The sequence below is a fragment of the Numenius arquata genome, chromosome 14 (genome assembly GCF_964106895.1).
Source record: "Numenius arquata chromosome 14, bNumArq3.hap1.1, whole genome shotgun sequence".
Classification (NCBI taxonomy): Eukaryota; Metazoa; Chordata; class Aves; order Charadriiformes; family Scolopacidae; genus Numenius; species Numenius arquata.
In genome coordinates this window covers 2,213,353-2,337,551 of record NC_133589.1, presented here as the reverse complement: position 1 = coordinate 2,337,551, position 124,199 = coordinate 2,213,353, and the positions used below count along the sequence as shown (strand labels likewise).

The 124,199-nt window shown below is 51.7% G+C and overlaps 3 protein-coding genes across 3 annotated transcripts; all 3 read left to right on the top strand.

The window, feature by feature from the left end:
• Positions 1 to 3,048: 3,048 nt before the first annotated feature.
• Positions 3,049 to 14,383, top strand: LOC141471763 (lysosomal alpha-glucosidase-like). Its single transcript, XM_074158448.1, has 20 exons — positions 3,049 to 3,071; positions 4,326 to 4,863; positions 5,077 to 5,222; positions 6,157 to 6,322; positions 6,841 to 6,937; positions 7,964 to 8,083; positions 8,347 to 8,465; positions 8,542 to 8,673; positions 9,468 to 9,578; positions 10,317 to 10,430; positions 10,597 to 10,681; positions 11,043 to 11,160; positions 11,798 to 11,931; positions 12,059 to 12,210; positions 12,657 to 12,805; positions 12,896 to 13,037; positions 13,236 to 13,334; positions 13,451 to 13,615; positions 13,696 to 13,842; positions 14,048 to 14,383. Exons 1-20 carry the CDS (start codon positions 3,049 to 3,051, stop codon positions 14,108 to 14,110), a joined length of 2,820 nt encoding a protein of 939 aa, XP_074014549.1. The 3' UTR covers positions 14,111 to 14,383.
• Positions 14,384 to 15,775: 1,392 nt separating this feature from the next.
• On the top strand, positions 15,776 to 43,987 carry INTS1 (integrator complex subunit 1). Its single transcript, XM_074158317.1, has 47 exons — positions 15,776 to 15,833; positions 15,962 to 16,252; positions 16,830 to 17,026; positions 17,135 to 17,272; positions 17,987 to 18,146; positions 18,494 to 18,599; positions 18,863 to 19,049; positions 19,192 to 19,337; positions 19,629 to 19,770; positions 20,120 to 20,296; positions 20,539 to 20,647; positions 21,332 to 21,452; positions 22,086 to 22,163; positions 22,654 to 22,811; positions 23,968 to 24,064; positions 24,414 to 24,505; positions 24,861 to 24,921; positions 25,291 to 25,488; positions 25,734 to 25,863; positions 26,069 to 26,248; positions 26,340 to 26,489; positions 27,072 to 27,251; positions 27,412 to 27,516; positions 28,431 to 28,598; positions 28,966 to 29,077; positions 29,530 to 29,691; positions 30,551 to 30,697; positions 31,099 to 31,197; positions 31,577 to 31,701; positions 32,406 to 32,660; positions 33,314 to 33,473; positions 34,088 to 34,228; positions 34,641 to 34,821; positions 34,905 to 35,034; positions 35,564 to 35,682; positions 36,710 to 36,797; positions 37,446 to 37,672; positions 38,216 to 38,339; positions 38,809 to 38,942; positions 39,340 to 39,532; positions 39,816 to 39,943; positions 40,411 to 40,523; positions 40,904 to 41,017; positions 41,855 to 41,925; positions 42,477 to 42,568; positions 42,688 to 42,797; positions 43,373 to 43,987. The coding sequence occupies exons 1-47, from the start codon at positions 15,776 to 15,778 to the stop codon at positions 43,486 to 43,488; spliced, it is 6,570 nt and encodes a 2,189-aa protein (XP_074014418.1). The 3' UTR covers positions 43,489 to 43,987.
• Positions 43,988 to 53,307: 9,320 nt separating this feature from the next.
• On the top strand, positions 53,308 to 78,861 carry MICALL2 (MICAL like 2). Its single transcript, XM_074158609.1, has 17 exons — positions 53,308 to 53,450; positions 59,523 to 59,571; positions 63,113 to 63,254; positions 65,685 to 65,845; positions 66,103 to 66,224; positions 67,046 to 67,717; positions 67,927 to 68,102; positions 68,926 to 69,001; positions 69,321 to 69,436; positions 69,935 to 70,084; positions 73,717 to 73,772; positions 74,076 to 74,199; positions 75,180 to 75,270; positions 75,647 to 75,720; positions 76,060 to 76,174; positions 77,158 to 77,204; positions 77,297 to 78,861. The coding sequence occupies exons 1-17, from the start codon at positions 53,308 to 53,310 to the stop codon at positions 77,392 to 77,394; spliced, it is 2,412 nt and encodes an 803-aa protein (XP_074014710.1). The 3' UTR covers positions 77,395 to 78,861.
• The last annotated feature ends 45,338 nt before the right edge of the window (positions 78,862 to 124,199 follow it).

Here is a 124,199-nt window from a genome sequence, read left to right as displayed (position 1 = left end):
CCACCCCCCCCCCGCCTTCCTCCCCGTCCTCTTCCACCGCGCCGCCGCCGCCGCCGCCGACCAACCAGCGCCCCCGCCGCTTCCGGCATGGCCGCGTCAACGCCCTACGTCACCCCCGCCGCGGCACCGCCCCCATTCACCCTGACGCGACGACGGCGGCGGCGCCACCCGCTCCCTCCCGCCCTTCCCGGCCACGCCCCGCCCCCGCGCGCCGTTCATTCATGGCGCGGGGAGGAGTGGGCGGAGCCTCGGCGGAGCCCCGCCCTCTGCTCCTTCCCCACGGGCGGGAACGCTGGGAGGGGGGAAGGGGGGCGCGGCGTGGCCGTGGGGTTTTACATACACACCCCACACACACCCACGGGTGGGGAACGTGTCCCGGGCACCGTGAGGCTTTCGGGGGGGCTGTTTTGGTCCCCGGTGCTCTACGACGTGGGGGGTGCGGTGTGACCGTGGGGTTTTACACACGCACCCCACACACACCCACGGGTGGGGAACGTGTCCCGGGCACCGTGAGGCTCTCGGGGGGGCTCAGGGGAGTTGTTTTGGTCCCCAGTGCTCCACGACGTGGGGGGTGCGGTGTGGCCGTGGGGTTTTACACACGCACCCCACACCCACGGGTGGGGAACGTGTCCCGGGCGCTGTAACGCTCTCGGGGGGCTGTTTTGGTCCCCGGTGCTCCACGACACGGGGGATGTGGTGTGGCCGTGGGGTTTTACACACTCCCCCCCCCGCGCAGGTGGGTGGGTTTGCAGTGGGGGAATGTGTTCCGGGCACCGTGAGGCTCTCGGGGGGGCTGTTTTGGTCCCCGGTGCTCCACGACATGGGGGGTATGGCGTGACCATGGGGTTTTACACATGGCCCCCCCCCCACAATACACGGGTGGGGAATGTGTTCCGGGCACCGTAAGGCTCTCCGGGGGGCTATTTTGGTCCTCGGTGCTCCATGGCAGGGGCGCATGGCGTGGCCATCGGGGTTTTACACACCCCCACCCACGGCTGGGGAACGTGTTCCCGGGCACCGTGAGGCTCTCGGGGGGGCTCAGGGGGGTATTTTGGTCCCCAGTGCTCCATGGCAGGGTTGGCCCTCCTCCGCCGGACACCGGACCAGCCTTTGCCCCCGCCACACTGCCAGGTCCCAGAGCTTCCCCCATCCCTCTGCGAGCGCTGCTGCGGGGCCAAATCCTGCCCCGGGGCTGGATCCTGCACCCGGCCCTTGCGCTTTCCTTGTGCAATCGCCAGAGCTGCTAACACAACCCCCTGCCCCCAACGGCGCGAGCGGCGCTTCGGAACCCGGCAGCATCCAACAACGATGGAAATGCATCAAAACCTGTAATAACAGGGGTGGTTGACCAAACCCAACCGCCTCCGTCCAAACCTTTGATATTTTTGTGTGTGTGTTCGTAACTATATTAGAAAGTCTGTGTCGGGCCCGTGCAATTTGTGCCTTCCAGCCTCGGGGCCGAATATCCAGGTTGGAGCAGATCTAAGGGCCGTAGTTGAGGCTTTGAGTAAGATCCAGTCTTTCTGGGCTCCCTTTGCACAACGTGAGCCGCAAAACATGGGGAGCCCCACGTCTGCCACAGCCCCGCGGGGCCGTGGGGCCGGAGCGAGCCCCGGCTGGAGCGGGGTTTGGGCAGATGCACCACCCCGCTCTTAAGAAACCCCTATTATTTATTGGAACTGAGCTAATGAGGTCGGTTAAATCTCCCAGGCGATGGCATGAAGCTGCTGCCCGATGTGACTCCAACGGCGTTGGCCTTCACCTCTCCCAGATTTGCAGACTCCGGCTGAAAACCTGCCCCGGGCGCTGGGTCCTCCCTGATGCCTCTGAGGTTTGTCTCCAGATCTTTATGTCCTGCGAGGGGTTCTGGTGGCTGAGAGCGTGAAGATAAGCAAGGAGAGGGGTGGTGGGAGCCTTGGGGCCACCCATGTCCCCAGCATGGCCACCTGCCCCTATCCCCTTTTTGGGTGGTAATAACCACGAGTGACCAGAGACAAGGTGGACATCATCCGAGGTGGGCATCCATGGGATGGTGGTCACTGAATGCAGGAGGGATGGGGTGCTGCACCCTGGGTGGGGTCTCACCGTCTGTGGTGACAGCCCCACGTCTGGGGCTCGCCAAAATTGAGGTATTTTCCTGTGTTTGCAATAACCTGGGTTTGCCAGATCATATATGGCATGGGGGGGGGGGGTCGTGTCACCTGAAATTCTGTTTCTGGGTGAATCCTCCTGTTCACACCAGCTCTTACTATTTGTTTTCATTCCGTGGGGAAAGCAACTCTGCTCCAAAGGTCTGTTGTCCTTTGCTGCTGACCTTTAGACTGCGGTGGCCTTCGATAGTAAACACGGAGCAGCTCTTCGGTCCCCCGAGAGTGGGAAAGCCTGGGCAGGGAGCGTGCAATTATATCCCCTCTTTAACCAGATAAAGAGGAATCCATGGGAGAAAGGACCTCTGGTGAAAACCTGGGTGGGAAAAGGGCTTTGTTTTGGGAAGTGTGGGGGTTTTGGGGATCTAGCCCCCCCCCCTCTCCGTGTGCTCAAAACACGTCCGGCGTCAGGATTCCCTGAAGCCACGGTGCAGGATTCAGCGCAGACGCCTCTTTCGCGCTGCTTTGGGTAAAGTGCTCTCACCCTAAAAGGGGGGTAGAGGTGTTAATACTCTGAGTTTTGAGACCCAGGCTGGGGAAAATCTTAAAAATCGCTACTCTCCCGTATTTTCCACCTCGAGGCTTTCTAAGAGCATTGAGTGTAGATCTATATATTTAATACAAAAAAAAAAAACAACCAAAAAATCAAATCAAATCAAATGAACCACAAAGAACACAAACCAGAGGAGCGGGCGGCTGAGAAGCGGCGTGTGTTGGAGGCGCGGCTACTAGAGAGGAGCGGTAGGAGCCGGGGGAGCGCCTTGTAGGGTTATTACGGCGGAGCAGGCAGAGCTGCAGCGCCTGGGAGCCCTGCCCGCTGCCTGCCCGCTGCCTGCCCGCTGCCTGCCTCCTGCCCGCTGCCTGCCTCCTGCCCGCTGCCTGCCGCCCGCCCGCACCCACAATGTCAAGAGGAGACACGTGTATGTAAGCGCCTGGCATGGCCGGAGCGGGGCCCAGGCAGGCCGGGCAGGGGGGTCCCGGGGCGCCACGCCACCCCCGGGCAAGGCTGGGGACCCCCACACTGTGTGTGTCGTGTCCCGTGTCGTGTCGTGTCCCCCCCCCCCCCCCCAAGTGCCACCGCTGCAGGGTGGCATGGCGGGGCGGCCTGGCATGAGCAGGGGTGCATGGGCTGGTGGCATGGGGATGTCCCCGGGGTTCGCGTGTGTGTGTGGGGGGGGGGGGGTGTGGGTGGCACCGGTGGGTGCTGCCACCCCCGGGGGACAGCCACGCGTGGGGAAGCCACCGGAGGTTGCGTAAGGCTGAGGCGCTGCGTGGGGCAGGGGCTGGTGCTCAGGGGTGGCTTCCGAGCCAGGCCCCGGCGGGTTGAGCCATTTTGGTGCCGGAGCTGCGGGGGGGGGGGGGGGGGGGGTTGCTGCCGGGGAATAAAATCTGCTTTTCGGGGAGAGCCGTTTGGCTGAGCTTTTGCCCATCGCAGGGCGGAGGCGAGCGGGGTCCGAGCGCCCCTGGTTTGGGCAGGAGATGGCGAGAAGAAAGTTGTGTGTCTCTTGTTTAAGGCGCTGAGATCTCCCAAGCGTGGGGGTCTCCTTCCCTTACAGTCCGGGCGATGTTTGCCTGAGAGGTTGTTAAAATCAGATTTTGTCAGCGGGAGGCGGAACCTGACAGCATATTCCCTGCTAAAACCTCTGACTCAGGGCTTTGGCTGCTGGCAGAGGATGCTCGGAGCAGAGGATGCTCGGAGCAGAAGCTGCTCCGCACCTTGGAGCCACGGTTCCCAGCACCACGGCTCCGCTCCGACGGGCAGAGGGAGCTCGGTTTTACTTGCAGCTTCCAGAAACGCTGCAGCCCATAAATTCAGACCTGGTGAAAAAACTCCTTGAGAGGCCGCTCTGCCACCCCCCCGCCCCGAGAGCAGGTGGGCTTCAGGCGGGTGTCACTTTGTCCCTTGGGGCTGCAGGAGAGTTGTGGGGCTCCGTCTCCCCACACTCCAGCTGGGTCAGGACCACGCGATCCTGGCAAATCTATCCTTTGCCGAGTTTTCCTGTGTGAATCTAAGCCAAGGGCGTAGACGTCGGGGTGCTGGGTGCCGAGGCGGGCAGAGGCGGGCAGGCGCTGCCTGAACCGTGGGCGTCGGGAGCGGGGAAGCCATCCTCGAGGCTCGGGCGAGCTCTCTCCCTCTCCGACTCCTTCACACCTCCCTCCATCTCCTCCTCGCTCCAGCCCCAGGACGATGAAGTCGTACCAGAAGCTGACGACGGCGGTGCCGCAGCCGGCGGCATGTCGGGTGGAGGAGGAAGGGGCTGCCCCGATGCCCGCCGGCCGTGGGAAGCTGGCCCCGTGGTGGGTGGGCAGCGGGCTACTGGTGGCCGCCGTGCTCCTGAGTGCCCTCACTGTCTGGGTGCTGCGGCAGGTATCGGGGGGCTGGCCCGGACCCACGTTGCCCCCCAAATGTCTCCTGGTACCCGAAAGTCACCGCTTTGACTGCTACCCAGAGCGACACGTGGTGGTGACCCAGGAACTCTGCGAAAGCCGGGGGTGCTGCTTCATCCAGAGCCCCCCGCTGGCGGGGGGCAAGCGGGGGGTGCCCTGGTGCTTCTACCCCCCCGACTTCCCCAGCTACGCCCTAGAGAGCCTCAACCAGACGGCGCTGGGCATGGTGGGGCTGCTGGTGCGGAGGGAGAAGGCCTATTACCCCCGGGACATCATGATGCTGAGGCTGGATGTGGAGTTTGAGACAGACACGCGGCTGCACATCAAGGTGAGCTCCCCGTGGTTGCTCTCCAGAGCTTGTGACCGTGCTCCTGCATTCCTGCACCCTCCATCCCACCCCTATAGGGGGACATCCCCTGCTCAGACAGGGGCTGGAAGCTACCGTGCTCCAGGCATGGCTGTATGTGGCCTCAATGAGCACCTCCAACTCTTTGCCCTCTTGCTTTGCTGGTCCTTAAAGCGCTTTTTCTCCCTTTTTCAGATAACAGACGCAGCCAGCCCACGGTATGAGGTTCCCCTCGAGGTTCCCCGGGCCACAAAGAGAGCGGAAAACCCCATCTACAGCCTGGATTTCTCCCGGGACCCCTTTGGGGTGCTGCTGCGGCGCAGGGCGACGGGGACGGTGCTGTAAGAACCCACCTCCTCCGCACCCCACAGCGAGCCAGGGGAAGCTCATGCCATCCTAGGCAGGCTTCAGCACGCTTCCCAGAGGTTTTTCCTTAGGGAAACCACACTGTGGGATCTCCAGCCAATAATTAGTCTTCATCTTCATCTTTCCAGCTGTGCTCACAGGGGGATGTGGCAGCATGTGGCTTCCTGGCCCCATGGGCTGGCCACGTGCTTGCTGTGGCCATGGCAGGGCATGGTGGGATCAGCAACTCTCCAAAAATCTCCCAGTGCCCTAATTCCTTGCCAGGTCCTACAGCAGGCCCCCGCCACGTCACCAATAAGGGACCTGGTGGCTCCAGGAAAGGGCCACCAGAGGGTTGTGGTTTTGCCCGTTTCACCCTGCTTTTGGGCTTCCCTGGCTGTCCAAACTATAGAGACACCCACAGCTCCAGGCTTTTTGTGGATAAGGACTGCGGGTGGCTTTGCTGCGCTGCTCTCAGTCACCTCCATGGCCTTGCCCACACTAAGCCGTTGGTGAACACCAACGGCTGATTGATGTATGGCCGGGGTGTTCTGAGATCCCATCCTTTCCTCCTCCTTCCCGTTCGCTGGTGCCTGTGGTCCGAATTTTACTCAGGAGCTGCTTATCGGTGACAACAGGCTGAAAAGCCCCACCGCCATATCTCCTCTGTGGTTAATAATAACCTGGGTGGAAACTTCTGGTGTCAAAAGGCAAGGCTGTGCCCACTGGGTTGGACTGGTTCAGGCTGGGACTGAATTTGCCGCCTGGGCCGAGGTGTTGGGGCTGGTTGCAGGGTGGGACATACGCTGCCGTGCTGGCCCTTGGGATGCTTCGAGAGGGGAAAGGGTCATTTTTTGGTGGGCAAATGGATCCAGATGGATCACAGCATCCCCCCTTGACTCTCTCTCTCCCTCCGTGTCACCCTGGCAGGCTCAACACCACCGTGGCCCCCTTGATCTTCGCTGACCAGTTTCTCCAGATCTCCACGTTGCTCCCGTCCAGGTTCCTCTACGGGCTGGGGGAGCACCGTGGCCCCCTCCTGCACAGCCTGGACTGGAGCACCCTCACGCTGTGGGCACGCGATGTCTCTCCCACGGTACCACTTCCCCCCTTCCCGTGGGGGTGCATGGGGACAAGGATGGGGGGTACTGCTCTCCAGGGCGTTGGACAAGCCCTGGGAAAACAGTGCAGGGGGGTGGGCAGCGGCACTGGGAGAGGCAGGGGGTGGTCGGGGCCGACGGGCAAATACGTACCAGGGAGGATTTCAGAGCAATTGCAAAACGCTGTTGGCACTCGGAGGGCCCCGGGTGTTTTCCGCTCCACCCTCGTGCAACAGGTTGTGGCGAGGCAGGAGGTTTCCCCCTCGCCCAGCCCAGCTCGGTAGCAGCCCCCGAACCCCGAAAGAAGCAGCCTCCCATGGCCTTCAGCACCAGCTCTGAAACCATCCTCATCCTTCACCTTGTCCTCCCTGGGGGGTGACAGATGCCTGCTTAGGTGGTGGCAGTAGATGCAACCTGGGGCCATTTATTTGTTCCCTTCCTGTCCCCGGGGTGACACGGGGCTGTCCTGCTTTGCTTGGGAGCTGCTCTCTCACCTGGCACCTCCTCTTTGCAGGAATCATTCAACCTCTACGGCGCTCACCCCTTCTACCTGCTGATGGAGGAGGACGGAGATGCTCACGGGGTTTTCCTCCTAAACAGCAATGCGATGGGTAGGTGTCCCGGCGCACCCCGGCTGGCTTGTCCCCCAGCAGATGGGGACAGATGGGAGCTGCCGGAGCTGCCCGTTTGGGAACTTGGGGCGAGAGGAAGCCCTAAAAGGGAAAGATGTGGTTTGATGGCTCCGTTATTGAGCGTAGCCATCTGTTTCCTGGCTACGGCGAGGCTCTTTAGCAACTGCCGAGCAGTTTAACCACATGCCCAGCTGCCGAGTTGCCGTCGGAAAAGCGAGTCCCTGGTGTGCGGGGCCGTGCCGGCTCCCCCTCCACCCGAAAACAGCCTTGCCCCCAGGCCCGGCGGCGTGGCCCTGCTGGGGCGCAGCCGGGGATGCCAAATGCCGCCCGCGCTCTTCCCAGCTGTGCTCCGCCGGCTGCGGCTGTGGGAGCCGCCCGTGTCTGCCAGCTGATAAGGCAGCATCTCCCGCGGGCTCCTGCCGTGACGGGGACGGCACCGGCCACCACCCGTCCCTCCCGGCAGCCGCTGCTTGGAGCCAGCTGGGCCGATGCCACACACGGCCAGGCTCTGGTAGCTCCAGCTGTGCTCGGCTTCATGGCAGCGATGCTCCCGAGGAGGAGCTCAGGGGAGATGCGGCCACCTGAGCTGAGCTTCAAGGGCTCGTTTGTGTGAAAAACGCTCCCCGGGAAAGCCCTTGCTACCCACAAGTGGCTCTCGATTCATTTAGGAGGGGATCTGGGGGGGAAAAGGTGAAGGAAAGCCTTGTGTGCGCTTGTTCTTTAAGCGGAAGCTGGGAGAACCGCGTGGCTTTGGGCTTAAAGAGCAAATTTTTAAGATAGCGAGCTTTCTCCCTGTGTAAATCAGTGATCTCCCTCAGGTGGGATGATTTAAGCCTCCAGGCACCCGTTCAGCATCCGCTGAGCAAAAGGCAGGGATTTCTCCGTTTTCCTGCCGGAGGCTGAGCGTGGCATGTGGCACTGCCTTGTCCCTGCCGTGGTGGTTGGGGTCTGGGGGTTACTTCCCAATTCTCACCATCTTTTTGTCTTCCCAACCTCTGGAAAAAGAGGTGGCCCTGCAGCCCGCTCCAGCCCTGACCTGGAGGACCATCGGGGGGGTGCTGGATTTTTACATCTTCCTGGGGCCTGACCCCAACATGGTCATCCAGCAGTACCAGCAGGTGATAGGTAAGTGCCCACACCCCGACGTGGCCATCTGTGGGCACCTTCCCCACACCCCCATCCCTGTCTCACCCCAGCTTCACCACCGTCCCCAGTCTTCCCAGGTGGGGAGTGGTCCGCGGTCCCCAGCCATCCCATTCCCAGCCCTCCCAGCACATCAGGGGTCTGCGGTCACCTCCTTTCCCCCTTGTCCCCTTCCCCTCCCATCCTTTTGAGATGCTGCTGTCATCTCGGGACACCCCATCTTTGCTCCCGCTCTCCCGCTGCAGGATTCCCGGCCATGCCACCCCTCTGGGCACTCGGCTTCCACCTCTGCCGCTGGGGCTACGGATCCAGCAACGAGACCTGGCAGACTGCGAGAGCCATGAGGAACTACCAGATCCCCCAGGTAACCCATTCTCCAGACCCTTGAAGGGGGGGAGGTTCCAGGCTCTGTCACCCATCCCTGAGCCTCTGTCCCACAGGATGCACAGTGGAATGACATCGATTACATGGATGGGTACCGGGATTTCACCTTCGATCCCCAGAAGTTTGCCTCCCTCCCCTCGCTGGTGGAAGACCTCCACAAACACGGGCAGCGCTACGTTATGATCTTGGTACTCCCCCTGCCCCCCCCCCCCCACCTTTTCCTCTCCCCCTGTGCTGCCTGTGGGATGCAAGGCAGAGGCGTAAGGGATGCTCGTGGTCCCAGTTGATCATCCCCAGGCCTCGGGGGTTTTTATCTGAGGTCGGTCCCCAGTGCTGGGCCGGCAGCTGTAAACTGCCGCTGGAAATCCCCCTCCTGCAGGGACCGTGGAGACACGGGCCAGATTCTCGTGCTGTGCTTCTCTCTGCTGCAGGAGTACAAGGATGCCCCTGTCCCCCGGGCGCAAATGGGTGGAGGAGCTGCGGGTCAGGCTGTTTAACTCGTGGGTGCTCGGCTTGGGTGCCCCTGCATCCGCACGAGCACCGGGATCTCATGACCCAGCTGTGATCTCCCTTCTTCCCTCTGCAAGGAAAAGGGATGCGGGTTCTGCTCGCTGGGGGTGGTGGGGACCATCAGGTCCTGGGGAGGGAAAGGTTGGGTTCCCCCCTCTTTGAACTCCCATTGTAGCTCAGGCCTGTCCATGACCTGACGTTTCTTGCATAAAGCGCAAGATTTCTTATATTTGTCCCCCTCCTCCCCAAAACACCCTAACGGGTCCTGGGGACTTGCAGAAGTGGCATTTTAGAAACCATGGCTGGAAGTGTTGAAGCAAGTTTCTGTTCCCCTTGGGGGGGAAGCAGCCGCTGTGTGTGGGCTCTGGCTGACCCCGTCTGGGTTGTCTTCTTCTCTGAATCACACCGGGCTGGCAGGGGGAAGGGGCCACGATCTGCTGGGAAAGGCACTGACCCTCTGCTCCATCCCCAGGATCCCGGCATCAGCAGCACCAACCCTCACGGCTCCTACTGGCCTTTCGACGAAGGCTTGAGACGGGGCTTGTTCCTCAACACCACCCAAGGGCAGCCGCTCATCGGGCAGGTGAGGAGCTCCGGGGGGAAACCCCAGCCCCGAGGGGTTGTGCAATAGCAGGGATTTCATCCCTTGTGCTGGAGGGAAAGCCAAGCGGCCGAGGAACCTCTCCGGGATGGTTGCCAGAGCCCGGTTCAGCCCTCGGCCTCGCGTGTCACCTCCCGGTGTCTCCACCAGCCCCTGCCCCGGCGGAGGAGCCCCATGGAAGTCATATGAGCTCAATGGAGTCGGCGGTGCTGCCCGAGGCCCGTCATCTGATTTCTCTCCCTTCCTGTTTCTGGGGTGAGGGGAGGTTGTCGGTGATGAACGGGCACCTCCGGATCTGCTCCACAGCATTTCCCTTCCAGTTTGTCCCCCCATTTGCTCCTACCGCTTCTCCCTCACCGTCAAGGAGGGGACTTTTAATGCAGCCTGAAAACGTGGGAAAAAATGAATTGGCCAAAATTCCCGGAGTGAGACAAAGTGTGGAGGAATCACAGTTTTTCCCTGACATGTCCTGGCCTGGCTGGTGTCAGGGCTTGTGGAAGCAAAGGCAGAGCAGCCGCTCCATGGTACCCTGAGGCTCCTGGGTACCACGGAGGCAGGAGGGATGCTGCACACACAGCATCCAGGGCTCGAAGCCATCAGTCTGGCTTTATCTCCTGTTTTATTGCCCGTTTCACCCCCCAGTGGCACCCTGTTCCCTGCGGCAGCCCCCCCGCAAGCTGCCTGCCTGCTGAACCTGTGGGTTTGTGGTGTCCCCCCCAGGTCTGGCCCGGCTTCACCGCCTTCGCAGACTTCTCCAACCCAGACACGCAACAGTGGTGGCTGGAGAACCTGCAGCGCTTCCATGCCCACGTGCCCTTTGATGGCCTCTGGATCGTAAGTCCCTCCTTGTCCTTCGCGTCACTCCCAGCTGGCAGCTTGGCTCGCACATGCTGTGTGTCCTGGCAGGACCATCTCTCCCTCAAGTATAGCTTTTCCAGGTTTATCCACTAATCCCCAAAACCTCCCTCCTTGAAAATAATCCCTGGTTTTCTTTGCTTAGGACATGAATGAGCCATCCAACTTCATGGATGGCTCTGAAGAGGGCTGCCCCCCGGGGGAGCTCGACAGCCCACCGTACACGCCGGGTAAGGAGGGAGAGGAAACACAAGGCTGTGCTGGTGGGTACTACGTGCTTTGGGATTGCTGGCAGCCGAGTGCTGTGGGAGAAAACCCAGTTTTAAGAGACATCGTGTCCCCGTTTTACACCCTGGACGTCACCATCCCTACCTGTGTGTGCCGGTAGCCGTGCCCAAGCCTTGCACGCTTCTCGGGGCCATGCCAGGGTGCAGGATGGGACCATCTGCCTGAGTTTCCAGGGCTGGGTTGGCAGCGATGGCTGGCTCCTGCGTGCGGGAGGGCTGGCCCAGAGCTGGCAAGCGTTGGGGGGGTTTGCCTCCCCTGCTCCCCCCATCACCACGTGCCAACGGGGGCTCTCCCTCCTGGCAGCCGTGCTGGGCGATTCCCTCTCGGCGAAGACGGTGTGTGCCTCGGCGAAGCAGAAAGCCTCCGTGCACTACAACCTCCACAACCTCTACGGGCTGATGGAAGCCAAAGCCACAGCGAGGTACCTGAGCATCCCGCTTCCCGCTGGCCTGGGGATGGGATGGGATGGGACAAAATCCTGCTACTCAGGGCTGTGTAGGAAAAGGACAAGGATTTCACAGAATCATAGAATGGTTTGGGTTGGAAGGGACCGTTAAAGGCCATGCAGTCCAACCACCTACCATGGGCAGGGACACCTTCAACTAGACCAGGTTGCTCAAAGCCCCGTCCAGCTGTCCTGGAATGTTTCCATGGATGGGGCATCCACCACCTCTCTGGGCAACCAGGGCCAGTGTCTCACCACCCTCAGTGTAAAAAATCTCATCCTTATATCTAATCTAAATCTTCCCTCGTTAAGTTTAAAGCCCTTACCCCTTGTCCTATGATTTGAGTACTCAAATAAGGGGAGATGCTCTGGCTGCTCACAGCCTCCGGGATGGGAATAACCCAGCAGAGGAAGGGACCGACACCGCTCCGGGAGGGATGGGTGGATGGGGCTGGTCCTGGCACTGAGCCTTCCCCGTCCTGCTTGGGCCGACCCTCCGGCACCGCAGGGCAGCCATGGGGCTGGACCTCTCCCTCCGCTCTTGTGGGATAAGGTGAGCTCCTTGGGGGGCTGCTCTCACCTACTGCTCCCGGCTCTCCCGGTTCTTTTCCAGTGCCTTGATCCAGATCCAGGGGAAGCGCCCCTTTGTCATCTCCCGCTCCACCTTCCCCAGCCAGGGCCGGTACTCGGGACACTGGCTGGGCGACAACCGGAGCCAGTGGAAGGACATGTATTACTCCATCCCAGGTGGGTGGCACGGGCTGCACACAGACACACGCCCCCCTACCAGCACCCCCCAGTTCCATCGAGTTTCCTGCTTGTTTGGAGACATCTCCAAAACTCCCTGCACCCTGCTGAGCGTCCCTGCCCGCAGGGCTGCTGAGCTTCAGCCTCTTCGGCATCCCGCTGGTCGGGGCGGACATCTGCGGCTTCTCCGGCAGCACCTCGGAGGAGCTGTGCACCCGCTGGATGCAGCTGGGTGCCTTCTACCCCTTTGCCCGCAACCACAACACCCAGAACGAGAAGGTGGAGGGCAGCGTGGCCGGTGGGAGGCATCCCAGGGGTGGGATGTGGGATGGAGATGGTGGACGCGGGATGGGGGGACGTGGGATGGGGGATGCGGGATGAGGGATGCGGGATGAGGGATGCGGGGTGGGGGATGCAGGATGAAGGATACAGGATGGGGGATGCGGGATGGGGGGATGCAGGATGAGGGATGCGGGGTGGGGGATGCAGGATGAAGGATACAGGATGGGGGATGCGGGATGGGGGGATGCAGGATGAGGAATGCAGAATGGGGGATGCGAGATGGAGGACATGGGATGCAGGGTGGGGGGATGCAGGATGGGGGGATGCAGGATGGGGGATGGGGATGTGGGATGCGGGATCTGGGATGCAGGAGGGCAGGGGCAGTGGGGCTGCCTGGTGGGGTTGGGGACGGGGCAGCTGATGACTCCCCACATCTCCCCCAGGCCCAGGACCCGACAGTGTTCAGCCCAGCGGCGAGGACGGCCATGAAGGACGTGCTGCTGACCCGCTACTCTCTCCTGCCCTTCCTCTACACCCTCTTCCACCGTGCCCACCTCCAAGGGGACACCGTCGCCCGGCCCTTGTTCTTTGAGTAAGAGCAGCCCCACTGGGAGCTGGGGAGATTCTTAGGCTGGATCACAGAGAAGTGGTCGATCCAAGCGGCGTCTGCACCCCACCGCAGGTTCCCCCGGGATGTGACCACCTTGGGGTTGGACAGGCAGTTCCTGTGGGGCCGGAGCCTGCTGGTGACACCGGTGCTGGAGCCTGGGGTGGACTCGGTCACAGGCTACGTCCCCCGAGGCGTGTGGTACGACTTCTACACGGTGAGGAGCACCTCAGTGCTCGGCCAGGGGCTGGATGGTCCTCACTCAACCGTCTTGGGGCTGTGGGTGGGAAGCTGCAGCTGAGCCAGCAAGCTGTGATGGAGGAAGGGGTGGGGATGGCTGGTTCCCAGACCTGTACCCAGGCCCCCCGCTGTGCCCCCAACTCCCTCACACCCGTGCCTCTCGCCGCCTGCCCAGGGCTCCTCAGTGAACAGCAGTGGGGAGATGCTGAAGATGTCAGCTCCCCTGGAGCACCTCAACCTGCACGTCCGGGAGGGCGCAATCCTGCCCACCCAGGTGAGCACCCACCCGACCGTTTCCTGGGAGTGTGTGTGTCCCCATCAGCACTTTAGCTCCCAGACCACCATCCTGGGTGCTCACAACCCTGCAGCACCCATGTCTTTGAACCCCAGAAACCGGAGACCACCAGCGAGGCGACTCGAAGGAACCCCCTGCGCATCATCGTGGCCCTGTCCCAGAGTGGCACCGCCTGGGGGGACCTCTTCTGGGATGACGGCGAGAGCCTGGACACCTTCGAGCGGGGCAGCTACTCCTACCTGGTGTTCAACGTCACGCAGGTGGGATGTGGTGGGGAGGGAAGGGGTGGGGGGGCCTGTGGCACCTGGTTACCTCAAGCTCATGCCATCCCCTCCTGCAGAACATCTTCACCTCCACTGTCCTTCACGCCAGCGCTGAGGCCACCGAGGTCACCATTGGCACACTGAGCATCTTTGGAGTGCGGGAGCCACCCAGCAAGGTCCTCCTGAACGGCCAGGAGAAGCCCTTCTCCTACCTGGGCAACCAGGTATGGCCCCTTCTTGGGGTGCCCTGTCCTGGGGGACCCTATCCTGGGGGTATCCATCCCTCCTCCCCCAGCCCTTGTCACAGGGCTGGTGGCTGAGGAGGTGGGTGAGGACTCTAGCGTGGCTGTCCCACCATGCTGGGGTTCAGCGGGAGCGGAGCTCAGCCAAGCCCCGCTGAGGCTGTACCCCAAAATTCTTCTTCCACAGGTTCTCACCGTGAGTGACCTCAGCCTCAGCCTCAGCCAGGGCTTCTCCCTGCGGTGGCTGTGAGTGGGGGGCTGCAGGGTCACCCCAACCTTGCCCAGACCCCCCAGCTGGGGGCTGCTGGATGCTCCAGCCCTCCAGGCTGGGATGCCACCGCGGAGGAGGCGGCGGGGACTGTCACCTTCTGCTATGGGCCCCCCTCCATATGGCTGGGGACCAGGGAGGCTTGGCTGCTGGTAGCCCCCCAGGTGGTCCTGGGTGGGTGGTGTGGATGGAGGAGGTGTGGGTCCAGGTGTGGGTCCCCGCGGTCCCCGCTCAATAAAGGCACGTGGACAACTTATCCTGGGAGTGCGACACAGGGACAGGGGTGGTGGCATGGGGGCAGGGGGGACGAGGAGGGGGGGGCGGCCGGTTGCCATGGGGCCACCCAATTTCAGCCCCTGATCTTCATCTCCCCAATCTCAGCCGCCATCCAAGACTGCCCCCATTCCAGCTGCTGATTCCAGCCCCCCCATCCCAATCCCATCCTCTAATCTCATCCCGCCGATCCCACCCTGAGTTTCTGACCCCAAATCCCCCCAGATTCTGTCATCTGTCCCCCCCCATCCCAGCCCCTTGACCCCCCTCTCTGACCCCAGACCCCCCTCAATCCCAGCACCACTAAACAACGCCCCCAGTCTCAGCCCCTCCAGCTCCCTAACACCCCACTCCCAGTCCCCCTCTGGCTTCAGCCCCCCCAAAGGCGTCCCCCTCCGCCCTGTCCCCACCGTCCCTTGCCCAGGTGGCCAAGAAGGCCAACAGCATCCTGGCCTGTGTCAGGAACAGTGTGGCCAGCAAGAGCAGGGCAGTGATGGTGCCTCTGGACTGGGCGCTGGTGAGGCCTCACCTCGAGGGCTGTGTTCAGTTCTGGGCCCCTCACTACAGGAAGGACATTGAGCTGCTGGAGCGTGTCCAGAGGAGAGCCACCAAGCTGGTGAGGGGTCTGGAGAACAAGTCATACGAGGAGAGGCTGAGGGAACTGGGCATGTTTAGTTTGGAGAAGAGGAGGCTGAGGGGAGACCTCATTGCCCTCTACAACTCCCTGAAAGGAGGGTGTAGAGAGGTGGGTGTTGGCCTCTTCTCCCAAGGGAATAACGACAGGAGCAGAGGAAATGGTCTGAAGTTGGGGCAGGGGAGGTTTAGATTAGATATTAGGAAGAATGACTTTCCTGAGAGGGTGGTCAGGTACTGGAACAGCCTGCCCAGGGAGCTGGTGGAGTCGCCATCCCCAGAGGTATTTAAGAACCATGTAGACATGGCACTGCAGGGCATGCCCTAGTGCCCGAGATGGTTGGGTTGTGTCTGTGGGTGGGTGTGGGTGTTTGTTTTGTGTGGGTTTTGTTTTTGTTTTGTTTTTGGTGCTTGGTTTTTTTGTTTGGTTGGTTTTTTTTTGTGGTCGGACTCGATGATCTCAAAGGTCCCTTCCAACCAAGAAGATTCGGCGATTCTGTGATTGTCTCCCCTCCCGGGTTGCAGTTCCCGTTTCATCCCGCTGGGGGGCGCCGCTGAACACCCCCCCCCGGCTGCGTCGCGCCCTCCCGCCACCAGGGGCCGCTGTCCGGCGGGGCGGGGCGGGCGGTGCCGCTCCATCGCTCCGGGGGCGCGAGGAGAGTCGCGGCGGAGCACTTCCGCTTCCGGGTGGCGGCGGCCAGTCGGCGGCGGCGGCGGCGGCGGCTTGTGCTCGGCGGCACCATGAACCGTCCGAAGGCGGCGGCCGTGCGGCGGCCCAGCGCCGTGCCCAAACCCTCCGGTGAGTCCCAGCGCGCTGCGGCCCCCTCGCCCGGGGAGGGGAGAGGGGTCCGTGGGGTGGGGTGGGGTGGGGTGTCTCCGGTGGCCGCGGGCCGGTGCTGTCATGTCCGTCCCCTTGTCCCCTCACAGCGCACCCGCCGCCGGGAGACTTCATCGCGCTGGGCTCCAAAGGACAGAGCGGCGAGGGCAAAGCCGCCGTCACCCTGCTGAAGCCGGCTCCCCCCGGGCTGCCCTCCGAGCGCAAGCGGGAGGCGGCCGCCGCCTTGGCGGGCCCGGCGGGGCTGCCCGGCCTGGCCAAGCGCCCCAAGCTCTCCTCCACGCCTCCCCTCAGCGCCCTGGGACGGCTGGCAGAGGCGGCCGTGGCGGAGAAGCGAGCCATTTCACCCTCCATCAAGGAGCCGTCTGTCATCCCCATCGAAGGTGAGGCCTCGCGGCGCTTGGATTCGAGGGAGGGTGCAAATTTCGGTTTGTCTCCCGGGAGCCTCGGGCCGGGGGGCCTTTCTCTAAGCCCATAAACCAGGGTTTATGTGCTGTCCTTAAGGGTTTCCCTGCTGGATGCGGGGCTGAAGTCACAGTTCTGTCTCCTCTCCTGTTAGCATTGAATTGCGTTCATCCTGTCAGATAGCTGTTTAATGGCAGCAGCTGAAAGATTCCCTGAGGAAATCTTAGGGTCTGGATTGTAGTATTTTATTCATATATTTCTTTAGTGGGCTCTGGACCTGAACATTGCTTCCTTTTTGAGGTATCATTCCATTTTCTGCTGTTTGATGTATTTGCGGAGGAGTATTCTAGCACGGACCGACTGAAAAATAATCAAGGGATGTTGCTGGGTGTGAAACGGAACTTTTAGTAGCAATTGGGAAGGGAAAAGCCATTGCAGAGGCTAAACGTGAGCAGGTCCACGCTTTGCTTTCCTGGAGACTGGCCCTGCCAGCATCCTGGGGCGGGTTATTTTGCGTGAGGGTAAATACCGATGCCCGTGTGTTGATGATTGCAGTTGTCCCCACGGTGCTGCTGGATGAGATTGAGGCAGCAGAGGCAGAAGGTAACGACGACCGCATCGAGGGGGTGCTGTGTGGAGCCGCGAAGCAGCTGAAAATGAACAGAGCCAAACCCGACACCACGCTCTACCTGAGCCTCATGTACCTGGCAAAAATCAAACCAAACATATTTGCTACTGAAGGGGTTATCGAGGTGAGGGCTGTGCTTTTCTAAAGCTTTTCTCTATGCTTTCCTGCAAGATGGCTTGATTGCTATTTATTTTAATTTATTTTAATTTATTTTTTGTGGCTGATATTCTAGGCACTGTGCAGCCTGCTGCGAAGAGATGCCTCCATCAACTTCAAAGCCAAAGGGAACAGCCTTGTGTCTGTCCTGGCCTGCAACCTTCTCATGGCAGCTTACGAAGAGGATGAGAACTGGCCAGAGATCTTTGTCAAGGTTGTTGAATTGAAGGGGCTTCTGCCAGAATGCAGGCAGACTGGGGAAAACTGGCCAGGGTTGGGAAGGCTGCGTGTGCTGGGGGCAGGATAGAAGCAGAGGGAAGGAGGTATCCAGTGGGCTGTTGTCCAGCGTGGGGAATGCAGCTGGAGGAGGCAGAAGTTGGAGACTGAGCCTGTGCTGTATTGACAAGGGAAAAAACCAGACTCCTTGTGTTTTAAAAGGGAAATTTCCACTGGTTGTTGAAACACTATGATTTCCTTTGCCTTTTATTGCCTTATCTTTGCTCTTTTCTGAGATGCCTCTGACAATCTGTGTTGATAGAAGTGTCCCAGAGGCTTCTTACTATCTAGTTTGTCTATAAGGATTAACACAACCTGTCAATTTAAAAAGATTAAGCTTTTGAAAGACGAGCTTCTATATTTTGGTGGTAGAAGTTGTTGGAAAGTGTTTGCTAAATCTTAATCAGCTTTGTTGCTTGAGAGGGTTGGTGCCCAGTTGAGCTTGGGATGTGATGGTTTGGTTTTTTGCTCTTATGTGACTTGCCTGCAGTCATATGGTCTGTTTTTGATCCGTGCAATAATTATGCTGCTTTTCTACTTCACGGTTGTATGTTGAAAACAAATACAAACTTGAGAAGCTCACAAGTACTCTTCTCGTTAACTAGTACAAAAAAAATAAAGGCTCAAGCATGGTTTGTGTTCTCTTCTGCAGGTTTACATTGAGGACTCCCTTGGGGAGCGCATCTGGGTGGACAGCCCTCACTGCAAGACGTTTGTGGATAACATCCAAACAGCTTTTAACACAAAGATGCCTCCTAAGAGCATGCTCTTGCATGGGGAAGTTGGACGTAGCGGAGGGGACCTTAGTGCTGGTAAGACGGTGTTTGGGAAGTGGGAACAAAGGGGTGGGGAGAGGATGGAGCCTGGTGAGAATAGTTTGTTACTGGGTGGAGTCACATAGACCACATTTTGAGTTCCAGGCATCGCTTTTGCTCTCTTTGGGGCTTTTTTTATTTCTAGGGGATGTTTGAGGGCAGGCAGGGAAAGAGGCTTGGAGTGTGTGTATGAAACAGTGTGAGGAAGTGACTAGTTGTGGCCTAGGGGCCACAAGGGGATTTCAAAGGGATCCTTGAAAGTAGCTGAGCACGTAAGAGCTGAGTGATCTCTAGACCAAAGACGAGTTTTCTCACGAAGCCTGTTATGTGCTGGTCTCTCTTAGGGAGTAGCCCACACCCTTCCATGACAGAGGAGGAAGACAGCCAGAGCGAGCTGCTGATTGCAGAGGAGAAAATGAGCCCAGAGCAGGAGGGCCAGCTCATGCCCAGGTACGGTGTCTCCTCTTCTCCCGACACTGTCCATGATGACCCACTCTTGAAGTGCTGTGGCAGGGAGCTCCCGCTGCACTACCTATCCTGTGGCACTTGGTAGAGGATGTTGAGCATCAGATACATGTGGTTCCAGGAGAAAAGAGTAGAATTTGTTTGTAACACGTACCACGAACAAGAAAGGATGCTGATCTCTGGACACAGCAAAGTGTGACCAAGCTGGCTTGTGTGGAAGTGAATAAAATGGAGTTTGTGTGGCCCAGGTATGATGACCTCGTGGAGAGCGTGGAGGAATATGTCCTAGACATGCTGCGGGACCAACTCAACCGGCGCCAGCCGATGGACAATGTCTCCAGGAACCTCCTTCGACTGCTGACGGCAACCTGTGGCTACAAAGAGGTGCGGCAGATGGCTGTGCAGAGGCTGGAGATGTGGCTGCAGAATCCAAAGGTAAGGATAGAAGCTGTTGAAGCACAATTCTTTTGGACCTGGTCTGGAATCCAGCCAGGAGGGCTGCATACTGGGTGCCAGTTATGTTTCTGACCTGTGGTGGCAGGTGACTGTAGCCTTTCTGTGTGTTCGTCCTCTGCAGTTGACCAAGCCAGCCCAGGACTTGCTGATGTCAGTCTGTATGAACTGCAACACCCACAGCTCAGAGGACATGGAAGTTATCTCCAACCTGATCAAAATACGTCTCAAGCCAAAAGTCCTTCTCAACCACTACATGCTGTGTATCAGGTGAGTAAGTGACTGGTCTGGGACGGGAAGAGAAAGCACCTTGGAAGATGCGTCCCAGGCCTCGACGGTCTCAGTGTCTCTGCAGAGTGGTTTTAAATACCAGCTTGGACCATGGGGTGTCCTGTGTAATGTTAAATGAACATTAAAAGACCTGGAAGTCTTTCAGTAATCCTATGATATTGCCAGATGTATGTGCGGCTCCATCCTCTTCACTTTTCTGTGTTAAATACTTCGAAGAGAAATCAAAACAGTGGGTCTAGCTGCACTGAAACCTCTGCTCTTCCCTTGCAGAGAGCTGCTGAACGCGCACAGGGATAACCTGGGCACCACAATTAAGTTTGTGATTTTCAACGAGCTATCAAATGCCAGAAATCCCAACAACATGCAGATCCTGTATACTGTGCTTCAGCATAGCTCAGAGCAAGCTCCGAAGGTAGGTGCAGTGTCTTGTCTGACTGACAGTGATCCCAAACCCCAGAGATTTAGTTGAATTGAGACTCAGAGAAATCTTTCCACAGACAACTGTGTGATCTGTATTGTACTGGTTTGAAATTATAGTATTGCAACTTGCTTGGGATAAATGTGCATGGGCATCTTCTAACTCCCACGTTCTGGGTGACCAGCCTTGTGGTAATGAAGTTTCATGGAGAAATGTTGTTATAGCTCCCTGTGGGTCTGAAGGACGGATATGCTGCCAGCATTGTTTCCTTGGCTCTTTTCGTTTTGTGGATGCAAATATGTTACAATGAACTGAAACTCTTTCTGCACGTTTTCTCTCTCAGTACCTAGCGATGGTGTTCCAGGATCTTTTGACCACTAAGGACGATTACCTGCGGGCTTCTCGGGCTCTGCTGCGAGAGATCATAAAGCAGACGAAACATGAGATCAACTTCCAAGCCTTCTGTCTGGGCCTTATGCAGGAACGGAAGGAGGCCCAGTATGCGGAAATGGAATTCAAGGTACGTATCCTTGGACCCTTGTGCTGCTGGATGGTGGACTGGGCTCCTCTATATCTGTTTTTCTGGCTGTTTTTTCTTTTCCTCTTTGTTATGTGAGTCAGTATTTGTATCTCACATTTCATAGCAGTGCTCCCACATCCCATTTCCAAACATCCATGACTGTCATTTGTGATGATGAAACCATTTTTTAGAAAGCAGCTTTGGATATTACTGAGAGAACTCACTTGGATTTTTTCTTTAAGGAGCGGTTTGTCATCCACATAACTGATCTGCTCGCTGTCTCCATGATGCTTGGTATCACAGCCCAGGTGAAGGAGGCTGGAATTGCTTGGGACAAAGGAGAGAAAAAGAGTAAGCAGAACAATCTGGGTTCCCTCTGAAGATGGGTGGCTTGGTAGATAAATAGATTCTGGCAGTGCTGGCAGAGATTCTGGAGTTGTGGCAAGAATCAGGATTACCAAGAACCTAATGCTGAGAAGACAGGCCTTTGGGGTGGCACTGAAGTGACCGCTCAGATGCTGTCTTCTCACAATGCTTGTTCATCCGTGCTACATCTCGGGGTTTTGTTGCAGCACAATCCAAAAACGAAGCACGTGTCTCAGTGCTGGGATGCTTGTAGCGATATGACAAGAGGGAAGGGTTTAAACTGAAAGAGGGGAGATTTAGATGAGATCTGGGGAAGAAATTCTTTCCTGTGAGGGTGGTGAGAGCCTGGCCCAGGCTGCCCAGAGAAGCTGTGGCTGCCCCATCCCTGGAGGGGTTCAAGGCCAGGTTGGACGGGGCTTGGAGCAACCTGGTCTGGTGGGAGGTGTCCCTGCCCAGGGCAGGGGGTGGCACTGGATGGGCTTTAAGGTCCCTTCCAACCCAAACCATTCTATGATTCTGTGCTTAAGGTTGTCCAATCTACCTCTCCACAGTTTACTGCTGATGCTTTGAGCCTTGGTTACTCTCTGCTCTTGAATCAGGCACGCTCTCCTGCTTGGCTCCTGCTGGGGCTCTGATACATGTGCAGTTTGTAACCTTACTATTTTACAGACCTGGAAGTGCTACGCTCTTTCCAGAACCAAATTGCTGCTATCCAACGAGATGCCGTCTGGTGGCTTCACACAGTTGTTCCATCTATCAGCAAGCTGGCTCCGAAGGACTATGTGCACTGGTAAGAGTCAGCCTGGTGATCTGCTGTGTGTAACCAGTCCCTTTCCCCACAGTGTGTGGCATATTACAAAAAACCATGTGCCATATGCCAGGGTTTGGTTAGATTTCTCTCCCCTTATCAGACGGGGAACAGAGTGTTTTAGCGGGGTTCAGGCTGGGACTATCTCCCTCTCAGGAATTCCTGCAGATGCATCCTCTTATCAGAATGGAAAGTATTTCTGATTTGTATTATTTGGGCCCACCCAACAGGGAATTTCCAGTTACCTTACCAAGCATGATCCCTGTGGACCCCTTGTTGTTTGACGTTTTTTCAGGCTGTACGGTTGAGGGCTCCATAGATAGTCCTGTCTTCCCTGCCTGCTTCTGGCTGTATCCTGGGGTCTACCTCAAGGCATTACTGAGGCAGAATTAATAGTACCTGAGATGTGTTCACTGGAAGTGTAAACACCCAACATCCATACTCTGTAATCCTCTCTTGTGATCTGAATTGTTAATTTTGCTGGAGTAGCTTATCTGAGGGGGCTCCTTCACGTGTAGGATGGGAAGCATTGCCAGGAATTTGGGGAGGCTGAACTGTTGAACATGTTCTTGAGCCTCACACAGATGGTGTTTACTGTCCTCTGTGTTTCTACAGCCTCCACAAGGTGCTCTTCACAGAACAGCCAGAAACCTACTACAAATGGGACAACTGGCCCCCTGAGAGTGACCGCAAGTGAGTGTGTGCCCGAGGCAGAGGAATTGGTGTTTTCTGGTGTTCCTCATGTAGCTCTGTGTTGGGAAGGCTTTGAACTGTGCTTGGATTTTTTTCATCTGTTACTTTGCCTTAAAATTGAGGGATGTTGCTCCATTCTCCATCTGTTCCTCTTCCTCCTTCGTTCATGTTCCCTGTGCCAAGCTGTTCTGTATCTCAATTCTGTAATTGTACAAAGGACAGCCCTGTACTGTATGGTTTGTACTGGGATAGCTTTAGGGAGCTCAGACTCAAGCAGGCTGAAGCGTAGAGGCACAAGGCAATGTGAGCAATATTCCATAAAACAGTTTGGTTTAGGTAGTTGCATTTGGAGCTGGAGACCTGGGAAGGAGTTGTAAACTAAGCTGTGATTTTTCTTTTGCTCAGATGAACTCTAGGGTGTGTGGAGGGTTTCAGGAGCCCTCCTGCTGCTGTCGAAAGAATCATTATTGAGATCTCATGTCTCATGCAGCTTCTTCCTTCGCCTCTGCTCTGAGGTGCCCATCCTTGAAGACACGCTGATGCGGATCCTGGTGATCGGTTTGTCGCGGGACCTTCCTCTTGGCCCTGCTGATGCCATGGAGCTTGCGGACCACCTGGTGAAGCGGGCTGCGGCTGTGCAAGCAGATGGTAAGACTGCGCAAAGCTCCAACCAGCAAGTGGTCACTTCTGTCTGCGTGTCCTCTTGTTGCCACCCAGTGCTGAGGTGGCTCCTACCACGTACCAAAGAGCCTTTGCATCACTCAAAGCATGTTTTAGTCATGATGGCTCAAAGCCAGATATGTATTGCTGTTGCTTTCTCACTAGAGAAGCTTCTTATTTTCTCCTACTCTTTCTCCCTGTTAGTAATTTTCTATCAGGGAGTGTTTGGGAAATTATTGGTTGTGTCAAGGATGAAGGACTGTGAATAACCACCCAAAGTTTTGAGTTAGCATTTTTAAATTCAATTTAGTCATTTATACATACTGTAAGATGAATAGAAATTTTTAGGCCATGCAAAAATCAAAGGGTTGGAAGTTAAAGTAATTAACCCATGTATTGTGTGCTCCTCCCAATTTCATTATTCAAGCACTGTTACAGAATAGCAGTTACAAAAGCAGCCTTAACTCTTACCTCTTTTATGAATTCATTCAGCATTTGTCCAAATTCCTGCATCCATTCAGTTGAGTTATTTGTGGTTGTGTCTGAGTTGAGAGGGGTTGTCAGAGTTTGATTCTAAAGCATCTTTTGTGCTCTTAGTGCTGACTCATTAATTAATAGCAAAGTCTGGTCCAGATCAGGCCAGTGCAAGTGGAATGAACTAGACTTTGCTCTTGAATGTCCTGTGAAAACGAGTCCAGCCTCTGAGAATAGCATTTTAAACGCTGCGCCATTTCAAATCCTGGCAGACTCAGAGCTAAGTTAGAGCGAGTCTGGAAACTTGCAACAAAGTTAAAATGCATTTTTTTAGTTCCTCTGAGCCCCAGAAGTTCTCAGCAGATAACACTCCTTCAGGTAAGCAGTGAATCTGAAAAATATACAGGTATATTGGATGCATTTGGGGAAAAAAAACCCTGCCCTTAAGAAATTAAACCAAATTGCATCTGAAAAGCTCGATATCTTTATATATTGACTTGTAGCTTTTTAAAGTGTTTTTTTTTTGTTCCTGTAATATCATGAGACCAGGCCCACAATAACATAGTTGCTTGAAGTAAAATTTTAGTTCTGCTCTGATGCTTTTCTTGAAGGACTTTGGGCCAGGTAGCCAGGTCAATAACTTGCTTGGTCTTTTCTTCTCCTCCTCCAGATGTCGAGGTCCTGAGGGTAGAAAGAATCCAGTTGATCGATGCTGTCTTAAATCTTTGCACTTATCACCACCCAGAGAATATCCAGCTACCCCCAGGGTAAGGCTTATCCCATAGACAATCTTCTTGTGATCTAGCTCTTTTTCACCTTGTGGCGAACAATCCCAGCTCAGATTTTAAGATGCTTTTCCCTATTACAATTTGTAATAACAAAATCACGAGGAAACCTTTTCAATGTCATGTTCAGGTGGAAATTTCTCTCGGGCAGTTAAGACTTGGGTCATGGAATGGGCTTCGCTCTGCAAGCACTCTGATCTTTTTGCTCTAGAAATTTTCAGCTGAACCCTGTGACTGAATCTAAACAGGGCGTGATTAAGAAGAGAAGTGGTCTTGAGATGGCCTTAATTAACCAAATCCAACCACTTGTATCTGTTGATGACTTTTACAGGTACCAGCCTCCAAATCTAGCTATTTCTACCCTCTACTGGAAAGCCTGGCCTCTGCTGCTTGTAGTGGCTGCATTCAATCCTGAAAACATTGGTGAGTTGGACAAAAACCCAGAACATTGGGCATTTTCCAGGATACTAGTTCTGCTGTAAAAATTGTTCAAGGTTCTGTCTGCTGAAGTCCGGTCGCATGCGTTCAAGGCATGTGCTGGGTTGGTGAGGGTTAATAACCTCAGTTGTTAATTGTGTATTCCCTGTGTGTCCAAAAACACACAGTGTGGGGGGTTTGGACCAGCAAGTGGCTGGAATCACATTGTCTGTGCTCTTAAGTGCGATGGGCTGTTCCAAAGTGAGTTTGTTTTGTGTCTCCCCACCTTAATGTGTGTTAGAATATATATAAAGACCCTCACTTTTTTTCCTGTATCCCTGATTGCCTTTCTCTGCTGCAGGTCTGGCTGCGTGGGAGGAGTATCCTTCTCTAAAGATGCTCATGGAAATGGTCATGACCAAGTTAGTATGCTTAAATCCCTGCATAAATTAAATCAGCCACTGAAAACATGTATTTCTGAATGAAGTTTGTGCCGATCGGCGCCTTCCTTTCCAGTGGGATTGGTGTAGAATAAGCTGGCTGGCAGCAGCACTGCAGTTGAGTGGGAAAGGTGCCTCCGCCCAACACAAATATTATAAGCAAGGGACTAAAACTGAGGAGAAGGGAGTGGTGACACTGATGTGCCTTGCTGGAAAGGTCTTGGTCTCCTTGGCCCTGCTGGGAAGCTGCTTTATTTTTATGGAGCTGAGGTCCTGCAGACTTTCTGACTGTGGTTCATGAGTTTTGAGTAGACAGAGATAACCGTTTTCTTTTTTGACTTATTTTCTCAGTAATTATTCCTATCCTCAATGTACCTTGACGGATGAGGAGACGCGCACAGAGATGATTAATCGTGAACTTCAAATCTCCCAGAGAGAAAAACAGGAGATTCTTGCATTTGAGGGTCATCTGGCTGCCGCTTCCACAAAGCAAACAATTACGGAGAGCAGCAGCCTCTTGCTGTCCCAGCTGACGAGTCTGGACCCTCAGTAAGTCGCCTTCTGCGGTCTGGTGCCATAATGAAATCCCAGTTAATGTTGGTCAGGAAACCCTACTGCTCAGAGGGTGGTTGTTGTGGGCAAGAAGAGCCCTGAGATTGGGTAGCCCCTGGGATATGTGTCACGTTTGGTCCTTGTCCTTCTGTTGCCCTCATGCTCTACTGAACTGACAGATCCTCATCACCACCAGCATGAAGGTGTGTCTGCCTGGGGATAACGTGTTGTTTCTCTGGCAGGGGCCCCCCACGCAGACCTCCCCCACATGTCCTGGAGCAGGTGAAAAGCCTGAACCAGTCGCTTCGCTTGGGCCACCTCCTGTGTCGCAGTCGTCATCCTGACTTTCTTCTCAACATCATTCAAAGACAGGTGGGTTCCCTCCAGATGTTGGGATCTGATCCCTCATCTCTGAAACTTGAGCAGACAGAGGGGCAAAAGGAAGCTGAGGAAGATGCAAGGGAAGTTGGTTTTCTACTTGGGAGTTAAACAATCAGTGTGCTACATCTATGTTCTGCTGACTGTGTGCTGCCTCTGTGTTCTTCTCATCTCACATTGTCATTCTGCTGCTTCCTAGGCCTCATCGCAGTCAATGCCGTGGTTGGCAGACCTGGTTCAGTCCAGCGAGGGCTCCTTGGACGTCCTGCCGGTGCAGTGCCTTTGTGAGTTCCTGCTTCATGATGCTGCTGATGAATCGACCTCAGGTGAGGAAGAGGAGGAGGGTGAGAGTAAGGAGCAGCGTGCCAAGAAACGCCAGGTGAGTAGTCTCCCGGGGATCAGTTCTGGTACCTGCTTTCTGTCCATCCCGGATTTGATTTCATTGGGAAGGCCAACTTCTTGCTCCACAGAGACAACAGAAACAAAGGCAGTTGCTTGGACGGTTGCAAGACTTGCTCTTGGGTCCCAAAGCAGATGAACAGACAACTTGTGAGGTGCTTGACTATTTCCTACGCCGCCTGAGTTCCTCCCAGGTGGCCTCACGGGTCTTGGCAATGAAGGTGAGCAAAATGAAAATCTCCTTGACTAGAGTTTGTCAAAAGCTGAGGGCAAAGTCCTGGATTCTCCCGAGTCTAGAGCCAGCACAGTGAAATTGTTTCACATCATCCTGCTTCAGTAACTTGTCTCAGTCTCCAAATCCCATCGAATGCAGTTCTACTCCCTGCTGCTCAGAAGCCTTCTTTGTTCAACAGCCAAGTAGTACTTTTCTTAAGATAGAGCTGGATTTTGCTATTTCCTGTGAAGTTCAGGTGTAGACTCAGCAGATCGTGTGCTGTGTGGAGTAATTGGCAGCAGCTGTGGTCTGTGGGGAATGTAAATGAGCGAGTGCCTGGTGCTCTACAGCCCAGTCAAGGCAAGCGGAATTGCAGAGAGCTCAAAAACATTAGGCTTTACAGCAAACTGAAACTTCACGCAGGGCAGCTGTCAAGCAAACACATTTTATGAGATATGAAACCTGTTGTGTGCTGCATTTGGATCGTTCCATGATGTTTGAAGCTTGTTTCTATTATATTCACTAGTGTGAAACTAGTGGTCCAGCTGTGGCTTCAAATGCTCCAGCTGTGTCCGTGTGACTTCTGCAGGGCCTGTCCCTGGTGCTGTCAGAAGGGGGACTGCGTGATGGAGAAGAGAAAGATCACCCCATGGAGGAGGACTCTGGCGATTCCGAACTGCTGCAGGGATACCAGTGGCTGCTGAGAGACCTCCCGAGGCTGCCGCTCTTTGACAGCGTCAGAGCAACAACAGCTCTTGCCTTGCAACAGGTAGGTTTAGTGGCTGGAAGGGACAAGTGACCTACTCGCATCTGAGCAAACTGTGTGGCTGTGGTACCAACATGTTTATCTACCTGCAAAATAATTTTTCTTATGCTGATGCTTGTTTTCATTAATTCCTGTTTTCTAATGAGGTGAATTCTTGTTCTAGGCCATCCACATGGAGACGGATCCCCAGACCATCAGCGCTTACCTGGTGTACCTCTCCCAGCACGCCCCAGTGGAGGAGCAGGGACAGCACAATGACCTTGCTCTGGTGAGAGGCAGGGTTGCTGGGGCAGAGGGATGGCATGGGGGACACCTGGCGTGTCTCAGGACAGTGGCAGGCGTGTCACTTGGCTATACCAGCACCATGAGGTTCTTGAGAGCACATGAATCTGATGTGTTTCTGCGGATGTGTTGCCAAGGGAAGCTGTGTCCTTGGTTTCATATCATGAAATGATACCAAAGCAATAACCTGCAGTCCAGCAGCCCATCTCAGCTGGGATGGGGAATGCAAGAGTGGATAGTGATTGGAAGGAAATCCCACCACCTGGTAGTGTTTCACCAGTAAGCACATGCTAAACCTGCAGTCACATGTGTCTGAGGAGAGAATGGGAATTCAGGAACCTTAGTGGTGGGATATGCACTCTCCTATAACCAAAATTGCATTTCTAATTTTTTTAAAGGTTTTGGTGATTTTTTTTAAAATTATTTTTTAATATATTTGGCTTTTATCCAGTGGGGTTTTTTTATTGTTTTGTCTCTGGGTGCTCTTTTTTCCATTGCTTTCAAGTCCATTGAACTACATCCTTCATAACAGTCTTTTTTCACAGACCTACAGGCTCATGTGTTTCTTCTGCCTGCGTAGATCTGCTTAGATATGTGGAGAATGTTAAATTGTAAGAGTCAGTAGATGTTTGTTCAGAGAAATGCAGATTTTTACTAGGCAAATGCTCACTCTGCAATGGGATGCAGCTGTGCTACAAGTAAGGACGCTGTAAGGTATCACACGATGCATGCAAAGCATCATTTTCCCTCTTGTGATGGTTTTACTCTTGACTCCCTACGTTCATCTCCAGAGTGGTGTTAACTGGGCTGATGATGGGAACTGGAGAACATGATGCAATGAAGCAGGAGGACCTGGCTGGGTTGGTCAGTAAAGACCTCATGGATCTTTTCCTCTTGCAGGACGTAGCCCGACTCATCGTGGAACGTTCTACCATCATGTCTCACCTCTTCTCCAAGCTCTCGTACTGTGCTGAATCAGATGCTGTGCTTGTCGCTCTTCTCTCCATCTTTTCTCGCTATATCAAGCGCATGCGCCAGAGCAAGGAGGGCGAGGAGGTGTACAGCTGGGTGAGTGCCTCCCTGCCTTTCTTACGCAGGTAGAAGACTTTACGCAGGACAAGTTAACAAAAGAGAAAAGCCCATAGTGGGCTACAGAGTATGTAGAAACCATGTCTGGTTCAAGAATTCCCTGATCTGAAAATAACTGGGGGTTGCCATAGTATCAAAGCCAAGTGTATGTGAGCATAAAAAGCTTTTTTTAACTTTTCCTTGAGTATCTTTTGTGGCCACCGTTGGAGACACTGGGCTAGGTTAAACTTTGGTCTGACCAAATTAATCCATTCTCACATTCTCCTTTCATCTGCACCTCACAGATCTCATTCTGCTTTCTCTTCCCAACAATGTTCATCCTAGGTTTTTTTCTGCCTTTTTCCAGTCAGAGTCCCAGGATCAGGTGTTCCTTCGTTGGACTAGTGGGGAAACAGCCACTATGCACATCCTTGTGGTTCACGCCATGGTTATTCTCCTGACACTAGGGCCACCTCAAGGTTAGTGAAGTGTGCTCAGATTTATTCAAGGGGTCACGGACAATACAGAGAGCCTTTCCTCTATATCCCATCTCTTGACAGGTCAGGCTGGTGTTAATCCTTCTACTCACAGGCTTGTCCCTTGCAATATTTGTTTGTAGCTGTAAGATCTATCAGAATATTGCTGCACAGAGTGAAGGATTTGCAGGCTTATTTATACCTTCTGCAGACAGCAGGAAATATTAGAATGATGGTGTGTCCCTCCCTGCTGAACAAGAAGGATTCAGAGACGTTTTGTGCTGTGACAACTGGGTGCTCCAACGTGTAGTTCACATTTCCACTTGATAATGTTTATTCCCAAGTTGTCTCTAACCTTTAAACAAGACTGTTTTGGTGTAGTGATTTGTATAGAGATGGGTAAGGTGTTCTAGGTGCTTATGAACACAGGAGATAATTTTGTATTCCCTCTTAAGCAGGGGATGGTGATTTTTACACCTTACTGGATATATGGTTCCCAGAGAAAAAGCCGCTTCCTACTGCTTTTCTGGTTGACACCTCGGAGGAGGCTCTGCTGCTCCCCGACTGGCTAAAGCTGCGGATGATCCGCTCTGAGGTCCCACGTCTTGTGGATGCAGGTGAGCCCCTGGGATGTTTGTTGGTGTTTCAGACCCTCCTGAAAGGAACAGGAGAGGTTTCCCTGCTCAAATCCTCTGTGTGCCCAGCTTGGCTGCCTTTTGGGGGTGTGGTCTGGGTCACTGCAGACCCTGCAGTGGATTTAGAAAGCAGTGTGTCTCTGGATTTGTGACAGTCACAATCTAAACACACAATAGATTAGGGCTGTCAAACAGATGGACAGAATATGAGCTGATTCTGGGCAGGCAATGTTATGGGATGTCCCAGGGTGATTCCCTCCTCAGCCATGGTGTGTAATCCGTGTAACAAGGATCTGAGAACGGATACAACCTCGCTCATCATCAGACCCCACAGATTAATCCCCAGGGCATGGTGGGCTTGCAGTGTGGAGAGCCGTGTCTGTAGGATGTAAACTCTACCTGTAGTTACTTTTGTCCTTGCACGGCTTGTCAGTGCTCTCTTTCTTCTTGGTATTCAGAGCTTTCGTCTCTTTCTTACTAATTAAATGACAGCTCTCTATAGCCAGTGATTGAATTATTCAATAATTCCTGCCTGCAGCCATCAACAGATAGGGTGGAAGTTATTTTTTTAATACGAATGATTGGGTTCCTGAGGTTTTGATCAAATTAAACAGAAGATCAAATTAGCCAGTGAGTGAATTAACTGGAAGATGCAATAAGAAGGCAATGATTTGCAGAGCAAAGAAAACATAGTAGGCAGCTGTCAGGCTGCTGGCTTTAGGCTCTCTGCAGCCCTGTCATTAAAGTATCACTGTTGGTCCAGCCAAGAGCTCAAAGATCAGGTAATAAAGATGATTCTCTGCGAGCAGAGGTCTGAGGACTGGGTGTTTGTGTATTCCAGCCCTGCAGGACCTGGAGCCGCAGCAGCTGCTTCTCTTTGTTCAATCCTTTGGAATCCCAGTCTCCAGCATGAGCAAACTGCTGCAGTACCTGGACCAGGCAGTATCTCATGACCCACAGACGCTGGAGCAGAACATCATGGACAAGAGTAAGAGCTTTGTATGAGGCTGAGTTCTTCTTCCTGAACAGTTTTCACGAGTATCTCGTGTGACTTCCTTGGAGAAATCCAAACTAGTTCCGCAAACTCCGTGCAGAGTCTGCTTTGGCAGCCTTTTGTCATTGCAGACATCTCCCTGGAGCTTGTCTGGATGGCCCTTGGCTGTATTTCCTAAAGTAAAGAAGGATTTTCTGGATTGGATCGTACAGAGTTTAAAAAGTAATTTGGAGGCCAACTTGTGAAAAAACAAGGCTTAAAAGCATCATGCTTAGAAAGTCCATGGGAATGGCAAATTCCTCCCACTGTGGGAGCTGTACAAACAGCAACTACTTCTGTCCTGCTTTACTAAGGAGGATGAGATGATCATTTGTTCGTATCTTGTTCTTTTTCAGACTACATGGCTCACCTCGTGGAGGTTCAACATGAGAGAGGAGCAACAGGAGGCCAGACTTTCCACTCCCTGCTCACTGCCTCCTTGCCAGCCCGCCGAGGTACTGCCTGCGATCACCTAGGCTTCACAAATATCAAAGCCATCTTCCAAACTTCTTTCCTCTCCTGGCTTTTGAGAGGGTCAGGAAAAGCTGCCTTCAGAAGGGATTTCCTTGCAATATATCAGCAAGCTACAGTTAGACACCAGTCCTTGCTAGAGTGGTTTTGCTCCTGGCAAAGGAAGATATTCCAATATTCTTGGAGTTTACTACAGTGAGTTGTTCTAAGTGATACAGAAAAGTAGCTCTTGCTTGGCCTCCAGAGAAAAGCTATTGAATTCCTTGGTATTTAGAGACTGTAGAGCTGAAGGTGAATCCAGTGTTGGGGCTCCAGATGCTCGCTAACACAATGGCATTTTTCTCTCTTTTATTCCTCTTGCAGACAGCGCTGAGACTGCCAGGTCAAAATCTAGTCCTGAGAACTCCCAAGGCCAGAGCCGGATCCGGGCCTTGAGCCAGGTCCGAGTGCTGGGCCCAGAAGATGATCTAGCAGGCATCTTTCTGCAGGTACCGGTATAACCTCTAGCTGATCAGCTGCTTCCTTGCAGCAGCTTTAAAAGACCTGTTTCCCTTCTACTTGCATCTTCTGACCCTTTCTTCCTGCAGGGTTTGTAGGCAGTAAGTATGAAAGCCCTGCATGCAATGAGGATGGTGGAATCCTCAGGCTGGTGGAATTGATATTGGAAGGATTTTTTATCACGTAGTTTGAACATGACGTGGCTTTTGATCATGCCTGATACTGTCAATGCCTACTAGCGTGTTACTGTCTCTGCACCCTGTTTGTTCTGTGTGTAGTGCCTTTCCTCTCAGCAGTGAATGGAGGATTTGCGAAGTGCTCACAGGGCCTTGGCAGCAAAGCTGTGTGCAAACAGCATTTGGGCTCTGGCTTGTCTGCTTGTAGAGCTTCCCTCTCTCCACTGACTCCAGAAGGAGCCTACAGGGAATTAATTGGCCGAGCTGGTTGCCTGTATTTGTGGAGTATGGTGATTCCCCCACAGTGTCGGTGTTGCTAGTCATGTTGGGGTTGCGTAGATGCTGCAGCTGTTCCTGTACCAGGCACTAAAATATTGAGAAAGCTGAATCAGAAGGTTCCAGTTTGCCCACACAGTATAGTTGTACAAGTTAAATCATTCCTCTGCCTCAGGATATTTATATTATAGCAAGTTCTTTCATTTGCTCTCATAAATGTATTCCCATTTGTATCCTACCAGCTTTTCCCACTAAATCCGGACCCGCGATGGCAGAATTCAAACCTGCGCCCGCTCGCCCTGGCGTTACAGCAGGCCCTGGGGCAGGAACTGGCTCGCATCCGCCAAGGGAACATGCCGGTGACCGGGATCACAGCACGACTTCTCCAGGCGGTAGCTGCACTGATGAACTCGCCGCACAGCGGTGCGTTAGTGATGGCAATGCATCGCAACCACTTCGTCTCCTGCCCCCTGATGCGCCAGTTGTACCAGTATCAGGTGAGCAGTGCAGGACGAGCATCTGTGTAGCGTTGAACAAAGAGGGGTGGGGAGGAAACAGAAAATCTGCGGTGGTGTGTGTAGACCTTCTGCCTGTGTAATGCTGGAAATACAGCTTGGGGAGCATGATACAGAGGGACTCAAGTTGCCTGGGTGCCCACTGGCCACATTAGCCTGGCACTGCTGAGAACTGGGGCTTATGTACAGGGTTAGGTGCATCCTTCCTTCTCTGGGAACTGTGCGGCTCGGTGGATTTGCAGCTGTGGGTCTCTGTTGGTTTTGGGATCTCTGGCATGGACATGCCTTGCAAGCCAAGGCATTTGCAGATGGCTTGAGAGCTGAAGTCTGTAATTCCTTAAAGAAATCTTAGGAGCAGGCTGTGAGTTATTCCATGAAATAACCTCATCCCTTTCAGCACAATGAAAGAAGGCACAAAGTTGCCCTTAATTATGCTGGGAGAGGTATTGTGTGGGAGTCTTCGGCCTTGTTTTTGGACAGTAGAAGCTGCTGCCTTGATTTGAGCGAGCTATGGTTCAACAGAGTAGGTGTGCTCTGTGTATTCTTGGCAGTATGTGCCATTATCTGTATCTTTCCTGCTATATTATTGTATTTTTGAACTGTGTATAAGCAAGTCTCTTTTTTGCACTCCACAGCGCTGCATGCCGCAAGACACTGCCTTCTCTTCGCTCTTCTTCAAAGTCCTCATGCAGATGCTGCAGTGGTTGGAGAACCCTGCAGTGGAAGATGGTCCTCTGCGTGCTCAGCTGAAGGGCTTTGCTGTGCAGTACTCCTCGAGGCACAGGATCAGCGATGGTACCAACATTTTGCAGCTTGTGGGACTCAGAGTGGGACAAGAAAGGGACAGAAACAAAACTGCACCCAGAGCAGAAAGGGGGGTGGGCTGCCTTTAAGAGAGATACACTTAGGAGTAGTGAAGAGGGGTTTTGTTCTTTCCTAGATAAACTCCATGAGGATGCAGACAAGTGACTTAGCTCTGGGGGTTTGCAGTACACACCTGGTAATGTCTCGCCAAGCCCAGCACATCTTTCAGGGAAAAAATTCCAGTTGCTGAGGCCAGGAATTGTGTGCTAACCGTAGTCCTGAAAGATGAGCATGCAAGAATGCCTCTGGAACAAGGTCGTGTCATGACTTGTAAAGTTGTTTATCATCTGTTGGGAGGAGGAGTCTATAACCAAGAGCTTAGGAATGGAAATGGGTCTGTGGTTATAGAGTTTTCTCTTAGCCATGTGTTCCTGTAACAGGCAGAGGAACTGTCAAGGGTTTTGGTGGGAGTAAAATGTCAGTAGAGCGTAGTGTGTTTGTATGAGTAGTTTTGCTCTGGAACCACATATGTCATCTGTAAAAGGGAAGCCTGTTGCGGGGTCTGGCTTGGCCCTGTGACAACAATGCTCTGATTTCTTTTGCAGTTCGAGGTGGTTTCTTGCACCTCACAGAAGCTTTGACTTTCCGTCGTGACCCTGACTTGATCAGCTCCACGGTACGTGCCATCATTGCAACCCTGAAATCGGGAGAGAAGTGTAATGTGGAGCCAGAGCTCATCAGCAAAGGTAGGGCTGTCCTTCTGCTCTCCTTCCCCTTTGTAGCAGCAGAGATTGAACTTCCAGCCCGGCAAGGGAGAGCCCACTGTGCAGGCTGTGGGAAGCTGCCTTCTGCCTGGATCAGAAAATGTGAACTGATCTAAACTCAGCCCTATTTTGTATCACCTCCTTCCCCTGCACTGGTATGTGGGTTTATAAACGTGTTCTGGGGTTGGGATTAAGTCTCTTGGCAAACTATTGGTTTCCATTAAGAAAATAAGAAACAGAAGCTTACTATCCCAGAGAAAAAGGGCTTCCTTCTTCCTTACTCAGCCAGGCTCTTGGGAATGCTGGACTGATTGCTTTTATGGTACTCTTAGAATGTTCCATAGCTTTCACCACATTCTGAAGTTAACCAGTGACATCTTTCTCCCTCTGCTAGTCCTTCAAGGTCTGATTGAAACTCACTCACCATACTTGGAGGAACTCCTGACTGTCCTCTTCTCGGCTACTGTTGAGACCGCTGCCAGGTTTCCTGCCATGAAACCAATTGCCGTGGTGAGCTCCTTGTTGCTCCAGGACAAAGAAGAAACACCGGTGAAGAAGGAGCTGGACAGCTGCAGGTGAGTGTAGACAATGATGGGATTTCACTGGTAGGTCTGGGTTCACGATGCCACCACTGATGTTGGCTTTCTTTTCTCCTCAGTACGGAAGCACCTTGGTTAGGGCCCTCCTCTGGTCTCCTTAATGACTGGCTGGAGATGCTGGACCCGGAGGTCATCAGCAGCTGCCCTGACCTGCAGCAGAAGCTACTGTTCTCCTGGAACAAAGTAAGAGTTGTTGGGTAGAGGGACTACTGTGCTGAAACCACCTTTCTGGGCAACTTCTGCACGTGGAAACAGGGCAAGGGGTAGTTTTCTGTTTTGCCACATGTTGCTATACCAGTTCCAAAGCGGTACAGGCTGACTGGGAGGGGGATTCCAGTCCATCCTTTTCAGTGCAAGGCTTGTTTCATGTTATCTTTATATTTCCTCAGCTGTGTTCTTTTCAGGACTTCAAAATGCATTACAGACACAACACAGTCCCATAACAGCCCAGCCAGCTGTGTTTTCGTTGGCATTTTTGCAGGCAGATAAATAGCTTGCCCAGAAGTGCTCTGCCGAAGCTAGGACTCGAACTGAATTTCACGGCTGATGCCATGTTCCATTAGAAAGTACTGCAATTCAAATCCTAAATCCACATGTTGTCATCTGTGCTGTCTGTCTGCCTGGATCGTCGTCCTTCTGTGCTACACGCAGTTTGTCCTACACCCTCCTGGCAGTGAGGATCTGTTTATTACATCTCTTCCTTGCTTGGTCCTTTCAGGCGGGGTCCCAGGTGCCCTCCTTCCGCCCGTATCTCTTGGCTCTTCTCACTCACCAGTCCAGCTGGACCACACTGCACCAGTGCATCAGGCTTCTGCTTTGCAGAAACCGGGAGCAACGGTGAGTCTTGTTTTTCGGGCCTAGCGAGGAGTTTTGAGTTGGGCAACTCATTGTGTCTGAGAGAGAACAAACAGAAGCTGAGAGCAAGAGCTGCCAGGAGGGTGTAGCTCAGCCAAACCCAGGCTCTGCGAGAAGGATGTTGATTTCAGTCATGCTGGTTTGTGTACCTTGATATAAATACTACCTGCTGTTTGATGGAAGCAGCACATAAAGATTTGGCTGCGTTCTAAACAGGAAGTGCTAATCGCTGGGTAATCCATCTACCGTTGCCCTTGTTGATAATCTTTATGAACGTGGGGTTTGAGAGATGGCTTGGAGAACAGACTGACGGCAGGCTCCGTACCTGGGCCGGCTCTGCTGAATCTTTTGGTAGTACTAAACTCCATTACCAGCCTTCTAACCCCCTTCCTGGCATCAGGCTCCCTGTTCTGAGCTCTGGGGCAGCCCTAGCTCTCAGCTTCTACATGTTGCTCTCAGATACTGAAGTGTCACTCTAGTAGTATCTTCCTTAAACTTACTATGATTTACGGACCAGGCAATGCTAACACCTAGCAGTAGTAATTCAGGACATGATTAAACTAGCAATACTTCTCAAGCTAGCAGTATGTCAGTTTGCTTATTGTTCTGTTATTTATCTCTTGCTCTCTAACAACTTCATTAATTTCTGCAGTCCAGGATGGGATGTTCTGGGACAGTGAGGTCACTGGTCTGATTGTATTGACTGTTTGTGTTGATGACCGACTCCTGGCCTTGTGGTGCGGGACTCCCTGTAGCCACCACACTCTTGCCGAATGCCGTTTGTTCAGCTCCATACCCCGTGCTGTGCTTACTGAAACAAATATTTAGTCATAATCTGGGAAGAGAACCAAACCCCTTCTCGGGACTTAATGGATCCTATTTTTACATTTGCAGATGTTTCTGTCTTCACAGTACTCGTGATGTTTAGAGTCGCTACCGTGTGTTTGTGTGGCGCCTGAGGGCTGCCTTGACTCTAATTGCAAATCCATCTTCTTCTGTCTTCTGGCAGGTTTGACCCCACGGCATCCTTGGATTTCTTGTGGGCCTGTATTCACATTCCTCGGATCTGGCAGGGAAGGGACCAAAGAACTCCTCAGGTAGCCGTTCAGTTCTTCCAAGATTCCTCTCTGGATGGAGTGGGAGGCGATGCTTTCGTGATGCCTGATTATTTTTTTTTTTTCCCATGGCTCAAGAGGTGGCTGGAGTGATAGGGGTGCAGCGTGCCAAGCTTGCTGCCTGAACCTCAGCTGATTACTGAGCCGCTCTGCTGTGTGACATATTACAGTGGCAATTTGGAGTCCAAAAAGCTGATACAAACACACATAAGTTTGCCCACTTGGCATTTCCTCTGCAGCTCCTGCAGCAGTTGCCACAATATCCGTGAAAGATCTACGCACAAGGCTGCAGTGGTGAGCAAGCTAAAACCCAGTGTGGGATAATTCCCATTTTACCAAGAAAAGGGGTTTGCATCTCTTGTCTGCAGAGGAATTTCTTTGCTTTGGTGACTCAATTATGGTTTCTGACCCATCACATGTGCTGAGAATGAAGTAAATGAGTTCAGAAGTAGATAAGTGGTAACGAGGTTCCATTTGGGGCTGTGATGCTTTCAGAGCTCCAGATATGGGACAGTTCTTAAGTCCAGTTCCAGGAGGTGTTTCATTCTAGTTGGGGAAGGTGTGACTAGAAGGAACTAAGGATCTAGAGATTCAGTTTGGATTCATTTTGGGTGTTCTCTTGCATTACAGAAGCGTCGTGAGGAATTTGTGCTCCACCTAAAAGCATCGGAATTGATTAGCATGGTGGAGCTGATCCTGGCCGAAGCAGAAACCAGATACCAGAACACAGAAGAGGCCTCCTGCACGCTCATCCAGTCTCGGCTGCCTTTGTTGCTCAGCTGTGCTCATGGGGACCTTGAGAGCATCAAAAAAGTAACGGAGTATCTGACCAGCTGCATCCAGCAGTGGGGGAGCAGGTGGGGCTGCAAATGGGGAGCACCGTCTACTCCGATTGTAGTTCCTTGTCATTTTAAGTGGTACTTGGACCAGGAAAGGTGACTTTTAAAGTTACTTTTCAAGGCCCTTTTGCTTTTAGGACTTGAGGACAAAATGCTTGCTGTGTTTTTTGTTGGTTTGTGGTTTGTTGTGGTTTTTTTTAAGTCAATGGTTATTTTTAATTAGTAGTTCCTAACGTGGGATTTCTTGTCTACTCATCCCTTGAATCACTGCTCATGCTGCATCCTGTTGCTCACCATTATGATTGCTCTAAAAGCTGAATGGAGACTGGGCTGTTTCCTCCCAGCTATGTTCCCATGGCTCCCTGTAGACTCTGAATGATTTGGGTAGTTTAAAAGAAACAAAGACTGGAAAAAAATACTGATTCAGATTAGCAGTGGCTGCTCTTTTCCGTGGTCTGTTTGCCATATGCAGGAAGGCTGCTACTAATGGGATGGCTCTGGGATGTTTGCTGGTTGAACTAACGTGGTAACCAGTGGCTGACCTCTCCCTTTTTCCTCCAGCTCTGTGGGAAAATGCTGCCAGGACCTTCTGCTTCAGATCTACCTGCAACTCCCTGAGCTCCTCGTGCCTATGCCCGAGATGCTTCTCACCAGTGAAGGAGCCAGAGACAGCAGCACTTGCAAGGTAAAGTTAGAGGCATAGGAGAGCTCCTTTCCAGTTGTGTACCCAGAATGGATGCTACCGATGCCAGTCTAAAAGGAGAGGACTGGCAAAAGCTTCCTGGCTCAATTTGTTTTCTTTACCTCGCTCTTCTGTTGCCCCTTCCATGCCTGCGCTCTCAGGAGCAGATTGTTCAGGTGTGGTTTATTTTGCGGTGTCCTTCTATAAAATACCATAAGCTCCACACGTTTCTATGTGCCAAAAGCTTCTGTAAAGCACAAGCATGCAGGCATCTGATCCTGCTTTGATGTCTGTAGGGACTGTGGACTTCAGATGCTGTGCCAGCTGGAACATTGCATCTTCTTGCAGATTCTACCTGAAAATCACTTCTGTTAACCCTCTCTGTAGTTGGAAAGGAATTGGGAAACATTGCCAAAGAGCCAGGATTTCTGCTTTAAACTTCTAAACTATTCATTCATTATTTTTCTTCTAGCTCGATGCCCTGGTTCACAGATTCATTAACCTTCTGGCAGACACCAGTGACTCCAAGTCATCTGAAAGCCGTGTGTGGGATGCCAACATGGCCTGCAGGAAGCTCGCTGTGGCCCATCCCATCCTGCTTCTTAGGTACCACTCTCCCCTTTCACCCTCTGGGTGGTTGATGATCGTTGAAAAGCATCCACCCCTGTCCTAGAAGGGGAACAAACTGGCAGCAAAATTGATGATTGTGACAGAATCTGCATTCACGTACAGAAGTCGGGAGAGAGGCCAGCAAAATCATATCTTTTATAATGAGGCAGCACCTCTTTAGGCTCCGTGTCTGTCTGGAAACGGCCCTCTTGGAGACTAGAGAACAGAATATGGGTGGGAAATAATAGAGCTTGCTGATTCTATGGATGCAGGGATCAAATCCAGAACCTTGGGAGAGGATAAGGGATGCTTCCTTCCAGAACTGAGGTGTAACAATGCGTAACTGTTTCTAGGAAGATGCTAGATCTGGATTTTTTTCTGTTTGGCGTTTCAGGCACTTGCCGATGATTGCGGCACTGCTGCACGGCCGTGTTCACCTCAATTTCCAGGAGTTTAGGCAGCAGAATCACTTGACCTTCTTCATCCACGTCCTGGGCATCCTGGAGCTGCTGCAGCCACAGGTCTTCCAGAACGAGCACCAGGCGGCACTATGGGACTGTCTCCTGTCCTTCATCCGTCTGCTGCTGGTAGGAAAGTCCCTGCTCCTCCTCCCTGTGCCAGCTTCCGGCCACTAGATGGAGAAGCGCATGTAACACAGGGCCAGCCCAGTTCTTTCCCATTTGAAGGGAAAACCTTTGTATGCCTAAAACCAAAAAAGTGCATCAAGTACCTGGGAGAGCTTAAAGAGGAGGCAGGAGATCAAAAAGCTGCTCCCTGGTCCCCAGAGGTGTGGGATGGGGCAGCGCATCACTGCTGGGTTTTTGTTTGGTTTTTTTTTTGTTAACGCTCATCTTCTCGATCCTTTTTCAGAACTACAGAAAATCCTCACGGCACCTGGCCGCCTTCATCAGCAAGTTTGTCCAGTTTATCCACAAGTACATCACATGCAATGCCCAGGCAGCCGTCTCCTTCTTGCAGAAGCACTCGGATCCACTCCAGTAAGATTCCTTACTCCCGTTATCTCAAGGAGAGCTTGCAGTCAGGCTGATGTGAGTTAATCGTAAGACAGCAAGAGGATGTGACAAAATAGGCATTAATATGGCACTTTTTCACCCTTAGCTCCCTTAAGTCTCTACTGAGATGAGCAGTATATGCGTTTTTAAAGGTGAAAACTGAGCCCAAGGAAGCCAGATGATGATTTCAACTCACATAATGGTCTAAATGTCCTATTGAGGCATTGTAGGGCCCTGCAGTATTTCCAGATCCCCAGCAGGGTCTTTTCCCTGAGCGGTGGCTGCAGGGTCCCGCTTGCGGAGAGGGGAAAAAATGCGTCTGAGTTCCAGTTACAATGAAAGGAAAAATTTAGTTTCTCCTGCCGAGAAATTACTCATTTAAGAGTACATATACATGCTGTTACTTGTCCTCGTCCCCTGTTGAAAGCGAAACATGCCATCTCTTCCCCCAGTGACCTGTCATCAGACAACAGTGACCTAGCAATGTTGAAGTCCCTCCTGGCTGGGCTGAGCCTGCCTAGTAAGAGCGGCATCTTGGACAGAGGCTCCGATGAGGAGAAGGATGGTGAGTCTGAGTTGGGGGGGAAGAGTTATTCCAGCTGGTCAACCCACAGCGCGTTTTGGAGCTCAGATGCTTTTATGGGCTGTGTGCTGTGCTTGTTCTTCTCGTACCAGCCCGGTGAAAGGGTATTTAGACTGGAGAATGGGACTAAGCAATTTGGAACCAGTATCTCGGATGGGTTAATTTGTTTTCCTGTCAGTGGTATCACAACTGGAGCAGAAGAACAGCTCTTAACAGGGGCCAGTTTCATTGGTGTGGATTTTGCCTTCCTTGGCCACGCTTCAGGATTGATCTGTCAAGAGACCCAAAGGGTACATCCGCTTCTCCACTGTTTTCTTTACAACTTGCATGAGAAAATGATTGACTCTGTCTCTCCCCTCCAGATGAAGCAGCAGCTGGCTCTCTCCCCCTCGTCAGTGTGTCTCTCTTCACTCCTCTCACGCCAGCTGAAATGGCCCCATATATGAAGAGGCTCACTCGAGGCCAAACAGTTGAGGGTAAGTGAGGACCTGCAGGGCTGTACAGAGACACAGGGCAAATGCAGACTTATCTGCTGGCTGCAGGCAGTTCCCTCTTTCAGTCTTGTATCGGGAAGTCTCCAGCAGTTAGGATGTGGGTTTGTTTTGGATGAACTTGTCCATAGCCTTCTGTGATTCTGTGACAGAGTCTTCCTATGATGCTGTTATCACTTAGCTCAGCAGCGCTGCATCTGCCTTGGCTTTGGGGCTTGTCAAGGATCTTGTGAGTGCTCTGGGAGACAGTATGAGTAACTCAAGGAGCGCTGCAGTTCACGTTGAGCCAGGTCTGGAGTGCTGATAGGAATGTCATTTTTTTTTTAATGATAGAAAAATACCAAACTGATGAGAAGCAGGATTTTGTTAGAAATCCCCAAGTGGTCTTCATGGAAGAAAGTTGTGTTAACCTGACATATGGGAACAACATGTTTCTTCCCCAAAGGTCTTCTGAAATCACAGGTGTCCTGTGTTCAGACCCAAGTTGTGGTATTGGGGTGGCGGTTTTCTTTCCACACTAGAAATGGGGGGAAGAAATCCTGCCTGGACACTGTTTTGAAAAACAGGCTTTCTGTGAAGATCTTTCAGTTACAGAAGTAGATGTTCTGGAATTAAGACCCCACACCTCACTCTATTCCTTCCCCTACCTGTGACATGACAGTGCTGGTGACCTCTGCCTGGGCAGACTGGGATGTGTTGGTCTGGCACGTGACCTAACTGTGCTCTTCCTTGTGCGAGATTTGGATTTTAGGGAAAAAGAAAAAGATCTTTTGCTGGATCAGTGAATTTTAGTCACCTGTCTCAACCTGTGTCTTCCATCAGACATCCTGGAGGTGCTGACAGACATTGATGAGATGTCCAGACGGAGGCCAGAAATTCTCTCCTTTTTTGCTGTGAGTATTAGTGTCTCAAACTGCCACTGGAAGGAAGAGATTCTTTTCACCACAGTCTGTGTTGCACAGACAGCCAGCTTAAGAACTAACCACCTTCTGCTTTTTGGGTGGTTGTTGCAGCATTTTAGGAGAAATTTATCTTCAGATAGGCCTTCTGACAGCAGGCAGTGGTTACTTCCCTACCATCTTCTCTCCATTGCTTACTGCCATCATCCATTTAACTCCTCCGTATGTTAGAAGAAGAATTAACCCTCTGTCCTCTTCCCAGTATTGGGGCAAGGAGAGAGCAGAACAGGTCTGTTGAAAACACTGGAGCCTGGGGAAAACTCAGCTTAGGGAAAACACGTTCCCATGTGGAATAAGATTACAGGAGGGTGCATTAAAGTATTCAAAAACAGGATAATCCTTCTTACAGACAGGGATTTCTGGGCTCAGCCAGTACCTGCTGGGGGTGTGTTGGGCTGGATCGGTGTTGGTGGGGTAGTAGTGCAAATCTGAGGAGTTTGTGCTCCCTGAATGGCCCCGTGATCCTAAGTTTGTTTGTCTTTCAGACAAACCTTCAGAAGCTGATGAGCTCATCGGAGGAGTCCTGCCGAAATCTGGCCTTCAGCCTGGCTTTGCGCTCTATTCAGAACAACCCCAGGTGAGGACCACTGGAACTTAGGCTATCCCCAGTCACTGATGGGCACTGGCTGCCCATCTGTCATGCTGTTTGATGGTGATCTGGACTGTAATGACACTATTATCATGTTTTACTCCCAGCATTGCCGCAGACTTCCTTCCCACCTTCATGTACTGCCTTGGCAGCCGAGACTTTGAGGTGGTGCAGACAGCGCTGAGGAACCTGCCCGAATACACCCTCCTTTGCCAAGGTAAGTTGGTATCTGCCACATTTGGTGCCTGCTTGGCCTCGCAATGGTTAAAGCTGGGCTCCTGGGCTGGGAACAGCCTCCCTGAGAGGTTGCCAAGGGCCGTTGTTGCTTAGACCAGGCCATCAAACACGCAGGCGATCTCTCTGCCCAGAGAAGCTGTGGCTACCCCATCCCTGGAGGGGTTCAAGGCCAGGTTGGTCAGAGCTTTGAGCACTCTGGTCTAGTGGGAGGTGTCTCTGTCCATGGCGGGGGGTTGGAACTAGATGATCTTCAAGGTCCTTTCCAACCCAAACCATTCTGTGATTCCATATCAACAGCAGCTTTGGTCTGAGCATCACAGGAGAGATTTGCCAAGGGAGACTTCCTTCAAGTAGATTTGCTCCCTTAGGGTTTTCCTCTAAGCTATGATCTCATCCCCATGGAGCTATTAGAGGCTGGATTGTGCCATGTTCTTACAGAAAGAGAGATTTTCTTGCACTTCTGCAAACGTTCATCCCGGTGTTTGCTGGTGGATTGCTTTCGGTTGCCTGTTGGAGCTGCTGGGGCAGTCCTCACGCTGTCTTTCCCTCCTACAGAGCACGCAGCAGTGTTACTGCACAGGGCCTTCCTGGTGGGCATGTACGGCCAGATCGACACCAGCTCTCAGATTTCAGAGGCTTTGAAGGTTCTGCACATGGAGGCCATGATATGAATGGATGGTTCTGGGAGCTCTGCTTCCAGCGGAATTAACTTAACCGGACTCATCGGCTGCATCGAAGCCCTGTAAGGAGACAGTGTGTTTCAACCCGTGTGCTGGAGGAGGCTGGACTGTGGAAGGAGAAGAAGACTGGTGGAAAAGGAGAGTGTGCTGGCTGAAGATAAGAAAGGGGACAGGATTCATCTCTCTGGCTTAAGATGCCATTATTGTGGGAGAAAGATCTCCTCAACATTGTGCCAAACAGGGACCACTTCCTTCACAGGGTCTTAAGGCAGTGGCTGTTGGTTTGTTGATACAGTTTTTGTCTCTCCAAGAAGAGCAGAGCTGCTGGGAGAGCAGAAGGGATCGCTGGCCCTTGCAGGTGAAGTCTCTGCTCTCTCTGTGTTGGAGGGAACATGCAGATCCGTGCAGGGGGAGACACCACCTTGTTTTCTGGGGGTGGTTGGTTGGTTTTTTTTTTCTTTTTTAATTAAAGTTCTCTTTGTTTCCATTGTGCCTTTCCATACTCTGTGCTGCCTTGGCTATAGCTTGAAAAACCTCTCTCCCTGTTCTCCATGCTTATTCTAGATCAAGCATCTCTGGAGGACCTGTCTCCATGGCCAAACGCTCATAGAGCTGTCTTGGCCTTTTACAGGAAATGCAGGAAATGAAGGAGGTTTAGGAGGGTCAGTGGGGTATAGTAGATAAGTTTAGTCAGCATCAACTGCTGACTGGACAACTTCTAAGAGGTTTCTTCGGATGCTTTTCTTTAAAAACAAGTAAACAAGCATCTTGGTACATCTGCAAACATCCCAGCAGCTGGCCACTGTCACGGTGGAGTCCTCCAACAAGCAGCTGGGTTTCCTCTTCAGGATCTGTCAGTTCCTCCCTGTGACTCTTGTGACCACCGCTCTCTGGTCCTTGGCTGCTGATAGGGACGATGGCTTATTTCCCAACTGTTTTTTGAGGACAGAAACGGAGGTGTCTTCCTTCCCTCTGCTTCAGAGAAGTAGCTGACGCCTGTGCTCGTTCTCCAGCCTCACTGAACTCTGGTCACCAGCTTGCTTTCACGTCGTTTGTCTCTATTCCTCTGGCACCCCACTTGTTAGTAGAGAATCTTTGTAGTGTTCTAAAGACAGAACCCAGAGGAATTTTATAGATGGCTGTAAATAAGTCTGTATCTCTTTGCTGGTGGCAGGGACAGTTGTGACCTCGTGGGTGGCCAGCTAGAGAAATATTGTCCATTTTTGCAAATGAGGAGTGCCAGAGCTGAGCAGTTCTGCTAATGTGTCAAAATACGAATGAATGAATGTATGTCTGGCTGGTTTTGTGGAGCGATGGAGGAGAGAAGGAGGAGCTCTGAACTCCCCATCAACTGGAAGTATGCTTGCCTTTAAATAAAGTGATTAGAGCCATCGCTTAAGGATGCAACACGCTCTTTTCCTCAGCAGCATCTGCTTCGTGTCCGGGGCTGCTGCTGTGGCAATTAGCTACATATAAATTCTGTGGAGGAACAGCTGAAGAAGATCAAGTTGGTGAAATGGTTTTCCTGAGGGGCTCGGTGACAGCAGGATTAATGCCTGTCTAAAGGGTTCCCAGTGAGATTACTGGCTCCTCTTACCTTACTCCCTTATCAGACATCATTAACTTTGTCAGAGCAGGGAGGTCGTTCTTTCGGTGCTGCCGTGGGCCGAGAGCGGCTGGGAACTTGTGGGACTGGCTGGGAAAGGTCTTTTCACAGGATTTGGAATGAAGGAGCAAGGAAAATGTCTCAAGACTGTTCACAAAGACAGCAAGTCAAAGTAGTGGTGCTTCGGTGGAAATCCTCCCTGCAGGTGGGGCTTTCCAGAACTCCCACTCCAGGGCTGCAACTAGAAACATTTACGGGCAAAAAGGAATTGTGTGGTTGGCCCCAAATTCTGCTCTTGCTTGCTGTGAGCAGAGCAGCTTCTGGATCGGAGGAGCAGGGGGTACTTGGATGTTGGCAGAACTATTTATTGATCCCTCAGACCAGGATGGCCGGGCTTTGCAGAGCAGCGTGAAGAGAGGTGTCTGAAGGCGGAAGGAGCATCTCTTTATCAGCAGCAGCAAAAATCAGCTTCTGGGAGATTGGGAAACAAATTCAAAGGGAGGGAGAGTGGGTGGAAGTTACTCTGCGAAGCTGAGCCTTCCCATAGATCTCCCAATATGAAAAACATCATTTATGATTTGTTGATGTCTCTCCTTTTTGCTGGTTTGAAGGTTCCCACGATGCATTTTCTCTGCTGCCACCCTCCGCTTGGACCCAGTGGAGCTAAGCAGGATGCTCTGGCTTGGAGCACGTCGCTGAACCCAGATCAGGGCTGAAAACGGGGCTGTCAAAGGGGCTCCTGCCTGTGCAGAGACAGCTTGGGGCAGGAGCCCGTCCCTCCTGTCTGCTGTGACAGCTCTGAAACAGTTAGCGACGGCGTTACTGATGCCCTGACACTCACCCGCCGTTTAATCAGCGCTCTCTAACTTTCATCTCCGCCTGGCTGAGCACCTTCTCTCCTCCCATCCCATGCTGAGCTGACAGCCTTACCCTTCACCCAGACTCCTCCCAGGGGCCAGGGCCATCTCCTCTGTCTTCCAGGAGAGCTGGTGCCTTGCTCGGAAGAGGAGTGGTGAGGAGCTTTGCCAGGTTGTTCCTGGCCAAGCCTGGAGGGTCCCCATCACTCACCCAGTGGAAACCACTGTGCTCCCATCTGCATTCCAGATGATGGGTCCCAAAGGGGTACAAAATCAAAGCTTAGGGTATGATCCACCATGATCTCCTCTAGTCAAGAGCTTTAGGAAGAAATTCTTTGCTGTGAGGGTGGTGAGACCCTGGTCCAGGTTGCCCAGAGAAGCTGTGGCTGCCCCGTCCCTGGGGGGTTCAAGGCCAGGTTGGATGGGCTTGGAGCAACCTGGTCTGGTGGGAGGTGTCCCTGCCCAGGGCAGGGAGGTTGGAACTGGGTGGGCTTTAAGGTCCCTTCCAACCAGAACCATTCTATGATTCCTAGGAGAGCCATGGGCTGCTGGGGCTGGTGTCTAAGGAAGTCCATGTGGGGCTGTGAAACACGTTCAACACTGGCTTGTGGGGAAGCTTTTGGTCTCTGGTACACTGGGAATCCCATCCCAGCTCTAAGGGAGGCACAATGGGGAAGGGAAAACGCTGCGGGCTCGTCAGGCGTCCTGTGGCTGCACCCAGCTCAGGACAGGGCTGGCACAAGCCCTGTGGTGGCTGGTGCTGGCCAGAGGTGGTGGAGGGCTGGGGAGCCAGTGGGGCCCAGGAGGAGCTGGGCAGACCTGGGGCAGCCAAGGGGCTGCAGAGCTCCCCTGCTAAGCGCTGACTGGCAAGGATGGGGTAGGAATAGCTGAATCTAGACTGGGGACATGCCAGGTCCCACCTCCATACCTGCAAGTATCAGGGATCACAAGTCCCCTGCAAACACCAGGCACCTTTTGTGGTGATTTCCTACTGCAAATTATTTCTCTCTGCTGTGAAGATCAAATCTTTTTGACTCATGATCAAAACATCATGTTTTTAGGACCCAGATGTGGCAGCCGTCGGAGGGAGATGGACACTTGGCCAGCACGCACATGAGGGACCTTCGCAGCCTTGGCTGGGCACAAGTGGGCATCTCTAACCTGACTATATCCCAGTGGGGCTGGGAGTGTGGCCCTGCACGTGCCGATGCCCTGGAGCGGGGGGGGGGGGTGGCTGTTTGACCCATCTCCGGGCTGGGTTGTGCACCCCAGGAACGCTGAGGGGTGTCCTGGAAGCGCCAAGTGAGTTTGGCCACCAACAGGACGTGACTAACCAGGGAGGTGGCTGCGTGCCCCTGACTCAGTGGCAGCTGCCTCTGGGGCACGTCTGACGCTGGGGAACTGCAGGAGTCCCAGCACCGAGCCCAGAGGCCAATCTGCCCGACCCACTACGTCAACAGTGGAAACGTAGGGAGAATTATACAGGTAACAGCCAAGAAATGAGATTTCATGGCTAAAGGCACCAGCGTTTTGCCAGCCATTAGAAAAGAGGAAGGTAGAGAAAGAGAAGCCTCCCAGGCCCCACCATCCTCTTCCTCCAGCCAACCTCATCGGTGACCTCGGTCAGTGACAAACACAATCCTGGCCCTGCCTGCCCTCAATTAACTTCCTTCTGGCCATACCGCAGTTCGGGACGGTATGATTCACGCTTAACTCGAGGAGTTGCGCGCTGCAAGATAAATATGGTAAGCTTTTTGTTAGCTTTTAGAATGTCAAAGCCAGCCCCGCGCCAGCGAAGTAGCCTGGCTTCTACAGGGGCAGCATTTGCCTAAGGTGGACGGATTTTTAAATCTCCGCGTTGCCTCACCGTCTATTCAGATAATTTAGCCCTAAAGCAGCAGAATATAGAGCTTGAGTTTTCCCCCTCCTTTGAAATTCAAGAGACCTTTCTAATAAAATACCTGCCTGTCCCGTGTAGCTGAGCTGGTGGTGTCCCGCCTCTGGCGTCACCCTGTTTGCATGAACAGCATCGCTAACGTGGGAAGATAGCGGGCAAAAAATGTCAAGACCCCCAGCAACAATTTAAAAAATTCATTAAGCTACAATAGGGCAGTCATTGCTGGGTAATTATTAAGCTGTAAGAATTGCTAATTGTCTTATTAGCATGAAACAATTATGCAAATAATGGAAAACATACCATAAAAGTAATAAAATTACCTCTCTTTCTCTCTCTTTTTTTTCCTAACCAATAATGAGATTTAAAATCTGAAGTGATGCTTATGGTTTTGCTCTCCAGGGTTTATTGGGAACATGTTTGGAGAGGAGTGAGACCTCCGAGGGCACTCGGCAGAGGGTGAGTAGGACACCTTGAACCACATCTACCACGAGTTGTCCTCCAGGGCTTGTAGTGCCCCTCCACCAGGCTGTCCCCTGGTTCTGCACCCACCTGGGGAGCAACACAGGGACACACGGGTGCCGGTGGCATTGGAGGACCATGCAGTGGTCACTCTGCCAGGCCAGGACTGGAGAGAGAAAGTTTGAATTTTGTACTATCATAGACTTCCTATGGGAGCCCGTGTTCTCCCCCGATTAAAGCATGTGGGGCTTCAGGTTTGGTCTGTGTGAAAACAAGGCAATTTGTAGTTTTTCACATTAAGTTGGTGCAAAAGTGAAAAGTTCTGGCCTTTGAAGTTATTCTATCTCAAGGATTTTATTATTATCGAGTTAGTAACCTCAGGTGAGAGCCGGCCTCTCTTCTGGCTGAGGTTCCTGTTGGATTTCAGGGGTCAGCGATACCCAAATGTCGAGCAAGCACCTTTATGTTCCCGTGAAACGAGGACAAGACCTCGTTTACCCCCACTGCCAGGAGAAGGAGACTTCACTTACTCATGTCCACAACCAGCTTGGAAGAGGCAAAGTGCTTCTTTGCTTCAGCACGTTAACATTGTTAATCACTAACAAATATTATGGGTTTTCCAGGCTTTAAACTCTGCTCCGCTGATAGGACACGGCATTTCAAAGCAGCCAAGTCAGCTCCTGCTCCAGGGTGGGTCCTGCTCCCGTGGAGATGCCGTAGTAGATAGTCACCTCACGCAATCTCCTGGTCCAAACAGGTTTTGATCAGCAAAATGTACCTTCACTTTTGCTTTCTGATAAGAGCAGTGAAGTTTGCAGCTTTCAAAGGGAGGATTCTGCCACAGCAGATTGGAGATCACCACTGCCTCTTTCAGCTTCCTCAGAAGAGGAGGGGAGGTCACCTTCTGAAGCAAACACCATCCCCTTGGAGACCTGCTTTTGGCTCCCCAAGGCTCTCGTGACCCACCAAGCAGCTGTTTATGGCCTCTTCATTTTTTCCATCTCACCTGGTGTGTGGGATGCAGCATGTGAGCATTCTCCCATCCTCGTTGCCTGGAAATAACTTGCTGACATCCACCTCCAGCCTGTCCCGCATCTCACTGGGTTTGGGGACAGGAAAGCTGGCAGGTCATCTCACCGGTGGGCAGGAGGGACAACAAGGGAGAGCGACTGGTTTGTTATTTGATGTGACGTTGTGTTACACCTAGGTGACAGGACACACTTTGCTCTGATGCTCGCTATTTTCAGTCCTTTGAGGTTTTAGGATAATGGATTTATCATTGATGAGCTTCTCGGAGGCATGTGTCACGGAGAGATTTACCGAAGCGCCTCCTTCTGTAACTTCACATTTCGCTTTCATCTTCTCTCAGTAGAAATTCCTGTTCAGACTTGAATTTTGCAATAACCTTTTTTTTCTGCTACTTTGCAGGTCAGACTGGCCAGGCTTGGGGGAGAGGCAGGAATCACACGGAAGCGTTTATGGGTGAGTAGCTGTGAAATTCTTGGGACTTTCTTCTCCCCGGCCTGGGCCTTTCTGTCTCTGTGGAGTCAGCCTGGCTGCCTTCTGGGAAGAGAGAGCTGATGAGGCATGTTACTGATGAGACACACACTTTTTCCTTCTCGTTTTGAATCCCTCAATTTAATACAAGCCATTGGCACGGGAATGTGTGGGAGCTCTTGGCTATGACACCCACTTCTATTGTTGGGAGCGAACATTTGCCCTGCGGCAAAATGATGAAGTAGCTCAATTTGATCAGCTGATTTCCCACAATAGTTAAAAGATACAATTTCTGTCTATGATGTTGCACTCTTTTGTGAAAAAAAGAATGTATTACTTGGTTTTCAGCTTCATGAGGCCCCACGTTGTCTGATATAAAGAATTGAGCCTTTCTCCCTCCCTCAAGTCCTCAAGCTAAATGTTAGTTGTTTTTCTTGGAGCTTTAGGGTGGTCCAAAAGTCATATATTTAAGCTTTTTCTCTATTAACAGTAAAGTCCAGGCTGCTGCATATGGGAACCAGGATAAATTTAAGAGGTAATGGCAGAGGGTGATCCTCACTAGTCATAGTCATAGCAACCGTCAGGAAGTACTCAGCATTTCTCCGTTGCAGTTGGGTATCTGGGAAGAGAACTGAAAAGGACTGTGGAAGAGAAAGAAAAGGTTCACAGGAACGTGTCCAGGTGAGTTTTGAATGTCTCCAGAGACAGAGACTCCACCACCTCTCTGGGCAGCCTGTTCCAGAGCTCTGGCACCCTCAAAGTGAAGAAGTTCCTCCTCATGTTTAGATGGAACTTCTTATGTTCAAGTTTGTGCCCGTTACCTCTTGTCCTGTCGCTGGGCACCACTGAGAAAAGACTGGCCTCATCCTCCTGACACCCACCCTTTAAGTATTTATAGGTGTTGATCAGATCCCTCCTCAGTCTTCTCCAGACTAAAAAGACCCAAGTCCCTCAGCCTTTCCTCATCAGAGAGATGCTCCAGGCCCCTCATCATCTTTGTAGCCCTCTGCTGTACCCTCTCCAGCAGTTCCCTGTCCTTCTTGAACTGGGGAGCCCAGAACTAGACACAGTACTCCAGATGGGGCCTCTGCAGGGCAGAGTAGAGTGGGGGATAACCTCCCTCGACCTGCTGGCCACACTCTTCCTGATGCACCCCAGGATGCCATTGGCCTTCTTGGCTGCATTGCTGGCTCCTGGTCACCCTGTTGTGCACCAGGACTCCCAGGTCTTTTTCCTCAGAGCTGCTCTCCAGCAGGTCTCCTGGTGCCTGCAAGCCTGGATGCCTTTCTGATGCAGCTGTTGCGGTCAAACGCAGGTGCCCTGGGCTCAGTCTGGGGAGGAACGAGGAGAAATGTGTGATATACAGGAAATCGCAGCTGCTCTCCTGGTCCAGCCCGGCGTTCCGCTCTGTGGGGCTGTGTCCCCTGTCACCCAGCCCCAGCTGCCCCTTCCCCAAAGCACGAGGTAATGAGAAGGAGCTAACTGCATCGACTCATTAAGCTAGGTTTGTTAGAAGACAGATTGGCACGTTAAACAAATATATTTTTTAAAAATCAACCCTAAATATCGTTCCCTGGGCCGTGCCCCATCTGGGCCATTAAATCTGAAAGGGCTAACTACAGCTGTGTCAAAGCTGGGCTCAGGAGCTGGTTTTCACTCTTCGTACTACTAGCAATTGGCAATAATTCCATTTTCAAACATGGTTTTCTCCTCGTTTCCCAGAGCTGCGCTATGTGGATCGCAGGCTTGGCGGGGGGATGCGCAATCCTAAAGAAAATAGTCTTTGGGACTGACAGAGAGAGACCCCGCAAACGCATTTCCTAAACCCATGGCATCCTCTTTTATTTCTCACCAGCCCTTAAGTTACCTGATGCCAGAGGACGGGGAAAGGCTGCCCGTCGTTAGCCAGATGGCTTTTTGTAAATTATGCACATTTTATTGATCTAATGAAAAAGGTGGTGTGGAAACGAAGCGGGACGGCTCAGCTTTCAGGGCTCCAGTGCCGCAAGTTTCCGACTTGCGAGAAAGCAAACGTCTCTTCCGAGGGGAGGAGGGGGAGAAAAAAACCCAACAACTTTGAGTGAATCCAGTGTTTCTTTTGATCGGTCCCTTGGTAGTTTGATTAATTTCGAGTGCCGACGTTTGTGCTTTCCTTCCCAGAACACAGGCAGTGCTCGGGAGCGGGCTCACCCTGCCGTGTTTCCTCCCGGCCGCGACGTCCCCGTCACGCTCCTGCAGCAACATATGCTAAGGCCTTATTACAAGGGATTCCTATAAATGGCATAAAGGATTAATAATGTATTTATAACACAACTTTGTTTTAGTATAAAGTGATCTATAAATTTGTAATAAATGTTTTATAATGTTTTTGTAGCCTGTTATAAATGATAAATGGGAGACTATAGATGCCACATCAAATATTCATGCTGCATTGTGTGCATTATTATGCCGTTACTGTTCAGCAAACCATTAATAATAAAGTGAATGGAGATGTAAAAGTTGCTGACATGCCCAGCAAGCCATTTATAATGAAATGTATAATCCTTACCATAAAGTAAATACATTGGCCAGTGATTGTTGATGAAATGGAAACACACTGAATTATTTGTGAGCTATTTATATATTAATGTATATTATCCATATCATAGAAATGCTATTAATATATTATATTATATGTATTATTAATTATTTTTACCTAATTTATAGGCAGCTCTTTAAGTGTTACCTTGTCTCTTCGGCACTTGTGGCAGCCACAGGAGATCTGGTGAGTTATTTTAACGTGACGTGGGGGTGGCCCTGGGGACTGGCAATGGCGCTGCTGGCCCTGGCAGCCCCACGGTGGGCGGCCACCTTTCTGCCTCCCTCATCCAGCCATCCTCCTCCTCCTCTGTGGGGATGGGGCTGTGGGTGACACTGGATGGCTACTGGGTGACGGTGGACGGCCACCAGGTGACGGTGGATGGCCACCAACACCTCATGGGCTGCCCTAGACCCTGTGCCCGTGGCCGGCCTCCCTCCTTCCCTAGCCATTATGATGCCTCTGGGCTGCCATGCTTCATCATCCTCATCCTCATCCTCCTCCTCAAGCCTCCCCTGTGTGGCCGCCCCTTCACCCACGGTGCGAAGGAAACTTCCTTTGTCCCCAGAGCGGTGGCCCAAGGCGTGGGGTGCCATGTCGCGACAGGGCCGGGCCGGGGGTGCGGCAGCCCGCGGTCCCTGTGGAGAAGCAGCCGCCCCGCGGGGCCGCCGTTCGTGACCCAAACTCCGGCGTTTTCTGCCATTTCTTCTCTCCTCCTCCGCCCGGCGCGGCCCCGGGGGCGAGGCGGAGGGAGGCCCTGAGGGGCCGCCGCCGCCCGCCCCTCGCCCGCCCCTTTCCCCGCCTCCTCCCCGCCGCGGCGGCCGCCACACGCCGGCAGCCTCCGGCCGGGCTGGGCAAGGCGAGGGGCTCCCTCCTGTCCTGCCGCCTTCCCCCCCTACCCGGGCCCGCCGAGGCCATGGCCGCCATCCAGAACCTGCAGCTGTGGTGCAAGCAGCAGTGCGAGGGCTACCGCGATGTCAGCATCACCAACATGACCACCTCCTTCCGCGACGGCCTCGCCTTCTGCGCCATCCTCCACCGCCACCGCCCCGACCTCATGTGAGTACCCTTGCCGGGCGTCGAGGACGGGGCCTTCCCTGGCCAGGATGGGGTCAGGCCACCATTGAGCTGCGGGCCATGGGCCCTCCGGGCCCCTCCGTCCACTACGGACCCCTCCGTCCACCACGGACCCCTCCGTCCACCATGGACCCTCCACCATCCCCACAGACCCAGCCCAAGCAGGAGTCCCAGCTACTCTTTGGGAGATGCCGTGGGTGGGTGACCAGTTCCAGGAGCTCTGTTTGCACCCACCCCAAAAACTTCCAAGCCAGGAGCTCCTCTCTTGCTGCCTACATGTCATCTTCCCACCCCCACCTATATTTTCCCTTTTTCCTCTTTCTGTGGCTGGAGTATAAATACTTTAAACGCGTCCTTTCCGTTGCAAGACAAGTTCAGGCACCAATCTTTGGGGGAAGCGTTTCCTTCTTTGCTGTTTGTGTTTGCTTAGGCTGGGCTTTCCTCGCTCAGCCGCTTATGAGTCGGGAGGCGAGGGCTATTTAAACAAAATACAATAGAAAGGCAGGGCCCGGCAGCCGCTGGATTCCTGCACATCACTCGGTTTTCCCATCCAGAGCTCGCTCTGTGGGAGGCAAAGTGTTTTCCAGCCCTTGTTGGTGCGGTTGGTGGTGACCTGTGGGTTTTGACCCGTCCCTGCTGGAATGTTAAATGTCTGGGAAGGTAAATCGCCAAAGGGAGATGTAGATCCTGCTTCCTAGTTGGTTTTGTTTTCACTTTCGGGCTTGTTGGACTTTGAGGTGGGGGCGTTGAGAAGGGAGGTCAAGGCAAGGGAGCAGCGCACAGATTGCCCAGGAGTATTGATTTAAGTGTTGTGTCTCTCCCAGTCAGATGTGTCCAGCTGGTGGAGGACCAGGTTGGGTGTTCTGTACTGCAGTTTTCCTCATGTTCCTTGAATTCTGCCTTTTACTTGTGCTCCCTGGACAGCCTGCTGCTTTGATTTGTGTTCAGAGATCTCTCTTACAGGTGTCTTGCTTCTAGGGGAAACCCAAGGAGAAGATCTCCTCTTGCTCTCTGTTTTTGTGAAGCTTGGAAGAGGCAGGAGCCAGGTTTGGGAGGTTGGTGCAGGAGCTTCTGAGATGCTTTCTCTGTTGTCCCCAGTGCTTGGGCAGTCACCATGGTGTTGCTGTGTGTGCCTTCCTGACACGCTGCCATGTCCACGTGACTCCAGATATTTCCTTTCCTTCCTTTGATTCACAGTCTCAAAGACACTAAATTCCAGGGCAGAAAAGTTGACGTGACCAGGAGGTGCCCGCAGAGGGATGGTGACTGCTTCCTGGCCGACTCTGCAGCTGGCCCATCCGGAGCATGGCTATAAACAGAGGCTCAGTGACTTGAGAGCTGGAATAATCCCGTTGACCAGTTGAGTGGGTTGTTTATAATCCTTGAACTGTGCATGGAGCGCTGTGGATAGACGTGTCCTAAATAAACACTGCTGTACTGAAGAGGGAATACGTTCCTTGTGGCGTCTCTCTGTTCCCATTAATTTTCTTTTACGGTGGAAATTCTGCCTGACTTTATTCAGGACCTTACAGAAGCTCTTTCTGACTTTGACCCGCTCAGCAAAGACCGCCTGAAGGTTAAAGTAAGAGAAGCTTTTATTGGTGACCTCCCTCCTCAGTGTCAGTGGTGTAATGCAGGAAAGCACCAGGTGTGTCCTTGGCTGGGCAAAGTCCTGCTGGAAGGAAATTATGCTTTCAAGTGGCTGGTGGCCAGGGCTGCCGGGTGTCCCGTGTCAGATCCTGGGGTTGAATACTCATGCAAATTCTCTGCGAATTGGTAAAATCTTCGCTGAGCATTGGCGGTGCAGGAGCCACCAGCAGAGAAGTGTGTCTGGGCGCACGTGTGGCTGTGACTCCTGCTTCCCGGGGGCTTGACGTGGTTTATCCCGAGCTCCTCCCCTTGCTTCCAGCAAAGATCCTGGTTGAAGATTAAAAGCATCATACTGAAAAAAAAATTCCTAGAAAAGGATAGTTGGTGTTTGGAGTTCTCCGTGTGTTTGCAGCAGCTCTGCTCTATAAATCACTTGCAGAACATGATTCAGTCACGGCATCAGGGTTTTGCAATAGTGTGTTTTCCATCTTGGTTTACACAAATGACATTCTTGGGCTGAGGAGTGCAGGGGATTTCTCCTTGCCAGAGCCTGAGAAATTCCCAGGAAAACTTCAAGCAATTGCAAAACATGGTCATAATCATGGGCTTCTCTTGTGGGGTCCGTGGGTTGGAGGACAGGCTGGCGTGGGTCTCTCCCCCCCTTCCTGTTTTCTTGCTGGAAAACATACGGAAAATATGATAACTTCTCTCAAACTTGGCTGCTGTCGGTGTGTATGTTATCGGTGAACAAGGCAGGCTGTGTAAAATTAGAAATGCATTTCCCACTCACTTCCCACTCGCCCAAGGATGCTCTGGGGGAGTGTAGACTCGTGCTGAATTACCATGGAAATCCATTTCTCTTTTGTCCCAGCTGCAGAGAGCTTCATAGCGGGCCCCGGCCAGGCAGGCACGTGGTGTTAGGCAGGTCCTAGCCCATTTTCTGGGGTGGTTGTGGAGCCCTGGGGCTCCTCTCATGGGAGGGACGTGGTGGGAGGCTGAGGTCTGTGGCTGCTGTGTGTGATGGTGATGGCCATGCGAGCTCCGACCACGTTTTTAGTGGCCTTGGCTTGATAAGTGAGTTAGAAGAAGCAGGGGAGCCGCGCACGCTCGCTCAGCTATTAATGCCAGATGTTGAGGGAAGGTTTTGATTAAGCTCCTTCTCTCTGTCCGGGATCTTGCGCTTTCCCAGACTGTGAACTGGTGTTTTAGCTTGGCGTTCTGGGAATTGACGGGTTGTGAAATCCCCTTGGAAGCGGAGCAGCAGCCAGCACCCGTTCCTCCAGCAGCGTTTCAGCTGTCAGCGCCATGGGGCAGGATGAGGCCGACAGTCACCCATACAGATGGAGAGGGCCCTGGCCGTGCTGAGAGGAGGATGAACACATGGGATGCATCTTCCACCTGGGATTCCCAGCCCTGTCCCCTCTCCCCGGGTTGTTTGCACCTCCAGAAGGAGCAGGGCTGAAGGGTCCTGTTCCCAGCAGAGCATGCTGGATTTGAACCCTCTGTTCAAGGACTGAGCAGGCAAAGGGTGTTTCACTCTTTTTCAGTGATCCTTTTGATTGTGTGTATTTTATTGTCTCTAGAGATAACAGAACAACAGTACTGAGAGGCAGAAGCTATTTGGGAACCATCGTGGCTCTGGGATTTATATTTTTTTCTCAGTCTACTCCAAGGTAAAGTTTCCAACCAAGTTAGTGCGGCAGAGATTCCTCCCAGGGAAGCCCCTGTGCTTGCGAAGGATGTGATTTGCAAGAGCTGGGTCTGTGCAGCTGGAGCAGTGGGTGGTCATGGAGATTTGTGGGCATGAGAAATGCTCAGCCACTTTTTGCTAAGAGGAGGATTTTTTGGGGGGGAGCTAAAAACTTCACTTCTGTTCCTCCACTCTGATTTGTTTCCAACTCTCTTGGGTCAGATTTATATTTCTCACCTCTCCCAATTAATTCAGCTGCCTGTGTTTCCTCCATGGAGAACTCCTACTTCTCCATTTGTATTGGCTTTGCTTTCTAAGGATTACATTAGCCCAGAGAGCTTTGATATTCCACGATAGGAGACGCACCAGCAAGATCAATTTGCAAAAGAAATATTATACGTAACTAGTTCCCCTGAGTAGCCAGGGAAGGAGTGATGCTGAGAGGGCAGGAAGGTCTTGAAATGACCAAGTAACATGGTTGTTTGCACTCTCCTTCGGGGAACAGGAGAGGATTTCGGACATTCACCACCAGAGATTGGGATTTTCAGGTCTGTGTGCCGTGTGAAGCTGCACACACGCTACCGTAGCAAACAGCATTCAGCGTGGGAGCAAAAGACACTGACCAACAGTAAAGAAGTAAGTCCAGTATATTATGTCTTAAATGTCAGCACAACCGAAGGAGCTGGAGCTCCTCTCTGCTCTTGCAGGTGTTTTCCTGCATTCAGGATGTCCCTGCTAAAGAGGCTTTATTTGGGAGCGGAACAGGGAGTGAGGCAGAGAGCTGCAGTCACCTCCTTCAGCTGGCTTTCAAAAAAAGCTGATTTTTTTTTTTTTTTTTTTGCCTGACACAAAACAGGATGATTGTAGCTATTGTTTCACTGACAATTTTTTTGACTTGCGATTATTTTTGTTGCTCTTTTTTAATCTATTGTCTCAGGGAAGGGAAATCTCTGGGCTTGAAGAAAAAACCTCTGCAAGTCCCTTTGATTTTGCACAGGAAGGAGTGTATGATTTAGAGGGGGGATGTGCCTCGTCTTTATGTGCTTCTTGGGGGAGTTTGACCTTTGGGTTTTATCTGTTGTTGGTTCTCTCCTTATCCCACGTAGCAACGCCAGATGCAGGAAGCAGGGAGGAGACACAGGCTGTGGCACGATGGACAAACCCGTTTGAAGGCACCCCTTATTTCTAACGTAACGCTCCACTTTCTGTACCGAGCCAGATAAAAGGAGCTGCCTTGCTCCTTGCTGTTACCAGGCATGGAAAAAGTTCCCCTGCTGCGATGCAGATCATGTGTTTGTCTCATGAATAGGTTGCCGCCAGCCAGCTTTGCCCCGGCTTTCACACTGTTACCCTGGCTCCTCTCGGAGGTGAGGGACTGGCTAACGAGGGTAGGTCCACATAGGTTATGAAGGTGCTACCTACAAAATTGCAAAGTTGTTGTTGCTGTAGCCCTTTATCAGCGAGAATTTCCTCTCCGATACCAGCCTTTTCGCTTAGCCCTGTGCCAGCAGGTACAAGTCTTGTAAAGAACTGGGTTATCAGAAGGGAACTGACCCTGCCCGCTCGCCTGGGCAGGAGGAGGTGGCACTGGAGAGCAGGGCTGCCAGCCAACAGGCGGGTTTGTGTTCCCAGTTCAGTGACAGCCAGTTTAAAACAAAGCTGACGGTGGCTGTTTCCTAAGCGAGGGGCACGCTCTGCTGTAGGTGACAAAGCACGCTGTGATGTGGCTCTACTTCCAAAAACTCACTTTTCCCCGTGATTTCTTACCTGTCCTGCCACGTCCCAGCTTCCGAGTTCTCAGCACAGTGCAGAGAGAGGTGGCATCTGGGCTGGACCAGGCAAATCTGGGGAGAGGGGAAGAGGGAGGTGATGTGCGGGGACAGCAGAAGGGAAGGAGGATTGTTGACTTTGGCTTGTGATTGAGAACAGTAATTGTCTCTTCCTTTTCAGTTATTGGTTATGATTACAGATCAAAGGTGACAGCCCTAGGGAAAGGAGAATAAGATTTATTTTGGTGTTATCAGCCGCAGTATTGTATTGTGAGTAGAGGTGTTTCCCAGGCAGATTCCTGGTGCTGGTTTTGTGGAGCTCTGCCAGGGGACAAAAGGATTTGAAACCAGAACTTGGGTGCTGGTGGAACCAGCAGCTTCTGAGATACGTCTGAGTCAGAGAAGTGTGTGATACATGCAGCATCTGAGGGATCCACACCTCCTTGGAGCTGAGGTCTCTCTGCGTGGAGGCAACTTGCAAGACAGGAGAAGAGCATGGATATGACTGTTTGGAAAGGAATTCCAGGGAGGAGAGTGTTGCAAATCTGGCTGGCAGGCATTGCTGTATCTTTTTGAGGTGGGAGAGGAGCAAGGCTTTTTTTGGGGAAAAAAAACCCCTACCCCATGAGTTAAAGGTTGCTCCTGGCTCTCTCAGCAAACCCCCTGAAACTGCATGGGATGTTTTGGCACCAGCACATCCCGTCAGCGGGAGGCTGCGGGAGTCAGCCCTGCAAGAAGAGATGTGCCAAAAATGTGTTGTGCTGCCTGTGGGCAGATGGCTGTGCCCGCTGGGTCCACTGCATGTCTCCGTCCTGGGAGGTACAGCAGGTCTGTGGCTGTCTCCAACGGGATCTGCCACGCTGCTCCCTCCGGAGTGTCTCTGAGAAGGCAGGAGGTGCTCTGTCCCCCAAAGCAGTGAGGCTCAGAGACCTTCAAGAAGCTGGAAGTGAAGCAGCTTGCTCTGCATCACCAACCTGAGATTTTTCTTTTCTTTCTGTATTTCAGAAACTTCAACTCCCTCAGTAAAGAAAATGTGTACGAGAACAACAAGTTGGTAAGTGACTTCTAACGTTTTATTTTAGATCTAGTCTATGACCTGGCACCTTGCTTATGGGGTGTAGCCACAGAAACCCTGCAGATGGAGTGTGCTGAGGGTTCTGTATTCAAATCCTTCGCTTTATTCTGCATGTGTCCAGCCTTCTGATTTGAATGGCATTGTCCAGGCTTGCTGGCTGCTTGAAAGCACCCTCAGACTGCTCACACTTCTTCGCTGGCTGCACAGCGATGCCTGTGTCCAGCATGTCCTGTGGCAGCAGGAACTTGGACAGAGATGCTGGACGTCAAGGCATGGGCATGTTGAGTACGTGATGCTCCTGAAGAATGGAGCAGGAGCTGGGAGGCAGCTGATGTGAAAGGGGAAGCACAGGGAGTCTCTCCCCATTTCTGCTCGTTCCCAGTGCAGGGAATGAAGGCTGCTGGAAGGTGGCGACATCCTAAATCCTGCCTGGACACTTCACTCCAGGGTGGGATTTGAGTTTCTCTTGTTCTCTCTATGAAGAAAGTAGAAACTGGGCAGGCCAACCCCGTCCTGCACTGGATTCAAGCATGGGCTTACTGCTCCAAGGAAGGATTTTTTTCTCCCTCTTTCCATCGCAAAGAGGGAGGCAGCAGATTAAAGTGCTTCTTTTTCCCTTGGCATCGCTCCACACAGCTTCATGGCTGCTTGGCAGGAGCTGGGGATGTGAACAAACCACGGCAGCTTACTCTTGTCTGGAGGAATGACATCCTCTGACGCAGTGAGCCCTCTGAGGTGGTCCTTGTCCCCGGGAGAGCTAAACTTAGCCCCCCGACACTTCTTAGCTTCTGCTCCCTTTCATCCCTGGCCATGTTCATGGCGTCTGTGATGGGCCCCTATCTCCCCAAGCTGGGGCTGCAGCATGTGAGCAGTTATTCACACTCTTTGGGGTTCAGCCCTGCACGTTCCCGCTCCTCTAGGTGAGATTGAGACTGTGGTTTTGCCCTTGAGGGTTGGTATTTGGCAGACTTCAGGGCCTCTTCGCTGTGGACGGTCATCCTGGCCAGAGTGCTCTGCTGGCGTCTGCTCTGCTGGCGGCTCTTCTGGTCCCTGGGAAATGAGCTGTACGAGCCGCCTCCACTGCTTTTATTAATGAAAAGCTTCTTTGTGCCTCTCGTAAAAAGGGTTGCTCCCCTCCTTTGTTGCAGCCTATGTTTTTCTCCCCTCCTCCTTCCATTTCTTAGCTTCTTTTATGTCCTCTATTTTCCTGCATTTTCCTTATTCCACCTGCTGTAGGGTGACTTGTCTGTGTTGCCCTTTCACTGCTGGTGTCCTGCTGCCTTGGCTCTGCCGTGAGTGGGGCTGACCCCTCCGTCTCCCTGGGGGCTCCTGGGCTGGGCTACCCCCTCGGACTGCTCTCCATCCCATCTCCTACATGTTCTTCGTCTGGCTCAGGATACAAGCAGGTCTGATTTCTCCCAGCACTGTTCCTCAGCTGTTGTTCAGACCTTCCTTGATGCCTCACTGTTCAATAGCTTCTTTTCAGGAGCTGTATTATTCAACTTAAAAAACATCTTGTCCGGGCTGCAATTTTCTGTATAAGGTCTTCTGCTGAGGAAGAATGTGCCACTTCTCAAGTGCCAAAAAACCCAAACCTTGGAAAAATTTCAGTTGGTGGCATTTTTTTGCTAAAGATTTCACAAATGTATAAAGAGGAGAAAGGTTTTTCTAGAGGCCTTGGATCCAGTTCTTTCCATGCTAATGGATGGTGGCGTGGTGTAGCAGAGACAGCAGTGGCCTGGGTCAGAGGAAGGCTGTTCCTGGCCGGCTCAGGTGGCCTCGAGCGTATCACTTTGCCTTCTCTATGCAGAACGGGAGCAGTGACACTTACCCTCCTTCGTTAAGCACTCGGAGATGCACTGATGAAAAATATTATGCAGAAATAACGTGTTGCTGCTTTAAAAGCCAGCCTGGGCAAGCCTTTAAGGAGGAGAAGGGCACCATGTCAGGTGGTGATCTCATTGGACCTCCAGGCAAGAGCAGTTCCCAGGAACAGGAGGATGCTGTACGCACAGGGGACACTACATCCTACTGCTGCTCACAGCGTTGCTCACCTGGTTCTGGCCAAACCAGTCGTGGATGCACAGAGCATCCTCCTCTTCGTGGTCCAGGCAGGCCCTCGCACTTGTTCGATGCCTGCTGTGCTGGTCTCAGCTGTGGCACCGTCTGGCAGGAGGTGACATGGCCTCCGTTCCCACTAGGCTGCACACCAGGAATGTCCAGCAAGAAAACTCCACTGGTCAGACCAGTTGTGCAGCCAGTGGGATGGGGAACGCTCCAAAGAATATATAAAGTACCAGCTTACAAGACTGGCAAGTGCCAGGCTGGGCTGGCAGCTGGGATGACGCAGCCAGAGGTAACTGGCTGAAAGCGTGCTTAATGTCAGCTCAGTTACATTTTTACTGGGATACCCAACGGAAAAAAATGGTAATTATCTTGCTTAAAAAATAATGGCTGTTTGTTTCTTCTAAGCAGGGATAGTTGGCTTGTACACCAACGCTGCTGTGTGTCCATGCCAGAGGTCGGGTGCGGAGGGTTTTAACACGTTCAAGTCTTTCTTTAACCCTTTCGCTGTGGCTTCAGCAGGAGCCTTCCTTGTGCCTCTGCCCCTGCAAAGGCTGTTTTCCTTTGCTGTGTTGGCATTTCAAAGAGGGAGGGAAAGGATTTTTTCCTATAAGCCAGGAAGCAAGAAGGCTGGAGCATGTCCCTAGTAAAAGCCCTACACTGAGTTGAGCAAGGGCAAAGTTGCTTTAGGGATATTGCATCTTTTTTTGTCCTCTGGTAAAGGGAAACAGCTTTTCCCGCCTTAAACTGACGTTAATCCTGCAGTTTCAAAGCAGAGGGGACCACAAAGAAGAATATTTGCCCCAAATACATGTTAGGCAGCATGAAAATGGTTAAGCTGGAAGGGAGGTAGGTATCAGGAATTCTTCTGTTTTATTCTGCTCTAGTGTGGGAGAGAACTCCTTCCCACAGCCTGAGATTTCCCCTTTTTCAGCTGGGGAAGAGCAGGCGGTAGGGCAGGAAGCGTTAACATTTGCACAGCACTCGGAGCTAGAAAGTTGCCTGCAAACACCTACCAGCCCACCGTTAATTGGGGAGCGCTCCAGGTTGGGCTGGAAGCCTGGAAGCGAGTTTGCCAGCCCGGATTGACACATCCCCTTCTGCCAGGCCTCGCTCTCCGCAGCTGTGCATATCCAGATAAAGGCAGGCTGGAGGAAGAGGAGGGGAAGCCCAGGTGAGTTCCTGTGCAGTGAGCTACGGCCAGCTTGCCAGGCCAGATTTTTGGCTCCCTGCCTGAATTTCTCAACACGGTGGCTGGAAGCCATGACTCTGTTGGTTCCTGTAGCGGCCGTACGATGTAGGAGTTAAACTGGTGCAGCTGTTCCCCAGTAGAGTTATTATTCGAGTAGGGCTGTTTGCAGTGGAGTTTCTTACTTCTGATGGGAAGCAGCTCTTCTGCCTGGGCTGGAGAAGACCCCTTTTGTGTTTTTTTTTTTTTTTTTCCTTCCTTCTCTAGGCATTTCGAGTGGCGGAGGAGGAGCTGGGCATCCCAGCCTTGCTGGATGCAGAGGATATGGTTGCTCTGAGGGTACCAGACAGGCTGAGCATCCTCACCTATGTTTCCCAGTACTATAACTACTTCCATGGACGGTCTCCTAGTAAGTACCATATTCCCTGGAGGGGTGGGAAGGATTTGGGCTCAATTTTGTGCTTTCCCTTGCCTTCTAACAAGCTTGGAAAAGCAAAATAGCACAGAGGCCTTTTGGCACCAGAACTATTTCAGTGGAGGATCTAAACTCTTTATACACTGGCCTATGGTATCACCAGTGCTTTTGGAAGGCCACAGGGCCATGCTTTGTCCTTAAAACTAGTGCCTTAAAATTTATTATACAATCTAAGATTTCTTAGAGTTTGGACAGACGGGAGCAGTGAAGGTTACTCTCTGTGGTCCCCACCACAGGTTTCCTTTCTTGAGCACCTCCATCTCTGCTCCAGTCCTTGCCATGCCAGAGGATGGGTGAGAACAGGGAGTTTAACGAGGCTGAGCTTGTGTGTGGGGCTGTGCCAGTGTCATAGCATCCGTCACAGGGCTCGTACAGCACAGCAATACTGATAGAAGGAAGTAGAAGAAAATGACCCCCTTAACTGACATAATCGTGATAGCAATTCTTTCAAACATAAAACAGGCCACAGAGCTGCCAAAGCATTATATTCACGTACCGGAGAGTTTATCTGGGCTCACAGGAGCATTATTGTAGACTTGGTTTATATTTGGCTTTAAGCTCATACAAAATGAAATAATACGATAAACCAATTTCACAGGTTCCTCCAGAGGAAACTTTAGAAAGTGGGACATGAATGACTTAACTAGTTAAGGTGAATCTAGATGGAGGAGACAGATCTGAATTGAAAATGTCCTACATCCTGGAAAGAAAGCACGATTCAATCTGAGAGCTGCCTTTAATGTCTAAACTCTTCCCCCTTCGCCACCTTATTACACATTTAAACATGCTTTTTCTCTCTTTCCACAGCCTCTTCCCTCCCCCCCTTCATTTTTTATTTCTTGTTTTAAACTCGTGCTGATTGAAATCAAACAAATCCCATCGTGTTTGTGCCAAGTGGTGGGAATCTGGGTCAGTTTGGGGTCTTTACCCTCCTCCCTCTCAGCATCTTGCCTACCACGTCATCGAGCACAGCACATTTTTATACTCTCTGGTGTCCCACAAAACGCTCTGGTCGCATTCCTCTTGCCGGGGTGAAATGTGCATGTCTGAAAAAGAGCCTGGCCAGGAATGTGCCCTCTGACACCAAGCAGACTCCTGATACCACAGTCGTGCCCTTCGAACGGGCTCCAGCAGGACCATGAAATAAGCAGGACGCAGGAGGCCAAGAAGAGGGCGAGCAGCCAATATTTTATTGAGGTCAGGCGTTTACAGAAGAGCGGAGCTGAAGCCACCCATCTTTGTGCTGGGCTTTGGGAACTCGATAAATGGCACGAGTGGGAAGTGAGGGGCCAGCCCCAGTCTAAACTGTTTGCTGGGTCGGCTGTCACCAGTCCACTGGTTGCTGCGGTAAGAGAGCCCTGGGTGTTTATTTGGATTTATTGAGAGAAAACTGCTGGGAACTGAGCTTCCTCTCTGCTCTCTACACCCTGCCCAGACGCCCTCTGTATTTGCTGAGAAGGGTATAATCTTTTTTCAGACGGGTGGTTATATAATTGGTTGCTCTTAAAGTGAAGATGTGGCTCGAATAGCCCACAAGGAACACAGAGACATCTCAGTCAGAATAGGAAGTTGTGCAAAAATAACATCCCCGTGAGATGAGGGGTCTTGTCTGTAAAAACTGTGCCTGAAGCCTTATTTCCCAGGGAAGCCTCCCTGCAACTCTCATTCCTTACTTGATTGAAGTGTGTTTGGGATTCTCTTTTCTCCGCTTGTTATGAATTTAGAGGGTTTCTCTTTCATCTGGAGAGAGGAGAATTAGGCATTCTCAGGTTTCTTGAGGCTGTTGGTTTCTGCATCAGCACCACCATGGCACCTCCAAGTCCCTATCATAGAATTACCCAGTTTTAGTGGTCATTTCTGCATCCCACAAGTCTTTTTGCTCTGTGAGAGTCCCAGTTGGGACGTGGGCTGGACGCCCACAGCAGTGAAGGTCCAGGGAGTGTAGGAAGCCTGGAGCACAGCAACTTGGATGGAGCAAACCCTCCATGCTTTAATTCCTTAGCTTGTAATACCTGGCAGCAGTGCCTGTTTCAGTGGTGATCGGTTTCAGCCAAACTGTGGGCCAGGTACGAACCCCAGGTCTTGTTCGTGCCATTGACCAATGGTGTTTCTTTATTTCCCTCCATGGAATTCCCTGAGAAGGGAAAAAACCAGCAGTTTCAGGTACCAGATGATTCCAGTGGTAAAATACACTTGTAACCTCTTGCCCCTCATGTCACTACGGAACGGCTTGTGAAGGAAGCTGTGTCCCCTTGTCTGCTTTGCACGTTATCCACCAGGCACTTCTGGATCTTCATATACTGTAAATGGCTCCTAAGCTCATGGATTTTCCTTATGTGACCTTAAAATCTTCCTTCCTTCCAGTTGGAGGCATGGCTGGAATCAAGCGTCCTTCGTCTGAACCTGAGGAACAGCCTCGTGGGAAGAAAGCTGTTTCAGAGCCTCCTAAACCAATGCCACCAAAACTGCCTCCTGCCCACCCACCAGCCAGAGCTAAGCCAAAAGAAACCTCCCCGGTCGCCACGGTAAGAAACATGTTTTGGGGTGTTCTTTCAACCTTAAATCTGTTCAGGGAGCTAGAGAGTATTTTGCTAGTTGAAGGCTCTTAGTGGTAAGGTGGTCCTCTGGATCAAGTCCTCTGGCTTTGTGGAAACAAGTTCTCCTTACTCTATCCTCTTCAGAGCTGGAGCAGGGATTTCCTAGCCAACTGGCTACCTGGGAGATGCATAGCTGTACAGGGGGCCACAGTGCTGCCTACTCACCCGCTGTGTTTTCCCCACAGAAAGGGGTCCTGGCAGAGAGCGGAAACATCCCGAGCAGCAGCTGTGGGGTCTGCCGGAGCCACGTTCACCTGGTGCAGCGCTACTTGGTGGATGGGAAGCTCTATCACAGGAACTGTTTCAGGTACAGCTCTTCACAGTGGGGGCACAGGCCAGCGAGCCGCAGAAGGGCAGCCCGGTTCCCTTGGGACTGGAGGGAGAGCGGTGTGAGGCACTCGAGGTGATGGAGAACATTTTGGAGGCAGCCTGGGCCTGAACTTGACCCATGTGTAGGGGAAACTGCACAGGTCTGTTTTCATCCACACCTTTCCTACTTCAGGCCATGCTATCGTAGAATCACAGAATGGCTTGTGATGGAAGGGACCTTAAAGACCGTCTCATTCTTCTCTGAAGCTGTGGCTGCCCCATCCCTGGAGGGGTTCAAGGCCAGGTTGGATGGGGCTTTGAGCAACCTGGTCTGGTGGGAGATGTCCCTGCCCAGGGCGAGGGGTGGAACTGGGTGATCTTTAAGGTCCCTTTCAACCTGAACCATTCTATGATTCTCTGGGCAACCTGGGCCACTGTCTCACAGGAAAGAATTTCTTCCCAATATCTCATCTCAGTCTCCTCTTTCCGTTTAAAACTGTTCCCCTCTGTCCTATGGCTCCACTCCCTGATCAAGAAGTCCCTCCCCAGCTTTTCTGGAGCCCCTTTAGGGACTGGAAGGGGCTCTAAGGTCTCCCTGGAGCCTTCTCTTCTCCAGGCTGAAGACCCCCAACTCTCTATTCTGTCTTATCGGCAGCTTCTGTTTTGGTGCCTGAGGAATGTGCAGACATACTGTTCAACGCCAGTGAGGTACCTTCGCCTTCCCTGTGCTGGCGGTGGAATTGTGCCTGCCCTCTCAGCTGTGTGTCAGTGGCCTCCCAGTACTCTGGAGAAGATTTTCTGAGACTTTCTCATCCACAGGTGCAGGCAGTGTTGGAACGTGCTTCTTCCTGGAAGCTACAAAGCTGGCCCTGAGCCCGGTACCTTCATCTGTACGAGCCACCAGCAGCCAGACAATGTCCAGATCTCTGGTCTTCGTAGCACGGGGAACAAACCTGAGAGCACCCCAGCCCCTACCGCTGCAAGGGCGTTCCAGAAAACAGAAGAACCCAAGAAACCAGAGCAGGTGTTGAAGAAACCCGGCCAAGAAGGCCTTGCTAATTCAACCAAGCCATCTGTTTCATCTTCTGGAAGCTCTGGCTTCAAAAGTGTAAATACTCCATGGTCCTCTTCACCTGTAAATAAACCAAATGACTGCAAAGGTACCCCGTTGGGAAATAAAACAGATCACCATGAAGGAACCTCCTCTGGGCCTCTTTGGACAACCTCCACATCAAAAACACAGCAAGCCCGAGACAATTTTTTTCGGTCATTGGAGTCCTCCAGCAATAAAACCTCTGACACTAAAAACCAAGTCCCTTCTTCTCATGGCCCTGGTAAAACTACCTCTACCAGAAGCACTACTGAGGTCAGTCCAGTGAATGCTGAGAAGGATCAGGCGCGTAACCACATTGTACAGGCTCTGGCTGGATCAAACACCTCTCCAAACAAGCCAGGAGGAGCCAGTTCCGCTGGCTTCTCAGCATCCAGCAGGTAACTGCTCTTTCTCTTTTCCTCTTTACTCCCAAGATAATCCTTGGGATAACTTGGAGATCTCCCTGTGTCTTTCCTTCTTTCTTTTCCTTGACTGCTTTTGTGGCTGAGATTTAAAAACCTGTAGAGGGACTCATCCTCTTTGGAACAGAGGCCAATAAAAGGGTCTGTCCTTTCAAAAAGACTCATTAGGTTGTTCTTTTTTGCAGCAGCAAGTTTTCTCCCAGCAGTTCTCAGGGGCAGAGTCCAGCTCCAAAAGCACATTCCGGCAAAACAGGGTACACGGCACCGAAACGGGAAAAGATCACAGACCCTCTGCCCAAGAGCCAGGCTGCCAGCAAACCTGTCGACTCTGGGCACAAGCAGGAGTCAAAAGGCGTCAAAGGTGAGTTTGACTGATTCACATGGAGCTCTGCTGGACACACCATAGCAATGTATGGTTTTCTCTTCGACCAGTGTGTCAGTGACTCTTGTACTTTCTGTCTGTACCACCACATAAGGGTTTTCTGCAATTCTGGGGCTCAACACACCTCCATTTGTCCCCTTTTTAATTGCTCCCTCTAGCATGGCAAGTTTTTCTTCTCTGAGGATCTCCAGGTATTTGAAGTTGTACTAGCTGTCATTGAATGCTGGGATCGTGGTGGATTTCAGAGGCTTAGGTAGGCTTTCCCAGACCTTGCCTGAACTTCAGGGTGATTTTGTGACTGCAGTTGGGGCTTACCCAGCTTCCTTGTCATGATCTTCCACCATGATGACTGACCAGTGGGCTGAGGGATGATGTTCTGGGGGTACCCAGTGTCTCAACCACTTCCTGTCTTTTTGGGGGCTAGAAGCAGTATCTGTCTGCAGTTTGTTGTGAACTTATGGATTTTTTTTTTCACCCCCTCTTCCTGCCCTTTGGTCTTTGAGCTCTGAGCTGGTTGTTATTATTTGCTGTTGAACGTGGCAGTTCACTTACACCGTGGCTGTGTTTCTGTAGCTGCGTAGGGGTTAAAGCATTTGAAAGGGGTAAAATGCCACCAACGTTGTTTGCTAGCTATTGTATGTGAATTCATCTGTGTTAAACTTGTTGAACTGATGCTGCTTTGCTGCAATAACATCATAGTATCTGCCCCAGTGCATGGCTTGTCTCCTAAGATCCTCCTGAGACACAAATCTGCCTTGTTTCTTTTTATTGGATCTGATATTATCTTGCTGTGTCCCTTTAGGAAGCACAAACGTTGGTGAGGACAAGTCTGAGAGCCCAGCAGAGTGGAGATCCCGGTTGAAGCCTGTGACCAACAAGTGAGTGTCTTGGAGCTGGTGGGTCTCTGTGACGAGCGTATGGGGATGTCCATCTTGGCAGCTGTGTTTGTTGCTGCAGGTCTGTGCGCACATAGAAGGGAAGAGCTCCTGTGTTTTAATGCTTCTGTTTTTAACAATTTGATGGAAAAGGCAAAGGATTTCATTTCTGGGGAGGGAAAAACATATTTCAAGTTGCTGGACTCTGATTAGAAAAGTGTGACTGTCCTGGATGGAGATCCAGCTCAGGATGTCCAGAACTCTTTCTGTGGACCGTTCTGCAAGAGGGATGGCTTCCTACCTTTGTCTGTCTTCTTTGCAGAGACCAAGGTGGCTCTAAGAAACCTACTGATAACTCCCAGGTGGGAACAGGGAGCCCAGCACACAAGGAGACAAAGCCAAGTCCATTAGTTGTCCCACCAGCAAAGCAGGACTCCGGTATGAAGGATATAAGCTTTGCCTTCATTTTGCTAGTCAGGCAGGGGACAGGAATTAGTGCTGCAAGGAACACGTGAGGAGAAATTGGTGGAGATTGTGCCTTGCTTTCAGGGGTTATTGCTCTCTGCACCTGCTTTGGCCCTGCGGTGCCTTTATTTGGAGAGCCATCCTTCCCGGAGGAGGGGGACTCAGTCTTCACAGGGTGCCCTTCTGCAAGACAGCTAGCAAGGTTTCGCTTACTCTCTCCTGCATAAATATGTAACAGTGAGGAATCTTGGTGATGGTTCCCAACCATTTATTCTTCTCCTCTGGCTTTGTAATTGGTGGTTTCTTCCCTTTTCCTTTGGGCTTGTGCCGCTCACTATCAAGAGAGGAGAACTAGGACTAGAAATGAAGGAGGCTAGGGGTGAGTGCCAGAGATGCTGGGCAATAAAGGGATTTTTATGAAATGAGGGTTGAAATTTCTTACCCAAAACCTGTCTGTGCTTCTCAATCCAGCTTCATCTGGTGGATTCATGAAGAAGAAGTTGAGCCCCAGCTCAGATCTTATCAGGAGTTGTCAGAATTCAAAGCAAGGCTGGGAAGACCCTGCGAGCTCTGCCAAGAAGGAGGAAGAGGGCAACCAGTTGAAGAAAAGCACTACCACATGTAAGGTCTCTTCTGCCTGCTTAAAGGCACTCTCTCCTCTGTGCTGTCAGGGGACAGACTGAGTGGTCAATGTGGGAGATGTGTCCCTGAGCTTTCTGTGGCTGAGCCTGTAGCTGTTGTCATTGGGGAAAAATCTGTCGTTAATTTTTATTAGCCAACTTGGCCTAAGCAGGAACCAGCCAGGCCAGAGAATTTGGTGGGAAAGGAATAAATTAAAATAGGGATTTTTCAGGGTCACTGCCCTGTCATTCTTTAGACTCAAAGCTATGAAGAGGACCATCTCCTAATTCCGGGAATTGGGATCTAGTTGATGTCTCTGTTCCTCTCCAGTTGAGTGGCTTTGGGAAATGAAAAGAATGCAGAGAACTGTCAGCCAGAGACTCCAGCTGGCGGGACACATGATAGCAGCAGCCAAGGCTGCTGCTTCTTATACTTTCAAAGATGTTCTGACCAATTTGTCCCTACCCTTAATCCAGCCTTATTCCTGTATGTTCAACCACAGCTTTACTGTGTACCTCTCCTCCTATGCCAGTTCTCCTTGCTCCTGCATATCCCACCACAACGCAAATCATAGACTCATAGAATCATTTAGGTTGGAAAAGACCTTTAAGATCATTGAGTCCAAACCCAGCACTGCCAGGTCCATCACTAACCCACGTCCCTCAGCACCACGTCTGCCCGTCTTAAATACCTCCAGGGATGGTGACTCCACCATTTCCCTGGGCAACCTGTTCCAAGGCTTGACAACCCTTTCAGTGTAGACATTTTTCCTAATATCCGTCCTAAACCTTCCCTGGGGCAACTTGAGGACATTTCATCTTGTCCTATCACCTGTTACTCGGGAGAAGAGATCGACCCCCCCTGGCTACACCCTCCTTTCAGGGAGTGGGAAAGAGCAAGAAGGTCTCCCCTCAGCCTCCTTTTCTCCAGGCTGAACACCCCCCGCTCCCTCAGCCTCTCCTCACAAGGCTTGTGCTCCAGACCCCTCACCAGCTCCGTTGCCCTTCTCTGGACACGCTCCAGCACCTCAGTGTCTTTCCTGTCATGAGGGGCCCAAAACTGGACACAGCACTCAAGGTGGGGCCTCACCGGTGCCGAGGACAGGGGGACAATCACTGCCCCAGTTCTGCTGGCCACACTGTTTCTGATACAGGTTGTCACATTTGATAACTTCCAGTCAACTGGGACTTCCCCAGTTAGCCAGGATTGCTGGTGAATGATGGAACGTGGTTTGGTGAGCACCTCCGCCAGCTCCCTCAGGTGGTGGATCCCATCCGGCCCCATAGACCTGTGGGCATCTCTGTGGTGTAGCAGGTCACTAACCATTTCCCTTTGGATTATGAGGACTTCATGCTGCTCCCCGTCCCTATTGTCCAGCTCAGGGGACTGCGTATCTGGAAGACAATTGGTCTTACTGTTAAAAACCAAGGCAAAGAATGCAATAAGTACCTCAGCCTTTTCTTCATCCTTTGTCATTATGTTTCCCCTCGCCTCCGATAAAGGATGGAGATTCTCCTTAGTCCTCCTTTTGATGCTAATGTATTTATAGAAATATTTTTATTGGTTTTTATTAAGTTCTAGTTGGGCTAGAAATTTCCTGTAACGAGCCTGATGTTTGCTGCTGTCCTGTTTGCTCAGCTTGTTTGTTCTCTCCTTTCCTTACCCCATCTGGCCCTGTCTTACCTGTTTGGACTAGAAGGTCCTCAAGGTAGGGCTCAGCCTGGACTCCGATGTTTGTCTTGGAGCAAGCAGGATGGGTCCTGGTGGCTCGGTGGCCTCATGCTTTAGTATTTGTTGGCTGGTTCCAGCACTGTCCTTAGCCTGCAACTCTGACAGCTATGAAGCATTCAAACTCCAATTGTGTTGTCTGTTTTAAAAGTTCAGCATGATTTTAGAGAAACTTTCCATCTCCTTTTTCCTCAGACTCAGCCACAAGGTTCAGCATTGCATCTCTCCCAGGAAGCGCCCTGTTAAGATAAGGGAGGCTGGGTTTATGTCTATCTTTCTGAAGTTTAACGATTGCTGTTGGGGAGTGCCCATTGTGGGAAGCTTTCCCAGCAGTCTCCCCCCATTTTTCACATCTGTGCAAGCCTGCCATCCGAAAGGCTCTTCTCTTGCTGCTGTCACTTGCCAGCCTGTGGGTTAAGGACAGACTTTTTGCTCCTCTGTGTAGGCCTTACCCCAGCACTTAGAAAGCTGCTGTGAAGAGTCAGCTACTATTTTCCTGCCCTTAATCCTGCCTGTGTGCCGTAGGGCTGTGGATGGTGAGCGTTTCTGTAGATCATCAGGTTTTCTTTGGCGTAAGTAGTGTTTTCTGTTGAGAAAGGAGGCTCCAACTATCCTATTTCCAGTTTGCAGGCAAGCAGCCAACCCATCTTGTGTCTCAAGACAGAACTTGAGGATATGGGGGGATATCAGACCTTGAGCTGGTCAGGACACTATCATTTTTCTAGCTGTTCCCCTCCAGTGACCTTGGTTCCCCTTTCTGCCTTGGTTGGAGAAGCTGCAGAGATCAGCCAGAAGGAGTGTGGAGATGCAGAGCTGAGCTGGAAGAGGGAGGTGTTGCTCGGGCGGCAGCATGAAGGCCAGGTCCTTCTTGGAGGAACATTTAAGAAAGGTGTGAGTCGCAGGTAGCGTAGAGGGCAACAGACCAGCAGCATCCAGAGGGAACAGTGACCTGATGGAGGCCAGCAGTGCAGGGGCAACGTAGCTGATTGCCACATTCACCATCTTATCCTTTTGCACTCTTAGAAAACACAGTAGAGCAAGGACCAGGAAACTGGAGAGATGTCCTTGAGCTCTTCCTCGAGTCGCCACCAATTTCCAGAGACCCTCAGGGGACTCCCCTTGTCTGTCTGTCCTGTCTTTCTCCTTGTGCGTGCCGAGCCTGCGCCGCTGCTGCCTCTCTTACAGCCTTGTTCTTTTCATACTAGAGTTTTCCTTCCTATCACATCATCCACGTACGCCTCTGTTCTCTCTCTGCGGTAATTATCCAGCCCGGCCCCTCGGGTACCCGAATACCTCACACTCTTCTGTAGTTATCCTTGCAGCACAGTTGGGCAGAGGAAGCTGAGGCACAGTGGAACAAACACACGTTGCTTAAGGATTGATTTTAATAGGTGTCCAGGGCCTAAATAATGCTGTGTAGTGGGGCTTAAGGGACTTCTCACCTAAGGAAGTGTTTTGTGGAAGGAATTGAACCTTAGTTTCCCGAGGCTTTTGCTAAAGTCCCCTAGACCATCTTTTTTTCATCAGTATTTACTGATACTTCTTTCTACAAGAGCACTTAGAGGGGCGTTTTGAAGTATATCTTGGTGTTTCCTGTGACAGTAACCCAATATTTCTGTTCTATCATTTGGAAGCTTAATAAGGGGTGGCTTTTACTGCAGTGTCTTTGAGTTTTAAGAAGATAATGAATGAACACGGAAGTCGATATTCTCGGGTGCAAGCTCCCAAGTCACACCTGAGTTAGGTGACTGCCTCTGCCCTGCAGACACATCTCTCCCCTGAGTCAGGCGTGTCTCTGTCAGTGCCCTCTGTTGTGCTTTCTGGTGATGTGGGCACTGTCCCACACCCCAAAAATATTTAAAGTCTGTTGTGACAGTTATTTGCTTTTTTTTTTTCCCTTCTAGTTAAACCCGCTGTTCCGGAAAACATCCAGAGCCCTGAAGCAGTGTCCCCAACCAAGGTATAGCTGGAAACCCAGTGTAAGGGGAACAGACTGGGGTTACTGGGTACCCTGCTGGTATGCTTGCCCAGAAATATCTCAGTTTGCCTTATTGGGAGGGTTTATTTGAATTCCTAGGGAAAGAATTCTCTGGGGGGCAGAGAGAAGATGGAGAGACTGATAGTTATCTCCCAACCAGAGGGACAATAGAGGCTGGAATAAAGCAATGCCAAACAAAATTCTGGTAGAGTCTGTTAGGGCTGTGGGCTCAGCAGGCAGCCTGAGGGCACTAAGCTGTATTCGTTCCTCATTTTGGTTTCCTAGCTGCACCCAGACTACGTCTCTGAGGAGGAAATCCAGGAGAAGGTGCGTGACATCGAGAAGCAGCTGGATGAGCTGGAATTGAAAGGAGTGGACCTGGAGAAGCAGCTGCGTGGTTGCGAAGGAGGTAAAGATGACCAGGGCTCAGCTCTGTTTTGGTGGGAAGGTGTCAGGCTCAGGTCCTACCCCTGGGCATTATTGGCTCCATTTCTAGGAGCTCATGCTACATGTGAGACACCAGTTTACCAAAGGTACCTGGTACAGCAAGATAAAGCCCTGGGAATTTTGAACCCTCTGGCTGTTTCCTAACATATTGGTTGAGCAAGGTCTGGTGTTTATTTGGCTGAAGATGAGGGAGTCTGGGGAGTGGAAGGCTGCTATTGATCTGGGTTTTGGATCCAAAGCCAGGCTGGCCATCATGGCTAGCTCCAATGTGGCAGGGCTCGGTGAGTTCATTCACAGTGGCAGAGCTGGGCCAGCCACGTGGAAGATGAGTTGGGTGCCCTGTGGCAGGTTGAGGTTGTTCAGCCTGGAGAAGAGAAGGTTCTGAGGAGACCTTAGAGCCACTTCCAGTACCTAAAGGGGCTCCAGGAAAGCTGGGGAGGGGACTCTTGATCAGGGAGGGGAGCCATAGGAGGAGGGGGAAGGGTTTGACACTGAAAGAGGGGAGATTTATATGAGACCTGGGGAAGAAATTCTTTGCCATGAGGGTGGTGAGACCCTGGCCCAGGTTGCCCAGAGAAGCTGTGGCTGCCCCATCATCCCTGGAGGGGTTCAAGGCCAGGTTGGACGGGGCTTTGAGCAACCTGGTCTGGTGGGAGGTGTCCCTGCCCGGGGCAGGGGGTGGCACTGGATGATCTTTAAGGTCCCTTCCAACCCAAACCATTCTGTAATTCTGTGATTCTGTCTGTGAGCATCTTCCTTGAACCTGCAGGGAGTGATCTGCATCCTTCCCCTTGTACCCAGGGGTACCAAAGAGGAGCTGTTTTCACTTCAGGTTGCCTGTGGCTCATATAAAGGCTCTGCCTCAAGTGGTTGTGTGTTTAAGCCAGGGAGACCAAACTGATGCAGCTTCTGAAGGGGTCTTGCCCTTTGTCTCCTTTGCAGATGAGTCTGAGGATGCCCTCATGGTGGATTGGTTCAAACTGATCCATGAGAAGCAGCTGCTGCTCAGACAGGAGTCGGAGCTGATGTACAAGTAAGTACAACCCGAAATTCACCCGCCTGCTTACGCACGTCGCCTGCAAGCAGTAAGCAGGGAAGGACAGGGAATGTGGCAGCCCAAAAAATAATGTGCCAATTGGTAGGATGAGGGAGGGCTTGAGGACATCTCTGGGAGAACTGGCAGCATCCTGAGCTATTAGCTGATGGGTTAAAGCACTGCTGAGCACCCAGGGTCTGTGATGAGTTTGTGGGGAAACAGACCTTAAAAATATGATGGAGGAAGACTTCCCTTGACCCACCCATACCCAGGTGGTCAGGGATGCAGCGATGAGGCTTGAGCACAATATGAGAAGGGTCCAGCCCTGGGGCACGGCGGGGCAGTAACTCATGGCTTCTGTGATTCCTTCCAGGATGAAGCAGCAGAAGCTGGAGGAGCAGCAGTGGAACATCGAGACAGAGCTGCGACATCTCATGAGCAAGCCAGGTAAGGACCAGCTGCTCTGAGTGTCCTGCTGGCCCCTGGAGCCTTCCGCTCTGCATGCCAGCCCCGGGAAGTCCTTCAGAGCTGAATGACACTGCCAGGGATCGCAGTTTCACTGCAGGGTGTCTCCTGACTGTGCTGTCGGGCTCGCAGGTGCAGATTCCCTGTAGCCTCCAACCCACCTGCACTTCCTGAGGGGATGTAAGGTGTGCCCCTGAGCATGAGGATGATAAAATTTGCGCCTGTGAGAGGGACTTGCTGGAGCAGGATGGAGGCAGGAGCCACAGCGGGGAGGTGGAACTCGCCTACAGATGTGAGATGGGCTTCCCTTGTCTTGTGCAGAGGAATGGAAGACACCCAGGGAGAAGGAGCGAGAGAAGGAGCTGCTGGAGTCGTACCTGAACACGGTCAATGATCGGAATAATATCGTGGAGTGCCTGGATGAGGACAGACTCAGGTGAGGGCCCTCAGATGGTGGGAGATGAGCCAACACCAGGGATGATTTTCTCTACTGCCCAGGCTGTAGGCGTGGGTGAATGGTTGTAATCCAGACTTCTGCTCCGTGAGAGGTGGGTGGTGACCTGTCACCAACCATCTTGTCCTAAATGCTGCTGCTGCTGCTGCCGTTGCTTCCTTGGCAGCTGTTAGAAACTGAGATGAGGACCGCAGCCGTGTTCAGTGCTCTCTCCAGCTAATGCTGCTCTGAGGACAAGGGCTGTGAAAATGCAGAAGGTGAGGGAAGAGAGGGAAAGGCTGGAGCTGAGGAGGATGGAGGCAGCACTGGAGCTGCAGGAGGACTCTGGGAACATGAAGCCAGGAATGTGTTCGTCACTGCAGCAACTGAAAGAACAACTGTAGCAGAGAGTTGGATCTCTGCCCCAAGTTCAAAGGGAAACTGCTGTGTTAAGTAGCTGGATTTGTGCCTCCTGCTGCTGAGAGCAGCCTCTGTTTCTTGACCTCAGGGCACCGACTCCAGCTTGAGGGTTCTAGTAATGCCCAAGTTTTTGGCTCTGGCCTTGCCCAGGCCCAAGGAGACAGCAGTGTGTTTGTCCCTGACTGCGCTGAGCACCTCTGCGGCACCGCAGGCTGCTGGTGTCTCAACCTTTATTCATCTCCTCGGGTGTGGTGGTGTCTCACGACTCAGTGAGCTGGGATGATTCACAGGCCGGCTGGGGCAAGGGCCTCCCTGCTGCAGAGCTGGGCTGCCACGGGCTGGAAAGCCCCACGCAGGGCCTCGATTTCAAAGGAACCAGATGCAATTTGCTAATGTTTAGGACTCCTCGGACTGGTTGGGTTTTTTCCTGCACCCTTCTCAGGGCATGTTGTGGAGGTTGGTTATTTTCACGAGGGGAACAACAGCAGTCTTTGAGGGGTTTTAGTGTCTACCACCTTGTCGTGAAACACCGCAAAGTTTTCTAATGCCACGCTGTTCTGTTACAGAGAGCAAGAGGAGGACCAGATGTTGGCAAACATGATCCAGAAGTTGGGTAAGGGCCCTTTCTACTCTTAACGGAGCAGCACTGGGTGGCACTGGGGCTGTGGGTCTCAACCTGCTCTGTGTCTGCTCCTTCTCCTGCAGATGGATCTCTCGAGAGCCAGGAGCCAGACAAGAAGAAGAACAAGTTCCGCCTGTCCAAAATTTGGAAGCAGAAAAATAAGAATAAAGCTCAGGACTGATGTTCCTTTGCCCAGTGGCCCAGAGAGGGCCATCAAAGGGATGTTCCTTCCTCACTGCTGCTTTCCTGGAGTCATGCAGGACTGTGATGAGGCTCCTCTGCTCCCTGACACGGAGCCTGCAGGTTTGTGGACCTAATGGATTGTGTGAATCCCCTCTGGCGCTGGGATGGGGCCCAAGGATGCCTTTCCCAGAAGATGGACTTTGAAGACTGTTTTTCCTCTTTGGATCTAGCTCATAGCTGGCTTCAGCCTCGTTGGCAGCTCAGGAGGACAGAGCTTGATTTGCCCATTCTGAATGCAGGAGCGTGGCACTGCATTGTCATCCCACGGTGCCCCCCAATCGTGTCAGCCGGGGCTGTGCTGCTCTGCGAAAGGGCCTTCCTCCCTCCCTCCCTTCCTCCCTCCCTGCGTGTGCTGTGGCTCTCTGGCCAGGATCGGAGACGCAGAGAAGGATGTGCTGTGGAGCAAGAGAGATTGAGGGTCTCTCCCTTATTATACCAGTGCAAACTGGTTCTGCGGGCCCTGCAGCCGAGGGGAGGCAGAGAGCAGAACCACCTCCATATCTATGGGGTGGGATGTCCTAGACCCAGAGCGGTTTCAGCAATAGTGCTCTCTTTCCAGACCTCCTTTTGGGAGGTGCTGCAGGCTGGTTTCTCAAAGCCATGAGAGCTTGCTCACTGCTTCATTCCCTCTATGGGGGAGATTAGTAGCTTCCTTCTTCCTCTGTCTGCCCAGCAAAGCAGGGTTCTTATTGCCCACCCTGCTGGAGACGAACAGAAGTCTTCTTTTAACAACCTGGTGCTAACTGGGAGCAGAAGGGAATTAATGGGTTTGCCTCACCCACTAGTCCTCCGTGTGAGGCCAGCATTTCATCTCCTAAGGCTCTGTCGCTGGCCAGCCAGCGCCCTCAAGGGGTGCTTTGGTTCACGTTGGTGGGACCAGGAGAGTACGAGCAGGTCCTGGGCTGTTGGCAGTGTCTTTCCACTCTTGCCTCAATCCAGAGTGACTGGAGCCAGACCCCTGCCCTGTGTTGCAACATCCTCTCTTCCCAGTCAACTCGGGGGGCGAGGATGGAGATGGGCAGGGAGAGATCAGAATAATTTTTGATGTCTCTAACTCTGGTATATGTGGACTTCCCTGCCCTTCCCTCCCCCAAGCCAGGTACTTTTGAGCATTCTTGGGTCCTGTTCTCCAGCAGGAGAATTTGGGAATTTTGCAGGGAGAGGGTTTGCTGCCCACTGTGCCCAGTGGCAAAGCAGAAGCGATGCATCCCTTACCCACGAGGTGGCAGTGGGACTCTCTGTCCCAGGCAGCCCGCCCTGGGCACCACAGGGGTGTGCTGGGTGAGGTACCAAGCGCCCAAGGGGGTTCCTGGTGCCCACAGCGTGTGCCATGTGTGGACATGCGGTGGGTCATCCTGTACCTGCATATGCTTTTGTCCAATAAAGAGTTGCTGGAGCAAATCTCAAGAGTCCCAGCGTGAGTTTGGGTGTGGATTACTGGGCCGTGCGCTGCCTTGGTTGGTGTGAGCACTGAGGATCCCTCTCCAGAGCTCTGAGGAGTAGCAGGAGCTCAACGTAGCTGTGATGGAGAGGTTCTCCTGCCCAGAGCTTGGAGACCAACAGCAGGTCCTGGGAGAGCAGCAGCGCTGAGGGGGTTTCTCAGTGATTTTGTTTACATGTCAAACTCCTCCCAGCTCTTTCCCGGAACAGGGGAAAAAGTGCATTTTCCCCTGTTCTGCTTTAGCATCGCACGCGTCCCCACACCTTGTGGGACCCCAGCCCAGCCAGCAGTCTGGGGGAGAAAACGGGTGGCAGGGCTTGTTCCATGGCGCTGGTGACCCAAGTGGCTGAGCTGTGGTTTCATCAGGTACAACACTAGCGCTGTCACCACTCTCTTTGCTCCATGCTCTCCCAGAGGGGAAGACGAGCTGGATTTTTGGGGACAGGCTGAGCTCAGGGGCTTCAAGGCCAGGTTGGATGGGGCTTTGAGCAACCTGGTCTGGTGGGAGGTGTCCCTGCCTGGGGCAGGGGGTGGGACTGCGTGGTCTTTAAGATGCCTTCCAACCCAAACCATTCTGTGATTCTGTGAAGTTGTCTCTAGGTAGAGAAATACTGAGAAGAAGAGAAGAGAGGAGACAGGGCCCCACCTCCCTCAGCACATCACCGGGAACAAGAGGTATAAGGCTCAATTATTCCTACGCCAAAGGTGATGGGATAAATTATGGAGCAGCGATCCAAAGGCAGCCTGCCCAGAGACCCACACTCTTGTCAGTACTGATGGAGGGCTCTCTGGTCGTCGCCAGGGTCTACCAGCCCCAGCTCCTGCACGCCCGGTCAGCTGCTGGTTGGGAAGATGAGGACAACCCAGCTTGTTCCTCCTTCCTCTGCCTTGAGTTTGGGACTCGGAGGATTTGCATTTCCACCACTCTCCTAATCCAAGGCTTGAAACGAGCCTGAGACGAACTAAGCCCTTGGCTGTGGTGGAGAAAAAAGGGAAGGGCTTTTTTCCAGCTGGCTGCTTTGGGCTGAGCCCATTCCCTGCCTGACCCCCCCTTTGCTCTCCCAGTGCAACCAGCTTTGCTCACCCCGTGGAAGGGCTCCAGGAGGCAGAGCAGGAGGATTTGGCCTTGGGACTAAGCGGGAAGGGGGGCGTTGGGAAACCAGCTCTCAGCTGCCTCTCCATAGCACTCACCTGGAGTAATTAGGCAATCCAGGCACCTCCTGTAAATGAGCAGGAATCAAATTCCTCTCCGTTCTCTGCAGAAAAGGACCGTTTGTGCTCTGCTCCAGCCCCATCGGAGGCTGAGCCCCGAGGTCAGGCCAGCAGTGGGTCCATACGATGCTGTGTCCATGTGTGTGCCTGTGTTTTGCTGATGACTGAGACATTAATTGCTCTTCTAGGTCACCTGCTCCACTTCCAAAAATGTTTTAAGGGGGCTGAGCTTCCCACTCTTTCCCTGGTGGCCTCTGGTCAGGTCTTGGTGGCCTCACCAGCTCCTGGATACCCAGAGTGCTGCTGCCTCTGCTTTTGTTACCTGAAGATGAGTGCGAGGGACTGTACAGGAGCTGCATCCCTGAGCCTCTGTCATTTCGGATGCTCTTGGGGGTCCTTCTGCAGGCGTGGGGTGATGGGGAGGCTGCTGTCTGCTCCAGCACGTCAAGACTTGCAGATGAAGCTGTGATTAGGCAGTGTGTGTGTGTATGTCTCTCTCTCTCTTTCTCTCTCTCTCTCTCTTCTGCCGTTTTCTTTAATTACAATCTCGGAGGTAATTTCTGACGCATCATTAACAGTTCTGAGTAAACAAGGGGAATTCTCCAAATTATTCGCCATGAGCACAAAGGGAAATTGGCTTTCATCATCTCCCCCTTCATCCAAGGAAGAAGCTGATCGGTGGCAGGCGCGGGGAGGGAGGGAATGTCGTGGCTGCCCTCGGATGCCACCAGTCAACTTGAGATGGAGCAGAACCCACCCAGTTCATCCAGCTGATGGAGAGCTGGCTCCAGCTTTTGGTCTCTGCTGCTGAGCTAAGTGGCCGGGGCTCTAAATGCAAAGCGCCTCTTGCCTGGGAGAGCTTTGGGCACTGCTTTTGAGCGTCCAACTCCCGTTTCCAGCTGGACAAATAGGTACCTGAGCTGGGCAGGAGACAGGACTCATCAAAAGCATTCTTGAGGCTGTGTCTCGGCATGGAAGGTGACTCCCTGGTGCTTGGCTCTCAGGCTGAAGGGTGATGCCTCAGGCCAGCGCAGGGCTGGGAAGGGAAAGATGGAGCACCGGTATGGAGGGACTTGGGGCCTGGTGGAACTGCTGGACCTGTTGGAGCAGGTCCAGCAGAGGCCACGAAGATGGTCAGAGGGGACTGGAGCCCCTCTGCTGTGAGGACAGGCTGAGAGAGTTGGGGGGGTTCAGCCTGGAGAAGAGAAGGCTCCGGGGAGACCTTCGAGCCCCTTCCAGTCCCTAAAGGGGCTCCAGGAGAGATAGGGAGGGACTCTTGATCAGGGAGGGGAGCCATAGGAGGAGGGGGAAGGGTTTGACACTGAAAGAGGGGAGATTGAGATGAGATCTGGGGAAGAAATTCTTCACTCTGAGGGTGGTGAGAGCCTGGCCCAGGTTGCCCAGAGAAGCTGTGGCTGCCCCATCCCTGGAGGGGTTCAAGGCCAGGTTGGATGGGGTTTGGAGCAACCTGGTCTGGTGGGAGGTGTCCCTGCCCAGGGCAGGGGATTGGAACTAGGTGGTCTTTAAGGTCCCTTCCAACCCAAACCATTTTATGATTCTATGAAGTGGGTTTGGTCCAAAGCAAGGACTCGGAGGGATGCTGGTGCACCCCGTGAGAGCAACAACATGCCTGGCAGCTGGGGTGGGAGGAGGTGGCTGGAGAGGACCCCTTAGCTGGGACTCCATGGAGTTCCAGCTTCATGGAGGGCTGGAGGGAAAAGGGGTTTCTTTAGAGGGGTGGCACGTGGAGCTGGGATGAGGTGGTCGCACCCCTCGGAGCACCCACACCCCTCACCACCCCCTTTGCCCTGCTCCGGCGCAGCGGCTGCGGCAGCAACCGCGGGAGCGAAGGTTATTTATATTCATATTGTAGCTCTGCCAGCCGTGACTCTGTTATCTGCCATGCATGAATATTATTTGAATACGGAGTTTGTCGTGACCATTCTTCCGCGTGAAACGAGGGATTTGCTGTGGGATGGGAGCCCTCCCTCCAGCTGTCAGTCAGGAGGGGCTTCCTTTTCCTGTCTCGTTGGAAGCCGTGTCCCCAGCAAGGTGAGACAGTGGACACTTTTTCTCTTGTTAATATCCATGTCTAATCTCCTCTCAGAGGGGTCCTTTGTCCTAGACTGTAGCCAAGATGAGTAATTCAGGGATAGATGAGACGCTATAATTGGTTTGTGACAAATTAAAACATTTTTCCTTGGGAGCTGAGAGCAGGACTGTGGTCTGGAGCTGTCAAGCGTCACAGGGGAGGGCGATTTTTGGAGTAAGCGCATTGCAAATTGGCTCCAGATACACCTTGGAGTCTGAAATTAAACTCCAGCTGGTGACTCTTCTTGGTTGGGGTTTTATTTTAAGGAGGGCACAAAGGGAACGTGTGCGGGGAGGGAGAACCTCATCGATAAGGAGAATACAATGAGCTGGGGGTCGGAGCGAGCCGTGGTGGGGATGTTGGAGGGCACCCAGTGGTGGGATGGGAGTGAGCAGGCCAAGAGCCAGAGCACACCGTTGCCTCCCTTTCCTCCATGCTGCTCTCAACGGTTCCTCCATCACATCCCAGAAAGGAAGGACCATGATGGAAAGCTGGAGCTCACACCATCTCTTCCCCTTGGTCTCGAGTGGGTGCCATGTACAGAACCTCCTCAGGAGCTGGTCCTTGCCCTGTAATACTTGTTTTTCCAGGCTAAGGAGAGTCCCTCACCTCCACCTGGAGAGCAGGAGACCGATTAAAAGTCAGGAACACAGAGGTGATGGGGACAGACAGTTTGATGAAGTACCTGGTTTGACCCCAGGGTGTTTGAGCTGGTTTTGGGCAAAGGGATGGAGGTGGGAGGAAAACGTCTTCCTGATGCAACTGCTTGATGCTGTTTAATGGAGAGCACTACACCAGTGGCATCTCCACCTGGCGATGGAGATGGATGGAGAATGAAGGAGTGCATGGAGAGCAGGCCTGGGAAGGACGTGAGGCTGTAAGGGGGGTTTAAAAGAGGCAAGAGGAGTCACCACATGGGCTGATTTGGGTGTAAAAGGAGGTGTAAAAGGAAGCTGTGAGAGTGCACAAAGTCCAGAGGATGGGGGTGTTGAGGCTGGGCCTTGCTAAGGTGGTGGGGTGGAGACCACAGGCAGGCTCAATATGGGAAGGAGTCAGATGAGTGGAGACAAGGTCTTAAATTGTTTGCCTCAAGATTTTGTATCTGATAGCGAAGAAACAGGAAGAGGTGCCATGAATTTTCTGGGGGGCTGTGTCTCAAAGTGAAGGAGACGGTCTGGAAGAGAAACTTGAAGGTATCAAAAGAGGGACAGCACAAAGGCTGTCACGGAGTTGGAAGAGTTCAGGCCCTGGAGGTGTTGGGTGAGGAAAGGAGGAGGAGATCTGGGCATCTCCTGGATGTGAAGAGTAAAACTAGCGGTCCAGGGTGGCAGGGTGATGGTGACGGGGAGTTGGAGGCCTTGGAAGGAGAGATCACAGGATCTAGTTTAGCAATAGAAAGTGCAGAGATGCAGCAAATCCTGAAAGGCAGGATCAGATGGTGAGCTGTGACTGGTGTCACTGGCATTAAGACGTTGGCTAATCCGGTTTAAGGGGATAAGCCCAAGGAAAACTGTGGAGACCTAAATTGGAGCTTGTCACTCTCCTGTGGAAAGCAGAGGGGTGGAGGAGGAGGATTTGCTGAGTGAGCCCCTGGATGGTTGGTCGGAGACAGGGCGGCTGGAGGAGGGCTGTGGAGATGAAGGGCCAGGAGATATAGGGTGGGAAGGAATGACAGGAGTCACCAAAAGCTGCACGGGGTAGAGAAACCCAAGGAGAGGCCACGGGGACAGCCTTTGTGAGGGGTGGCCAGGGCAGAAGATGATCTAGGGGGTGTGGGAGGGGAATGGATGGGAGAAATCAGGGAAAACCTGCTTAAATAGAGAAGCCTGAGACTTCGTGCAGTGACGGGTGTGCTGCATTTCAGAACTGACACTCAATCTTACTGTCTTTTCTTACTCTAAGTGTGATGTTGTTGCAATAGAACAGATCAAGTTTCATTGTCTTGCTGATGAGGGTAAAAGAAATACTCAGCTGCTTAGTTTTTATCAATATTGCTGGATATATTTCAAACAGGAGACAGGGGAGGCACTGAGAGTTTGTAACTGGAATTGCAAGTTCTGGAAGAAATCACTGGTCTGGTTTCAGTCCATATATAACTTCCCTGGTTACAGTTTGTCCGGGAAACTTCTGGGCTGCACAATTGCTCTTTTAATAGCTGACCTATAGCCCGTCCTCGGTGGTGTAACTGGTAAGGTAGCAGCGGATCTATAGAAACGCAGTGATTATGGTCTGGGAAGCTTATACGATGCATATCAAAGCCAGGATGGGAATTGCGTAAGTGTGATGTAGGTCTGGCACTAAAGTGATAAGAGTCATATCAAGGGAATAACTTAATTAACTGGTCTTGATCAAAGAACTATATGAATTCAATAGCCCAGTTTTCAGCGCTAAATGATGAAGTTTAGAAAAACTGTACTTGACGCAATTATCAATTTTCCTGTCCGAGGAGCTTTGAAGTGGCATTAAGAAGGGACAGTCTGTTGTTCCATTTAGGACAACTTCCTCCCTCCCTCAAGTGAATCGGGAGGCAGAGGGGCTCCCTCTCCTTTTCAAGTGCTCATTTGAAATGGTCTGAAGCATAATAAACACTGGATGCCAAGGGGAACGGTATCTCGGCTTTCACAAGTTAATTGTTTCGGACGGTGTAAATCAGGAACAAAGAGCTGTCCTTTCCCTGCCAGCCAGAAGAAAAGTGCCTTAATTTCCCTATGGTTTTAATTTTGCACAGGATTTTGGAGGTCCTGTGAAACTTCTGATGGCCCGGGATTTTTTGGTCCCTCTGGCACATCTGCCCGGCTGCGTGCGGTTCAAATGAGATGCTGGGATGAGAGCAAGGAAGGAGTTAGGCTGTAGAAAAGCTTCTAGAAGCCTTTAAAATACCAAATGCCGTGCGCGTTTATCCAGTTTGCATGTGTCTGTAGGTACCACGGTGCTGGGTGTCTGTCCCACTGGTGGGATTTCTGTGCTGAACCACTCTTTGGGCCAAAGGGAGTGGGAAGCTCCTGGCCAGCCTGAACCACGGCGGTCCAGATCTGGGACATTTTGTCCACCTGAGCTTCTTCTCCTTGATGGGCCCCTCCAGCCAATTCAAACGGGTACTGGAGCTGGGTTTGCAGCTTGATTAACTGGTGAAGCACTGGTGTGGTCTCTGGGCACAGAGGTGTCCCACCACAACTCACTCAAGCTCAAGGAGGTGGATTTGCTACAGGATTGATGCATCCACATCTGGCTGCAGGGAGGGAGGATGTTGTAGAGGGAAAACATCCCAACCCCTTCCTTCGGATTCACTCACAACCCGTGATAAAGCCAAAGCCGAAACGCTGAGGCAGAGAGAAAAAGATGTCCTCTGCTAAAGGGACATCAACCCATGACATGGATCAAGGGACAAACAATCCTGGAACACGGAGTTATATTGAGTCTGGTGTTTCTTTATTTTGTCAATGATAGTTTAAAAAAAAAAAAATATGTAAAAAGTGAGAAATCAAATGCTGAAACATCATGAGGCGTATTAGCGAAAGGCCTGTTCTGCTGAGGGGTAGGGGTTTAATGGACTTTCTGAGTAAAATCTGGCCTCTCTGTTTGGTCCAGGACTAAAAATGGTGTCATGGTTAGTCAATGAGAAATTTGGCTGATGAATTCCATCTCGTTAGGGAAGCTGAGCTTTAACCTTCTGCAGAACTTCGCAGCTATTTTCAGGGAGATGGGGAGGGGGGCAGCCCTGCACTGCACCCGGCATCAACGCACATGCCCTGCTCCGTTTGCTGATGGCTTCTCTCCCCTCCTTCGTGTCCAGCTGGCGTCCTGGAGACACCCTTCTCCTTAGGTAGAGTCAGTCCAGGAGACGGTTCCTTTCTCCACTGTTACCTTGGCAGACCTCAACCGACTCTTCCAGAGAGGCGGGCCAATGCCTTTGGATACACCTCCTGGAAAGGGATTCCTAAACCTCATTCATCCATTAGTGACAGTGACGGGAGAAAAGTCCTACTGCTTCCAGCTGCTGCTACCCTCGGACAGGCTTCCCTACTCTTCTCCATCCCCTGGGGACTGTGTCCTTCCCACTGGTGAGTACCTCATTCCCGAGGCAGGGAGAACTGGGGATGTGTTGAGGCTGCTGTGAAAAGCCTCAGAAAGGCCCCTGGGAAGCCGAGGATTAATTCAATTTCCTTACGGCTCCAGGACTTCCTGCTGCAGAACACAGATGGACTTTGGGTTTGCTCTCTGAAATGAGGTGGTTCCACCTCCTGGGCAGAAAGAGGGAGTGATTTCCAAAGGCGGCAAGTCTTGGGTCTTCCCCAGAACAGGACCAGGCGATGGAGGTGGGACAATTGGCTCTCTTGAGCCACACCACTGGTCCTTCTCCAGGAGCTGGAAGGGAGCTGGGTGCTAGTAGCCGGGAGGCGAAGCTGCACCTGGCCACGCCGGCTCTGAACAGCGAGGGCAATTAGAGATCAGAAGAGCTGGGGTGGCTTCGTCACATTTCCCTGCTGCCGTTCTGGAGGTGATAATATAATTCATATCAGAAGAGTTAGTGGGCTGAAAATGAATTGGAGAAATCAATCCAGAGGGTATAAATGAATTAGCATGTAAATGAGGACACTTGCTCTACATAGTTTAATATTGCCTGCAGCTGTAAATAATTCCAGGGATGGAATCAAAAGCCGCAAACAACTTCATTTTTGTGCTCCTCCCCCGTCCGGGAGCACCTGCAGCTACGACCGACCCACCCTTGCAGAATCATCGCGTTGCAAGGGAATTAAAGGAGATGAGATGTCTATACGTTATTTTATTTTTATTTTTTTTTCCCTGATTGGCCATTATTTACGAGGCTGCTGCTCCTGGTTTCGTGCACTCGCACGGCAGCGGGAGCAGCGGGGAAGGGGGAGGCAGGGTACTGGTTTTGCGGGGACATCTCGTGTGGTGTATCATGAGCCATCCCGGTCACCCCGTGGTGGGTCGACATGTGTGTGAAACGGCAATTTCTCACCAAGACCTGCAGCAGGAAAGGCCTTGATTGGGGTGAAGGACTTACCCCTCCTGGGGGGGTCCAGGGGTGGGAGAGGTGGGTGCTTGGAGAGCAGGAGCCAACTGGGGCGAGCGGCTGCTTAAATAAAAGGGTGCTTGGAGCTATCTGGAGAGACGGCGTTTCCAGGGGAGATGGAAAAGCCTCTGCATGAGAAGCAGGCTGGGACTCTGAGCGCTGTGTGGTCTGGAAAACTGGAAGAGGCAGAGACATGGGTCATTAGAGTGGGGAAGGTGTTGGAGAGCCCCTTCATGAGAGGCAACCAAACGAGCGCAGCGGATTTAGCCTAAAAAAAACGAGGGCTGAGAGGAGATGTGATTGCGCAGGCAGATAAACGTGAGGGAGGGAGAGGAGGTAGTTAAGCGAAAGGCCAGTCTTGATACCAGAACATGCAGATACAAACTAGTCATGAATAAATTTCAGAGGGAAATGAGATGGAAGCATCTAAGCGGCCGAGCGGAGACTGTGGAGAGTCCACACAACCAGGCTGCTCTCGCACTGGCGTTTGACTGTAAAACAGGATTATAGAAGCAGGTCCCTGGGGATCAGGCAACTGTGTTTTGTGATCCGGGAAGTCCTGCCTGTTGCCAAAAGCCCCTTTAATATTCTGGCAAGGGGAAGGATGCAGATCTGGGGAGGGCATGTTTCTCATTGCGTGACTCCAAGAGCGGTTGTTGAGAGCTCTTGGAGTGGGGCTGATGACAGGAGGTTAAAGATGATCCTCAACAGTCTTTTATCAGCGCTTCCCTCTTGTTTTTGACACTGACGGATCACTGAGTTCCCTCTTTCATCAGGTTGGAGTTTCAGGTTCTGCACTAACTAGATCTCCCAGGTGGACTGGAAACACTGATTAAGATGGATAGAGTGAAAGCAAGTCCATTAAATTGTTAATAAAGAATATTACACACATACCTTAATCTGCAGCTAGCCTGACACTTTATAAAAGTACATTAGGATATAATCCAATTGAAGCCACAATATCGAGAACATCTTATCTCATCACAAATTGAAATTATATCATATTCCTCATTTCTTAAATTAAAAAGCTAAAACCTTTTAGTTTGCTCTCATATGCTTGTGTAAAACTTAATCAGTGGTTTTAACAACATTATTTTTCAATATGGGCCATTTCTGCTCTCATTTATTTACAAGAGAGAACTTCCTGGTAGGAGAAGTGATTCAATTTGCGGGAGGATACATCAAGCACTTAAGGATTTTGTAGGGGATTGATTGATTATTTATCATGTTATCTTGCCTGGAGACGTCTGATATGCCTGTGCTTTTGCTATCTCTCATTCCACCTAATGCTCTTCCTTCGCATCTCGCTCCCCTCCGGTGCCAAGGGCGCTCGTGTCCCCGCAGGGGTGTGTTGGGGGGAAAAGGGGGTCAGGGAAGGCGAGGCTGTGGCTGGCTCTGCTGGGACGAAGACGCTGGACTGGGCAGATAGGAGAGATTCATTTCACTGGTAGACAGAGCAGAGGTAAGAGAGGGTAAAGGGTGGGTTGAAATCCTGCTGGATTTTAACCGCAGGCTGTGGAGCTGCTCAGCCGTAGATCTCCAAGTGCATCAGATACGTCCTTCCTCACAGGGGAAGGAGTTGGGGCACAGAGAGGCCATATGGTTTGCTGGAAGACCCCCCAGAGGCAGAAAATAGCCCTGAAGGGCCATCAGCCCTGGTTGGTAGCTGGTCACCTCGGACCACGCTTGCCAGGGTAGCTGTAAACGCCTTTAAGTTGCCCAGTGAAGCACTGGATGATGTCTGGGTGCTTCTGTGGGACCATGTTTTCTGCTCAGCTGAGCTGTCCCCGTGATACACTGCCAATGGCGTGTCCAGGGCTCTTTGCAAAACAACCCTTGTACCTATGCTTGGGGTGAACCTGGCGACCCCATAACACCAGACTTTGGGTGCGGAGACGAAGGGGCCACCTCTTGATGCTTAAAGGAAACCACTCTCGTAGCAATAGCAGGGGATGCTGATTGCCTTCAGTTGCCTCACTGTTAGTGATGGCATGTCCTCCACAGAGGTGTCAAGCCTGAGGCCAAAGGGGAGACACTCGAGGTCTCCATGTGGGGGGGAATGACCCCCAGGAGCCCTGCAAGAGGGCTGTGGCTGGAGCTTCATCTTGAACGTTGGTGCTCTTGGGTCTGAGGGGGTGAAGGAGGGATGCTGCCCACTGGGTCTCTTGGCCTCACATCCCTGGGGGGGCTCTGGGACACTGGCTATAGCAAGAAAGAAATGTTTTTTGATTTTTAAGCAGGAAAACAATGTCAGCAGAAACTCCAACCAACCCCTCAACTGTTTGGACCCTGGTTGTCTCGCTGGCAGGGGGAGGCACTGGGAACAAGGACATTTGAGGTTTGCTCTTTTCACTGCTGCAGATTTTGGCAAATTCCTCTCCCTGCCATAGTTTTCCCTGAGCAGTTTGAGATCAGCTGGGTTTATTCTTTTATAAGTATTGGAGTGCAGGAATTGCTCTCTTCTGGTGAAAATAAATACAGAATATCCTGAAGCATGACTCCGAAGAGACACGAGCCTGCGAAAAAGCCACCAGGCTGGAAAGAAAGTACTTTTGGGTTTGTCCTACTTTTCTTTTGCTTTCTGGGGCTTTCCTGTGGTAGGGATTGCACCGAGCTGACAAACTAGAGGGGTCTGAAAAAAGGAAACAGTCCCCTGACTCCAGGAGCTCGGACTTAAATATCAGCACATACCCCAGGATGCTCCGGCGAGCGCTGATGGAGCAGCTGAGTCGGGGAGCGCGGAGGTGAACTACTCCAGAGCCCCGCGGAGCCCCCCGCTCCCCGTTTACTGAACCTGGTGGAATAAATTCCTGCGTAGGATGATCCATGTGCACGGGCCCCCGCAGGATCAGGGCCAGCGTTTGCAAAGCACTGCGAGATGCTTGGATGAAAGGGACTACAGAAGCGCAAAGTATTACTTTTTCATGATTACTGCAATTGCTATCCTTGGGGCTGTCCAAATGTTGTTGTTCCAAGTGAAAATATAAACCCGTTTTGGCACGTTTCTTTTTTTTTTTTTTTTTTTTTTGCCTTGTGATAAATAGAAATGCAGGAGGAAAAAAAAAAATATCTCCTCCTAACAGTGAGAGAAGGAAAGCAGTCCCTGTGCAATTTGTTACACATCTCATATGTCTCTGACTGCTTGCTGTAGAGATATTTAGAGGGAGTATTTAGCCAACCCAGCGCACAGCCTCTGGAGTACCGGCTTCTGCTTTGGTCCATGCTTGGTTGAACCTTTACAGCAGCTTTATGGTTTCTCGACACAGCGTTTCAGGAGAGGCTTTGATTCTGGAGGATGCCAACTGCGCCGAGCGGGGCCGAGATGATTAATCAAATTATTTTAAGGGTGTTTGCCAGAACTGGGAAGTGACCAGTCTCTGTCCTAATCTCTGGATTGAGATGTCAAACCGGCCTCCAGCTCGGAGCGCTGAGCTCGCCAGGAGGCAGAGGGTGGAAAGAAATCCCCGGAAGCAAAACAGCCTGGCGGGGCTGGGGAGGGATGCTGGCCATCCGGGACCATGGGATGGTGCTGCTGGGGTGCTGGGTGAGGCTGGGGGTGTTTTGGAAGGCCAGACAAAGCATCTCCAGCTGCTGTGGAGCAGGAATAAGGTGATGGTTGTGCCTCAAGCGGCCTTTCTCCCAATGGGCTGCAGGTAGGAGGGGAAACGGCCAGGATGGGCCATGCTCCTGCAGCTCCCAACCAGCCCTGGGTGTATGGGGTCCTCTGCTGCCACCCAATTTTGGGTCTTTGCCGAGTGGGATGGAGGAACAAGTGGCCTGGCATGGAAGAGATGCAAGCACAAGGTTGTTTTGGATTTGGTGCCAGTGTCAGGTGCTTGGAAGAGCTGGTTGAAGTCTTGCAGGGGGTGGCTGAGGGTGGATGGTGTGGAACTGTGCTGATGGGGACGGCACAGCCCTCCGTGGTGGTAGGGAGCAGGGACTCTGCTCCGACGATGTCCATGTCTCTTCGGGGACCGGATGGGTCCGTCATCCATCTGCTTTTGCTTTCAGTAAGTGTTCAGATTTATCCAGGCGAAGCCAGAGCACCCGAGAAGGAGAAGGCACAGGCAGCCAGGGCTGGGTTGAGCACTGCAGAGGTGAGAGAGAAGCCGCTGGCATGGGGACGAGGGACACTCTGCTGCCCTCCTTCCCCTGCCTGCCCTGGGGCTTGCAGGCGGATGGGCTTTCCCCGGGGCCAGGGCGAGCACTTGGGACTGCTGCGTGGGGAATTGCAGCTCTGAACTCTTTTCTCCAGATGGCTGGGTGGCTGGTGTCCCTGCGTCCATGTGAGCCCCAAAGCGTGCTGGGGTCCCTTTGGCAGCAGGAGCTGATGGCTCCTGGGGCGTTTCATGGACCGATGACCTGAGCATCTTCACTATCTGCCCTCCCCGGCACTTTTGATGCCGCTTTTCTGTCCACCTCTCAGTTCTTCCTCGGCAAACACCTCTCGCCGTCTCTTTCAACCCTGAGCTGGGGGGCACTCGCCCTCGGCCGGAGCAGTTTGTGGAGCCCCCCGCTTGCCATCTGCAGGCGCTGGCCACCGGCCAGGCCACGGCGGGTTGAGCCGCCGGTAGCCCCCAGCCGCTTTGCCGGCCGCCCCGAGCCCGGTGCCCGCGGCACCGTGCGGCCATCAGCTGATGGGGAGGATGACTCAGCCAGCAGCTGTCGGGCCCCTAAAATAATGACAAAAACAATTAGCAGTCCAAGCAGTAGCCTCTCCTTAATTATCTCCTCCGAGTTTAATTAACTAGCTAAATTATCAGCAGTAATGTAGGCATTAATTATGTCAAATTACAGTGTAAAAATCACAAAGTGTGGAAAATGTCAGTTCAGCTGTGCTCACCTGCCGGGCTGAGACAGTGCTGGTGACAGAGGCTCAGCCCGACGCAGGGGAAGGGGATGCTCCCCCTCCTCGGGGGATGGAGACCCCGCCACGGCCGCCTCGGTGGCACCTGGGGGGACACCAGTGACGATGCTGATGGGAGCTGGTGGCACGGTTTTTGTTGGGAGCCATCGGGGACTGCCTGGACGGGCACGGGAGCAGGGAGGAGGGAGCGTTTTGGCTCTGGCAGAGGGAGGGGAAGGAGCGTGGCTCCCCAAACCAGATGGCTTGGATGCTGAATTATTAAATTATGAATATTAATACAAATCAGACACGGAAGAGGTAATAATTTTGCTGCCCTACAGAAATAATTAACATAATTTTGATAAATTACATGATAAGAGAATCTCAAAATTGAGGTAGATTTATCTTAATTAATATCTTGGACTTGCTCCGAAAGGTAAATTGTTCCACTGGGGACTGGGGAAGGGTGAAGAAGGGGCCCCCAGTTCCACGAGCCAGACCCTTCCCGGGGTTGGTGGGGGGATGACAGGGCAGCCCCTCCGGGCTCAGCTGCAGGGGAGAGCAGTGTCGGGGTTATTCCCGTCCCTGCAGGGACACCAAGTGACTTATTTCAGGTTTGTGTGGGTTGGTGGGAGAGCAGAAGTTTGAGATGACATCTCTGAGCTCCAGTGTCCCCAGTGCCACCTTCTGATGGCTCCGATAGGCATTTTGCCATGGCTCTATGGGGACTGTGCCAAAGTCTGAGCCCATGGGACAGATGGCTTCACCAGGAACCATTGCTCATGTTCCCCTTGATGTCCCTTCAAGTGCCTCTGCTTGGACACACGTGGATTGCGATGCCTGTGCCCGTTGTATTCATCCATCGGTGCCGCTGCTCGCACATGAGGGTGGTGGGTGGCTTCTTGGTTTCACAGTTCACGCGATAACATGGGCGTCTTCCCTTGTCTGCATCTAGCCAAGCCCTGGGCAAAACCTCATACGCTTTCTGCACTTGCCCACGCATGGTTTTTATCCTTCCCAGTGCATCCTTGACACCTTCATCCACACTCTGGAGAGGAGCACGCTGCAGAGGTTGGCCAACGCTCTCTCCCAGGACCACAGAGCAATGTCCAAGCTGCACATCTCCAACACCACCGCTCCAAGGGACCGGGGCAGGGCTGCATCCCAGGCAGAGGGAGACCCACTAGGCAGGTACAGTGTGTTTGTTTTCTCCAGGGGAACTACCAAGAGCTGTACAGGGCTGGACCAAATTCAGTGGGGACATCCCAGGGTGGCCGTTGGCCTGGAAGGGAAGGAGACTTTCAGGTATCGAGTGATAGGGGGAATTTCAGGTATCAAGACATTGAGAGAACGATTCTATGATTCTATGATTTGCTTCACCATCCATCATCGTGGTGTTGGGCTGCTTTGCTGCTGCACCACATTGTTTTCCTCCAGCCCATGTCCCTTTCCAAACCTGCGTGGAGTGAACACGCCGAGCCCTTCCCCATTGCCGAGACGTGGTTGTTGCCAGGGTTTTGTCTCAGAGCTGCTGCTGGTCATCAGTGTAGCCTCCAAAGGTGCAGATCTGCCCAAAAAAGGGCTGTCCAGATGGGGTGAGGGGATTCCTTTACGTTGCATAAAATTTTGCACTCAAATCCTGGCGTCATCCAAGGGAGAGTGACCTCACGCCTCCAGCAGAGGTGCAGACTTGGACGCAGTGATTTAACCCCTGAAGCAGGAGCCATCCCCCAGGCACAGGCAGCCCGTGTGCTGGGACGGGGAGCATCGATGGCTCGTGGCATCAAAGCTGCAACTCAAATTACAGCGCTAATTGCAAAATTAAAGGAAATTATGCTTTACTATGATATTTTTGCAATAGCAGCTCAAGCTATCTGGGCAAAGACATTGTCTGCACATTCGTGGTGTCCGTTTAAATGTCCAGAGCGGTAGCTCCGCTGCACTCCTCTCTGTAGCCTAGTTATGTTTCAAGTATATGTCTGCCGAAAAGGCTCATAGCTCAGTTATTTGATATATTTCTGACACGGGTGAGCGGGAGGAGCGCGAGGAGCAGCCAGGAGAGGTTTTTCTCAGGAGGCTTCGGTCTTGGTCTCAAGCTCGAGAGGTTTTTAGATTCACATCCATGCGTTTGCCAGCTTAATTGGCAAAAGCTTTAATTTTTCAGAAGGGTTAGAAATCTTGTTGATCTGTTCCCACTGGCAGTATTTAAAGCCTCGAACACTTTGCTTTTTCAAAGAGCTGTACAAATGTTAACTAATACAGACTCAGTTAAGCAGAATCTCTAGACAAGGAAACAGTCACATGCCACATGAGTCCCTTGGTCTGGATGGGGGAGTTGCTGGGTCCCTGTACTGTGCTCCTGTCATCTCTTCTGAGCCTTCCTTGCTTCCTGTTCCTTGCCGCTGTAAAACCGAGCTGTATTTCATGGGTTTTGGCCAGGCAGAAAATAATGGGAAGGAAAAACCCAAAACCACCAACTGCTATGTCACCAGGGCACAGGCTGGAAGCAGAGATGTGTCATGATGTTGCAGTGTTGGTGCATCCAGGTGAGATGGAGACGGTGCCCAGGATAATAAGGGATATTCCTGGGGTGCAAGGAGCAGTAGGAACCAGTATTGGGAGTGTCACTAATGGAAAACACACACCAGGAGATCTTCTGCCATACTGGGAGCTTTTAAATGCAGTCTGAGAGTGCTGTGGCTGTAGGTGAAGGGTTATTTTTAAGGACAATCAATGGTGTTATGGAGCACATGGGCCAGCACCCACCACAGCCACCCTCACACCCCTTTTGCTCCCCACCCAGCTTGCGGGGTGGCAGAAGAGGGTGGTTTACCTTGGTGGGGGGTCCCCTCTTGCGTGGACCCCACCTGAGGGTCCCTGGGGCTGGAACAAAGAGGGATGTGAAGCCACGTGTCTGGACGGTGCTGGAAACCCCATTAAAATACGGGCACCCTGCATTGACCGTGATTCTGTCCCACCCGCCACCTCAGCTGGGTCCTGCCACAGCTTGTCCAGGTTCACTGGCCACTGGCCACCATCCACAGCCAGCTGAGCAGCCCTTCCTCACACACTTTCTGATGGTTTTTGGCCGGTGATCCTCACGCTGTGTGTAGATATATGCATGGACACACACATGGGTGGATGGAGGAGCACCAACGCCCCGCCGCATCTAACGATTCAATTTGAGTCCAGCCTTAACCCCTTCACTGCTGCGGGAGGCACGTCCTGGGGCTTGGTCCCATTGGGAAGTGGAGGGACACGCTGCTGGTGGCACCTGGATGGAGATGTTGAGATGGGAAGGATGTGGCTGGCCCTGGGGGGTTCAGCTGTATCTGGAGGTAGGGGGTGGAGAAAGGAAACTGAAGCCCAGTGTCATGTAGGGTCCAAAGGATGGATTTGAGGAGGTCTGGGTGGAAGGAGGGTGGGATGGAGAGGGGGGCTTCCAGGACCCCCCACTTCAGGCAGCAAACCCTGAGCTGTAGGAGGACAGTGTGGAAGGTAGGGGGAAACCGAGGCAGGGAAGTATGTGGACACTTACGGTGAGGGGGGGTATGACTTCTGCAGAACAAGGATGAGGTGTGGGGGTGAGGGACACTTGCATGGGGTGAAGGAAACCAAGAAGGAGAGCGCAGGAGCCACCTCTACACCCAAACACACATGGGTGAGAGCAAGACGTTCCCGCCCAGGAGAACACATCCAGGATGTGGAGCTGGTGGGAAACCCCGTCCTCCTGCTCCTCTCACAACCTCCCCTCTGCTGGGGCTGAAGGTGGGGAGACCGGCTCTGCTTCTGCCGTTTGTGGTTGCTATTTCCACTTTCTTTCTCCTCTGTTGGGACTTTGGGCCTTCCCGTTCCCCAGTAACTCTATAATTACTTCACAACATGCTGCAGGAATAGTCGGGGAGACGGCTACAGCTAGCACAACAATGGTGACAAGTAAAACATTAATTTCTGGAGTTCTTTTAATTAATTCATCAGGAATCGTGCTGTGCGGGATGATTACGTTAAAGTGTTTAATTACAAATTTATATGTAATGATGCACTTTAATTACTTTGGACTGGTACAATATTATTGGGCCCTTTTCCCAAGATTCCTGGCAGTGGGTTTGGGCTGCACATCAGCAGTGCCACGGATGCTTGTGCCTCTAAATTATTTACATGGCATGGGAGAAATGCGGGCCTGATTGATGAGAGCAAAGTCTCCCCTTTGCTGAACGGGAGCGAGGGCCGTGGGGAATCCGGAGAAGGAAGGTCAGCGCAGCGCGTGTGTGTCAGGCAGAACATCAGGGCGGGTTTTTGTCGGAAGAATCGAGGTTAATCTGGTGGAAACTGAAGTGATAGAGAGCCGGGCGCGATAAATATTTATCAAAGGGGCCGGTGTCAGGATTCTGGTTCACCGACGCGCATACGTCCAGGATGGATCCCACGAAGCAGCCCGAGATGCTGCTGCAAACAGCCCTTCGCCAAGCGCAGAGGCTGGGTTTCCTCCAGCTCCGCTCCTTTCGCTTGTCCCCTTCCCTTTGTCTTGCCTGTCTTTGTGTGCACGTGTGTGTGTGTGTGTGCACACACTCATTTTCTTTCCCTTTAGGCTCCCATTCTCCCCTCATCCTGTCTCTATTTGCCTCCGTGCGCGGGGAGCATCTGTCATTCTCCGTTCTCCTTTGTCAGCATCCTCCCAGGCTGGATGGACCCCCGAGGGGCTGCCACGCCGCGGGAAAGGCCTGCGAGCTGAAGCACTTCAAGTTAAGTTTGAGGTCGGCCCTGACTTTAAGCTGCTCTGCGTGCAAAATAACCGGTTACGTAGTGCAGATCTATATGTGTGTGTGTGTGTATATATATTTTTTCCTGCACAGAGTAACCTGCAGGGCAGGCGCTGCCTCGCTCTCGTGGGTTCCCAGCATCTGGCACACGGGGCTCTGGCAAAACCCATTTTTGTTTTGCTCGAGTTTGGAGAGCAGGATCTGGCAAGGGAGAAATTAGACGGTTTCTTCTTCAAGAGAGCGGTATATAGAAATCAGGTATGTAGAAATCAGGTATATAGAAATTCTGTATATAGAGACCAGCTTTGGGTACGTCACCCTGATGGACCCCCGGCAGGCGCAGCAGCGTGGTTGGATGTAGCATCACCGACACTTGTCTTGCGGTGGGTTTTGTGCCAAAATAACTGCAACCAGAATTTGCTGGCAAATTGGACCCCGTGAGATGCTCTGCTCCACTGCAGCCGGGACTTCGCCTGCTTATTTGTTGTGCCGGTGCACGGGTGATGCACTGCTTTTTCCAGGACTGCAGGGTCCCGAGGTGCAAGCCATTTAGAATCATAGAATGATAGAATTTTCTGGGTTGGAAGGGACCTTTCAGATCAAGTCCAACCATCAACCCAACACTGACAAAACCCACCACTAAACCATATCTCTACGCACTATGTCTGCCCAGCTTTGAAGTTGTGAGCAGCACAGGGAGGTGGCGATGGCATCAATGGGTCCTTTCCTAATATTAATTACGGATCCAGATTTGCAATCCAAGCCTTTGTCTGAGCTCCTGGCACTCACTGCTCAGTGAAGATGGAAAGGGGCATGACGACTGTATGTTCCAAGAAGACGTAACGCAGGGCACGTGGGATAAACTCTTGTAGCGTGGGGTGCCCACCCTGGGCAAGCAGGAGGCTAATAACTGCTGAGCAAGAGAGGTCCTGGTGAGGTGAGGCCGTTCATGGGGATAAGCAAGTTGGAAAGAGTCCCACAGGGAGCCAAAATATGGATCCTCCTGCTGAGTCGCAGCAGATGCTCTTCCTGGTGATGCTATAGCTGCTGCAAGGGGAGGGAACGTCCCCCTTTTTTTTCCATGGGGAGACAGGGTGTTTGCAAGGCCAGCTCCTTCTAGAAGGTTTTATTTCCTGCATGTCCCCTCCTGCGATGGTCAAGCTTTGTGGAGGCCATCCCAGTGGATGAAAATGGTCCCTTGGTGCACACAGAGGGGAGCACAGCTCTTCTCCCCCCCCAAGTTCCCCTGCCCCTTTCCTTTCCAAATGTGTTTCACTGAATTTCACTGAATTTTTTTAGAGTTGGAAGGGACCGTATAGATCATCTAGTCCAACTCCCCTGCTGAAGCAGGATTGCTTAGAGAATGCTACTCAGGGCTGCATCCAGATGGGTCTTGAAAATCTCCAAAGAAGGGGACTCCACAACCTCCCTGGGCAGCCTGTTCCAGGGCTCTGTCACCCTCACCGTGAAGAAATTCTTTCTCATATTCGAGTGGAACCTCTTATGTTCCAACTTGTGCCCGTTGCCCCTCGTCAAGTCACTCGTTTGTGAGGAGTGACTGTGTTTGGGCAGGGAGCTGGGACCGATGGACACCTCAGCAAGTGCAGAAGTGCTTCTCACCACAGCTTGGACGTTTCCAAGCCAGGGCTGGTCCCGGCATTTGGTGTTGCACATGTTGGGTCATACAAGCCTTTTCCTGGTCATCCTCAAAGGGAAGGATTTTGTGAACAATGGCAGGAGCTTTCCTGGAGGGGAGGCGGCTGGGAGGCGGCGGGGCTGCAGTCGAGGTGCAGGCAAAATGTGTGAGCATCGTGAAGAGCAAACCAACTGGGCTGATGTTCATCCCGAAATCCTAGAGTGGAACACATCCTGCACGTGTTTGCCATAGACTCTGTGTGATGGAGCGTGTCAGACTGCCATGCAGCCTTCAGATGTCCTTTTTACTTTCTTTTTTTTTTTTTTTTTTCCTTTTTCTTGACATCAGTCCAGACATCCAGAAACGGTTTCAGTGCTGATACGTACCGTGGGAGGAGGAGACGGGGTGCTGCACACACACTCCCCTCTCCCAGGTGCTCCATGCCACTCAGAGGCACAGGGCAGCTTTCCAGGGCAGACCCCCCCACCCCCTCGAGCAGAGAGATTCATTCTGCCGTAAATAATTCCCGTTTGTGGCTTTTTCTCCTGCCTGCACTGAGCGGGTTCAGTGCTGTCCTGCCTCGCCGCGATGTGCTGGATCCCCACACGTTGTGCTGGGGAGGGATCCCTGTGGTGCCAAGGGAGCCACCTCCCCAGTGCCTGATGCCAGAGGGGCTGGGGGGGCTCCTGGGGGGGCTACAGAGGTGATGCCTGAGCTGTTTTTATAAGGGTTGCTGGAAGGTCCCCTTTTGCACGGGGTCAAGCTCCCGCCAACAAACCCCTCCATCCCTTCTCCGATCCCCCATCTCCGGCAGCAGCATGGCACGTCGTCCGAGCCTGGCTGGTACCGTCCATCCGTCCATCCCTGCGTCCGTCCATCCCAGGCTGCCAAGGCGGGGAAGGGCTCTTCGGGCGGCCAGGCCTGCCAAGGCCAGATGGTGTTTGCGAGCGGCGCCAGGTCCCAGCTGAGCGATGCCCGGCGAGAGGCAGCGCAGAAGCCGAAGCCGCCGCCGCCGCAGCCGGTGCTGCCAAACCCCCGGCATATGCTGCGCTCTGCCCTACACCTGCCGGTGGGCAGCCCCCGCGCCCCCCGGCACCGGCGCCGAGGAAGGAGGGAAAGCGGCAGCCCCATCTGGATGGAATTTAGCGGATAAATAAGGGCGGCGAAAGCAGAAAATGGAAAAAAAAAAAAAAAAAAGACTTAAAAAAAAAAAAAAAAAGATAAAGAAGATGGTGCAAGGGGAGCCGCAGCCACCCCGGTAAGGTCATGGGGTGGGTGAGGGCTGAGGAGCACCCAGGGGTGGCGATGCATGGGCATGAGGTGGCCAGGATGTGTCCCCTTGGCACGGGGACCCCCGTTTGCACCCCTTTCCCTCTGCACAGCCCTGCCACATCCCCACCGGCTCCAGGAAAGGTGCTGGGAAACGGCGGGGGGATATTTAACTTCTCCTCCTCAGGAAAAAACCCCAAATGATCACGAGCAAAATTGATGGGAGAATGTACTTTCTGCCTACTTTGGATTTACTTTGGTACACTGTACGCACTCGGGACTCGGGTCTATAATTTATTGAAAGGAACCAGACTGGAAACCAGCTTCATACTGTGAGTAATTTCTAGCATCGCTGTAATCTATCACCAGGAGACAGGGCACTTTGTTTCCCTGAAAAATTATTTTTATAGTTGGCTTAGTAACAACAACAATTATTATTATTAATATTAATAACTACTTGTGTAAGGCCTTTCATGCACGGTTTAGAAAGTGTTTTGCACGTGGGTCAATAGGTTTTTAGCTGCATCTCATGGGAAGGGAAACCGAGGCACGGATTTTTGCCTTGCCTGGGCTCACCCTGGTGTGCAGCATCCTCACTCCCAAAATACAGCTTGGGTCACCGGATGCTGCTGCTCTTCCTCTATTTTTAAAGTATTTGAGGGTTTAGTGGTGATGAAGGAGCAGGTCAGGAAATTATTTTCTTTAAAATTTGGGTTAAAAAATTATTAAGAAAACTCCGGAAAGGAATTGCCCCTTTCCATGCCATGGTGGCTAGAGCTGACGTGCAGGTTGTCCCCCATGTGCTCCAGCTCATCCCTTGGGATGAGCACAGAAATAAGCACCGCATCTCAGCTCAGAAATAGCAACTCAAGCATTTCCTCTGCTTAGTTTTAATGCAAGGGACGCAGAAAATTTTAAAAGCCTTTGATTTCCCCCCAGGCTGGCTCCTCGGTGTCTGGTCTGTGGCCACTGAAGCCCCAAAACCATCACCTTGAGCGCAAGGACATCTCCCTGGGGATGAAAAGCAGGAGCCATCCTCAGCAGCAGCAGTGCCAGGGCTGAGATCCACAGGACACCCAGTCTCACTTTCTAGAGCGGAAAAATGCCATTTCTGGGTAGAGAGCACCAAAGACCTGCTGCTGAAAACACAGCGGGGATGGAGATGGGGGGAGAGACCCTGGCCCGGCTTCTGGGGCGAAGGGACATGGATGGGGACACCTCAACGCCACCCTCTCTCATCCTCTTCGTGAGTTGTTCTGGACACATGGGAACTTACTGTAATTTCAAGAGTGAAACTACTCCAGGTGATAACTGCATTCTTCTGTGGAAGCGGGGTAAACTTTCTATCCATACATCATTTAAGTCACTATTTTATCTGTAACAAGAGAGCTCTTTGGCTGAACTTTATCCCTGTCTCTTTCCACTTCTTGCTTCATAGCAAGAATAAAAATATTTAATATTTATGGGGCAGTTTGCACCTTCAAAGTCCATTTGCAGGTATTAGCTAATGAAGCCGTGGGCCTCTCCTGTGAGGTGGAGGGGAGCAGTGGTGTTATCTGCATTTCCAGGTGGAAAATTCAAGGCAGGAGAGGAGGTAGGGCAAGATCAGGGCTGGAGCCTGGCCCCAGGCAGCATCCATCAGTGTCTCGCTGTGGCCCACCATCTCTGGATCCGCTTGCAAAATGTTCACCTCCAGTAAGAAAAGTGGGCTTAAAAAAGCAATCAGAAAAAAAATCCATTTTTTTCCCTCCATTAGGAATTTTAGCGGTTTTGGGACATTTTTTTCTTTATTTCTTTAATGCAGTGAAAAATGTTCAGAGCAGAGCTGTGTTCCTTAATCCTGTACAGCAGTAATGTAATCTGCATTTGTTCGGAGCCATTCAACCTGAATCATCCCCGAGCACTGAAGCTGACACGCAAGCGATGCACGGCAATAAATCCACCCACCACCTCGAGGTCGGCGCTTCCAGTTAAAACCCAGCAAGATGGGGCAGGAGGGGCAGGGTGAGGGCGCTCCTTCCTTTACCCAGGAGCACCACAAACCACCGGTTTTTCAGAAAATACCCATTTCTGCTCCATTTGTTGTGTCAAAGTTGGATGTGTAGGGTAGGCGAGCGCCGGAGAGGTTCTGCCTGGTCCATCCATCCAGGGTTTTTGGACATCAGCAGTTCCATCAGGGTCATGCAATATCTGTGTATCCATGAACAAATCCCCCTTTTTCACCTGGAAAAAAATTCCAGGAAGGTGTGTTGGAAGAGACACGGCGTGTGGCGGTGGTAGTTAATTATCCAGTATCCCGGTGGGACTGAGCTGTCACCGTTGTCGCTGGAGAACAGAACCACCAGGAGAGCCGTGCCACGGCCCCGCTCACACGCGATGCCGGGCATCAGATGGGAAAAACAAAGCGTTTCCGCTGCCAGACCTGTCATCTCTGCCTGCAGAAGTCAGGCAGCAGCTTGGGGAAACCTGACGCACGCGTAACATCTTTTTTCCCCCCATTGTTTTTTTTTTTTTCCCCGTTTCCCAGGACTTTCCAGGGTTTTGCTGCTTCGCAGGGTGAGGAAGCCAACAGATGGCACTGTGCTGTTTCTGGAGGAGCCTGGCCTTGCTGGAGGCCAGGCAGGGGATGTCCGAATGCTGGAAAAATGTGGCACTTCAGGGAAGTTTCTCCCTGTGCAAGGGCACAGGCAGAGTGTCCCTGTGGCCCTTCATCCACCCTGAGGAGCTGCTGCTGCTTTGGCCCAAAGCAGGATGCAAAACAGGTATTTGTACACAACACGGCTTGTACACAACTTCAGGATGTTATCTGCCAACAGGAAAAGGGATGCAAATCCATCCTGCAAACCAGGCGAGTGTTAGAAAAACTCAAATTCCCATGGAGAACATTTCTCTCCCTGCATCCCCCGTGGCAGGGGTGGGCAGATCGGACCCCTCAGTGCTGTGCCGGTGCCTGGGTGAGGAAATCAGTTGCGGGGAGCTGATTATTTTGGCAGGAGGCACAGGGTTCCTTGGGAGCACGGCTGGATCGGCCAGTGGCCCTCATCTGGAGTTTGAATTTAGCCCCGGGGGCTCCTGCTGTTCAGGACCAGCAGAGCCCTGGTGAGGGATGGGGTGATGCTGGGGGTGCTTTCTGGCAGTAAAATCCTGCCTGTTCTTTTCACCAAGCCTCCCCTGTGCGAGACTGCCCTTTATTTTATGCATCCAGCAGGTCTGCACCTGCTGCTGTAGGAGCAGAGACACGTTGATGGCTTCAACCATAGGTTTGTGTCCTGTAGCAGGGTTGGGCGGGTGGTTTGGGGTGAATTATCCCCACTATTCAAAAAGTGGCTGTTTTCCAAACTAACTCCTTTCCAGTCCAGCATTGCAAAGTCCTGTGGAGCCATTCCCCAGTGTTCCCAATCCTACTTGGGGAGTCTCACTGTCATCACCGATGGGCTCCCTTGTTTCCAGCTCCTTAACAAGCTTCTCTTCCTGGGATCTCTGCTCCCTCCTGTAATGGTATCGCATCCTCCATTCCACAGCAAATACCTGTGATGGGGATGGGGACAGCCGGGCTCCAAACCCAGCATCGGGAGCTGCTCTTGCCTGGTAGCTACATGTAACAAGCTGGAGGGAACTCAGAAACCTGGCCCAATTTTCTTTCCTTAAGCCTCAAGACCTTTTTCCGGTGAGCGGGGCCGGCAGTGATTGCGCATGGCAGCTCCGCACCCTGCGGTGCCGTCTCCCTGCCTCACCTTCCTGCAGTTTGCCGTTGCGCTCTCCCCTCCATTCCTCCCTCTTCTAACAACCCTCTCCAGGTCCCATCCAGCAGAGGGATGCGGCGTCGGCCGCTGGGTCCTGAGCATCCCCGTCTCCGGCAGAGCCTCCCAGGACGTGCTCGGCATCGCCGCTGCAGCCGGCCTGACCCCGCCGCCGCCTTGCCAATTGCCGAAGTCAAATTAGGGTAAGTAGTTATATTAGGTTGACCTGTGCCTTGTCAATCTTTACATCATTCAAAGGCAATTTAGCCTATTTATTCATAACAAGAGGCTATTGATTGAATAATCCCTGTTATTAGCGTTTGGGTAGAACTTGTTCTTTGTTTTATTTTATTATTGTTTTTCTCGGGTAGCTTAAACCTGCTTCTCTTTTGCCCTGCTGTAACCGCCACTGCAATTACAGTAAAGAGTAGGAGCAGATACTTGATTAAGCCTTGCAGAGATTATTACAAAGCAAGGCCTCTTTCCAAATGCACATATTTCAGAAGAAATAGCATAAAGAAGCGCGCACATGTGAATTCCTAGAATCTGCAAGCACAATTTATCCTTGCAGGTCAATAGCTCATATTGTCTGCTCTGCCAAAACTGTTCAAACATATATAATGCTCTCAAAACATTGCTTAATTAGATTCTAGAGAACATTGACACACAAACAAAAGATATTAATATCAAGGATTTCAGCATCAAATGTAGTTTACACAGATCAAAGAACATTTTTGGTGCAAAGAGGTTATGAATGTGACAGGTTGTTACTCCACAAGTGAAGAATATGACAAGAGAGGGAAGCAGTGATCAGAGAGCGGAGCACAAAGAGGAGTGAGGACAGAGCTGCGAGGGACACGGGGGAGATAAAGCTGCAGAAACAGAGAAAAAGGAAGATTACTGGAGAGGCAGGAAAAACACCTTCCGGAAAAATGGCAGAATCCATGGTAACACCCCCTGAAATGGACGTGGAGCTTTTGGGGGGGGTATAGGATTGTGAATGGCTGCTGTGGGGTAGGACGAGGCTTGTCCTCTTTCAGAGGGGTGGCATGTTTAGAGCAAGATCCAAAAGTTGAAAATGTGTTTGTAGGCAGAAATCCTCCTTGAAATTAAGGGCTGAGGTGTGAGTGGAGACTTGGTCCTTGGCTGGGAGCTTTTTGCTGCTTAGCCACTAGCCATCAGCCATCTGATGTGGTCGGTGTTGCTTGAAATTGAGATGAGGCAGTGAAGAGGTGAAGGAAGGGGATGTGGAAATGAGCTGGAAGAGTCGTGAAGTGCCAGGTCTAAGCCAGAGGTGGGTTGTCAGACGATGTGCAGTCCTAGCCACGCCTGGGATCTTGAGAGGCAACAAGATAGGAAACGGGAAAATACAGTTAACAACTGTCTGTTCCAAATTTCACTATAGCTGCTGAGAAAAAGTGACATATGTGCATATGCCTGGTGTGGGGGAGATTGATGGTCTCCTTGGGATGTGGGTGTCCTGTCCCCATCACACTGGAGTAGGTACAGGGTCTGGGAGCAGCTTCGTGGAGCCTCGGTGATGGCTACCTGGAACAGAAGAAGGACAGAACCTGTCCTCTCCTATAAGGACAGGCTGAGAGAGTTGGGGGGGTTCAGCCTGGAGAAGAGAAGGCTCTGAGGAGACCTTAGAGCCCCTTCCAGTCCCTAAAGGGGCTCCAGGAAAGCTGGGGAGGGACTCTTGATCAGGGAGGGGAGCCACAGAATGAGGGGTAATGGTTTTAAACTGAAAGAGAGGAGATTTATATGAGATATTGCGAAGAAATTCTTTGCTGTGAGGGTGGTGAGAGCCTGGCCCAGGTTGCCCAGAGAAGCTGTGGCTGCCCCATCCCTGGAGGGGTTCAAGGCCAGGTTGGAGGGGGCTTTGAGCAACCTGGTCTGGTGGGAGGTGTCCCTGCCCAGGGCAGGGGTTGGGACTAAATGACCTTTAAAGATCCCTTCCAACCCAAACTCTTCTATGATTCTGTAAGCAAGGGGCTGGAAAGGAAACATGGGAAATGGAGGCACAAAGTAGGAGGCCAGGGAAACAAGCAACCAGCTAAAAGAGCAAGCCAAGGGGAAGTCAATAAAATTGACTTAAAATACATACGAGTGAAAAAAATTAATAAGCCAAAGCTGTATTTAATGTCAATATTGTTGTAGTAGTCTGAGAAACCATGAATAAATAAAAGCAGATGGTGGATTGATCATACAACACCAAGAAAGGCACTTGTGAAGAATATGTTCTTCTCAAGGCACACAGACTCATACGTGTTTCTCGTTTGCTTTAATGGGAGTCATGTTTGCAAACTCCCGTGTATTGAGAAACAGGTAAACCTCAGTGCTTAAGGCTTGTTTTGACACAATTATTTCCTTATTCTCCTGGAAAGTATTAATTTCTTTTTCAAAAGTGTTCCACCTGCATATTACTCTGTATGTCACAGCGACCTGCCAAATCCACTGTAAATTATTCAAAAATACACTGACAAATCAAGGACTAGCATTTTAAAGTGGGAGTAATTTGCAGCATTATCAAAGAGTACCCTCTCCTTTCAGCTTTTCCCAACAAGCACTAGAAGCAAACGGTGCCTGTCGCTTCTGGGAAGGGCAGGATAACCCTCATCCCAATGCTGGCCGAGCTGCTGGGACCCACACCTTGCTCCTGAGAGATGCTGAGTGTTCTCAGAGCCGTCGAAGAAGCTCAGCTCCTTGCCCAACTTCACATCTATCAATTTTTCTACGTGGATAGTGCATCGTAATATCCCATTTAAAGAAAACTGGGAAGAGAGGAAACTGCTTCTCGATGAGCTGCGTACTCCTGGCACAGAGGGCTCGCTATTAGGCCCTATTCCAGAAGATCATTTAAGCATGCACTTTCTGAAAAATGTTATTTTTATTAAGCTCTTTCATTAGGTAAGTCCTTAGTTATTCTGCAGTTGCAGAGACCAAGGAATCTGTCTGTCTGTCTATCACTAGCTCTCAATGCCATGGTATAGAGCCTTCAGAGATTGAAATAATATCCTTAACAACCCCGTGAAAAGTACATTATTTGCCTTAAAACTTAACTCCCATTATTAAAATTAATGTGAAAGCAGTAAAGAAGTGGCCAGGTACAAAACCATCAGAGTATGTTCAATAATGTGCCATTTTTATCCCAACTTTAGCTCTCCCCATCAGCTGGAAAACCATCAACTTTTGAGGTTCTTCTCAGGGAGCTGAAGGTACAGTTGTCCCAAAGCCTGGTGGGGGTGACGTGTTGTGCCATCACTTCAGAGGGGTAACTGGGAAAGGGTGTGGAGGCAGAGCCACGAGAAGAGCAGAGAGGTGTCCCTGCTGCATGGGGTGGCTCAGTCCATGGTCACTTTGGGCCACCAAAGGAGTGGTGAATGCTGGAGGAGGCTGGTGACTGGCTCAGGAGCAGGGATGCTTCAGGAGCACACTCTTGTCTGCTCGTACCTTTCTGACCACGTTTCTCATTGCCTCAAGCAATTCAGGTTTAGAAAACCTCTGATGTATCCTTCAAGGTGGTTTGCTTTGCATTTTGATCCTTTTCCGAAGCCATGGAGCTGCCAGGAAAACTTTGTCTACTTAAAGTGAGTTGCTATGGTGTGCCCATACATGGGTTGGCCATCACATACTTCGAGAGATGCTGGACTCCCTGCTGATGATGGTCTGATCCTGTAGACTTGCTCTTTGGTCCCCAAGACAGTGCAGAGAAAGCCAAGAGCCTCTTCATTTGTTACTGTCACAGTTTGCATTGTGTTTCAAACCTGGTTTTGTAGATCAGAGCCCGGGTGTTCCTCTGTTTACCTAGTGCCTATTACAGTGACATCCAATTTATGGCTTGTGCTCTTCAAGTGTTTGACAGTTCTGGTTTATCTGCCCCAGGAGTTTTGTTTTCTCCCCTGGAAATGATTAGGTGGTTGTGAATTGACATGAGGAGCTATCAGGAGGAATAGGCAAGAAGAACATTAACGGTCTGTGGCAAACACAGGAGACCTATATCAAGAGGTATTTCAGGAAGGCTTTTGGGGAGTTATTCTCAGCCCTTGCTAGAGGAAACAACTCGCAAAGCTGTCAGCTCGGTTGCCACTGGACTTCAACCCAGCTTGTAAAGTCATGTATGATCCAAGGGTGTACACACGCTTATGGTAGCCACGTGGCTGGGCAGCCCGTGGTCCCCTTGGTCTGTGCAAACCTCGACTGCAAGGTCCTGGGTGTTCAGGCTTGTGGAATCAGAGGTGGATGCTCCCTCCACCTGCAGCGACGAAACCAAAATTCCCCAAAGCAGCAGTCAGGTGCAGGACAGACTGTCTAATACTGAATCAAAACGCCGCTAAGTGTTGGCTGCTGGTGGCTTTGAGCACCCTCAGCTGGGGAGCACCACCAGTCCTGGGAGAGGAGAGCCTTGTGTTAAATCTACAGGTGAGGAGATCCAGTTTTCCAGTGAATAAGAAGGACCAGTCCCTCGGGAGAAGATGCAGACGCACAGCACGGGTAGGGAAAGGCGCTGCCTGCCAGGCAGAGGTGGAAAAGGCTGAGGAGGGATTTGGCTGAGGGTTAGGAAATCCTGAAGGCAGCGGATAAGCTGGACACAGAATGGTCGTTCACCAAATCCTGTAATAGAGGAACAAGGGGCGCTCGATTGAAAACATAGGAGGTTCCACTCGAATATGAGAAAGAACTTCTTCACGGTGAGGGTGACAGAGCCCTGGAACAGGCTGCCCAGGGAGGTTGTGGAGTCCCCTTCTTTGGAGATTTTCAAGACCCGCCTGGATGCAGTCCTGAGTAGCATTCTCTAAGCAATCCTGCTTCAGCAGGGGAGTTGGACTAGATGATCTATATGGTCCCTTCCAACTCTAAAAAAAAAAATCAGTGAAATTCAGTGAAAAACAGTGAGAGATTAAGTTTGAGATAGATAAAAGAAAGCACTTCTGGACATGGCAGGTAGTGAACTTTGGGAACTTGCTGCCACGGGGGGGAAAAGGGGATTAGACAAACTCATGGAAATGGCTTTATAAATGGCAGCTAAAATCCCCGGGCAGGGATGCACCTTCCAGCATCCCTGCCAAGAGAGCTCGGGGAGCGCAAGGGGGATGGAAAGTGGACAAGGTAACATGATTTCCTCAAACACCATCTCCCACTGTGCCCGTCGGAGACATCCCACCCAGCTGGGCATGCCGCTGGATGGAGCCAGCCAGGGCATCCCATTCCCCGAGCTTTGTGGCATGAGCATTTCTGCTGCAGTGCGCAAACGCCGGCTGGCACCGGGGCTGGCAGGCTTCCCACGCCGGGCCAGAAAAGGCTATTGCCCTGCATCTGATTCTGCATCAAGGGGTCACAGCTGCTGGTGGAGGGGGTTCACACCCCATCCTCGAGGTGGGGGCTCTGCGGTCCCCCCCCGGTGTCACAGCCCTGCTCTCCATCCTTCCCAGGCCATTATGAGCCCCAGCGATGGCAGCTGCCCAGAGAGTACCTCGCTGCTACAACATAAGACGCATGGATCAATTAACTCAGTTGCTGGGTTTCGCTTTTGAATCAATTAACTGGAACTGAAATTAACTAAAAATATCCTTTGCTTATTAACAGACCGAGCTAATTGCAATAAAAGGTGGAAAAAAAAAAAAGAGAAACACAGAGATGCTATTTGTCACAACGAATCTCTGCCCTCATCTTTATTGCAAATATTCCTCATTTACTCAGCAGACTAATGACTCCACGACCTCCAAATCGGTAGTGCCATCCCACCATGAGGCGGCTGCCTTTCCAACCATCCCCAGCACATCCCACCTCTGCAGGGACTGGGATGGGACCTGGCTGGGACCTGCTCTGGTCTCACCGTCCCTCCTGTCCCGGCTGCTCCGTGGGGCCTGGCAGCATGCAGCCCCCTTTGTCTCGCCTTCCTTCCCTTTGTTTCTGGCTCCATTTCTTTGTTTGCCTGGTTTTTCCTCTTTGTTTGTACCCATCATTCCTCTGTTGGCCTTTACATCCACTTCCCTTCTTCGTGCGTGCCCCAACCCCATCCCAGGGATTTCCATCCGTCCCGCCACCCAGCCCTTTCTTTCTTCCCATTTCCACCATCCTCTTCCCCTTCCCTCTGTCCGCAGCGCTATCCCGCTCCTTCCCTCTGCCTTCCCAGCTGCAATTAGAGCTAATCAGATACCTGAGCAGCTCTGCAAAGCTATTAGTGGCTTCCCGCTCATCCCCAGGGGAGATGAGCAGAGCTGGACAATTCGGCTTTTCCACGCAGCCCCCAGTTTGATAAACAAAATAAATAGCATGGAGGTGATGGACACATCTTCGCCAATGGTGGGACCACACTAGGCACAGCCCAGCAAGCACCCCTGGTTGTCCCACGGTGGGACCTGGCATGCGGGATGCTCCCAGGGGTGGTACCCAGCTACCTTCCTCCTGCTGTGGCTACAGAGCACCCCAATTTAGGAGCCCGGGGGGTGCTTTTTTTTTTGGGGGGGGGGGGGGGTGCAGCCTCTCCGGTGGGGCCGATGCACCGTGTTTGTTGCAGAGAATTTCCCCGCTCACTCCGCAGCCTGGCGCACCCCTCCTGCTGCTGGATCTATGAGCTGTGTGTGTGTTTTGTAATTAAGCAGTTAATTGCACTGGAGTTCTTGATTAGCTTTGGGGGATGGTAATGTTCTAGCAGGATGAGATGTTGTGTACAGTTCAGAATCATTTACAGAAATTGGAGCTAATTTTGCTGTCTGTGCTTATTACTGCATTAATTTAATTTGGGTTGCTTTTAGCTCATTAACACATCTAATTAATTCGTTGACATCACTATTAAGATGTCTCTTTGAAATTGGCGTCTCCAGATAATCAGGATGGAAGAGGCTGACAGATCAGGCGCGAAGCTGACTGGGAAAATAGGGAAGGAAAAAAAAAATAAAAACGGAACGACTAATGAATTTTCCATCAGAATGGCAGGGTTTGTCAGAGTTGGTATCAGAGAGGCAGAGACAGAGCTAGCGAGACAGAGAAAGGGCAGGAGAGAGACAGTGATGCTAAAGGGAGACTAGTTCTTTCAAAAATATTATATTTGTGAGGAGAGCAAGCAAGATGCGTGAGAGGACAATAAATATTCTTTAGCGAATCGGCATCAAGGCTGCGTATTTCTTGGTTAATTTTCCTCTCTCCCCCATTTTCCGTTGTGGCCGTTTGGGCTGTTTTCATTATTTTTCCCACCCCTCACATGGTTTTGTAAGGCCAGTGCTGGGGGCTGCAAGGGACCGATTGGGCTGGGGACTGAGCGATGTCCCTCCTGCCATGATGGGGATGGGACACCACCCGTGCCCCGTGTTGCCGTGAGCGTGGAGGTCAGGGGATGGACAGACAATTGCGAGCAATTAAATTATCATCATTTAACGAGTTAGCATGCAGCGGCAGAGCCTTGGCATCTGCATTTGTGAAATAAAACAGCTTAGCTTCAGCCTGCCTTCGCGGCGGTGATAGGCAGCAGAAGAGGGACGTGTTGTGGGTTTGGAGGGGCAGTTGTGGCTCATTGGTCCTGGTGCAAAGTCACAGCAAGGGTCTAGGACACTGCTGAAGGATGGGAAATCACCTGCATGGGAGGCAACGTGAGCCAACCCAGCAAAAAGAGGCAAATAACGCCTTCCCCCAGGCAAGGCTTGGTGCCCTTGTCCATGGCACAGACTCACAGCCCATTTTTGGGTGCAGCCATGAAGGTGGTGTGGTGTTCTGAGGTCAGAAGGTGGCAGGGCTCGGTGACCACCTCTTGGCAGGGGTTGGAGTTAGGGGGGGGTGCAAGAGAGCAGGGAGAGAAGAGGAGCTGACGCTGACACAGGTTGATAAGGGTGCAGGACACACTTAAAATGACCAAGAAGAGCTGCTTTTCTGGCTCCGGGACCCAAATTTGGAGGGTTGATGAGCAAGGGAAGGGATTGGGGAACACAGATGGCTAAAGGTAAGCAAGGAGGAGAGTTTTCACAGAGGGGAGAAATATCACGGGCAGAATGAAACCAGAAAGGGACAGGGGAGCTCTTGTGCGAGTGGTGAGAACTGGGGGACTCCCAGTGTTAGAAATATTTACTACAAGGCAAGGCAAGACTTGAGGAGTGGATGGAGAAATACTGCGGACACAGAGCCTTCCCTTTGTCTTCAGCCCCTCTGATGTCCACCCCTGCAAAGTTGTGAGCCCACACATCCTCAGCACACAGCCCAACTCTTCAGCCTTTAGGGTTTCCGCTCTTCTCATATTATTTCTCTTTTTCCCCCAGATTTGCCCAGAAGTGCCCGGTCAGCATGGTGCAGAGCTGGGACACTGTGAGCCTGAGTGTGGCCTTGCTGCCGTAGCGGGAAGACCTCCCCTTCTCCAACTCCAGACACATCTTCCCAAAACCACAGAAGCCCCAGACACGAGGGAAGGAGGGAGCACACACAGGTATGTTTTGAGCTTGATGGGTTTTCTCCCCTAGACAACCCCCATCCAACTGTAGAAGACACAACCTCTTTCTGTTCCCTGTGACAAGTGGGACAGAAACAAGAGAAACAGCCCAAAAACCCATGGGCTTTTGGTTTCATGGTTTCAGCCCTTTTGGATTCACAGAACCACGATGAATGTGCAGACCCCTCCATATACTTAAAATTTGTGCTGACTGACAGCAAACCAGCCTTTCTCAGTTACCTTCCACAGCCCCTGATGGGTCCCTCTGGACACCAAAACCACCGATCTAGTTAACTCAGCACACTCCCAACCGCGTCCTGAATGCACCAGCCAATGTGGCTGGTTTCTGGAAGCATTTTCTGTGGAGTTAGTAACATTATCTGGGCTGCAAACATAATGTTCTCTTCCCACCATCCCTCTGCCCCTCTCAAGGGAGATGCGATGTGGATGGAGGCAATAGAGGGAGCATTTTCAGTGGGAATAGCTACCCTGCAGAAAGGCTTTTGTAAAACGGCTTCGAACTAATTGATTTTAAAGGAGAAGAAAATCTCAAATTGCAGTAGGAAGGCTGTTGTGGAGGGAGAGGATGATTTTAAAGGGTCTGTGCGTTGCACCTTAGTCCATAGGTGGACCTCGAAGGCTCTGTGATCACCACGCTGCCCTGCTTGCTGAATCCGGGCAGGCCAGCCCCGTGCCCCTCGCTCCAGAGACATCCCCCGTCCTCATCAGATGTGTTATCTGTGTGCCCTCTCAGAAAGGAAAAGCCAAATGGAGAAAGCAATTTCTTCCTCAAGGCAATTAGAAGCCTTGCTGAGAGTGAGAGGCTGGAGGAGATGGTGGGCATGAGGGCTGGACCCCAGGGCAAGAGGCTCCAAGGCCCCTACAGGGAGGGTTTAGGTGGTGGTGAGGGGCTGCAGAGATGAAATCTCTATCATTGCTTTCTTTGCTTTGCTCAGACCTCACTTGGGAGAAGCTTGTGGTGGTGGTTGGAGGTGGTGGAAGGAGAGCCAAGACCTTCCCATTACAGAGATAAAGGTAGTTGGGCTTTGTGTTGTGCACCATAGGATGGGTACGGGGAGGCTGTGCACTTTTACCAGGGTGGTCAGTCTTGGAAACATGTGTCGTATGTAGGCATCTACCTGGTTTTCAAAGATACCAAACCGGACTGGGGCCAAATTATGAAAGGAGAAAAACGGTTTTAAGAGCCTCTTTTCTGGCAGTCTTGGTTGGCCCCACTGCCGTCAAACTGAACGGCCTGCGCTGGTGGCACCACTGCTGCTGTCATTTGTTCTCCTGCCCTGACAGAGCCCAGATCCTCCTTTCAGCCACCCCAAAAGAGCAAAACCCGGTATCATACTGAATGCACAGTCTATCTGAAAAGCCACAGGAGTGAATTGCATGGCCTTCCTGGGATTCCTTGTCCAACAGCGGTGCTAAAATGCAGCATGTTTGTAGGTCTCTTCTCCTGCCTGTGACCTGGGAGGAAAAAAAAGAAACCAGAGAGTATCCCCACAACCTCAGTCTGACAAATAAACCCGAGCACATCTTTCTCCCCCGCACCTCAAGGCTCTCCCTGGGAGGAGCCGGGGGCGACCTACTCCAACACCGAGCTGCAGTTTCCACCTGGGGAAGAGAAGTTTGCTCAAATTTCTATTCAACTTCATTCCAGGGAAGAGTATTAGAAACTCCACTCTTTAGCACTTCATTAAACACTTTAGTTTAATAGCATCCTCCAGGGAATCCCAATCTGGACCACGTGAGCCAGGAGTAAACAGCTGCATCAATTAACCCCATAATCTCGAGGGTGCTATTAGAAGGTGAGATACCCTTAGAAAGTGCATATGCCTGCAATTAGGCTTAAAATACTTATGTGTCAATAGCTTTAGTTATTTGTGCTCTCTGCTATTGATCTTGCTTATGTTTTCCACATTAAACAGTATTTCTTACTTCATCAATAAATTAAGTGCTGTGTAGATTTATTCACTTTTTCTATTAAATGCTGCAAACTCCTGAGCTCCTGACCCTGGCCGGGCTTTATCTGCGATGAGGGGCTCCAACCCTCTTTGCTGGCAGCTCCATCCCGCTCTTGCTTCAGGAGCTGGGAAAAGCAGCAGCGGGAAGAGAAATGCAGGAGCTGCCAGCCTGGACTGACCATTCGCAGAGCCTGTGCAGGGCAGAGGAGGCTTTTGGGCTGAGTTTGCTGGATACACCACTTTACGTGTTTGTTTTTCCTGCCGAGGTGAGATTTGGAGGAGATCTTAGAGAAGGCTGTGAACGTAACAGAAGTGATTGAGTTTCTGCCACACAGGGAATTTGAGGAAGGGGCAGGATCTGTGAGACTGTGCAGAAGATGAGGTTCTCCCTGGCTTTTTTTCCCAGGAAAGGGCTTTGGGGAGAGATTTACATCTTTTGAAACAGCAACTGAGCAGGCCATCACCTCACTGGGAACCGGTGGGGTGGGATGAAGAGCTGGTTCTCATTTTTTCATCTTATTTTCCATCAATTTCATTACTGATTGCAGCCTTTTCCTTCTGATTATTTAGCCCAAAAGCAGGTGTGTGCGTAGACAGAAACGTGGTGGTGCTGAGTGTTTTGGCTGGAAGCTGGGAGAGCTCTGGGACATAGCGGTGTTCCTGGGTGACGGAAAGATATGAAATGTTGGAGACACGTTGTCCTGCAGAGCTGGTTGAGGAGGAGGAAGGTTTTATGATTGTTTCTTTTTTTGTAGGCAGACTTTTAAGTCCTAGTTCTTACTCTTATGGGAGTGGACCGAGGCTGGGGCCCTGCTGTGCTGAGGGTTGAGCACCCTGAGCAAAGCAGCAGCTCCTGCTGAGCGCTGGTGGCATCACACGCTGGAAATACCTACTCTCCTCCTCGTTCTTTAACTTCTTCAAGCGCTTTCGCTTGTTTTCACCAACTCCCCTTGAAGACCTGTTGGCTCCCTGTAAGGAAATTGCACAATTATTTTCATGGAAAATAATTCTGGAGGTAGTTCTTACCCTTTTCTTATTCCCTTTGGTCATCCTGGCTTTTCCGTGCTACGCTTAATGAATGTTGCGGTGTTTCATGAGGAGCATGGGTGAGAAAAAGGAAAACTTAGGGCATTTAAAAGAACAATCTTTCCGATAGTTCACATTGTTTAGTTTGCTGCTCCCCTGCCCATCTGGTGTGTATCGGTGCATGCAAAATTTTATTTTTAACCAGACTCTCCTGACCGAACGGAGCCCGGCAGGCCCTTGTTGTTACAATTAAGCCATGTGCTACTTCCCGTAACTCATTAGCCCTTTAGTTTCTGGATTAATTCAATGTGCAAATAATGTCACAAATTGAATATTAGTAGACTTCTATTGAGGATTAAGCGGCAGTAAAAGCATATCACTGTGTCTTCATTCTGCTTTGCACGACTGTGGTTTGTCCAGCGTGGCGAGGGGTTAGTTAACCACCCCATAGCTCGCCGCCTTCTTCCCCGTACTGGTTTTTCCTGTAATAACCCAGCTATTAGGAGAGAAAAATAACAACTGTGCGTGTAAAAATGGGCAGAGGGAGGACCCAAAATGAATCTCCCTGTTAGCACGACACTGTCTCCAAACTCTTTTTTAAAGCAGAGCTTTGCGTGAGGATGGTCCCAGTTGAGTTGTGCTCAGTGGAGAGCAGCCCGTGGTTTTGTTAATGGCCCGTACTTGTTCCCAGTTAAACACTTCACCAGTGTCACTGTGTGGATTTTGCAACGTGTTTTATCAGCTCTAATTCTCTGCAGACAAGAAATTTGGGTGGGATTGCGTAAACCAGCCCGGGCATCCCTATTGTTGCTACAGGGACAGAGTAAAGCAGGCTTTGGGAGGGGTGCAATGTCCCATCGCAGTCAAACATCTCCAGGGGGGGTCTCTGAACCTGCCCCGAGGGTCTGGTTGTGGGTCTGGAACCCACGGTGGGCACTGCAATGCCAACACCAGCCCAAAGCTTTTAACTTGAGATGTGTTGGTGGTGTCAACCTGGGGAGGATGGCTCTGTGCCACGAGAACTTTCAGGGCATTGCTGAGGAAAATGGGTGCAGCTTTCTTTTAATGCACTGAAGTGGAGGCAAATTTCAATCTAATAACGTAAAGCAGCAATAACCATTATAATTAATTTATATAAAAGACATTATAAAATTACACTTGATGCATTTAAATCCCATCCAGGAGCAGTGCTCGTTTTCCAGTTAAGCTATGGGCTGTGCTGAGGCAGACGGTGAAAGAGGTATTTCAATATTTCTTATAATTTTATATTCTTTCTAATATCTCTCATGCTAATTTCATTATGCAACACAGTCAGCACAGTGATGTAATTATTGAAAAGTAATTTTGCAATAAATGGATTTAAATGTGTTCGAGTCCATTGTAAATTCAATCTCTTGGTAAAGGTGGATTGAAGAGGCAGGAGAAAGGGAGCAGGGACGTCGGTGGGTGAAAACTGAGAAGTCCTGGGCATCCCATGCCGAGCATCCGCTTACACCAACTAATAACATCCACTTCGGATGGAAAACGCTCACGGAGCTGGCCTCCCTTCCCTTGAACCCCCAAAGGCGCTTCCAACCTTTGCAGTGGGGGAAATTTCGGATGAGTCAAGTCTCCTCCCGGAGCAAGACACCACCATTGCCGGGTGTCTGTGCCGCTCTCAGCAAAGCGGGTCCTGTGTGGGTGTCTTAGTCTGGATTAAGGGCTCAGTTACTGGGCAGGAACATAAAGATATTCTTCTGCATAAGACATTGGAGATGTGATTTCTATTCCTGGCTCTGTCAGAAACTTCCTGTGCGATACTGGGCAAGCGGTATATCATCTCAGTGCTTCCATTTCCTCATCTGCACAATAGGGATAAAGAGTGCTTCCCCAGCTCATCGGTGAAATTAATGTAACATATGTAAAGTGCATGTATATCCCCAGATGAAAGGTGCCATTGTAATAATATTCAAATTATTATGGAAAATAGATAAAGCGACCAACCCCTGCTAAATGATCGTCTAGCTTTTCACCAGATTCATGAGATCCACGCAAAATGTGATAAGAAAACCTCAGATGTCAAGTGGTTTAGAGTCAGGCTCTGCTCATGAAACGGAGCTGGCTGTGCCTTTTAAGTGGAGGATGAGATAGTGAAGAATTTGGGGCTGGGAAAGTTGCTGCTGTGGGTAAGCTGCCCCAGTTTACTGGTTGCCGCCGTTCATCTGTCAGGGGGATACACCATCTAAAGTCCAAATCAGGACCCAGGAAGCCTTCAGTCACACTGAAATCAAAGTGATAAAGCAGGGCCGTTGGGATGTCTTCTGACCCTGGTGGCTACATATGAATTTGGGATATGCCAGAATGGTTGTGTGCGGGTGGAGGTGACAAAGGGGAGACGGGATGAATTGGCTTAGAAGGAATACTTAACCCACAAGGCTTGTTAGACCTCAACCTAGAGGTAAAGGAAAGAGCTCTGGTGTCACTTGTAGAACATTAGTAGATACTGCAGTGGGATGAACTACTTCACTTTGAGGGTGGCAGAGCCCTGGAAGAGGCTGCCCAGAGAGGTGGTGGAGTCTCCTTCTCTGGAGACATTCAAACCCTCCTGGACACGTTCCTGCGCAGCCTGCTCTGGGTGGACCTGCTTTGGCAGGGGGTTGGAGGAGATGATCTCCAGAGGTCCCTTCCAACCCGGTATCATTCTGTGATTCTGTGATGTTCAGATCTAAGTACCGAGGTGGTGATATCTCTTCTCCAATGTCCATTGTGCATCTCCCCTTTTCCCCAGCATCCCTGCAAGGCACATTTGGGCAGGACAGAGACCTCTGCCATACAAGCAGCATCCATGCCCTGGGCAATGGGGTTGTATCTGAGCAGACATTTGTGTGTTTTCTGTGAAACAAATGTACCTCTCAAAGTTTCCTTCTGTTGTGGAGGAGGTCCTGGCTCGGCCTTCGAAAGATCCATGTTGGGGATCACTTGAAACCTTAACTTGCTGGAGATTTGAGTTCAAAACTGCTGTGCCAGTCTCTTCTGGCACCATTGTATAGTTGCTCAGCACCAAATGCTCAATTTATAGACAAAATTGAATTTACAATTTGCTTTTGGGCAATGTGTAAATTGGCCCTTCATTGATTATTAATGAAGTGCTAATTGCTCTTTGCAACCAATTTTTATGCAAATGCTATTAGTGCTATTTGCACAATCCTGCAATTTACAGTTTTACATTTGCAATGGCCTGGTGAAAAGATGTGAAAAGATGACAGCTTGTCCTAAAAGAAAACAAGAAGGGGAGGGAGGGAGGCAATCGTAAAACTTGCAAAACTTGGAGTAGCAAAACAACGCAATTAGGAATGAAAAAATATTAAAAAAAAAAACACAAACCAACCCACAACGAACAAACAAACAGACTCTCTCTCTCTCTCTTTATTGATTGTTACAGATTCAGCGTTGACAGGGGTTGTTCTGAATGTAACGGGATCCCGGGGCAGATGTAAACCAGACTCCAGGCATTTGCTGTGTGTCTCACCGCGGAGGTCGGCGCATGAATCTGCCTGTGAAAACACTGACGCGAGGCTGCCGGATTTACCCATTCGGGCGCTTTTTCTCGGTGACGAAGGAGGCGGTGTTAGTTTGTGAATCGGGTGTGGGCAGCCGATGGGCTGTTTTGGGGCAGAGCTCCTCTCCCGGGTAACACCTCTGCCCCACACGGGGCAAGGAGCCAAGCGCTCACCATCATCTGCTCCATGGCTGGTGGGAATCCACAGCACTCCTGCCCTCTGCTGTCACACCTGGCTGCTTCATCACACAGGATGAGGGAGTTGGGAGGGTTCAGCCTGGAGAAGTGAAGGCTCCGAGGAGACCTTATAACAGCCTTCCAGTACCTCAAGGGGGTCTACAGGAGAGATGGGGAGGGACTCTTGATCAGGGAGGGGAGCCATAGGATGAGGGGGAAGGGTTTGACACTGAAAGAGGGGAGATTGAGATGAGATGTGGGGAAGAACTTCTTTGCTGTGAGGGTGGTGAGAGCCTGGCCCAGGTTGCCCTGAGAAGCTGTGGCTGCCCCATCCCTGGAGAGGTTCAAGGCCAGGTTGGACGGGGCTTTGAGCAACCTGGTCTGGTGGGAGGTGTCCCTGCCCAGGGCAGGGGGTTGGAACTGGATGATCTTTAAGGTCCCTTCCAACCCAAACCATTCTATGATTCTTTAGACCTTGCTTCACAGCGACACCTTGTAGATGGTACAGGGAGATAGATTTTGGCTGGGTCCTGCAAACGGGAGTGCTATGGATTTCACTTTGCTAGTGGGGAATGAGGATTTCCAGTAAGGGCTTTTTACAGGTCCAGTTTCCTCAGAGGCTCTGGGTGTTGCCATCTGCTCTGAGGCTTCACAGGAAGCCTCTGGTGGAGTATGAAACGAGATTCAGCTCCAAGCTCTTCCCTAATTGCTTCCCCTCTATCAGGTAGACTTTTCAGAGAACTTTGCTGAAGGTGTTTGATCAACAGAGTGGCCTACCTGCTGCCAGGGGCCAGATGCTGCTGGTGGAAAGGGGCCTGCTGGATTCCTAACAGACATGTTTTATAGTTTGGGTAGGGGCAGGCTGTTGTCATTAGGACCCCACAAAGCCACAGGTAGCCCTTGTGTGATGGGGTAATAGGAAACAGCTCATATGAGTGCCTGCATGGGTGGCACTAGTTGAAAATAAATACGATTTGGGGAGCCTCAAGTGGGGCACAATGAAAGTAGCTGTCAGCTTGAAGCTATCCATGTTGGGGAGAATGAAACAACAGGAGAGCTTATTGTCGATCCACAGCCACCCTTCTTCATTCTATTTCATTATTCATTTTATTGCTTATATCTTTGAGCAGAAATATGCTGGTTTTACATGCAGTTCCTGTGTTCATCCACCCAGGGAACCTGTTTGGCTAGAGAAGCATGCTGGGAGCCGGTGCTGAGCTGCTTATTCACAGCAGCTCCTGGTCCCTCTAGAGCTGTCCCTTTTCCTGCATCGCTCTGTGCTTTGGAAGCTCACTGTGCCCTTCTTCCTGACATACATGACCTACCCTTGGCCATATTAATGTCTTTTGCTGGGATGAGTCCCGGCAGCCAAGAGATCCCAACTGCACTTGTTGGGTGTGTGGGTTTGTGTTGTACCCAACTTTCCCATCAGTGATTTAAAAGTTTTCTTTCCAGAGCCTTAATGAGAACATGCTTTCTGCTAAACCTCATGCCATTCTTGTATTTCAGAGCAGAAGGAGGAGGAAGCAAGTGGATCGCTTCTTTCCCAGGTGTGTTACCCCCACCCAGACTTCGCGAAGGGCATGAGGGGTTGGTCCATACCCCAGATTTGTGGCAGAGTATTTTTTGATGCAAGTGGAGGTCTCCCTGCTGCCGCGAGCAGCCGCCCCTCGCAGGGCTTTCCCATGGTGCTGCCCAGGCCATCGCTCGCTGCCTTCTCCCTTCCCTCAGGGCAGGAGAGCAGGAATTTTGCTGCAGCTGCAGGAATCGCTGCTGGCAAGATTTCCTCTTGCTCTGATTCCAGCACGGGTTGTTTTCCCGGTGGGATGCAGCTCCTGGCCATTCCTGGCATGGAAGGGGGACACAGGGGAAGCCACAGGCACAGGGGACGGCGGCTGCATGTCCCCCGAGGAGCTGCATGTGCTGTAAGAGTGCCACAGCGTGGCACTCTTTTCCAGAGCACGGTGCCTGGCACCCCTGGGAACCCATCCCCATGCCCTGACCCCATCCCTGGCCTCGCCGGCAGCTGCAGACACCCTGGTGTTCCCCCAGCCCCGCTCGTCCCCCTCCACACCCCACTCCGGTCACCCCGGCTGCCAACCCCCCGACCCAAAGCTGGTGCTTTGCTGAGCATCGTGGCTCAGAGACCTGCATCCGCCTGAGCAACCCCAGGGCTCAGCCTCAGGAAAGGGCTTGGAGGATGTCGGGATGCCTGCATCCATGTACCATGAACGTTTTGTGGATAGAACAGCCAGGAAATAGTTTTCAGGGGAGTGAAAAAAAAAAAAAAAAAAAAAAAAAATCTTCATTTTTAATCCTGTTTGGGTGTGACTTGGAGGTATTGTTGGTTTGCCTTGCTTTTCATGGTGGATGTGGCCCTCCTCTGGATGAGGACCCAGATGTGACAGCTGAGGGTCCAGGAGGTGGGAATGCAACCAAACCCCACCCCAGAGGTAAGAGCGACCCACCCACCCCTCCAAAAAAATCCCTGCTTGGTGCCTGGGGTAAAATCTGCCTTGTGCCCAAGGGGAAGAGCTTTCTTCGCCTCCAAAAACCCAAGGAGCTGAGCTTGGCCTTGGTCCAAGGAGTCTGGTGATGTTGCACAAGTCTCCTGGTGCTTCAAGGTGGGTGCGACAACACTCTCGGCCCCCTGGGAGCAATGCCCCAGGGTCACACAGCCTGCCAGGACCCCCCCAAAAGGCAGACATCAGCTCACTCTCTCCCTGCTCCCGGAGCAAGAGGGTGGCAGCTTCAATTTAAATAATTGTTGCCAGGGTTTCAGCAGTGACTCATTAGTCTCCGAGAGAGGATCTCTCGTTAGCAGGGGGCTATCTGGGGAACATCACTCCCCCCTCCCTGTGTTGCCAAGGCACCTCCACCGGAGGGACTTTCTGCACCTCCTTCTGCTCGTTCCTCTCGCCTTTTGTTTTCCAAAACACTTGCCCCGGGTTGACAGATTCTCAGCGGCCGAGCTCCCACGACTTTGCTCTTTGTTTTAGCAGGGGTGGCGGGAGAGGCCGTTTTGCTGGACCACCAAGCACCCCGCTTTGTCACCGGGATGTCATCTGCATCCTGAGGTCCCAGCATGGCAGATCAGTGCTGTGCTTCCCTCGGCCGGGTGGGCACCTTGAGGAAGGGTGAATTTGGGATGGTGAGGCAGAAGGGGAATAAACCCACTTTTAAGCTGATTTAGCTTTCAGGTTCCTTCCAGGCTTAAAGCATTCTTTAATCTTCAGCATTTTCTTCTGTTTTTCTTTCCAACACCTGGTTTGAAAGGCTCTTCTACCAACAAAATAGGACTAAAGTTGTGTTTTTCCCTACTGCTCGGCAGTGGCTGTCTGTCATCGGCAGCGGCAGTTGGGGGTAGACTTATTCAGTTCTTCCTTGGTCTCCATAAAGCACAGGGAGGCTCAGAAGATGGAGAAGGAAACATCTTCTCCACCCCATACAAGAACACTTCCCTTCATGTGCTGCTGGGTTTTGGTGTCCGTAACAAAGTCCTTCCTCCCCATAGAAAAAAAAGAAAACAAACCCAAGAAGAAATTGTGGGTCTCATTTTCTGGGACCAGAGTCCTAGCAGGACCTCATTTTTAAATCCCCCAAATTTGAGGAATATGTATTTTAAATATGATGTTATAAAAATGTAGTAAATATTTAATTTTATTTTTATTAAATACTAAATTGATGACGGCTGACACTTTATTAAAGTGTCAAAGTGAGTGTTCCTACATCCTAATTACTTATTCTAACAAGGAGGCAGCCTCGTCGGGAGCCGGGCGCGCTGGCGTGCGCAGGCGAGGGGCGCTCCCGTTAAGTAACACCTATTAAACTATCATTTGCACCTAGAGGCATCTCATTAATATCTCAACTGGTGAGACTGCGCTGCCAGTGCCTACCTGACCCTCGGGCGTTGACAGGAGAAATGGCTCCAGGAGCCCTTTCCTTGCTCCAGGCTCTCCTTTACAAATAATTCCTATAAAATTAATAACGACTATTCCACTTAATTGAATTCCTGATAAATGAAGATTCTTCCAGGCCCTTTTTAAATGCATCCAAGAGATGCATGAGAAGTGCTGCACCTCGGTCCGGGCAAAGTTTTGTTCTTCTCCACTCTCCCCTCCCTGCTCCCTTCATCTCTCCAAACCTCTTCCCACCCTATCCATCCGTCCTGCTGCTCCCTCGTCTCTCTTTTCCTTCTCCTCCTGGCCATCCCTTCTCTTTTCTGCAGCAGTTTCCCTTCTGACCTCCAATTTCACTCCCTCCCACTTCTCTGCCTTTATTTATCTCGACTACTTATTTTCTTTCTGGAGCCTCCTCCTTCTTTTCTCTCTTCTCCTTCCGTCTTTCTTTCCCTTTCTTCCATCTTCCATTTGGCTCTTCTTCATCTCACCAATAACAGCCATTTTTCTCAGGTTTCCTTTCAGGCCCTGAAATGGTTGTTTTAGAGGAATCTCCTCGCTGGTGTGAGATCTCTGTTGGATGAGGTCATGGAGTTGCCTCTTCAGATCTGTCCAGTCACCGAGAAGATGTGTCTTCCACCAAAGTAGATATTGCCATCCCCAAAAACCATATGGGAAGTGCAAGTCTCCTTTCATCCCACCTTCCCCGTGGATGGAGAGATTCCTCTGTACGAAGAGCAGCTTGTCCTCAAGACAGAATTTATATGGTCACTGCTTGGATGCAGATCATTACAACGAGGTAACGATCTTCTGTGAGGGACACTTTGGGTTTGAGGGCTTTTTGATGCACTGCTGGGCTGTCTTTAATGTCACTTGCTTTGCTCCTGGCAGGAAAGGGGCTGCCTTTTTGCTGTTATCCTGTGCGGCTGCACTCCTGGCATTGGGGTTTGGTCATCAGCCATTGGGGTTTGCTTTTGTCACTCCTTTAATAAATATAAAACTACGCACTAAAAAATTCCATTCTATTTTTATTTCATTCCAATTAGAAAAACAAACTAGAAACTACACTTAATATTAAAAACACCAGCTCGAGATTCAAAGCAAGCAACTTAAAAATAAATAAATACATAATGGAAAAAAATATCATTAAATAACACATGAATAACAAGTAATGGGATCTTAATCTTCTTGCCAGGAGAGGCTACTTCTTCAGCACTAAAGGTGACTCACAAGCAGCATCACTCCGGGTAAGTTAAAAGTGCTAATTCGATAAGACTCGAGGATTGTGTGGGACTCAAAGAGGGATAAAACAGCCTTGCAGGGGGCTCTCCTTCCTCTCTCTCTTAGTGATGAATGAAACTGGAAAATCTGATCAATTCAGAGCAGCTGAAGAATAAAACACAGTCACATCTCCAGGAACGCCCGGGTTGGCTGGAAACCGCTGCCCCACGATGCCATAAAGGTTAAAAGCTGAACAGAGTTCAAAAGGAGGTTCAATTCCTGCAACTCTGAATTATTAGTTTTAAAAAATACAAATCAAACAACACAACAACGCCCTGTGAAGGGGTCTGGAGAGCATGTCTGGGTGCCTGCACCAGGACTCTGCTAACCCTCAGCCATCGGAGTCAGGAAGAAACTTCCTCCAGTGGTAAGTTATTCCCAAAATGAGGTTTCTTGCAC

Coding starts and splice junctions, on each gene's coding strand:
- LOC141471763 (XM_074158448.1), top strand. CDS start 3,049: ATGTCAAGAGGAGACACGTGTAT. Junction 10,682..11,042: donor CAGCCCACCGTACACGCCGG/GTAAGGAGGGAG, acceptor CCCTCCTGGCAG/CCGTGCTGGGCGATTCCCTC. Junction 12,211..12,656: donor ACAACACCCAGAACGAGAAG/GTGGAGGGCAGC, acceptor CATCTCCCCCAG/GCCCAGGACCCGACAGTGTT.
- INTS1 (XM_074158317.1), top strand. CDS start 15,776: ATGAACCGTCCGAAGGCGGCGGCCGTGCGGCGGCCCAGCGCCGTGCCC. Junction 20,297..20,538: donor ATGCGGAAATGGAATTCAAG/GTACGTATCCTT, acceptor TTTTTCTTTAAG/GAGCGGTTTGTCATCCACAT. Junction 24,922..25,290: donor ATGGAAATGGTCATGACCAA/GTTAGTATGCTT, acceptor TTATTTTCTCAG/TAATTATTCCTATCCTCAAT.
- MICALL2 (XM_074158609.1), top strand. CDS start 53,308: ATGGCCGCCATCCAGAACCTGCAGCTGTGGTGCAAGCAGCAGTGCGAG. Junction 69,437..69,934: donor ACCAGCAAAGCAGGACTCCG/GTATGAAGGATA, acceptor TTCTCAATCCAG/CTTCATCTGGTGGATTCATG. Junction 77,205..77,296: donor AAACATGATCCAGAAGTTGG/GTAAGGGCCCTT, acceptor CTTCTCCTGCAG/ATGGATCTCTCGAGAGCCAG.